The sequence below is a fragment of the Podarcis muralis genome, chromosome 8 (genome assembly GCF_964188315.1).
Source record: "Podarcis muralis chromosome 8, rPodMur119.hap1.1, whole genome shotgun sequence".
Lineage (NCBI taxonomy): Eukaryota > Metazoa > Chordata > Lepidosauria > Squamata > Lacertidae > Podarcis > Podarcis muralis.
The window spans coordinates 32044161-32178749 of record NC_135662.1 but is presented as its reverse complement, the minus strand read 5'-3'; the positions used below and the strand labels follow the sequence as shown (position 1 = coordinate 32178749).

The window sequence follows — 134589 nt, the reverse complement described above, 5'->3', positions numbered from 1 at the left end:
TAATTTTGTCCCTGTCCTTCTCCTTGCTAAATTCTACAATGGCAGCATTGCGACTGAGGAGGAGGAAGGTGACCACCATCCGGATTACAGTGGTACCTTGGTTTTCAAACTTAATCCATTGCGGGAGTCTGTTCGACTCCCGAAAACGTTCAAAAACCAAGTCGCAGCTTCCAATTGGCAGCAGGAGCTTCCTGCACTCAATTGGAAACCATGTAAGCTGCGTCGGACTTTTGGCTTCCGAAAAACGTTCACAAACCGGAATACTTATTTCTGGGTTTGCGGCGTTCGGGAGCTGATTTGTTTGGGAGCCAAGCTGTTCAAGTATCAAGGTAGCACAGTAGTTGTAAGAAGGCAAACAGGTGGGAGCTAGCTATGGACAAACTGAGGTTGCTGGATGTTCTGTCTCAAGATCTATGCAGCCCCCAGGTTAATTTCCTGAAGAAATATTTATCTTGGCTATAGTCCGTCAGGCACCACATATCAACTCTGGATGGAGCTGAAACCAGCCATGAATATAGCTGGAACAAAGTAAGTGGAATCATCCCTTCTCCTCCCATTCTTCCTCTTCTTCCCTGCCCACTTGGTGGGAAGAATGGGAGGAGAAGGGATGATTCCACTTACTTTGTTCCAGCTATATTCATGGCTGGTTTCAGCTCCATCCAGAGTTGATATGTGGTGCCTGACGGACTATAGCCAAGAGAATGTGGTTGCCCATCCATTTTAAAGCATGGTTTATTCTCAGCTCCCACAGAAGATGTCAACCTTAGAAGAATTTCTTTCTGTATGAATGGACTCATATGAAGAGTTATGCAAATTTAAGTGAATTAAAAGTGAACTGAACGTTCAGCAACATTATCATTAATTTGGTTTTGAATTGATATCTTGTACCTTTCCCCACAAGACTAGTCCTAGTCCTAGGCAGATCTTATTTTCTCTTGAGCCATGATTTATGCTACTTTGAAATAATTTTTAAAAGAACGTCTACCCTAATGCACTGGAGCGAGCGTAATGAAAAAATCATGCCTTTTAATCTATTATGAAGCAATTAGGATGCTGATGTGTGTTTCTGGCCGATGATCTTCTGCTGTATTCCTAATGGCGCCTGTAAATTTATCAGTGGGTGGGAATGAGACGCCTCAACTTTATTCTACTTGAGCTTTTTGGACTGGTATTCAGCTTGATGTCATATGAGCCTGACAAGAGCAGGTCCTGTGAAGTCAAGGAGAAATAATGCCTAGCAGTTGCATGTCCTTAAACAACCTGTACATTTTGTAAAATATCAGGGAGTTTTCTTAATGGAGGGGAGGCTTAGAGATGAAAGAAGTGTTGAGCACCAAAGGACAGACTGGAAGTCTATCATGTATTACTTTCAAATTGCTAATGAGGAAAATGGAAATGAAATCCTGGGGACCTTGAAGCCTATTTGAGAATCTGGTGTGGGTGTTTCACACCTTTTCCTGCTGCCGAGGAGCACACAAAAAAATATTATTGTGCAATCTTATGCTTGTCTGGTTGGCAACAAGTTCTACTCAGTCCACTGGGGCTTATTCCCAGGTAAATGCATACAGGATTGTAGCTTTAAACCACAGTCCTAACTACAGTATGTCTGCTCAGGATCAACTCCTATTGAATGGTGATTATCCCCAGGTAAGTGGAGTTAGGATTGCAGCTTTAGAATGTGACCCAAAGTTAAGCATTTTTACAACTCACTGGTGTCAGTAGGTGATATTTAAGCATGTACTTGATTGTCCTATTGAAACCAATGGAGAGCATTTCTAATATTCTGAAATAGTGCTGCTATCTCCAGTTCAGGCAGAGAACAATGAAAGAGAGAGGCTTCTAGGAAGCATGGCAGAAATCTTTACCTTTAACCAACAAGTTCTGTGGCCTCAGTGATTATGACTTTTTAGATTTTAGAATGATTATGTCAAGCAAAGAAAAAATGCCAATGCAGAAGAGCAACTGACAATGGGTATGTACAGAGTTTAGATTCCTATATTCCAGTCGTGATAAGATCAGAATGATGCTGCAGCAGATTGCAAGTCACAGGTTTCTTGAAGCCCTGCAAAGAACCAATTTCTAAATTGCTACTTAGTTTGTACAAAGGAATGGGTAACAGCCACCAGCTGTAATATAGTGCTGTAATATCATTGTAATATAATGACAATTTATACGTTCTTCAGACATTCCCTCTAAACAGCTTCGATCCTGAGAGGTGCCACCAAATTGCATTGGGCTTTCAGTCTTCTGTCAAAATGTGCAAACTTTTAAGAACAAAGCTGCCCCTTGTTACTGTTTCTGTCTTGCATGTGGCAACTTTTTAATGAGAGCCTTGCATCGTTTTTTTTAGCCATTCCTACTAACGCAACATGCTGTGTCAACCGAGCTTTGATGGAAGCATGTCTGGATTATCAAAAATAACTTGTGAGCAGAGACAGAACAACTGACTCCCACTACAGCATGCAAAGTATTTGTGGCATGTACCTAAGGTTTCAGGAGCTTACAACTGTGATGAATTGATGTGCTTGCGCATGCACCAATCTGTGCGTGCATCGCCGCCCCCTGTAGGCTGTCAAGTGCTCTACATGCACACATACATGGAGCGAGTTTAATTCAAACATCAACGTGGATACAGTACTAGTTGAGTTACTGGAGTGTTGCTCTTTATGTCCACAAGACTGCACACTGTCCTCTTTAGCTAAAGGTCAAGAACTCTTTTTCCAATATTACTCCTATTCACTTGGCTAGGAGCTGCAATTCCTCCAGATATACAGTAAGTGGCGAAGGGCAATGGAAACATAAACAAAAGGCTTGAAAAGGAAAAAGCTTCTATAATTCTCATGCTCCTAATAAGATGCGATGGCAAGATCTGTGAGTTGAACTGATGGTATGTTTCACAACTAGCATAAATAATTCTGGGATACATTGGTTTTGAATATAGACAGTATGGAATGGAAAAGCAGAAGGCAGACATTTAGAAATTGAATGCATATCCAAGGCTAGTCAACCTGGTGTCCTCCAAATGTTGTTGAACAGTATCAGATGCTGGTAGACTACAAACTCCCACTGTGCCTGACCATTGGCCATGCTGGCTGGTGCTGATGGGACTTGTAGTTAAAACCCCCCCTTTTTGTAGTTCAAAAAGAGGACCAAGGTGGATTGCTGAGTGATCTTGAGTCAGTCACTTTCCTACCTCACAGGGTTGTTGTGAGGATACAATGGGGAGAGGGAGAACCATGTATGCCACCTTGAGCTCCCTGGAGAAAAGTTAGGACATAAATGTTCCAACAACAAAAATAACAGGAAATCTAGAGACCACCAGGCAAGAGAATGCTGTCCTAGTCAATGTAGTGTATCAATTGGAAGTGCAGATGTGGAAAATATGTGGGAAAAATGAACAGTAGAATTAAGAGTGTTGTTTTGCCCCCAACATTGAACACAACTCTAGGTTTTAAAAGGGTAGGAATGTTTTCTAGAAAAGCATCAGGCAGGTTCCGGATACATTATCTGAGGTGGGTCTAGCATGGTTTGAAGTTAGCTCCTGGCTAGACTAGTTCTCACCTGCATAGTCCAATATGGTAAGAGGTCAGTGATGCCACTGACTTCCAGTACAGTAATGTGAGAAGCCAGGTTGAAGCACATAAAGTGATGCCTAGTGGGGGATGGCTCTTAGCCAAGAATGAAGAACCGGTAGCCCTCCAGATGTTGTTGGAATACTAGGTATTAGATGGGTCAATAGCAAAAACGAAATCATCTGTATTTTCTTCATCATGGAAGTGTTTCCCATATGTAATGAAACCTATCCCCAAAGAGTGGAAGCCAAATGCAGCATCTGCCCTTGCAAATGAAAAGCACATCCAGGTACACCAACACCTGTCAGACTGGGACTGGTGCCTTGCGCCTGTAAGTGGCACCAAACAATGAAAAGAAAGTCCAGTGGAGATGCTTCTGATGGGATGAAGGTCCTTGCGGTGGAAGTGTGAGCTGATCTTTAGCTTCTGTGATACATAACTCTTGGTATAAGCCACTGGCATCTATGTCTTAAGGTGGGATGGATAGCCTATGGCCCTCCAGATGTGGGCCTACATCTTCCACCACCCTTGGCTATGTTTTCTAGGGCTGATGGAAGCTGCAATCCAATGGTGCAGGTTTTCCATCCCTGTCTTAACAGGGGAAGGGGGTGGTGACGATCAGAGAAAGAGGGAAAGTACAGAGAAAGGTGGTGTACACAGACCGATACAATAGCAACTTTGTTTTCAAGTTTTATGCCATTAACTAACAAGCAGATTCCAAACAGATTGTGTTCCCACATAAAGATAAGACAAAGAAATGAAGTTGCATGCAGGACATACCTTCTGAATATGAAAACACCCTCTGTTGCATATCTCACTGTATAATATTCACTTGATCATCACCATCTCTCACAGTATGATTTTCCAGTCTGCTGCCTATGAAATGCGCTAAGAAAAAGATGTATCCTTGGGTGTTTTTCAGGTCTGGCAACACCAGACCATGTTATTCAGGTTGTTAAACATGAATCTGCGCTCTGTGAAGCACTGCACATGCTATGACAAATGCAGGGCTGCTGTCAAAATCAGTAGTCCCAGATTGCAGTCTTCATCAACCTGGTGCTTTCCACATGCTTGAACTAAAGCTCCCAGCCAGCACAGCCAGTTACTGGGAGTTGTAGTCCAACACATTGGGCAGGAGCCAGCTTTATTCGTGGATTATTTTCATGTACAGCTCACCTTTCACCAAACGGCTTGAAGAGGAGTTACAGAAACATAACCATTAAAACAAACACAATCTACACTTAAAATAATAAAGTAAAAGCCACAAAGGCAACTAATATCAGGCTAGAAAAAGAGCAGCACAGAACTGCAGTCCAATGTCCAAGGAGGGAAGCCATCCACTCAACCAAAGATTAGCAAAGGTTTCTGAACCAAGTAAACCCCACCCAGTCATGGCCACATTCACACCACATACATAAAGTGTGATGATACCACTTTAAACAGCCGTGGCTTCCTCCAAAGCTTTATGTGAGCTGTAGTTTGCTAAGGGTGTGGATAGTTGTTAGGAGACCACTGTTTCTCTCTAAGAGCTACAGTTTCCGGAGTGATTTAACAATCAATTCCTTTTCATAAGGAACTATGAGAATTGTCACTCTGTGAGGGGAATTGTTGTTGTTTAGTTGTTTAGTCATGTCCGACGCTTCATGACCCCATGGACCAGAGCACGCCAGGCACTCCTGTCTTCCACTGCCTCCTGCAGTTTGGTCAAACTCGTGTTGGTAGCTTTGAGAACACTGTCCAACCATCTCATCTTCTGTCGTCCCCTTCTCCTTGTGCCCTCCATCTTTCCCAACATCAGGGTCTTTTCCAGGGAGTCTTCTCTTCTCATGAGGTGGCCAAAGTATTGGAGCCTCAGCTTCAGGATCTGTCCTACCAGTGAGCACTCAGGGCTTATTTCCTTAAGAATGGATAGGTTTGATCTTCTTGCAGTCCATGGGACTCTCAAGAGTCCCCTCCAGCACCATAATTCAAAAGTATCAATTCTTCGGCGATCAGCCTTCTTTATGGTCCAGCTCTCACTTCCATACAGTTAAGTGAGGGAAATAGGGGCCTCCTAACAACTCGGAGCAACTCTAACAAACCGCAGCTCCCACAATTCTTTGGAGGAAGCCATGCCTGTTATGGTATCCTAGCACTTTCAATGTACGGGGTGAATGTGGCCAGTGTCTAGTACAACTTTTGTTTGCATAGCAATGTAATTACACCATGCATTTCTCTGCCCTTGTGTCACACCATGGGCTGCTGCATGGAAAAGCGATCTGGGGTCATGCAGTAAGCCATACTGCACATCATGGAAGGGGAGGGAAAACTTGATGCGGGGCTGCCATTTTGGACAACAGTTTTATTCTTCTTAATCGCAGGTAGTTCTTTCCCTTGAGGAACACCTCTAGCATATTAATTAGCACTGGGCAGACAGTTGGCAACACCATGATGCAATGGCCTGATGATAGCTCACCAGACTCCTCCTTCCTTCTTCCATGTGTGTGGCTTGAGTCTTTGCAAGCTACTGTTGAGCATGAGTAACCCGCCTTAGCTTTGGGCGTGGTTTAGAGTAAGAGTCCTGAAAGACAGAACCTGAGAGTTTCCCCAAGTCATAAAAACAACCGAGCCGCCTGAAGTGTAACTAAGCCAAAATAAAAACAGACAATTCACCTGGCAGCTCTCCGTCTTCTGTCTGGATCGGGGACAAGAAGATCAAAAGGAAAAAGAAAACACAGGGTCATGCGCGTCGGCTCCACAACATAATCCATGAATGCCTTGCCTCTCTCCCTCTTGCTGAGATCCTCTCAACTCAGGCTCCCTTGCTCCTCCCCTCCGCTCTTCTGCATCGATAACAACCCCTTCTGCCAAGGGTATAAACAAACAGTAATAAAAGAAATGAACTGAAATAGCCGCATGCAGCTAATTGAAGCTTATGGGCCTCAGTTGCATGCAGGAGGAAGACTACTCCAGATACAGTGAAAAGTGACCAGCAAATGGCCTGTCAGAGATGATGATGATGATTTCCAGTCCATTGTGCTTCTCTGGCTAGTGGGTTGTTTGCTTCTAATTTGCAGAAGCCTGGCATCTCATGTGCATAAGCGGCAGATGGGCTGATATAGCTCACATTCCTGGTTCTGGCTTCAAGTGCCTTCAGGCTGTGCTCAAAATCTCACGATGCAATGATGAGGTCCAAGGCCTCACCAGAGTGCAAGACTTTGTCCGGCATGCCAGGACCACCACAACCTCCTCACCTTTTCCTTCATGCGGTGCAATGGAGGAGAGGGTTTTATGAGTAGTTAGGCAAAAGAAATTCTTATTTGCAGTATGTCTGGGCTTAAAGTGAAAGCATGTGTCTACTAATTAATATAGATTATAGTTAATTAAGAGGATCCAATATTAGTTTCCAGAGCACTAACTGGTTTAATTGTTAGAAGCATGAAAACAAAGTTGCTGAGGCACCTCAGTGATTATGGCACACCTAAACTATAAATTAGTCATTCCTTTTTCCAAACGAACTGTAGTTATGTTTATGTATGTGTAGGTGGGTGTCAGGCATTTCTAAAAGAAAAGAAAAAACTTCAACACTTCACCTCACCAGCACTACAATTCCCAGGATGCTTCAGGGGAAATTAGTTTGTAGTGAGAGATATGCCCTACCTTTTTTCCTTAAAAGATGCCTTAAAAACAAAAGAGCAATTGTTGATCTTGCACTGCTACAGCGCTTTCCCTCTTGTTGCATACAGTGGTACCTCAGGTTAAGTATTTAATTCGTTCCGGAGGTCTCTTCTTAACCTGAAACCGTTCTTAAGCTGAAGCACCACTTTAGCTAATGGGGCCTCCTGCTCCTGCCGCGCTACCGGAGCACGATTTCTGATCTCATCCTGAAGCAAAGTTCTTAACCTGAAGCACTATTTCTGGGTTAGCAGAGTCTGTAACCTGAAGCGTATGTAACCTGAAGCGTATGTAACCCAAGGTACCACTGTATTTTGATATTCCCATTAAGACTTAGATCAATACTTTTGAAATAACTCTAAACATAAGACAAATAAACATTTTAGATCCCTATAGGGTGGTTAGGGAAAAGTAGATTAAAAAAAAAAATCTGGCAAGCAGGGAAACAACACCTTGGTGTAACTTTTAAATTGTGGATTTTGCAATTTGGGAGCTGTTAATATAGGTAGGCAAAAAGTGTTTGCCGGGATGTATGTACATACCTAAAACTGATTTTTCCACTCTGCTGCTTTAGGCCACAGCTTTTGCTGGTTTACAAATCTGGGGACGAGAGAACTTACAATGAGTGGAAGAGCTCCTTAGTGCATCAAAATTACTGGTCACAATGTGCAAAGATGTGGGATTGGTATTACAAAAACAGTACCATGTGTGTGTGTGGAAATCTTTTTTTTCAAAATTGCGTATGGCTAAAAATTCTGTATGAAGCCTAGAACTTCATACAGTCTATCTACTGCATATTACATACCAATTTCCCCTCATTTGGTCCACTATCAGGCAAGAACCAGCTAGTGTTCCTGGAGCATGCATAGTACTCCTTGTGCTCTCTCAAACAACACAATAATAAGCCTCACTTGATGGCCCAGCTTTTTACAGATAGTATCTGACAGTTCTAGACCCCCAGGATAAATGGCCATTTGGTGCCTTCCAGCGCCAAATAAACTCTATAGCTATGAATCATCATCAGGAAGTCATTCATGTGGAAAGGAGAAAAATGAACAATAAGAGTAATGCGTAGATTGGAGAATGGAGAAAGAAATTTCAGTTGCTATGGCTTTTTACTACAGAACTGCTTGTGGTCACTACTAAACTTTACACAATTCTGCATACAACTCACTGTTAGTCGTAAGAAGCAGGTATGTTTGGTAAAAACAACAACCTGAACAGCTACATATCTGTGTGTCTTCTGATGTGATTTGTGTATTGTTTCTATTTGACATTTGCAGTTATGAATTTAGGAAGCTGTTATTCAGAATATGGTCTTATCTCTTCATTCAGACACCCCACCCCCATTATATTAGTAGCAGGAAAATCTCATGAGCAGAAAGCCTTTTCCTTGCAGTGGTTTACGCAGTCAATCAATATAAACCATCTTAGCCATGTGTGTTTGTGATTAATTGACCTTTTTATGCAGTGCTCACATCATGGCCTTAGTTTAATAACCACAGCGGTAACTTGCTACATACACACAGAAAAGCAAAGAAACTGGTGTGTGTGTGTGTTTTAAAGACAAAGGAAAACATGACCAGCATCACTATGCAGGCCAATTCGGTTCTCAAGGTCTTTCACACAGAAGGAAACTTTTTCAGTCTCGTAACTGCAAAGCAAAATCCTAGGGAATCTGGTGGTTTTTGCTATACAGCGGTTTCCCCCAAAATGGTTGGTACTACCCCCGGGAGGTGGGTGAAGGTGCTGGAAGTAAATGACTATCGGACTTTGAAAAGCTGATATTGCTGGGTCAAGTTTATCAGTTTCATTGAACTAAACAGTTTCAATTGGATTTTGAATGAATGAGCAATTAATTGTTACTGTTTTGAATTTTGCTGTGTTATCATCCTCCTTAGTGGTTCCTGAATAGTGCTATTTATAGGGTGGGGTAGGGGGCACTGGAGTTGAGTTTATGGAACTCAAAAAAGTTTGGGAACTTGTTCGGTTCCCGACAAATGTAATGATAAAGTATGCCTCTTTCTGACTAGGTAATGGGATGAGCCAAGGATGTCTCCTACATATTTTAAGAATTGGGGCCAAGCCACATGATTAGTTAGCATGTCTAGAATGTGCCCCTAGAGACTGATTTGAGCCTCTGATGAGAGGGTTACATGATAGCTTCACCATATGATGAGCTTGCAGCCAAACCCACAAAACAGCCAATCCATTAGTTTTGTAGACTGCATTGTGAAATTGGCACGTGGTTTCAGCCTAGGTAACCTAGCTACATGGTTATGTGAATAGTCCCTACCTAGCACATTAAACTTTTAGCACTGGAGGAATGATTTTGGGGTTGGGTGAAAAGGGGAAATATTAGTCAACCACTGGCTACAGTGTATTATTAATGTGTAGTTTTTTGGGGGGGATTGCTTGTCAATTCAGGTTGCAAGGCATCTCCAGAGCACCAGGTCTTGTTATCTGACATGAACACATGAACAGGTTTACTGTCCATTCACCCACCATCTTGGGGCCATCCCATTAACTCTGCTTCACATCCTGACCACAGCCCAACAAAGAATGAAGTGTACTTTGGCAAACTCTTTTTTGGACTCTAATGGCTAGCATGTTTCACCTAGCTATCCAGAAAGAGGTTCTGATGGCATTTGGAAAGACTAAAATAGCTGTGTATGAAATTAGTATATGATCGCAAGCAGCTAAATCTAGCCCACTATTACCACATGTTTGCAAAGAACCACTTTGCTACATGCTTATTGCAAGCAACAGTTACTTCCAGGTGACCAGTTGGAAAAGTTCTTTTGTTAAATTGGAGAATGTTGATTATTTCAAGCCATTGATCTGCCACAAATGACTCCCATTGGTACATACATACATAAATACATACATACATACATACATACATACATACATACATACAGGCAGGGAGCCTCATAAAATGCCTTGTGGATATTCCAACAAGACCTTTATACTAGTGTATTTTCTAGAAATCATAGGTCCTAGTTCATATAGCTAGTGATTCACCACATAATTGTGTCTGAGAGTGTCTAGGGACTGCCACAGGTTTATGTGAAGGTTGTACATGGAACCACTAGGATTAAAAACACACCAAAGGCCCATCTAGTCCAGAATTCTTTTCTCACAGGGGCCAATCAGATGCCTATGGGAAGTCCACTGTTGAATGCAACTGTGCTCTCTTCACTTGAGATTCCCAGCATCTAGTATTCAGAGACATATTGCCTCTAACAACAGTTCGAAGAAAGCCAGTGTGGCTAGCAGCCATTGATGGACTTATCAAGGATTGTTTAAATTTGCCATGATTGTGCAAATGAAGTATATGCTTCAGGTGCATATGATACCTTTCTACAATCTCAGCTGGACAACCTTGCATATTCTTGGTTACAATTGCACAGGGGCTTCTGGATATGTTAAATGGGTCACAGTTGCTGCAACGGTAAAATCTTCCCCGCACATCACACTGTGTAAACCCCTAGCTTTTCTGAAGCTTGGCACCTCATTTTGAAAGGCTATATTTCTGTGAAGGGGGCTGAACTTCAAATATGGAAGATAAATAATCAGGAGGCATTTAGTACAATCTGTAAGTTCCTATAGTTCCAGTGACCTAGCTCAAGGTATGAAGGCGGAATTTATAAACAGCAAGAGAAATTTGCAGCACATGCTTCTTCTTCCCCCAGGAGATTGCGGGCCTATATATCAAGTGCTAAAATAATGATTGCACCATCAGGTCACAGTAAGACAAGAATTCCCAGAGGATCCATGTTCAGCAGTATGTACTTCTGCATTCTGATCCTAGAAGGAAATCGTGTAGTATAGTTCACAAGCCAAATTACATTTGACTTTCTTTTGCGTCATGAAATATATTGGCAAAAGATTGTAAAGGTCCCAGGTTCAGTCCCTGGCTTCTGCAAGCACGGCTGGGAGAGACACCTGCTTAAAACCCTGGAGAACTGTTACCAGTCAGTGTAGACAAAACTAATGTAGCGCCATCATATGTTGTGGGACTACAACTCCTATCAATCCCAGCCATCATGGCCAATAGACAGGAATCAGTGGACCTGAAGTTGAACATCTGGCTGATGCTGGTATAAACAATAATGACTAAGATTTTTTATGGCAACTTTCTATGCTCCTAGTTTTACCTCGGTAAGAAACTGATTATATAGTGAAAAAGGGTTAAAGTCTTGTGAAATTGAAACACTACCTGTAACATGTTGCTTGTTATTTACTATTTCACAGACTGTTGAAAACAGAAGTCCCAGAATGCTAAAATCCTCTGTGTATATTTCAGTTACATTGCGCCATCTATTTTAGTTGAATGCATTGTTGTACTAATTGGTGGCTTGTTACCATTGTTCTCATATAGTCTATATATTGAGTTAAGGATTCAGTGACCACTTTCACCAGTTACACCCCCATCCTAAGATGTCTCTGTACAGCAAGAAACCTCCAAGCATGTTATAATGAATTCAGGCTACCATTGGAATCAGACATTATACAGCTTCATTATCTTCTACTATATACACTCATTTTCCCCAAATAACATTTATGCATGCCATATATATGTGCACACAGAAATATCTTCACAGTGATGTATATTGCAAGTGTCAATTCAGTAAAGCAGGTTGAAGATTGTGCCTGCTTTTGACAGTTTTCAGCATTATTATTAGCTGTTTCAATTACAACTTTGTTCCAAGTACCACAATAATTTTGTTCTCCGATTTAATATCCTCTTTGTCTCTAGAATAAGAATGGGAATGAAGAACATCTGTTAGCAAATGTTTCAAGTGAAGGGAAAACTGGCTTGAATACTTTTTTAAAAAATGACAAATCCTGTTTGATTGTGCTTTTATATTGTTGGATAGCTAGTGTGAATCTATGCAATTTGTCAGCAGGCATGAAAATTACCTAATTAAATAAGTAAGAAAACTTTTCATTTTCTCAGCATGACAAGAGTGTTCCTGGGGCAAACTCACCATTTAACACAATTTAAATAGGACATATTAACAATTTCTGTTTCAAACACCCAGTGGATATTGAGAAGCTTAATAAAACATAAAAGGGTTTATAATTGTAAAACAAATTTGGCATAATCATATTTCAGGCAAGGTAAATCCTTTGCTTGTCACTGGTTGAATCTCCTTGTAAACTGATATATTCACAGTATTAGGACTGCATTTCATTCCAAACGCGTGCTGGAAAGACCTGAAATTTCATTGCAGCCATGAGTACTACAGCCAAATAAAATGTTTGACTAGTGTGCTTTTAACAATTATATGGCCTACTGTAATGCTCTCTCTCTTTTTGTGCCTCTAGATAAGAAATGGAAATATAGTTTAGAAAGGGGTTATTCTATAGAAATAACTCCAATGGCACTTTTAGGAAAATGACATTGAATTAAAGGAAGTTTTCTATAGTTTATGATGTGATCTGTAACTTTACATCTGCTCATAGGGTAAAGATATAGCTAGGATGAGTAATTTTGGTGAGTTACTATGCTACTTGGTTTGAGCCCACATAATGCCTCTGAAATGAGGGCTGTGGGGTGCTTTGTATTTAATAAATGAACAATTTTATAATGTTAACTCTGGCCTTTCACTCATTCACTTTAAAGAAGCATTATTCATACCATTGAACTGGAAACTATATAAAGCATTTAATCTGTATGAGAAAGCATGGCAGGTAAGACAAGAGATTTTCATTTGTAAATGATACATATCGTTTGCTAATCAATTTCACATTCGTTAAGTTGGGGGGGGGACACCACAGGCTTTCAAATATATATAAAGAGCCATATACACATTAGTAACAATTTCTTTTTATTAGAGCAAATACAGTTAAGAAAACTGTACATTATCCATTTTGGGTTCCAGAATTATAAATAAAGAAGCTCATTAGATAAAGAGTTCATTCACAGCAAGAAATTTTAAATAGACAAAGTGACATATCATTAAGTACATTGGCAGATCAATGAGCTGTCCAAAATGTAGTGTACAGTATACAACCATCTATAAATAGCCTTTTATGTAAAATACAGCTGTGCACATTTTAGAAAAATACCAACAATTTTTGATTGGAGCTTTGTTTTTTAAAAAAGCTTATAAATCATACATATTTATAAATGGAAATAGCATGCTTAAATTTATAAACATTTTCAAAAGCCATGTTTTTTTTTAAATAAACATGTAATAAAATTTAAATGTCAGTTACAAAATTATTTTAAGCAATAACTTAACTGGGGTGAACTGTAGATAAGAAAGTGTGTTTATACAGGACATCAAGGCTTGTTACAATTTTAAAAACCTGAATCTCAATTAAGAAGTAGTTTTCTAAATTTAAAAGTAAAACAAGTTTTCCTTCCTTAACAAACATACAAACACAAGTTGTTAAACGTTTCATTTGCTGCCTTTCTGCTTTCTTCGCGATTTCCACACTGGTCAAAACACAGGATTCTCAAACCCACTTCTGCAAAAAATGCCACTGTATTACTGCCCTGCTTTGAGCTGTTCCAGGCTATAAAAACCATCCCTTATTCATTTCCATTTTATGGGCTGCCTCTTACAATTGCAAATGTAGTTATGAAGAAAACTCTCTATTAAACCATGCAAATAATAATAGTAACAACAACAATAATTATAATTATAATTTACAAATAGGATAAAACTCCTGAAAGGTATTCTTTTCTCTCAGATAAGCCCAAACCCAAACCCTTTACTTTTTATTTCTAATTAAAATGCTGACTTTCAAAATGACCACTCCACGTACAGTTTTCCTATAAGTAAACAAGCATGCTTTTGAGTAATATGGAATACAGTAACTACAGCAGGGAGGGGGGGAAATGGATCACATCATCAAACACAGGACTGTAAATCTAGTTAAGACAAAGAATCCAAATGAAAGTTTGAGGCTTAAGTTTTAACTGGCTGAGGTAAGATTACAGACTCATTTTAACAACATTAAAAGGCATCAAACTGATAATCAGTCATTGTTAACAGACTTAAATGCTCTACCTGAATGTATTCAACATGAAGCCTGAACTTTAAAAATAATTATTTATATGTTAATGAACAGTTTCTATTGTGCAATCAGGCAAGACGGTAAATACCAGCAAAATTTTGCAATATTGAGTTAAGATCCAAACTGCTGAGTGGCACACTTATCAAAATATTCTACCTTGCTCATCCAGTACGGCGATACATCCCGATAAATTTCACAGCATAAAAAAACAATTCTGCTTGCCACTGTCACTAGGAAGATATAAATGATGGCTTAAAACACTGTTGCATATTGCCTGCTAAGCCTTCGAGGAAGATGATTTTACCAGCTTAGGTAAAAAAAAAAAATTGTGAAGAAACTGAGCCTTCTAAGAAAATATCTATACTGCACATATGCTACAGGCTTTGTTTTTCTGAAGCAGGTGAAAACTACTGAAGTTTGCCAGGCTGGTCTACGTTATTACATTATGGCTGTACAATGATTTTAAATAAATAGTAAATTAACAGAATCATGCATGAGCAAATGAAACACAATCTCCCAGAAAACTGCAAGGAGATTTTAAAAGCAGCAGGTAATGGAATAAGACTGGTGAGTGATGCTGCTAACTATTTCTTCTAATGAGATAGGAGTGAATACTGGAATCGCTTCCACAGCAACAGAATCCTCTGACCACATTCCTCTGGCAGTCGCTTTTCCCATCTCCCCCACCAAAAACATCAGACGGCAAAATAGTAAGGCAGCTGTTAGCTTCCATCATCAAAAGTGCAGCTCTGTACATTTCCAGTTTAGTCACACTCTTTGCTGGAACAGATGGAGTAACCAACGCAAGCTTGTGTGTGTGCACGCTCGTGTGTGAGGGTTTTTTTTTTTCCACCTTGCTTGCTTGCTTCAGCTTTCAGAGGACCTCAAAGCCACAAATCCTCAGCAGAGGAACTGCTGCTCAGGCCCCTGGCTGAGTTTTCCAAGTTTCATCTCTCTTGTGTCCCATCCTAATTCCATGCCTCCTTCCCTGTGTCTGAACATGACTCGTGCCATTTAAAAGGCTGATGACACAACTGCCGAGAATTGTGGGCTTACGCCACTAGTTGTCATGACTTCACTGAAGGATCAAAACAGTTATATCATTAAGTAACTATGTTGAATCACATTCAGGCATAGCTAAAATTAAAGTGCCAAGAACATTAAACTTTGCAAATAGTAAAGCTTTGTCATTTGAAATGGGAAGGATTAGAACTGAGATTTGTGGGGAGGAGAGAATTTCAGGTGAAACATGAGACCATTCTTACCTTTCCTAATTCCAATCAAGTTAGAAAATGGACAAAAAGAATGGCTAAACCAATATTCAACAGCATTACCAGGACAATCATGATTGAATTAGGACCCTGAAAGTGAAATAAAATGGAGTTTGATTACATTCACAAAAAATAAGATAATGACTAGATCAACTGTAACCTTGAACATTATTCTGCTTCTAAATTGTGTCATAATAGCAAAAACACAAGATGTGACTCTTTCTTCTTTGTGGTTTTACTATGCCCTCTTGAAATGTTATTTTGGAAGCAATAAATTTTGTTCCTGATTCAACACATCTTTAGTGTGATTTCTTGAGACACCCAACTATGTAACACTTCTAAAATAGGAGAAAGTAAATAAAAGTGTGATTATCATATGGATTGAGCAGTTTCCCTCCCTAGAAATCTAGTTATGCGGTGGAAAACAGAGCAACACTAAGGGCTTCAAACAGTGCATAGGTTCTTAGAAGTGCAGGTGAAGATTGGGGAAAAAAAGTGGAAGGCTTCAACCCCATTTCACCTTGATATCTATTTGCTGTACAAATATTGTAAATAATATATTTTGAAGGAAGGTTTTTCTGCCTTCGTGGCAAGTGGAAAAAACAAAACAAAATTCGCTGACATTTGCAAAAGCAAACAAAGATTAGCAAAAGAACTATACTGAAATGTTACCCCTTGCAATGTCAGTCACACATTCTCCCCTCCCTCATCTGAGCCAGATTATACAAATCCTCTGCAGAGGAACATTTCACTTTGAGATGTTTTGCTGTTAATAGATGTAAAAATGGCAAGAAAGCACAACCAACTTAACCATCACCTCTGCCTGAAATATAGACATCATTTTAATGGTTTCCGTGAAAGTGAAAAGATTATTATAAGCAGGTCATGCTTGGTCCATGAAAAGGTATAAGATTGCTTCTTCTTTTTTTTTAAAAAAAAATGTATTTCTTGTCGACTTCTCACAATTTAAAATATGTGGGTTTTCCTTTAACACAAAAAAGGAGAATATAGTCATCTAGTATCCTAATCTCCTCAAGTGGATCATGAAGAAGTGCTGTTCCTCCACCTTTCAAACAGCTGGAACAGCACATTATGTAGAAGGTATTGGAAATGGCATCCTCAGGATGACTTAGTATTCTGTGCCTGCAATGTGTAGCACATTGATCTGGGGCCTAACATGAAAAACTCCCATACCACCAACTACCTGTTCTGGAAGGTGGCTGATGGTGGCCCAGAAACTCACCACAACAGGCTGTGTTTGGGATGATGCCACACATTACTGCTGTGGCAGTTAATACCTCAGCTCTAAACAGAGGAGAGCAGCCTCTGCTGCGCCATATGCATAATCTCACAGCAACCTTCAAAGGCACATTTCAATCCCAATATGATCCCAGCATTATTAGGGTGCATTCAGATTCGGGGGATATTGAATTAGTTTTCCTGACTAGCACTTTCTCCTTTCCTAACATTCCTTTCACGCCGCAGTATCTATTGCATTATGGAACTGTGGCTTTTTGACCAATATACTGGCATGTCAAGCTAAATTCCATTCACAGCAGTGGGTGTGGTGTGGCACAACAACAAACACCATTGGAGACAACTTCACAACTCTTCCACTCTTTCTGTACCTGTTTAGGGAAGTTTTTAATGTTTGATGTTTTAATTGTATTTTTAATATTTTGTTGGAAGCCGCCCAGAGTGGCTGCGGAAACCCAGCCAGATGTGCGGGGTATGTATGTATGTATGTATGTATGTATGTATGTATAAATAAGTAAATAAATAAATATCATGTATGCTTCTGTTCCCTCATGACTTACCCATAAAAACAACATTGAAGTGATATATGACAGTATGCTACCCAAAATTTTGTCACTTTATGCCTGTGATTTTCTGGGTTATTGGGGCTACAAATGCATTATATCTGGAGCCAGTTAACAGCCAAATGATCCTAAACTTGCACTATATTCCACTAGAATTCCAGAAGTGTCTTTTATATCATGTGAAAGCTCAAATGTAATATGGAAATCAACAGTTAGTGAAATGAAATTAACTACCATGTGAATGCAGCTTTAAATGTTACCATGGAACTAAATTTATGGATTAAGCTCAAATAAAAAGGTTATGCTTTACTGGATTATGAAGAAAGATAAGTGGAGAGTTTCAAGGAGTGAGAATGAGAATGAGAGAATGGGACGGGGAACCTTGAGCAATGCCAAAAACCCCGCTCTGAATTGCTTAGGCATTTTGGATTGATCAAAGAAACTGCAGATAACTTTGCTCCACCCATGGAATTAAAAATGTGACTCTTATTTCTGGCTTTTAAAACATTAATAGTGAGACTTCAAAATGCTTTAGGGTGAAGTGCCATAAATAAGGCCTCACAGCTTTCTACAAGGGCTTAAAATAGAAAAAGGCAAAATTAGTCTCTGCTTTCCATGACTGATTTGAACAGGTGTTAGAAAGAAGCTGTAACAGAAAAGCGTTATGCATGCCCGGAATTGTCCGTACAACTCTTATATAACAGTAAGCTTAAGGCATAAAAAAGGGAAGCATGTAAAATGAAGAAGTAATTAAAAGCAAAAACCAAAAAAACAGTGTAATACAGTGACATATTGGCTCACTGTTAGGAGGCAGCATATTAAAAGAAAAAGACGATCAACTATAAAAAGCTAATGTTAGTTTTTGATTAGTCTACTATTATAACTAATAGTAGTTCTTATTTTTCATGCAGATTTCCCTTATTTATGGAGCACAGTGAAGGGGAGGGCTGTTGCTCATTGATCCCATGGCCAGTCTCCGTTTTCTTTGGCTAAAAGAACATCATGTACCAGAACAAGAAATATATCCGGCTCCAAACTTGAAAAGCCTCTACCTATGAAAACAGACAGTATTGGGCTCTGTAGACCAGCTGCTTGGCTTGATATAAGGTAGCCCCGTAACCCAACGATGTGATTTATTCACATAGTTCTAATTTTTTTGTTTTAGAATCAGTGTAACCCTTATAAACTTACGTAGTAGTTTACCAATACATTGTCATATAAACAAAAAATCATTTCAGTACTCCAAGACTTATTCAAAACATTTTCTAGCACTTCTGATTAAGCTCTCAAACCTCATCAGATAGTATCTCCAATAGCTTTGCGGTTCTCATTTCTGCGGAATGATTCACTGGAGGTTCTCTGTTTCTGAAAAGGCTGGGAGAAGAGGTAGAATAAGGAAGGTAATTCCCCCCGCCCCCCAAGGGTTGAAATAGTACTGAAGACAAAAGGAAAATCTGCAAGCAACATTATACAAAACTTCTGTGCCAACTAGACCTTGGTAGCACACAAATCATTTGGGAAATACTTTTGATGCTCAAAATAACTGGAAGCTACACAGGAGATCTCCTGAGGACAGAGAGGTTATCTCTTGCTTTGAAATAAGTAAAAAACAAACTGAGCTACCTCATTTGTAGCACACATTCAATTGTATCCAATGGTGTCCGTGCAAAAGAAGAATACCCTTCTTTCCTCTAATGTTCTTGGCAGCCTCCCCCACCCGCAACCGTGCTCTGGACGTAGGGATGGTGGTGGAATTTGCTAAAAGTCCACTTGCCCATTCTCTCTGAAGTAGTTTTGCTAGCAGTGACTTTCTGCAGAGTTCCCTGATACTTGTTTTTGTTCTTGATTTTTTTTAAAAAAATATGATGACATTTATTCCAATATAATTCAGTCAGCTACCATCATCAACATTTTAACTTAACTGGGTACTGCTAAAATGTGTGTTCATTTTAACTTCTGTCTCACTGAGGTGCTAATGTTACTCATTAACCACCAATAATTGTTTTATTTTTAGACTTTCTCTCATTTTTTTGCCCTCTGTGACACAGCAAAACTGCATACCGAAGGCACAGTCATCGTCTTACAGCTTCATGTGAATCTATAATAACTAGTAACCAAAAATGAGATTTTCTTGCATTTTGTGAACATTAAAATATAAGCCTGATGCACATATTTTTGTTATAATATTAATACTTTACTATAACATTATAATAAACTGTTAAATTTTCTATCATCCTGTTTATACTTATTGTTTTTTCATTATTAATCATTGCAGAAATACAATCTGCATCATTATATATATATATATTTCTGGGCAAAATGTGTGAGTGGGTTGAAGGGGTAATCATAAGCACACCCTTTGGGCTGTGGTGGGTTGTGTGTGCGTGTGGAATCAAAAACACACAGCATCAATCCCTATATTGGTGGAGGACAGGTATTTCACTTGGCAAAATCCAAACCAACAATCAAGGAAATTCATTCACTTGACAAAGAATCAATTGCATTCTTATCTGGATATTTGGGAGACTCTCTGCAACAGAACTCAAAGAGCAGAAGAACTGTCAATGTTTTTGCTAACTCAGTAAGGCCACGTTTCACCATCATCATGTTAAACTGGTATCACTTCTGTATTTATGTGTATTTTTTATCTACACAAAAGTTGCAGCAAATTATTTTAAATATTTCTAGACTGCCCTTTAGGGCAAAGCCCGTGTAAGGCAACTTACATGTAAGAAAACAATCATCTGTGAAATGACCATTAAGTTAATATTTCTGTTTTTCTTTCCCTCTTATGCTTCGAAATATTAGCTGTAGTTTGGTTTGGTGTCCTTTTACTGTGCCCTGAAAACCAGTTTTACAGGATCTGCCGTCCTAGGATGACAACTCCTGAACTCACTTTAGCCACAGATTTCTTTGCACATTCAAAAAGTTAATCCAAAATTTCAGGAAGGTGAAGGAGTCAATCATCTCTGATAAGATTATGGCCTTTGGATTATTCTCTCACATCCTGAAATAAAAGTTTCCTAAACTGTTGCACAGTACAAACCCCATGTTTGCTACAAAAGGATGCACTGTAAGGGAGCTACAGTCTATCTCAGATTCTTTTCTAAAGCATGCTTACAAACATACATTTCTTCAGTTCACACATTGTATTTTAAAGATGTGAAATATTTGATGGGTACTTATAAAAATATAACATGAGAAGCTTTCTCAGCAGTTCTGTGAAAGACAAGAAATTTATAATCTCATTTACAGCATAAACATAGCAATGTATGAATGAACCAAGGTAGTCAGCAAGGGTGTGAGTGTGTGAAAAACCCAATGAATCTTTGCTCATGAAAACAGAAGTTGTTTTCACTGCATAACATCCCTAAAATGATAGCCAGTCAATCTTGATTGGGGAAACAATCTCTAGTTTTGATTTATGAGCACAATTTGCTCTTAAAGAAAACTATTTAGTAAAATGAAGCCAATCCCCAGTGCTGAATGCAAACAATGCCAGTGAAACACTGGCATAGCACCAGCTAATGTAATTCCAATTTAAAGTGTGAAGCAGATTCCTCCCTCCCCAAGTTGCCCATAAAAATGGTGTTGAGTTGCCAATATGGCCATGTTTATCAGTGATGATAAAATTAGTATTTGTTCAGCAGTCAGTGTTGCATTAGGTGCCCTTCCTTAGGTGAAATCTCAAAAAGCCTCTTATCTGTGACTTTATTCCACACTGCTGCCAAAGCATTCAAAAGCTTGTCACTATGTGAGTGGGGTCAACCACACACAGATCCTTCCCATCCAGCTGTCACCCTTAATTTTAACCAGGTGGCAACTGCATGGGACAAACCCATGTGATAAGCCTTACAGCCCATGGGCAGACCCATTAGTGGCAGTGTGTGATGGAGTCATGGATAAGGAGCTTTCGTGCTGCTGCTGCAATGTCTGAAGGACATGTTAGTAATATGAAGAAGTAACTCAGTGTTTTTAGGACATTTGCAGATGGCAGACCTCCAGTGAGTCCTAAGTATTACAGACACAGTAGTGGCAAAGGAAAAAAGAAATAATTACTAGTTCACCAGGTTTAAAAATGGTGGTGGTGGGGTTGCCAGTACTGTCACTGAGCAACCTATGCTGATCCTGCTAGCCTATTTAGGCTTGCAGCAATCAAAAGGGGGATTACATTAAACCGCAACCAGTCTGCAGGTATCAGGTGTGCTGTTAGAGCAGGAATTTGCAAGAATATCTGAATGGGGTACTTAGAAGCTGCCCAGTGACCTTAATATTGTAGGTTCTTCCATCTTAGGAAGACTTCTAAAGCACATTCAGAACTTAGAAGCCCTCTTCAGGCTTCAGTGAAGCCAAGCTGTGTGAACATCTGGCCTGCATGTGTGCTCTGACCCCCTTCTACAGTTTAAGACCCCATGCAGAATTTTGGATGCCCGAATAGGGTTAATGTGTGTATGAAAAGTAAAAGCCTTTTGGTGAAAGAGTCACCATTGACTTTATCAGTATTATTGAAGTGTGGTGAAAGAAAGGGAGAATTCCGTACACACTGCTTGCTTTCATCCCTGCCAAATATTTTATGAGCATATTTTACATAGATATTAATTTGATGTGAACGTTAAGAAAAATGTGAGCACTGAGAGCAAACTGATTGATGTTGTTAATTTTATAAATGTCCCTGCTGCGAAACTGATTTATCCTGAGTACCTTTTCAACTTCGATAAAGGTAAAGGGACCCCTGACCTTTAAGTCCAGTCGTGGCTGACTCTGGGATTGTGGCACTCATCTCATTTTATTGGCTGAGGGAGCCGGTGTATAGCTTCCGGGTCATGTGGCCAGCATGACGAAGCTGCTTCTGGCGAAACCAGAGCAGCGCATGGAAACGCTGTTTACCTTCCAGCCAGAGCGGTACCTATTTATCTACTGCTTTTGAACTGCTAGGCTGGCAGGAGCTAAATGCATGGGGCACCTTGAATGCAAGGAGTGTTTTTTAATACCTTATTTCCACGTGGAAAAGGTTTGTGCTCAGTTAGGATTGCAGAGTCCAGTCCTAAAGAACAGGAATCCAGAAAGGGTTCTAGTTAGGCTTCAAATTAACTGCTTCTCATTTGTACCCTTGAAGGTGAGAGAATTCTGATGGAGATGTAAACTAAACTGAAAACATAAAACATAGCAGGCAAACACCACCAAATACACTGAATATGCCTGGCCACTCAGAGGCCAACTCATCTAAACAGAAATATCTTACATGGTTTCTGGCCTATGCCCAGACTTGAACTCTCAGTGCTCAGTACCTACCATACTGACTTCTCTCCCCACTGAAGAATAGAAGTCATTATTTGCGGGATTCTTTGGTGCAACAGATTCAGGCTTCTTTAATGATTCTTTGGCATCTAACTGAATCCCAGATTTGTTGGGGCTTGGCTTCTGAGCTGATGCTACTAGTGCAAGTGCTGAAGATGATGGGTTGGCATGGTCCTCGTCTTCCCCGAGCTCAAATGGGTACCTTGTTGGATTCGGTTTCACGTAATAGCCATGGTAATGATCATGCAACTCCCCATTCTCTGTGTGGGTAGGATTGTTGCGGGGTGACAACTTTGGCTGGGGCTTTACCATCATATCCTCCTTCACAGGTGCTTTCGAATAAAGAGGTTTGTTGACCACAGGTGTCACATTTTCACTAGGTAAATTCTTTTTTTCTTGGATTAGTCTGACCTCAGAGGAGGAGTTTTGCTTTTTGCCTTGTTTTGCAGGGGAAGGCTCAGCAGAGGGGAGGGGGCTTTGCCTTGGGCTCTCTTCCGGGGTCCCAGGAGGTGTAGTGCCTTTTCGATAAAAGTGAGGAGATTCTTTTGGTGTAGGTGCTTTTTCCTGAGCTTTTTCTTCAGGGTTTTCCTTAACATCTGCACCTTCTTGAAATCGCTGCTTGATATAATCAGGACCTAAATTTAACAGTGACAAAAGCAATTAAACTTGAGCACTTGTATCAAGCTACTGAAACAAAAATAAGGAGATCAATAGCAAATATAAGTCTAACAGACTTATAGTTTTTACTCTCTTTCGCTGTTGTGGGATATTTTACTTTTGGATTAATCGCTTTTACAATTTTAATTTTTTTTTTTAAGAAATAAAATCATAAATACTAGTGGTTTTCTTTTTATGCCCTTCTTTCAGCTAAAACATAGGAAAAGCTTTCATTAGTACTGTATTTACAGATGCAGCTTTTAAACGCTGCTGCTTCCTTGTTTTGTGTTCTCTGTCAACAAATGCACTTGGAAACTTTTCATCAGAAATTGCATTTTGAAATCAAATCAGTGGCAAGACATCAGAGAAACCTAGGACTCTGCTCCCATTTCCACCCCAGAAAAAGAAATGTGGACACAAGTTCTGATATGACACTTTCTTTTCTACATCCTGATTTCAAAAAGTAAGCCCATGTATACCAAAATTAAAGCATGAGAGTGAGTTGAGGGCAACCTGAAACAGAACTGTGGCAAAATGCCCACTGTTTTTACACTGCAAGTTTTCACCACTTGAAAGCATTGTTTATGGTAACATGTGCAAGTTTCAAAGTCAGTTCTTCCTGAAGCAGCTTCCAGGGCAAAGCAGCTTCATTTCTGGCATTAATATTTCTTTGAATTTCCTTCTTGTCTGCATCTTTCCAGTACTGAAGTACCAAGTAACCCATGCAGAGCCAGTGGATGCAGGCAAAGAAGAGGGCTATCACCTTGCTTCTCCATGTCTTGCGTTTGCATACACAGCCTAAAATAGCATTAGCACTTTTGTGGCTGTATCACATTTCAAATACATGGGCTGAGCCTGCAGCGTTTGCCAGTTCACTTCAATGGGCGTAGGATCACGTCTCTCATCTAATTTGCTGACTCCTATCACCTCTAAGTTTGTTTCACAGTATTACGCTTGATCAAGTTTCTTCCTTCCATTTGATTATTATCTCTTTTGCTTTTTGGCAGTTTTAACTCAGACTGAGCAACATTTACTCCAATTTTCTACCACCAGCTTGCAAGAAAAGGGACCTAAGTGACCCCTTTCTCCAAAGAAGAAAGGGTGCCATTTGTACTTCTCTATCCCTCTTTGGGCTTTTTGTCTTATCATCACTGACGCTTGGTGAAAACCACAATCGAATTTCAATTTTTATATCAGCCCTTTGCTACATATGTCTGCCATGCATTCTTTTTTAAAAACACATTTTTATTTTGGTTTTTAAACAAATACAAATTCTGCCATGCATTCTCAATAAACAACAACAAAAATTCATTTTTTTCATTTCCTATGCATCTACCATAGCCTGATTCTTCTAAAGTTTCTAGAAGCCCTATCTTAAACAACCAGCATAATTTTAGAGTGGAAAGCTGCAGAATTAGTCTCTAGATCTAAAGACTTATGAACAGTATAATAATTTCCATCACATAGCCCTGAAATTCAACAGTTGTGGAACATAGGTCGGAGCCATCACTGAAAAAGCCCTGGCCCTGATGGAGGATAGTCTGGCTTCCTCAGGGCTTGGGACCTTTAAGCTGTTATTATTCATGGACCTTAGGATCCTCTGCGGGACATACCATGAATGAAATCCTCAGTGTTTCATTTAACATTTATTTGTTTACATTTATTAGTCATAGGAAATTGGAGGCTGCCTTATCCTGAGTCAGACTCCCAAGTCCATCTAGCCCAGTACTGTCAACACTGACTGGCAGCAGTTCTCCAGGGGGATTCAGGAAGGAGACACTCTCATTCCTACCTGGAGAGGCTGAGGATTGAATCTTAAACCTGCTGCAAACAAAGCACGTGCTCTACCACTGAGCTATGGCCACACTGACCTGGTCCTCAAGGTTAGGTTACATTTTCATATGTTTATATATCAGTGATTATTTACAGAGAGTTAATCCCTCCCCCCAATGAACACACAATAACATCAATAAAACAACAGATTAAAAACTACTGCAGCAGAAGAGTTGCTCATCAAATAAAAAAGGCCTGCTAAAATGAAAAATCACCTTTCGGTGCCAAAAATACATTATTGTAGGTGCCAGACAGGCTTCCTGGGGAGATAATTCCCATAAACAGGAAAGAATGCTGAGAGAATGCAAAGGCACTATAACTGTATACCAGCTCTGTCTCATCACATAACCTAAAAGCATATAGAGAAAAACAAATACAGAAATAAATCCTAACTATGCAAAAGAAAATTCTGGGAATCACAGTTAAAATGGTGTTCTTAAAACAAATTACGGTAATATAACACGAAAACCCTCTTCACAGACAGAGTTTGTAAGCAAGGTTCCTAGTTAGCACAAATATTTATGGCAGCTATAAATATATATTTATAATAAAGACAATGAATGTGTCTGGCAATACTCCATGCAGAAGCCTCTAATTACTCATCTCCTGAGCATTTTAAAGGGCCAGTATAAGAAAGGATAGAAAAATGCTGGCAACTTGTTTTCAATTGCATCTTACGATGCTTAATGCTTTCCCTAGAGATGTAGCTTTTGAAAAAACACACAACTTGCCTCCAGAGTTTCATAGAAAAGACTAAAGAAAACTAGAATGCGCTGTTCCTTGAAAGGCTCAGAATCCAAGAAGAGAATTAATGTTGTTTAAAACTGCACTCTTTCAAAGGGCACATTATTTTTCATGGGAAGCCGGAGAGACATATTTTGTGAATGCAATTATCAGACAGCATTTTCAAGAAACTGAACATGCCCATGGCATTGTGTGTTAAAGGACAGTGAGATATTAGGAGCCTCAATGTACACAAACCATTGGAGAATAGGACCTTGTATCAAATCACGGTTAGCCCATGTAGCTCAGTATTGTCTCAGTACTGACTGATAGCAACACTGTGCTGAGGATTGAACTGGAAAACCTTTGTGTGCAGTCACTCCTCCCCACATTTAGTTCACATGCACTGGCATTTTTATGGCTAGCTTAGTGTTGTCATATGTTCAGATTTCCCCGGACATTAGTGGGATTTCAATGGCGGAAGTGACATCTGGGGGGAATTTCCGAAAAGTGGCGTTTCATCCGGGATTTTCTCCTAAGTAAAGGTCAACAGATTTTCACTTCTTGAAATATGGCAACCCTAGCTAGCTTACTGTGACAACTCAGTGAGCTCTTTGGTACTGTGTCAATTCCACATCTTGCCCCTAGAATACACCTGATGTGCCTGTATATTTATTATCACATAGCACAGATGAAGTTTATATATTTTTTCTAATGATTCAAATAGCTGAGTAACAAAAATAAGTAACTCCCTCTTGCTCACTTTAGTTATGCAACATTTTCTGACATTCAGTAAAAAGATTACAACAGTAAAAATATGACAAACTACTACAAGGATGGCATAAGCAACAAACAGTTGTATAGCTGTAAAAATTAGACCAATAAATATTTTTTTACTCATAATATCTGGCAGACATTCCTTATATTCAGTTTTAGTGTAAGAACTGACACATTTGTTTCATAGGTAATATTTTCAGCCAATGAGCTAACTGATGTTGGTACTTAACACACATCAAGCAAAAGAAAAAAGATTTGAAAACTGGGGAGACTGTTTTGCTTTCAGTATATATGTGCTCTTTAAGTGGATTGCGCTCACTTGCATTCAAGGGGAAAAAGATGCTCAAATAAGGCAAGATGCTAGCTGTCTTCAGTTTCTTTTCTTTCCATAAAAAACCCCCACAGTTTTGTGGAGTTCCTATGGGCAGATGTGTACTCATTAAAGGACAGATTGCTTGCTTTTCATGCTAAGCATTTCTAGTCAAGAAAAGGGTAAAATTACATTTCCCCACAATATTGTCTTTCAGGACAATTTGACACAACAAGAGACTGTTGCCTAGCTACAGTCAGGAAGTGCAGAGAGCTGCCATGGCCAGAAATGGGAACTGTCAGATTTTTGTGCTGATGTCACAAATGAAGAGCAGGTTGATGGGTAAGGTGTGATGTGTATTTAGGCTTCAAGGCAGCTCAATCCATCCAGCAAACCTACTGCGTTCCCCTGACTTGGAAAAAAATACGAAGGCTTGGACTATGCTTGCCTACGTGGAAGATGTACGTTCTGGTTTCTGGCTCTAGCTTATTAGCATTCAGCTGCCTAAGGTCTAAACCAGGCAATATGGCAAGGTTCCATGATCAAATCTACTATTCCTTCTAGCAGCTTCACTCCTATAGCACCAATTTGTCAGCATATGCTCACACAATTCCACGGTCTCGTCTAGTTTTGACCTAAGGTCTATGACTGGCAGGAAGGACTGAGACTATCTGATGCATCACTGAATTTTTGTAGCACCTATCAGCAAGCTTTGGAGCTACTACAACCTAACTGACTTAGGAAACAGAAACAACTGGGAAATGGTTATCTGTGGATAACAACTTTGAAATTCTTTTCTTTCTTCTGAAACATTTAGAATTCCAATTTTTAAAAACTTTTTTATTTGCCAAGTACTTAAGGCTGGGTGTTTGTTTTTGTTTTTTGTTAAATAAGAGTCTGTTAAACAGGCGACATCATTTATGCATATGTTACATCAGAAATGTTTTAAGCTACATATTATTATATCAGAGTGGATCTTAGCTGGCTCTAGAAAAGGTGAAAACATATTTCAAACTTCTAACATGAAGAAAGTAAGCGTCTATCTATAAATAAGTAACATAGCAAGGGCTTTAAATTACCAGAGCTTTACAGTGGCATTACTACAGGCTCATATATCTTCTTGTGTAGAAATGCCGATATACATTCAGGCAGCTGGTGTAGCATTCGGAATGAGGGCTCCAGTTCAAGTCTCAGGTCAATTATAAACTCACTGGCCTTAGACAAACTATCTCTCAGCCTCATGCTGCATTACCCTAGTATGAAGATGATATTGCTCAATAATATGGGTCCTAAGTAATGTCCTTTTAAAAATGATTTCATGATGGAACAGATATGGAAACCTTACACTGTTTTAGCTTGTTCTCTTTCAGATAATGCAACACCTCAAACATGCATAAACTTAGACAGAACAGTCCTCTGAGGACACGTTAAGTATCTTGCTTAATATCTGGATTAAGGAGCTGAATATGAATCAGGACCCAAGAATATATGCTAAAGGTCACATGAACCTTTCGGGCAGATATTCTGTAGAACATGTCTTTCCTTTCCATGTTAGCCTTTGAAACGGAACTATTAAGCCACTCTTTGGTTTTCAGGGGAAGACATGGATAAGAACATTTTTTATCACGGTACTGTATTTCTTTAAGCCATGTTCCAGTTTCATGACACAAATCTTTGATTCACTCCTACTGGTTACAGAGCCTCCTGCCATGTCACTGGGATCAGTATGTGGGCCAGTGAAGAAATGGTTATATTTTGTATCTATTGCAGCATCACTTTTGCAGGGATTGTTGAGCGATGCCTTAATATGTTTATTTCTGTAAATCCTCATGCTTTCTGCAAATCACAAAACCCAGAGCATTGCAACGTTGTGGAAGCTGTGACATAGGGTTCAATAATGTCCACTTGCTTGTGCAACAAAAATCAACTGGTACAACGGGAATTTTTGGTTGTCTTCTCCCTGCACCCCCCATCCATCTGTTTAAAATGATGTAGAAAACATTATTCCTCTGCAAACTCACTCAATTCCCATGTTACCTGGCTGGTAGAAACCCGGGGAAAGTTCTCTGGCAACTGCTCTGGCGATGTCACACTCCTGACGAGCAGATTGGCTGGCTTGATCTGCAGCATCAGCTTTAGCCCTTGCGTGCGCAGTTCTGTAGAAGGCATTAAAAATGTGTATGAGCACAGCTGTCCTTTGTTTCAATACAAGTAATTCATATAAATATGAAAAAAGCCCATCTAGTCCAGCATCATTCTCCCAGGGGGCAACCACATGCCCCTGGGAAGCCCAAAAGCAAAGCAACGTGTGATTCCTGGCAACTGGTATTCAGAAGCCTATTGCTGCCAGCAGTGGAAATAAGCCATAGTCATTGTGGCTAGTAGTCACTGATAGCTACCGTATAAAATTCAACACACCAATTTTACAGGCAATATGCAATATGCCACACAAGGCATATTGCCACTACAGGGGGAAAAAGCAGAGCAATGTAAAGGTAGCAGAGTGCTTAAAATGCCACAATATTGTCGTTTTTGCTAACAAATTTACTATGCCCAAAGTTCATGTGGACCACTGTGTCGTTTTTACTACAATAAGCTAACATGGCTACTACCCCCTGGATTCCCCCCCCCCCCGAGCATTTGACACAAACCATTCAGCACCATGGATCAAATTCATGGGGGCAGAGAGCTATAAATAGTTGGGCATCACTTTGAAGAACAAAAGCAGCCGCAAAGTAACATAAGAAAAGATGGGTGCGCATCTGAAACCTTATTTGCCCTTGCTTGCATTTGTTGTTACCTCAATCACATTGATACAGTTGGTCCAAAGATCAAGGAAGAATAACAGGAGGAACTGTACTGGTAACATGTGTCACAGGTAAAGTATAAAAGGTGAGAGGCAGGCAGTATGAGAATATATAACAGTATACCATTTTCCCAAGAAGCATGTGAATAAATCACAAAATGTAAAAATAATTTGCCTTCTTCTGTTCTTCGCCATGTGAGTCATTTTAAAGGAATCCTGGGAACTGCAGTTTGTTAGGATGCTAGGAATTGCAGCTCTCTTGGAGAGTGAGAGTGAGCGAGCAAGCACATCATCATGCCAGCTTGCCTCATATCCCACCCAGCCCCTTCATCTATGTGTGTGTATGTGGATAGAGTGAGAGGTTTGAAGAGGATAGTCTATTTGATGTAGAACTCTGCACAATGAGGCCTCTAAATTACAGAAGCACTTACATGTACAGAGCATGGTCCCTTCTTCTGACCTTTACTTCACTGTGCATTAAAGACATTGCAGTCAGGGATGTGACTCTGCTCTCCCTCCCTCCATGCAATAATTTTTGGAGCAGAGTGCCTGAAAGGTGTTTTAGTATACATATTTGTGTGGGTACATCTCCATGTCTGCAAATGAGATTGTGATAAGTACCTTGAGAGTGTGGTATGAAGGAGAAACCACCAGAGCCCCAACTAGAAGATGTGTGGAGGGTCCTCCTTTCTCTTTGGGCAGAGTCCAGAAGCCCAGCTCATCAATGGGCTTCCTAGCTGTAACCCATATAGTATAAAGTAGGCTTAGCCTACTGGGGTGCCCTCCATATCTTTTGGACTACAAGTCCCATCAGCCATAGCTAGCGTGGCCAATAGCCACAATGATGGGAGTCCAAAATGTCTGGAAGGAACAACATTAGACTGTTCCAGGTATGAAAGCTTTTGAAAACTTGACTGAATAAATATTGTAAATGGATGCAAAGCTGGTCAAATACAAATCTCTCAAAAGGTAAAAACAGTCCTCCTTCAGTGTGAAAAAGAAGATGCATTGTTATTCCCATCCTGCCCACAAATACAAGAGTTCCTTATTTCCCATCCACGTAGCAAACTATCTTCACTTCATTTTCCAGTACATTTTCATGTCTCGCACTTGTGTGTAACCAACCTTTTCTGTCAACAATACATACACAATACATATACCGAAGCAGTATGTCATCACGTATGCAAGCAAGGGAACAGCCTTAAACACAAATCTTGTCTTGATTTTTATGTTAAAACCTAGCTTCAATAAGTTATCATACCATTTCCCACTTATCTTCACTCTTTATCTTTTTATACTGTTCTTCTAACTATCATTGACATTTATTCCAATTCAGCACATGCTAAAACTCTCAAGCTCTGGCAGTCCCTCTTTTCTGCCCTGAACTGCTGTTCACCCTATGCTTGGGCCCCTGCCTTCTGCTTTTCTCTTTTCCCTCTATGGCCTCCCATAGCACTTGGCTCTTACCCATTCTTCCTGACATTTGTCCTCTCACTCTCTGCCAAACCAGCAAGTAGAGAGTGGCATTTGAGGTTTGTTATAATTTATGCCATTCTTTCCGTAAGACTTCCTTTCTCCATTCCGATTCTGAATCTCAGCTGCTTCTGCTATACACAGGGGGGTTTTTTGTCTCTGTTTTGAGTTATTTTGTACTTACTTTCATTCAAGAGCTGCTTCACACATTAAGGATTTACCACTGTTAAGTAAAACCATTTGTACACACATGCAATTTACTCTGCATGCATGTAACATAGATACACATTTGGAAGTTAGAGTCCCTCCTTTCACTCGCCTCATCAGAGGGCTTCTTATGCTAACAAAATTTGGGGAGGAGAAGTTCCCTTATACAAGTGGAAGTCATTCTACAAGTGCAATGACTTAACTGAATTCAACCCTGGGTGTCTATTTTTATATATAAAGTATTAATGTGTCCAGTATATCTGAAGGAGCGTCTCCACCCCCATCGTTCTACCTGGACACTGAAGTCCAGCACCGAGGGCCTTCTGGTGGTTCCCTCACTGCAAGAAGCCAAGTTACAGGGAACAGGGAACCAGGCAGAAGGCCTTCTTGGTAGTGGCACCTGCCCTGTGGAACGCCGTCCCACCAGATGTCAAAGAGAACAACAACTACCAAACTTTTAGAAGACATCTGAAGGCAGCCCTATTTAGGGAAGCTTTTAATGTTTGATGCATAACTGTGTTTTAATATTTGGTTGGAAGCTGCACAGAGTGGCTGGGGAAGCCCAGCCAGGTGGGTGGGGTATAAATAATAAATTATTATTATTATTATTATTATTATTATTATTATTATTATTATTATTGACTGGTATTTTCAATGTTTTACAGGTGATTTTTACTCAAACTGTTACATAACAATATAATATATGTATTATTCTGGATGATTTCCCTTCACCTTCACTGGATTTTTCCATACTCATGATAGAGTTCAAAAAATTATCTCTTTCTCTGTTGAAAGAAAGGAAATTTTTGCTTGCAGAGAACCACTTGCGCCAGTCTATACTGACTTGAGAACAGGTGTACGCATGGCTGGTAAACAGTGAAAAGCACCAATTTTGCCTCAGACTTTGCTGGATGATGTAAGGAGAAAGGTAAGGTGACCCTTACTTCTCCATGCACAGAGCTGCAGTTATGGCCTGGTTGCCCTTTCACAGAACCATGGAACCCTAGAATTGTAGAGTTGGAAGGGGCCACAAGGGTTATCTAGTTCATCCCCTTGCAATGCAAGAAGCTTTTGCCCAACCCAGGATCGAACCCACAATCCTGAGATTAAGAGTCTCATGCTATACCGACTGAGCCATCCTGACCCTAAACAAGCTCCTGGGAGAGAAGTGATTTAGAGAGTAAAGAATTTGGACAATATGGTTCTAGGTCCAATGCCAGGCCTTTTCTTCTAAGTCTAGCAGCACCAAGCAGGGGATTACTGATGTTGCGTTCTGTTGAACAGATCATCCTTCTGGTAAGTGCAGACTCCTACACATTGGGACATTTATCAGAACTCTTGTGCGTCACATCTTTGTACAGAAAGTACTGACAGATGGAATAAGAATGTGCTGTTTCTGTCATCACTGTTATGGGTATATCTACTCGTCTTATAAAAAGAACCTCTTCAGTTTTCACTTTTTAAAATAGCTCCGGAATTAAAATATATTAAAATCAATTGATCGTTTTGAGCATGTTGAGCTATTTCCCACATTTCACTAAGAGAACCTGGAATGAATTTTCCAGGTATGAATTAAGATTCTGAATGCCTTTGTTGGGGGTTAAAATACGCACCCAGAATTCAATGCTGGCCAAGTCCCTTTACTTAACAGCACAGACGAATGAAGCCATACATACACCAGGTTTGAGAAATCAAAACAGTCTTGTGAATGTGGATTACATCTATGTATCTCTTTTAGAAAAATAATGTGAGGACTATCTTTTCTAATAAAATCTGAAACCCATATTCTCATAATTTGGTTGCTCCAACCCTTTAACACTCAGAGTATAAATTTGAGTCTCATCAAGGTTCCAAATGTGCCAAAAAATATAAAACAAATAATGTTAACAATGAACAATATATAAATGGCCTAAGGTAAAATACCATTATGATAATGGAATCCTGTAACAATAATTAAATTGTGTTATCCTATAAAGGCCCAATACTTACTTGGAGGGGAGAAAGCCAGTTAGACAACGAAAATTATCAATTGTGCTGCTCCCCCCACCACCGTGTCTTGTAAGTAAATAACAATATTTCCATTAACTGCCTTCATCAATGCTGCTGCAGAAGCAGTTTCTCCTAGTCCAGGTTTCCTTCCCTTGGTGGCAATTTTATGTACTTCTTTATAAGATTATAACAAGGTAGAAAGAGAAGACTCACAATTCTGTTTGCTGCTTTTGTTTGCAAGATCAAATATGTCATTAGAAAGATCTAGCTTAAAAAAGTTCACCTTAATCCATTGAAATCGATTGTAAAGACTAGGTGGGGTTGGAGTTGTTCCTTCAAGCTGTTGCTTGGCCCTGTGCACACATGCCCCCACCCCTAAATTGTTCACAGTATTGCAGGGCCATGGTGTGATAGCTCTTGTCCCATCTTTTGATACCAGGAGGCAAGTTCCAGTGAATGAATTAAGAGAAAGACTGACCAGTGTCAAAGTGATAATTCTTTTAACTCTACAGAATCACATTCTACTTCTGTTGTTAGCATGGATTTATTGCAAACAGGGAGAAGGAAAGGAGAGAGCAGCAGCAAGTATAGACTGCTGGCAGCAGGCTAAAGTTACTGCAAAGTCTACCTCCAAGTACAGTGGTACCTCTGGTTACATACTTAATTCGTTCCGGAGGTCCCTTCTTAACCTGAAACTGTTCTTAACCTGAAGCAACACTTTAGCAAATGGGGCCTCCCGCTGCTGCCACACCGCCGCCATGCGATTTCTGTTCTCATCCTGAGGTAAAGTTCTTAACCCGAGGTACAACTTCTGGATTAGCGGAGTCTGTAACCCGAAGTGTTTGTAACCTGAGGTGTTTGTAACCCGAGGTACCACTGTACGAGATTCAGGGAAGAGGGAAGGAAGAGCTGGTTGGAGAAAGAAATACAGAACTTGTGAAAACAAGGTGGGTTGCATTGCAAAGAAAATCAAAGCAACAAGCCGAGAAAGAATTTGTGGGAAATAAGGCATATGATTAGTGAGTGGCAAGGTAGCTGTTCAGTTCACCAAATGTTAGCTTACCAACAGACTTAAATAAAACTTTTATTAAAAGTTGTTGCTACTGAGTGGTATCCACTGTTCACGGTGTAAGCTTTCAGTCAGAGAAACAGAGTTATGCGTCTGTGAATGGAGCAACACTGGAACTCATCCACTAACTTCACATTTTAAAAAAAGCCTGTAGTATCCTAAGAATGCATTTCTCTTCTCTTGTTTCCGATTGTGTAATGGGTTTGAGAGCAAACTATTGAGCGTGGTTTACTACAACATGAGTAAACATACATATGCGCCATGATGCGCACAACAAAATGTAAGCCAATTTAATTGTACACTTAGTGGGAATTTTACTACTGCAGGAATCTTCACGTAATTCATAAGCACTTAATCTTAAAACAAAGAAGATTTGGGGGGGGTAGTGTTTACATTTTAAGCATCTATTTATTACACCGCTACAGGATATGTACTGAGTTCTTTAAATTAGTGGAATTTAAGGAGCCTAGTGACATGCAACAATACAACTTCAAATCTATCTGTCTATCTATCTGTCTGTCTATCTGTCTATCATCTACCTACCTATATCTATCAACATTTCCTATAGTTACCTGACACTTAAAGCAAAATCTAACTTTTATAAAAGATGTAAAGAATCACAGCCTAACGAATTCCACCTTCATGGTCGTATGGTCCCCCATGAACACCTATAGACAATTTCCAGTCTAACCTATCCTTACCTGCCTACCAGGAATATAGGAAGTTGCCTTATATGGAGTCAGAGCACTGATCCATCTAGCTCAGTTCTGTCTATGTTGACTGGCAGCAGCTCTCCAGGATTTCAGTCACAGGACATTCCCAGCTCTACCTGCAAGTGCCAGATTAAGCCTGTGCCCTTTTTCCCAAACATAAACATTGACACTTATGTGCTGCTCATTTGTTTTGAACAGGTGTTCACTGCTCCAAAAAGTCCACTTTGTTCCCTATAATAAAGTTCTACTAATAAAGCATGCTTTCCAAGCTGAGATAAATGACTCAAGCCTTTGGTATCAAACGCTGAATATCAATATTTTAAAGTGTTATTTCCCATGATCAGCCTTTGTTTACAAGCACATAATTTCCACCGATCTGAAAAGACATTATGTTTGGATAGGATGATGGAAAGGTTTTTTTCTTCAGCAAGTGAAGTAAAACTGCAACACACTGCAAACTAGCTACCATTAAGCAAATGGAAAATTTGTCACAAATCCAAATACATTTCAAGTAGATCCTTTAAAGCAAACTCTAATGTTCCGAGTTAAGCGAGTACTTAGCTCTGTCCTGTACACTTTCATTGAAACGCTTCACTGAATTTTAAAACATGACCATCACATGACCTATACCTAGTTATGCCAGTGGGCTGATCAACCTGCATCAAACGGCTGAATGATTAATGTGTTTTAGAGAGCCCCGGGTACAAAGTGACCCAGCCTATCATCACATTAGCATTATTTTCGAAGTAGAGAGCCCAAAATTGTTCAGAAATGAATATCTACTTTAGGTCAAAGAGTCAGAGCTCTCTACAGAGTAATACATTCATTATACCATGAGTTTTAAAGACTCTACTTCTCTATTAGGATGCAACAGCACAGAGCTGTGCCTCTCTGAGCCTCTTGGGCTTGCTGATCAGAAGGTTAGCAGTTTGAATCCTGGCAATGGGTTGAGCTCCTGTTGTTCTGTTCCAGCTCCTGCCAAGTTGGCAGTTTGAAAGCATGCCAGTGCAAGTAGATAAATAGGTACCGCTGCGCTGGAAAGGTAAATGGCATTTCTGTGTGGTCTGGTTTCCGTCACAGTGTTCTGTTGCACCAGAAGTGGTTTAGTCATGCTGGCCACATGATCCGGAAAGCTGTCTGTGGACAAACACAGGTTCCCTCGGCCTGAAAGCGAGATGAGCGCCACACCCCAGTCGCCTTTGACTGGACTTAACTGTCCAGAGGTCATTTACCTTTACCTTTTACCTGTTAATCATAAAATGATTTCATGACTCAGTTCTGTCTCTGCAGATGTTTCTTATGCATTAACTGTGGCCGTGTTTACATGTAATGATAAGCCATATCTTAAATCCTTCCCTCTACTGCACAGGTCCCTGTGTGTCATCCTCTGTCCCCTGGTCAGCATCCACATAGCTCAAACAAGTAATACTATGACTAGTTGTATCATCCAAACCTGGACTGTGTTTTGTAAGCCTGAAATAAGCCAAAGCTTTTCCAGTAAAGTATATACTTCCATTTTAATCCAAAGCAGAGGATGGGGTTCACCGAATGAATCCCATCAGCAAAAGCCCATGTAAGGACCTTACTAAGGACTTATAAAGGACTTCTGCTTGTGCAGTGAGGCTTCTCCCCTCTCCTCCAGCTGTGCCCCCCCAATTGTCTCAAGGGGATCAAGAGAACACCTAGAACTGTGAGGGGAGGAGAAGGAGGATCATTCTGTCTAACAAGCCAAAATTCCTCCCAGTGTCTGACAGAAAAGGAAACAGTTCAGGTTGCAAAAAAGGGTCAAAAATCCTCAAAAGATTATATAAGAGGAGATAGAAAGATACCATACAGCCTTTGAGGTCAGTCTCATATACTAACTAACTGAACCAAATACTGTAGGATGTTACAGAAGTGACAGGCACAGAAATTCAAGAGTGCAGGCAGGACACATCAATGATTCTGGCAGGAGCAGGGACAAGTTATATTTCCTTGCCTGACCTAATGGCTTCTTCCTCATGAGTAGATTTGCTGACCAGGAATGCTCCAGGCTTCTGGATGAAATGGAATCCTTCTCAGCTAGCGTATTTGATGGAGGCATTAGTAAGTCTGCCAGATGTGGAAGGCTCCATTTCAACAGGCATATTCTTCTCCTTTCCACAAGTTCCAAGGAGAACTTGCTTTCCACATGATGTTTGAACAGACACTGCATAGACCATCAGCATTGCTAGCTGGTAGGGGTATAGTTTTCATCTTCAAGTTGAGGCCTCTCTAGCAAGCAGATCAGTTGCATCTCTTAAGACGAGCCCTGGAGGATAAAGCCAAAGGTCATCATCCTGTTTCTTGCAGCAGACAACCCTATGAGTATGGGAGAACCTCCTTTCTTACTTGCTTTTGAAGCCTTCTAGGTTGGTGGCCATCATTACAGCTTGTGGGAGCAAATCCCATACTTTAACTATAGGCTATGTAAAGAAGCACAGTACAGTACAGTAGTTTCTTTTGTCCATGTTCTCAACGCTATGCATAATTCTATTCAGCTCTATCATTTCCTTTGAACGTCACTTGTCTTTTCCGTAAACTAAAATGCCTCTGACATTGTAACTTTTTCTCATAGTCAAAACTGTTCCAGGTATTTTGGCTGCCTTTTCTATTCCTTTCTCAACACTAAAATATCATTTTGGAGATGCATCAACCAGAAGTATACACAATATTCCAGTTATACATCTAAGACTGTGTATAAGGCATTTACGACATTGACAGTTTTATTTTAAGTCCTCTTTCTAGTGACTCCTTACATTAGAGTTCACCTTTTTTCATAGAGTGGAGAGATTACAGGGGTTTGGACTAGATGGTTCTCTGGGTCCCTTCCAACTCTTACAATTCTATGATTCTATGAAGTTGCTCAGATTTAGATCCTAAAAAGGGAAAAGATGAATATTGAGATTGCTGCACAGTGTTGACTCTGGAAGGCATTCATGTTTAATAGGCTTGAGCCTGAAAGATTTTCATGAGGTGATTAGGATATCTAAAAAAGGTCAGCTAATTTGATTCCTGGAAAGGATAAAAGCCCATAGAGGCCTGATGGTTTTAAATGAAACACCATGTTGAAAGATTGAGAGGCCAATGGGGAATAGTTTGATCCTGAAAAAATGGATCTTTACTCCACTACTATGAACACATCATAGTATTAAAATAAACAACAGTGGTTTACAGAGCAGAGCTAGAACAAGAGATCCAATATGGGCAACAATGTTTTGGAATTATAGCAAGGGGTAGACTTAACAAGGATAGAGAATACTTGGTGTAGACCATTTCCCCCTCCACTTATTTGCAAAAGTAAAACAAAACATTCATAATATATATATTTTTTGTTCAGTGGGTTAATCCAGCAAAGTAGAGACAGTATGTGTAAAAAAAATTACACTCAAATGTTTCATGAAAATAATAATAGTCATGAATGCTCAAGGAGGAAGGATGGGGTGGGAGGAACATAAAACAAATGAAAAATATCTCAATTAAGCACCACCTTTGCAAATGTGAAATGCCACAGAAGTTAAACATTTTCCTTTATGGGGATGACATCAACATCTTGACAAGGTAAAGAAGCGAAGTATAACTAAAAGCAAAGCTGTTGTGTAATTAATTTTTTTCAGCACAGAGACCCAAAGTTGTTCTGCCCAAATTGGTTAACCACATACAGTACTGGCTCTAAAATAGAGACTAAACCATGGCTGACCACCCAGAGCAAGAAATAACAAACAGAAAAGGGAATAAGACATCTGGTTAAGTTTACTGTTTCAGGCTGTGATAAACACAGGTAAGATTGTTTACTTTAGCAGGACAGCGTACCTCTATAATTAAAAAGCAAAGAAGTATGATTTGTGTTTCAGACCTATTGGTTTTACTCAGGTGTAAACTCATTCATAAATTTAAATCAATTACTCAATCTATTAAAATGCGTATAATTGACTGACTAAAAGTTATTAACCTAGAGACCAAAGGCATTTACATGCAACCCTGCCCTAAAGAAATGCAGAACTGAAATTACCGAAAGTCTCCACCATTGCAAGAAATAAAAATGTCTATAACTATAAATCAGTTTGTAACTAAACTCCAACTAAACAATCACAAATTATTGAATAAAGCCATGGCTGGATAATGCAGCAATATTAAGAATACACTGGATAAAAAACAAGCAAACTACCGTACTTTTCTGTGTATAAGGCTGTTTGTTTGATTTTACTGAAAAACTATGTTTAAAATATGGGGTCGTCTTATACATCGGTAGTGCATAGGGGAGACTTGGGATTGGATGATGGCGTGAACCAGAGATGTTCCGCAGCGTGTTACTGGTGTCTTTGGCAAGGGGTGGCGTTGATTGGGTGTTGCTGCAGCAATTAGGCGGGCAAGAGGCTGTTTCTGCTGGTGAGGGGACAGACGCTAGGAGGCTGTTTGCTCCATGCGCGAGTGTCGGCCAGGCAGGTGAGTGATATTCGGCAATCCCCCCTAAAAGAAGCTCACCCTCAACCCCAAAAGCTCAGCAACAGTGGGCAATCTCCCCCCATTTTCTAAATTTTTAGGGGGCATCTTATACATGGTGTGTGTGTGTGTTATACACAGAAAAATACGGCAAATCAGATAGCCAGGATTATGGCCCAGAGACAGAAATGGAAAGACAGATAATCGGAACTCTGTTTCCAATTTTGTAATATGCACCTCTTGAGTATCTTGCAGATGCCTCTTGGTTAAAGGAAAAAGCAACTATACTTAATCTCGTGACCAGCAGCAAACTCGAGAGTGTTTGAAAGAAAACTTTAACAAATAAAATAAACATAATACTAGAAGTTCCTTTTCAATCCAAGATTTTTACTCACAAAGAGTGAAAAGTACAGTCTCAATTAGTGATTTATTTATTGCTGTAATTTATCAACTAAACGCTCGCAGCTTCTAATAACCCTATGCTTACACTTAATGGGAGTGTTTTGCATCTGAACCTCACTCAGTTTTAAAATGTATTAAATCCTAATGCTCATTATCTTAATGTTCATAAACATGAAAGCTCCACTTTCCATCACAGTAGTCTATTGAGATATGGGCCTTATTCAGATGTAATAGTTGACAGGGACTGTAAATGGACACATTTACAAATGGGGAAAGCTGTTGTGGGCACCAAACATACACTGCAACCATACAAAACATACACATGGCAACCAATTCTATTGGCCATGATAGAGTTCTTGTTTCATGTATAATTTCTGTAAAGGAGGGGGCCCTGCAGCTTCATGAGCAACATTTTGGTAATCCCCAGTTCAGCATTATAGGAAAAAGTTCTATTGAGTCTGTGGCTAGTATGCCCCCTTCCTCTTCTGGTGCAGATGTGAGGCAATTGGAAGCTTCCACTTGTGCTTTAGATCAGGCTTCCTCAACCTTGGTCCTCCAGATGTTTTTGGCCTACAACGCCCATGATCCCTAGCTAGCAGGACCAGTGGTCAGGGATGATGGGAATTGTAGTTTCAAAACATCTGGAGGGCCGAGGTTGAGGAAGCCTGCTTTAGATTAACTGCAACTTGTCACAATTAATCTGAAATGGAAGCCTATGCAATAATATCCAATCAACCTCCAAATCCTTTGGAGATCTCCCCCCTCCCTGCAATGGCCAGATGGCAGAATTGAGCTATGGGAATTCAGTCAACGAAAAGCCCAAAAGATCAAACATTATGGATATTCAAAATACCTTTCTTTAGAATCAAAGCACACCAAGAGAATTTTGTTGAAACAACACTGAATAATTTTCTATTTATGTTTGTGCAAAGGATGAGCCATAATATAGCCTATGAAATATTACTCAGCTAAGAAATATTCAGCTAAAAGATGGCCTTTTGACAGTATTACTTATTTATAAAAATTCTAATCTGCTCTTCATAGAATCATAGAGATGGAAGGGACCGTGAGGGTCATCTAGTCCCATCACCTGCAATGCAGGCATCTTCACTAAAGCATCCATAGTAGGTAAGGATTCAGCTCGCGGATTGGGTCCAGTTTATCACCACTACCTTTTTGTCTGCATCCCTTTTGGTGGATTTCCAGCTGTTCTCACAGTGGTTCTACTGTTCCAGCTGTTCCACTGTTCTCACAGTGACCAGATGCTGATGGGAAGCCTGAAAGCAGGTCCCTGAAGGCAACAGCAGCACTCTCTTCTCTTGAGAACCCCTGCTACTGGTATGCCTCTATACTGCCTCTGACAGTGGATGTAGACATTGCATCTTTATGCTGGCTAATCATTTTCTGGCTGGCACTTGTGAAAGCAAGAGAGTTCTGCCAGGAGAAAAGGTAATAACCCTAACTCTAGGTGGTTCTACTGCATACAAGAGAAAGCAAAGAGACAACTGAAGGATCAGGATCAGGGCATTCTTCCACAGTAAGTTTGTTCAATGCCACTGGTTTGTGGCACTAGTTTCAATCAAGGCTGGCATTAGACAGCACAATAGCACAACACTAATTTATATTACTCCCTGGAAAAGACCCTGATGTTGGGAAAGATGGAGGGCACAAGGAGATGGGGACGACAGCGGACGGGATGGTTGGACAGTGTTCTCGAAGCTACCAGCATGAGTTTGACCAAACTGCAGGAGGCAGTGGAAGACAGGAGTGCCTGGCGTGCTCTGGTCCATGGGGTCACGAAGAGTCGGACATGACTAAACAACTAAACAACAACAACAAATTTATATTACAGGGTTTGGTCCTTTTAGCAAGGCAAGAAATCATTTACAAACCAGTCAGTAGTTAATCTACAATGCAAAGCACAATCCTGAAATATTTCAGTCACAGGATCATACTTTCCAGAAGTTTCATGATATAAAAAACCCAATGTATTTATGAAGTCACAGGTGAAATAATTTCAGTAATTAAGTAGCATATCTAAATAGCTTATGGTCAGAAAATTGAAATTAAAATTACAGAAACATACCATGCATGCAAAAAGAAATAATGTGCACTTACTAGTTCCTTGTTTGGGTTCAGAATGCATCAAATCTTGCTTGCTTTGATATTCATACATTTCCAAAAATATTCATTATCATCAGCATCATTATTACACATGATGTGTTTTTGTAGAGATGTGTTATGACCTTTCCATATTAACCTGAAGCATCATTTCATTTTAACTTAAGCCGAATGGTTTACTCTTTTTTCTTTAACTTCTAATTCAATTTCTAATGTATAAATGTAAGCAAAACAAAGTGATTGACTCTCTAAGACTGCAGCATCTTTTAATATACACTTCCAATCACATGTTCTGCAGTTTATTAAAAAAATTAGCCACAGATGACACAGACAGTCAAATACACCCAGTTAGCATGCATATTGCCTGCATATATTTAAACTACAGTATGTATTTGCCTAATTGGCTCATAGTAGCAACTGGCCACACCAGAAAGGAGAGGCCACACACATTACAAGTCTGAAACAGCATCAACCAGTCAGTTTGGCAGCTAAGGGCAGATCCACCCAATTATGGTAATTCAGATGTAATGGTACCAACCCAGCTTAAATATTTAAGAAGGAAAATAGCACCAACCCATGAAGGTCAGAGTCATCTACCTTTAAAAATATTTTTTGTCTTATTGAATGACAAGTGATATACACAGCCTTGCTAGGAAATAACTTTGAGAGAAACACACCACCACTAACAGATAACTTGTAATTTGAATGTCTTGTTATTAAGTCACCGCCAGTGCACTGGAGTGAATTCCAACCTTTTTTGAACTCTTCTGAAATACTGCTGGAAGCAAAGAGTGGAATCTGTGATAAGGAGTACTCCAGTTCAAGAGGGAAGATTAAGTTGATGGAAATGACTTCAAGCTGTAGAACACAGATGATGACTGGCATGCAGTGTTATTTATTTTCATACAACAATTCAATGCACTTTACAAATCCCAGAAATGCAACCAATGAAATTTGAATTGAAAATTCTAGATTTTTATGTGTGTCTCTGTGCGTGCATATATAATTCTTCCTAAAACGGTAGAGCTGAACCAGAAGTAATGGGAAAAATGCTTCTTGTGTAGTTTTCCCTACACAATATTGTCTGTTGGGGATTATATTTTGTGTATTTTAAGTTACAGCTAATGGTTTGATATTCCTACCCATAAACTCTTCTTTAAATGCTCTAGTGTAAGATTTTCTATATAAACCTGGGATTATTTGAATAAAAGTGTGCTATATATGCATATATGCTAGGCAAGCTAATATTTAAAGTGAATATGTTGATGCTTAAGACAAGTAATATAACAATATTATATCTAATGATTGAATAAAGATAATGTTTTGCTTGCAGTGATTCAGTTGATGTGGAAAACCAGGTTATAGCTGATGAGATGGGAGCAGCAATCACCATAGCAACCATCTATCTCTTAAGAGAGAAAGTGGGGAGAAGCACTAGATATCTCTCCTTGCCCATCTAAACAGCTTTGTTTTTATCTTAGATTTAGGGATCTTAAATAACTATTCACCTTGGCATGACGGTGAGAGAAAAGATATGGGTATTATTGCAAGGACAAACAGGCATATCCCTGAGTTGCTATTCAGGCAAATACCATGATGGGAAAGGTAAACTCTCAGAGTTCTTCCAATTAAAAATAAGCGGCAGTATCCAACTAACTCGCTCTGAGAGTGCAAGGATTTCTGCTTGCACAAGGAAACTTCTCCCACTATCCTTCCCCGTGCCTCCCCATATATGTTTTGGTAGTTCCCTCAACACTCTGGAGCAGATTTGGGATGGCACAGGATATGTGCAGAGAGAGGAGGGGTGGAGTTCTGTTGCACAAGCAGATATCCTTGCACTGATGAAAAAAGTTTCTCCAATGCTGCCCAAACTTGCTATTTTCTATAGGATGATAAACTGAGTTTTCCTGTAGGTTATGTGCTTGACTGAAGCTTTTTCAACAACCTTCTGTGTGGCAATGTTGTAGCTGAATTCAAATTCGTAATTTTGTAGTCAAAATAACATATGTAACAAATGCAGGTTTTTTTAAACCAACAAACCAACAAACAGAAATGCCTTAAATCCAAATAAGCTGGCTAAAATGAATTGCAGATGTAACTGACAGTTATGGAAAACATCTGAAAGGCACACTGTTGCTTTATATTGCTTAATCAGCAAATGAAAAAATATTTTTAATGTTGGCAAAACTGGGAACTGAAAAATCTAGACTGAAAAATCTCTTGGTATGATTCTCTGTTCTTATGAGCGCATTTAATTATAGCTGGGATCACACAATTCTGAATTACCAAGCTTCAATTTTTTACCCCCATAGGGAGATGAATGTTTTTAATGTGTCTTCAAAGTTGAAAAGTACACAGAGAACCGTATGGGTACCTCCATTAAATAACATCAGAACAATCTTTTAAATATATGAATAAATGTTATGCACTCAGTCTTTAAAAACAACAGCACAGGAACAGCAACAACACAAGTGGGAGAGGCTAATTTGAAATAGGTAGGGTAGGAATACCAATTCCAGAAAAAAAAAATCTGAAGCACATCTTTATAAAGGAAATGATCAGAACTTGCTTAACAGGAAAGAAGCAACGAAGAAACAAAACAAGTTGGCAACACCCAAGAAAAACAGAGTTTTTGAATATGTAAGTAGAAGCATCAATTATTTCACAACAGGGCACAAATTTATGGAATTTATGCTATGCAAGCTTCATTGAAATAAATGGATGCAATTGCACAGAATTCCCAAGAAAAAATTAACAGTAGATATATCAAATCACAATAAAGGAATCAGGAATAGGAAGTGGGGATCTAAAAACCTGCTGCAGGTGGAGGGGGTGGATCTAAATAAAGCATGGAATAAATCTTGATTTCCATTATACCTCTTCTCCCAACTTGTTCTGCAAGCTGCTTCACTTGAGTCATCCTAGAGAGGTACTTAGTGATTGCTGCCTTGCCTCTGCTACGAAACCCATGCTGCTTGGGCTGCTATCTGTGAGTAGTGCCTTCATAGAGGTGATGTGTAGAAAGACCTCATCTTTCTGTACTGTTTTTAACACTTGATTGGAAGCCGCCCAGAGTGGCTGGGGAAACTCAGCCAGATGGGCAGGGTATAAATAATAAATTATTGTTGTTGTTGTTGCTGTTGTTGTTATAAAAACCTGCTGCCTCCACTATCTGCCCAATGGCCAGAGAACTCATTGGACTGGATGTGATGGAAAGTCCTTTTCATAGGTTGTGGTCGAATGGGAGATAATCTGCTGTCAGTCAGCAATACACCAGGGCAAATGTGTTATTTTAAAGGCCTTTGGTGGATGGTGGCAGCGAACATGTAGCAAGCTACCCAATATCTCCCCCAGCCCCATGCCCCCCAGCCACTATACACTAGCCATGGGATGATAGTGCAGCTCCCACAATTATTTGCAAGGCTAGATTTACTCTGCTTAGTCATTCAAAATAGTTGCTCTTAGTTTATTCACACAGAAGACCAAGCTAGCTACTGCTATCTGTAACACTGCAGAAATCTTTTGGGTGCATGCACATACATATGCATACATGACACATTGGCAGTTAATGTAAAAGTATTCTCTATTTTACATTTTATCATTCATTTCAAAAACACAAATGGAACACATTGTTCATCTAGATTCATGTTCTCTGCCATGGGAGTATTGTTAACGGATTGTAACAATGAATTATATAACTGAAATAAATAGATACATACTATCAAAATGCCTTCCCCAACCCAGATTATTAAATAATCTCCCCTGCCATGGTCTCTTCCTGCATTTATGCAGTTGGTATAATGAAGCCTGCTGAAAATGTGAAAATACATTTACAGTTTATAAAGGCGTGTGTGTGTGTGTGTGTGTGCGCGCGCGCGCACACACACACACACACACACACACACAAACACACATAGATGTACATTCATGCTTGATGAGCAACATAATTATACAAGACACTGCACAGCAAGGCATATTTGAAATCGCTTTAATTACCCAGCAGCTTGATAATTTTGGTGTAATTGCAGAACAGCTTGCAAAGTTGCATTTAGATTTATTTAATTTTAAAACAGCTGTATATTAAAAAGAAAAGATGCTGCAGTATGTAAGCAACTTCTAAGATTTTGTTTAAACCCCTCATTAGCCTCGTTACAAATGCAAAAAAAACCCCAAATTATTTCAAAATTAAATTGATAAGCACTCTTGCACCATCTTTAAGCTTCAAATATTTATGAGGGATATAAATTGTTTTCCTGATGGCTGGCAAACATTTAAATTCACCCAGCATGATGAGACTGTGGTTTATCAAAGATCCTACATAAGCAACCCTCTGTACTGACCTAATTCACAGTGTATCAACTACAGCTCAGTGAATGGAGCATATGCTTTGCACATCAAAGATCCCAGGGCCAGTCCATCACACCTCCAATTAATGTAACAGGTGATGGGAAAACACCTGCCAGAGATCCTGGACAGACACTGCAAGTCAGAAGAGACAATACTGGGCAAGGGAAGTAAGGCATGGCAGCTTCCTATGTATTTGCATATACAACCACACTGCACTAACTATACAGCAAACCACAGCTCAGCACAAAAGAGCAACCCACACATCAACACAAAAAAAGATTACGCTTATCCGATTTAAGACTATGTTCATGAGACTTAAGGATTGCCATTTGATTAATGGCAATGGAAAAGCATTTGAAGTTGTTTTTGGATAGCAAAATGGCAGTTGCCCCAAGGCAACTGTTCCAGATCAAAACCTACGCTGATCTGAAACAATGGACTCATATTCGGAGCAGAGGACCACGGCTGAGGAACTGATGACATAAACGTCTGTAGCAGAAGTCCTACTGAATTCACAACACAGTCTGTATGAATGCAGGCCAGATTCTAGCATGGTGCTACGCTTCAATTAACATAGCCCAAATGTCACAGCTGAGCTCCGGCTAAAATAATTTAAACTCTCTAGGCAATAAGCTTACAGAATCTTCAACTATGGTGTTTTTCTCTCAGCAAGCCTTGGAGGCAACCCTTCTAGATATTGCCTAGCTAAATATTTGGTTTTTTTCATCTGATGATGCCTCTGGATACTGAAAATCCTCAATATATATTACAGGGAAAGCAGAATTACTTTAAAATCCAGCTCTGACATTTGGGATATATTAAATCTAGCTTAGTGCCATGCTAGAACTAAGTCTGCATTTACGCTGATGGTATTGTGTGCTGGTCACGTAAATCGCAGAGCTCACTGTACGCATCAGTTGTCTTAAGAGGTATTCACAGCACTTACATAAGCAATGTATTGAACACTGTGAAGCAGTAGAGAATAAAAATCCTGCTTATCAGTATGATGTCCACAATTCATTTCAAGGATACTTTATTTGTATGTCAAAATAGGAAAAAAAAACTTGCCAAGGATTGGAAGATATAGCTTGTTAAGGTATCTTTTGGGGAAGAGATGGAGCGGAATAAATTCACTTCACTTGTAAAGTTGAGATTCCTCACATCCATACATCAGTTAATGTCTGTTTCTGAGCCACTAAAAACATTCTCCATCTCTGTCCTCCTCAATTGTGCATAGTCTTATAAGCAGTGATTATTTCTCTGTTAGAAACCTGCTGGTTTGTGCTAAACAATGGTTTGGCTCAGTGTTACATGTGAATTGTCAGTTTATCTGAACCTTTAACCATAGTTAAACTTAAAGAAGCTAGTTTCATAACCCATGGTTTGAAGCTGGCTTGTTTCAAACAAATCATAGCTAAGATTGTCCAAGCTGTATCAATAAGGTCTGCATAAACAAAAATGGAAGTGAACTCCTCATGGCTGCACTGAACAAGCATGAGAGGAAGGAGAATGCAGATCCACTGCTTGCAGAGGCTTGTTCCTGTCATGGTAAACCATGGCTGATCATGATGTATAAATGCAGCTAGAAACACCATGACCACAGCATTACTCACAAGAATGTGTGCATTTAGCAGGGATGGGGAACCTGTGGCCCTCTAGATGTTGTTGGACTTCAACTCCCATCACCCCAGTCAGGGTCAGGGATGGTGGGAACATCAAATAGATGTTTTGCTTCCATATTAGAATAACTTAAGGTAACAATCCTATAGATAGCTCTGTGTTGCAAGCTGACCTCAAGAGCAGATGTTAAAGCAGTTGTGGAGAACCTTTAGCTTGTGGTGTTGATTAAGTGTCAGCCCTAGGTGTTTGACCCACCAGGCAGTTTTGTGAGACCCAAACCCATCTTTCTCATACCTGATATCAAACAACGTCAAGCGTGGGAAAGTTCAAGCTGCAGTCACTAAGGAAGACCCGGAAGCTTCTCTAAGTCTTCACTTGCAGACATAGCTTAATTCAAGCTGCAAATGCCGTGGCTTGAACTTAATCACTTGACATCATGTGAAGCCCAGCTTAAAAAAGAGCCATTCATTAGCATTCTTTGGGTATAGTCCCCAAAAAATAATAATTCCCCACATTCTGCCAGCTTGCCAACAAGAATATCATGGGTGACCTTGTCAAAAGCCTTGCTAAAATCAAGATATAATACATCTGCTTGACCAGGCTAATTAACTTTATCAAAACACTAAGTGCCCTTTTTTTTGTAATCCCAGCATCCTCACCCTGCAAAACTAACAATAAAAAGGCATACTACTGACTGCTTAAGTGTGTTCTAGATTGAGTGATCAGCAGTTGCTTTGATACTCTTTCCTGCAGCCTTCTGAAGATGGGGAAACATTTGCTTCCCTCCAGTCTTGTGGCACTTCACCTATTCTCCAAGAATTTTCTTAAATGTTAGATCTTGGGCTCATTCACACTTACCTTTTGCCTAACCCTTTCTAGGCACATATCCGTGCTTTTCTGGTATGTGTCAGAGCACTTTTAAGTTTTCTTTGCTCCGGTGCTTTCCCCACAAGACCCTGTTTTTTACTGCTGAATCAAAGCAAATGGCAGTCTGCAGAAAATACAAATTTTCATTTGTTCTGATTCAGTGTTAAAGAACATGTTTTTGTGGTGAAAGTGCTGGGGCAAACCAACCAACCAACCAACCAACCAACCAACCAACCAACCAACCCACCCTTGGACACTGACTAGGAAAGCACAGATCTGTGCCTAGAAAATGAATGGCAAAAGTGGCTGAGCCCAGAATAGCTGAAATCACACCTGCCAGTTTCTTTACTAGCTAGTTTCTTTACTAGCTCTGCTATTTTGCATTTTTTAATTGCTGTAACCCACCCTGGGACCTAATGGTAAAAGGTAGGTAAGCAATCAAAATACTAACAACAATAGTTCCATTCCAAGGTTTCATCATCCAAGAAATTATGAAGCATAGCTAGACACTTGTATGTTTAGGGCACAATTAATTTCAACCCACACATGGATGCATTAATCTAATGGTCCTGTCTTAGTCACTGTTTTGGCTTTAGTGAAATAGGGGAATGAATGACCAGTCCTAGATTGTTGTGATGGTGAAACACAGCAAAGTGTATTGTACACATGAATATTGTGGGTGTATTTTATTTGTGCATTTTTTGTACTATCCTTTTCTGTAGAAAAGATCTCCAGGATAGCTAACAATAATAAAAACAGAACAAAAATTAAGAACCAAGCAAAAATGAATAAATGCAAATGCTATATATTATACACATACCGGTATATGCCTGTGTCTTAAACACAGCAGCAAGTTTCAAATCATCAGCGCTCCACAGCATGTATGATAACCTTTAGGCTCCTGATTATACGTCAATGAGAGAGACAGCATAGAAGAAAAACAAAACAAACACCAGAAGCAACACAATGGAATTTGGCATAATCAGTGAGCTACCTTGAGAACCTTATGACTAAAAACCACCCTATTACAATTTAAAATATAAACAAATTATTAAGCATTGGAACTGACCACCTTGGTGAATAGGAGGAGAAAGAAGTTGCTCTGGCCTAACTCTTGCATTAAATAGAACATTCACTCAAATCAGATGGGATAGTGGAACGAACTCTGACACTAAACAGCAATCTGAAACAAAAACATTCTTAATGTTAACAGAACAAAGGAGGCCTTACAGAAGCTCTGTCACTGATTTCAGTGGAAGCTGCTGGCTAGACAACAAGATTCCTGGGAATGAAGTAAGGGCATCAGATTACTGCCATCACTGACTTGCTTTGTATTATAGCAGTGTGCACTATGGATATTAGAACAGAGTGTATTCTGATTTAGCTGGTACTGGCAGCCATACAGTTGAGATATGTAACAATCCAGTTCTGCCAGATTTTCAGGATAAATATATATAAGGTAAACCTGAGACAGAATCATACAATTGTAGGGATGGAAGGGACCCCAAACACGATCTAGTACAGCCCCTGCAGGGCAGGAATACTAACATTTTAGTTAGAAGTTAGAATGTAGAATATAAATGTTTTACACCCAACCCAGAAACACAGTTAGATTATAAATGTACATGAGGCATAAGTAAGTCAGCTGGTGATAGCAGCAGAAAGATGGGTTACTTGTTTGGAGGTCCTAGCAGGGGAGCACAGCTATCGTATACCCTTGACCGAAGAACGGTACACTCCTTCTATCTGGGATGGTTGTCCTCTTCTACTGAGCGCGCAGCTTTGGGAGGGATGCACATGGAGCCTAGCCAGCCGGATCAGCCGAATCAACCCTGGCGATCGATGGGGTGACAGATGTCGCAGCCAGGTCGCCCTCACATCCAGATGGGTTACTGTATCAGTTGCCAGTAGGCTATATTCCTGCTGAATGCTGATAAGTGAATTTCATTCATTTCCTTATTTAGACAGACTTCTCTGCTGACCCACCAGAGAGCAGTAATGTACACATAAGCTGTTCCATTTGTGGGAGGCGTATGAACTCCTTAGCTTGTAGCTAAGCATTTGATATTTCAGCACCAGAAGACAGAAACCCTCCCAAGGGCATACCAATGGACTGAAGATGTACAGTGGTACCTCGGGTTAAGTACTTAATTCGTTCCAGAGGTCCCTTCTTAACCTGAAACAGTTCTTAACCTGAAGCACCACTTTAGCTAATGGGGCCTCCTGCTGCTGCCACACTGCCAGAGCACGATTTCTGTTCTCATCCTGAAGCAAAGTTCTTAACCCAAGGTAGTATTTCTGGGTTAGTGGAGTCTGTAACCTGAAGCGTCTGTAACCCGAGGTACCACTGTATTGGTTTTGTCAGTTAAAAGAGGGGAGGAGCCCCTCTGGACACAAGTGGTGGAGATTACAGAACAAATACACCATTTATTCCTGAACATCTGCATCACAGATAGCCAGGGTGGTGTCATCCAGATGCTGTTGCACTCCAAATCTCATCTGCCGTAGCCGCAAGGCCAATGGCCAGGGGTGATGGGAGTTCCATACAGCAATACCTGGAGGATGCCACATTGGCTACTCCTTTGGGATGGGAAACCTGAGGTCTGGGGGCCAGATGCAGCCCTCTGGCCTTCAGAGCTCTCCCCAGGCCACACCCTTAAACAGCCCTGCTCTGTGCTGCCTTTGAATGCTTTTGCTGGCTGAAATGTGTTCTTGAACTGTGATAATGCCTCTTGGTCGCTTGGCTGGTGTGTGGTTGCGTGCAGAGAAACCTCTGGCTTTTCCATGGCCTATTTATTGTACTAAGGTAAGAGTCACACCCATTGCTCCACCCGCTTTTGCCTCTTGCAGTCTTCAGAAGGCTTCCCATATGTGAATGCAGCGCATAGGATAAAAAAGGTTCCCCACAAGGTGGAAATTGATTTTTTCCCATTACATGTAACTATGAAATGGACTGCTTTCATCTGTCTCATATATTTTTATTACTATTTATTAAAATTTCTATATAGCCCTTTACCCGAGGATCACAGGGTGGTTTGCAATATAAAAGCACAAAAATGCATACCAGTAACAAACAAAACAGTACCCCGCCTCCAATTCAAAAGGCATCTATGATTGTTTAATTAGCCAAAGGCCTGGGAGAAGAGGGGTGTTTCTGCCTGGTGCCTAAAGATATGTCATGAAGGCACCAGGCAAGGTTCCCTGGGGAGAGCATTCCACAAGTGGGGAGCCACTGTAGAAAAGGCCTGCTCTCATGTTGTCACCCTCCGGACCTCTTGTGGAGGAGGCACAATAAGGGCGGACTCAGACGATGAGTGTAGGGTCTGGGTTGGTTCATACTTTGTCACTCAGGCCGTTCCCAAAGCCATGCTTTCCTTCCCCACTCTCTTTCCCCTCCATTTCCCTCCCTATAATTGGCTTACTTCAATATATTGTAAGTTTTTTGAGAGTTTATGGTAGCTGGGAAATTTCTTTACTGGGGGTTGGGGTGAGAAACAGATGAAATAGAGGGATGTTTATCATTGCTTTTTTTAAAAAAAAGTTAAATATAAATACCTAGTATATACAAATATCTAGTTAATTCTTTTGCAGAGTTTTGCAAAGTCTTTTCTTGCGGTCATGTAATAATTAACCTTATTTGCAGTTTGTGCAGGAACCAGAAGGAAAATTAAACTCACCATCAAAATAAGAGTCCAGCTGTATTTATTTAAAGGAGTTTCTAAGGTTGTCATTGGTGCAAATGTATGTTCACAGAAGCCTGTGAGCTTTGCTGTCTTCACTTTTCAAACACACACACCTTGCTTTGTTTGCCATACATGTGCTCACTGCAGCCACAGGAACTTTACCAAAGAGGGGATTGGAAGGGGATAAACGCCAGGAAGATGTATCTCATTGCACAATAGTTAAACAATGTGTCTGTGTGAGAATGGCTTTAATTAGCAGGAAGTTTGATAAGTTTTGAATGATATTCAACTAAGACATTCTCAGATTAGCAAATATGTTGTGTTTAGTGGGTTTACTTTCAGTATGGCTAACACTGGAAATCACCCAGTGTTCTTTTGTATGACCTCATGTGTTCATCTTTTATTTTAATTCGCACGGGAATTAAACACTCCTTACTTGGAATTTTGGGCTGCTATATCTAGAATTATCAGTATCCCATTAAATAGCTAATTGCTTTGCTTCTGTTACATGCTAATCCAGAGTTCACTTTTTCTAACATAATCTTCTTTGTGATAAAGCATGATGGTGCTCTTAATACATCTGACAAACAAGTAGCAACCCATTGCTGTTTGTATTTCATCCACACTGGAGTGCTATCCCATCGAATCAATGCAGCTATCAGCATAGCAAAAGCGGAAAGCAATAATAATGCACACACATATTCTGATTGCACAGTGTAATTATGGTAATATGTTATTTTATACAGGATGCTTCCATAACTACATTGACTATTATTGGCTTATGTCTCAAAAGCGCTGTGTGAATCGGTAGGATGGAGGTGCCAATTGTTAAGGATGAGTTTGCATAATAAATGTGTTTGCCTTCTGTAGCTGTTTCACTGGCTGTTTTCATATTTTCAGCTGTGAACAACAACAACAACGACATTTGTGGTACTTATGAGGCAAATTGGCTTCCTATAAGCTAAACCATGGGTAGGCAAACTAAGGACTAGGGGCCAGATCCGGCCCAATCACCTTCTAAATCTGGCCCATGGATGTTCCAGGAATCAGCATGTTTTTACTTGAGTAGAATGTGTACTTTTATTTAAAATGCATCTCTGGGTTATTTGTGGGGCATAGGAATCCGTTCATTTCCCTTCCCCCTCCCCCCCAAAATAGTCTGGCCCCCCACAAGGTCTGAGGGACAGTGGACCGGCCCCCTGCTGAAAAAGTTTGCTGACCCCTGAGATAAACAAACAACAAACTTGGAACTTTGCAACTATGTAAATATAGCCAAAGTTCCAAGTTTGTTTGTTTATCTCATGGGAAGCCAATTAAAGACACTGGGTCTTTAATAAGCATCCTTCAAGACCATTTATGCAATAAGAAAAAGAAAATTGTGCTCCTATTTTTTTATGTACATTATTTATGTATTAAGTACTGCAAATTGCTGTAACAGTCACTTGCTTTCTTAGTTAAATTTATTACCCATTTCTTAAGTTCGAAAATGTAGTTAGTGGCAAGTGGCAAGTACCATCTATCATATGGAGAGGAGGAGTGTATCTTTTGATCAGTGCACAAAACAGATTAGGGATTTCATTTATTTATTTAAGGTATTTATATACCACTCTTCAGGCAGATTACTCAAAAAGATTTACAAAAGATTATTACAACAAGTATTGATTCTGTTGAACTATGTCTCACATCACTGTCCACCAGTTTCTCTGGCTAAGCTGATGGAGGTGCTCTCTGGATTGGTGTTGAAAACTTCCAATATGACTATTATGGAGAAACTCACCATCCATAATCAAGACCACCACTTCCAGGATGACTCAAAACTTCATAGCTTTCATGACATATTCTTGATCTGTGTTTCCCCCCCTTACCAGGCAAGAAGATGATGGTCTAAGAAGGGTTTTTGTTGTTGTTTCTTAAGGTCATGGTTGGATCACTTCTTGTTCAAGTTTGGGTCTATAGTAACTATTCTACTCTGCAGGGCTGGACATTGATGAGATTTTTTGTTGGTAAGGCTTATTAAGCGCCTGTCAAGTCCCTAGTCACTATGTGAATTGCAAGGATGACCCTCATAGTTGACATGATCATTCCTAAGCATCCTTTTCTGCTGAGCATAGTCCATCTGGCTCCTTGATACACATCTGAGCTGAGGACAATACAGGAAGTTGACAGGCTGCTAGAGTGGAAGTGACGAAAGTCTTGTGGAGAGTCTGTCTGCACAAATAAGAGCTCATTACAGAGTCTATGCTGCAGCAATTAGTGGTGAAGAAGAAATTTTCCTCTGCTAACATTCTTACAATATTGTCCAGTGAAATTTTTAAAAGTGGTTGGGGTGTTTTTAATTATGACCCAGTGGGACAGGGAGGGGGGACTTGTGGCCCTCTAGATGTTGTTTGGTTCTCATCAGCTTCAAGCCGATTAACCAGCTAGTCAGGGATAATAGGAGTTTTAGTCCAAAAACAGCTAGAGGATCGCAGGTTTCCTATCCCTGAAGTAGGTGATGTGATGGAAGCTTTGGTAGTATGTTGTACATGTTCACATGACACTTTGATTACAAAATCCACATTATATGAATAGCATGTCTTTCCTATGCTGTGCATTTTCTTTGTTATGTAGATGTAGTTGTTGTGCTCTTGGGTAATGAAGTTGCCCCCCCTCCCGAAAATAAAAAAGTTAATGATCAGCTCTTTATTACTCTGGTGATGCAGCTCCTTTCTACTCCAGTGGTACCCTAGTTTCCAGGAGATCATAGATTCTACTCATCTCTGAATATAATGACATTCATCTCATAATCAAAACAATACTTTAGTCCCCAGAAAACACCCCATATAAATGTGGTGGAACAATAAAGCCTAGTGACCTCTGGACAGCCAATATTCAAATAGTGAAAATGTCACCTTGAACACTGAGTTTAAAACAGACATATCCCTTTGTTTAACATTTTTGACCCCCTTAATGAGAAAGAATTCAAACCAGTCAAAGAGACTAATCAATGCGCTGAGCATTGTACTCACTCATATCCCTTTGACTTTAACAGGATTCTGAATGAAATAGACAGTTTGTCAAAGCTTAAAATGGGAATTGGGATTTAAAATAAAAACTTATAAAAGAAGGAAGAGCAATGTGGCCTGAGTTGCACAGCTACAAAATATCTAGCAAGCAGTCAGTTTTATTTATGAAAATGTGCATTTCAACCGGCAAATTCCTTGACTTCCATAATGTGAACATGTTTTCTGTTTTTGTTTGTTCTGCTGTTGCTGCTCAAATCAATCTAATTTTGTCCTGACATATGCATGACCAACTTCCACAGAAATCAATGGGAACTGCACAAATATACTTGAGGGCACAGCAGTCTCTCACAGTCCTATAACACAGTGGTTTAGTTCTGGATGGCAAATGGAAGAGGTGGAAGGAATAAATAGCAGTAAATATCCAAATAGCTAAGCTCTCTCAGTCAAAAGTGTGAGCTTACCATTCCCTCCCCCCGCCCCCCATTAGCAACAGTACCTTCTGTTTTCAATATCTTTATATACAATTTTGGAGATGAGATTAATCAGCCGTTTTCACTTACATTAAAGGAACCAGGGCAGTGCAAAGTCAATGACCTGATTCTGTAAACTCTATGAACTGAGATGTGACTGAAAAGTCAGACTAAAAATAAAACAAAAGGTGCTTGCACTTTACATCACGTTTCTGTTTTATTCAGAAACTCTATTGCTTAGGCTTATGGTATCAATGTATTATTCTCCATTAAGTATGCCACTGTTATTCCTGTTGAAGAAAAGGGAACTAATTCTACCCAAGGTCAGCCAGTTCGACTGTAACTGTTCTAGGACTGGAATGAAATTCTACCATTTTCCCACTGGATCATACTGGCAAACAGGCAGCAATCAATAGAACCACAAATTCAATTATACAGCATGCAGCTCAATCAAATGAGTTTACACTGGTTAAGTATATGACCCTACCTGGTCTGAGCTACTCATGTACTTGTTATAGCAGATTCGGCTATTGCAATGCTATCTACCTAGGGCTGCCTTTAAAGGCCGACTAGAAATTGCAGTTGGTACAAAATGCAGTTACTAGGATAATCAATTGCACTGGTTGTCAAACAGTTTTCTGACTCATTCAGTATGTCCGTATTAAAATAAACAAGCAATAGTTAAAGGAATTCTAGCCCAGCTTTTAGGGCATATGACATCTAAAAGTAAGTTACAACAAATCAATAAAATATAGCATTTGCTCTCAGTCCCACCAATCAAAGTGGGTAAACTTTGGCATTTTCATATCTTACAAGCATTGTGCTCAAAGGTTCTATCAGATCGGTACAAAAGCAAGCGAACATATATTAATACCATCGGCATCAGCTGAATCCTATTCCTCCTAAACACAAAATTCATATTGCATCTATAATAAGTAAAGCATTTTAAAGATTTGCTAGGCGCTAGTCTTACAAGTGCCCAGTTTAGTTCTTGCGTAAAGTGAGACTCATAGCGTCAGCTTAATCCAGAGTGGAAAGTTGTCTGCCCTGCACATAATTCCACACGGCTGGCAGGGTTGGTTGCTAATGTTTATTGGTGACTGAATCTCAAGTAGAATGCTCGTTACAAATCTAAGTTCACAAACAGAAATTTGTTAACAAGCAACACCATTTTAAATCTTGCTAGCTCTTTAAAATTAAACTATCCTGAAATTGGGGAATGGATGATTTTCTTAAGACCTGGATGCATTGTAGCCAAAACCTGCAATATAGCTCAGAAGTATACATGGCAGCTAGGAAGTAGAGGTAAGTCTGCTACTGTGACTACAGCTTGATATAATCTGCAAGTGGCTTAGAAATCAGGTGTGCCAAAATGCAGGTAGATCAGCAGTTAAATTGCCCAGTCCTTTTTACAAACCTCCTTCAAACAATCAGCTTCAATGCTATTGCCCAAGGCAACTGAAAATACAGTTTTTGATACGTCTGCAATTTTAGCACACCACATTTGAGAATGGAGGGCCAAATAATTGCAGGCACTCCATTTCAATGGCTCCGCTCCTACCTGAATGATAGTTTCCAGATGATGGTGCTGCACGACAGCTGCTCTGCCTGATGGCATTAATGCTGCGAGGTTCAGCAGGTTTCCACCTTGGCTCCCCTGCTGTTTAACAGCTACATAAAACCACTGGGAGAGGTCGTTTGGGGATTTGAAGTTCCATCAGTATGCTGATGATGTTTAGCTCTATTTCTCATTTACATCAAATTCAAGTGAGGAAGATGTTCTGAACAGGTGTCCAAGTCAGTAAAGTTCTGAAAGAGGGCCAACAAACTGAAGCTCACTCCACACAAGACTGAAGTATAGTTGGCTGGTAATGGAGTTGACCAGAAAATCGGGTCCATAACTTTTATTCTGCTTTGCAGCTGACATTCCAAGCATTGGAACCAATTTTGGCTCATATGTTAACTGCAACTACTAACGTAATTAACTGAAACATCTAGAAATGAGTACATTTTGTCTGTTCTGACTAACAGCTTGCTTTCAAGAAGAAAGTAAAAGGTTGCACTAATGCAAGGATTACCACTAGCACAACATAAATTCCTGTGCCGCCCCCAAATCTATTCTGGAGGGTTGAAGGAACCCCCAGAACAGATTTAAGGGACACATATGGGAGAAGATAGGGAAATGTTTCAATTGTGCAAGAAATCCTTGTGCTGATGCAATGATCAACTTAACACCACATTGAATACAACCCATTTGTTTTAATTATGAGAACCACAAATGGGCAATAGTGGAGAGGCAGAAGTCTTTCAGATTTTGTTGGACTCCAACAACCCCAGTCAGAATTGCCAATTTTAGGGGATGAGGGGATTCATTTGGAAGCTCACAATTTAGACACACCTGGTCTAAGACATGTACATTTGACAGATGTCTTGCTTCAATATGCACCTGTGTTCTAGAGGACTGATTCATGGTGCTCCCACCCTTATCTAATTACTTGGCTCCATGTGTCATGGACTGGCTGGAGTAGTGGTGGCAGGTACTAGTTGGAGAACCCCAAAGGGAAGAAGGCTCAGAGCCAGGGGATTGGTGGTGAGATGACAATGAGTGGTCAGAGGGAGAAGAGGGAGCAGACTGGGAGGAGCTGTTGGAAGCTGAAAAGGTAACGGGGTTTATTGAGCAGGAAGACTCTGTGGCAGAAAGCAGTCAAGAATCAGAGACAGAAGAAGAGGCTGGAGGAGGGGGCCCAAGAGGCAGAGAAGAGTCAGGCTGGTAAAGAAGTCAGTCTGTCTCCCACTCCTGCAGTGACCAGCTCTCCTCCCCCCTGGTCTACTAGAACCCAAAGAGGTATGAAGAGGGTGGAGCAAAGACAAGCAAGATGGAGGAGTCTCAGATTGCTAGGGAAGGAACCAGGGGAGGAGTCTTAAAGAACACTGGGAAGCAAGAGCTACTGGGAAGAGTTGCTGTGCTCACTAGACCTGGCCTCCTGAGCTGTTTGTTTTTTTGACTAAAGAGTTAACAACTGACACCCTGTGAGTTATTACTGACCTCATCCTGACTCCTGTCGTTGACACCATGCCTGATGACTTTCAGTATCCAGTAAAAAAACAATTTTGTTTCCTCCGGGATTTCGTTTGGCCTTTAAGGGGTTTTAAATGTCTCAAGCATTATATTGCTTTAAACCATTGTTACTGGTTTTAAAATGTTAGTTGCCTTAGGAATTTTATATTAAAAGCTGTGTAGGGGGATGCTTAAAATAAATATGGCTTGATTCAAACCCATTTTATTTTCATTTTAGCCAACCATCATGGTTAAGGGCTGTGCTAAATGAATTTGTTCAGATTTCACTAATCTGGTGCCCTCCTAATTTGGACTACAACTTGCATCAGCATGTGCCCACTGGGGCTGATGGGAGTTGTAGTCTAAAACATCTGCAGGGCACCAGGTTGCCAAAGGCTGAACTAGTTATTAATTGCCTAATATAGGATCTGTACAAAAGTGATGGAACAAGGTCTCTTTTCTAAAAATGAAAAAAAAGTTGACAAACTTACATTTATTTACTTACAAAACTATTTCCATACCGCCTTCACTCCAGACAATACCAACGTAATTTACAACCAAAACAATGTAAGAAATATTGTTATATAACAATATAACAAATCATCAAACACATCCATAAAAACATGCTAGTAAAATATTAACATTGGGGTGCTAAAACTGGCACTAATGGCCTGGGAATGCCTGAGCAAATAGCATACTGTAAGTACTCAACAACTGATGCCTGCCTAATCACCAAGGGGAGATCATTCCATAAAGCAGCAGGGAGGTAGCAGTAGTATGGTAGGTAGGGTGTGCCTCAAGAGGAGACCTCAGCAGGTGACAAGAGAGGATGGTTGCTGTGGCTCTGCAAGATCCAAGCTAAAAGGAATTGCTAAGCAAGGTCCAAGGGTGGCTCCAAGCTTCCCCTCCTAGGTGGAGTTCAACAATAGTGAATTCAGCCAGTAGTGTTTCAGCCGCTAAAATCTAATAATCCCCCTAATTGTAGTATTCAACAGGAGACTAGTTCGGCCCTTCAATCTTCTCTCCTTCACAAAGAGAAAAACACCAGCTCTCCGAGCCTTGCTCTCCAGGGGTCAGTTATGTTTGGGGCAAACTAGCACCAGCACTCTTACTGAGTGAGAAGGCTCTAGCTGACAAGGAGGCAGAAGTGGCCTAGTCATATTTCTCCTCATTACTTTATACCTACTACAGTTACATTAAAACACAAAGTGCAACTCTATCCAACATGCAAATGAGTGTAACGTTCTGGGTTCAGACAATATGTTTTCTCTGCACTTTCTGCTTCCACTGCTTGGTGGAGTATTTTTCTCTCTCTCCAGCCTTACAGGTACGTGTCACCACGGAGAAGGATTTTTTAAATGAAAGCTAGTGTCCATGGTTTACTACCTCTGAAATAAAAAAGTGCACATTTATTTAAAATCTTAGATGTTAAAGAGCCATAAAATGTGCAGTAATATACTAACCAAAATTTAAGGTATTTTTATCCTGCTCTAAGGATATCTAAGAATCAAAAAAAGATGTTTAAAAAATACCTTTCTGGACAGAAGTACTAAATACTATATGAATATGTACAGGCTATGATCTCCCAAGAAACCCTAAAACAACTCTCCTTTTGATGCTTCATCCTTAAATCATTAATACTGATTTACAACTGATTGCTACTGCTAACAACAGCAAAACAGTATATTGCACAAAAAGGGGACAAATAAAGATCCCACTACCTTAACTGATTGCTAAAGGAAAGCTTGGCAAACTATTTTAATGATAAAAATTACATATAAAAGAAATGCAATACTTAATCATCAAGAGAGGTGGGCCTTGTTTTTACATTTCTGGAATGGCAAAATAAATGATGATTTCCCCCCTCCTTTTAACTCATTCACGGTATTATTGTTATTCTGTCTCTCTCTCTTCTTCATATGCCATTTCCTCCCCCCCCCCCCCTTTGGCATGAGAAGCAAGGATGCAAACATCCTTGTATAATGGTTTTTGCTACATATTGTCACAAAACATAATAACGTAATTTATAATAAACCTAAACACCTTCTTAAAATGCCTGTTGGAAGAAGAAAGTCTTAATCATGCACCTGAAGTTCAGCAGAGAGGGTGCCTGTCTCTCTTCAGGTGGAAGAGAGTTCTATAGCTTGCGCCCACTACACTGAATAGACAGCTTCTTGCAGTTATGAGTCATGCATCTGAGCCATGGGGGACTGCTAACCAAGACCCCCCCCAAAAAAAATCAGTGATCAGACCAGGATATAAGGAATCAGGTGATCCTTAATATATCCTGTTTTTACCACTAAATATTTCATCCTGGTTCACTTTTTACATATACTAATTGTCTTAGCTATAAGGTAAAAAGTAAAGGTAAAGGACGCCTGGATGGTTAAGTCCAGTCAAAGGCGACTATGGGGTGCGGCGCTCATCTCGCTTCAGTCTGAGGGAGCCAGCGTTTGTCCACAGACAGCTTTCCAGGTCATGTGGCCAGCATGACTAAATTGCTTCTGGTGCAACAGGACACCGTGACAAGTGCCAGAACACATGGAAACGCCATTTACCTTTCTGCTGAAGTGGTACCTATTTATCTACTTGCACTGGTATGCTTTTTTCCGAACTGCTAGGTTGGCAGATGCCCTGACAGAGCAATGGGAGCTCACCCCGTTGCGCAGATTCTGAACCGCCAACATTCTGATTGGCAGGCCCACGAGGCTCAGTGGTTTGGACGTGGGTGGTGCTGTGGTCTCTCTTAGCTATATGGTAACAAGATCTACATCAACTTGCTGCAGGGTCTCGAAGTTACAGATCTGGGCTTCCAAATAAATATTATATATTCTCTTTGCAAAAATATTATATACTAGCTGACTAGAATCTACTGCCACATAAGTTGTAAACTCATGACTTCACATGTCATGTTCAAATCTGCTCACTATATCTTATAGATGTACACCTAAGATATTTTTATGTTTCTACCTAATTATGTTCTGTGTGAACAAGGCAAACACTTGCTATATAAATGCAGTTGTCAGAGACCTGTGACTGGCTGCAGCTTCCTGTTGAGTGTTCACTCTGTGGCAATCTTGGACTTCTGCTTAATATGTGAGCTGGCACCAAGACCTAACAGAGCAGTAAGAATCTTTGCACTGCCACAAGACTATGAAGACACAGCTCACACATCCCCAACTGCAAAGAACTGAGGGGTCTTTCTCCGTCATTAATGTCACTCCATCTCCTGGTCTTTGTGTGAGCAAGAACTGTTATTGCAAGGCTAGAATATCCATGCCGACGACAGTTACAGAAATAAAAATAATTATTGCATTAAATATCCTTCATCCTACACTATTACCCCTAGTGAATTGGGTTCAGAATGTCTTCTGTCTGCCTGTACTCTACACCTGCCTGCATATGCAATACTCCAATCAGAGAAAGATTTTTTTTTTTAATCCTGTTAAACCCCAGTATTTAATTTCATATTGTAGTCATGTTTCAAACTTACTTGGACTTTACTGGGCCAAGATGCCCAGTAAAGTTATTTTTACCAGCTTGTGTAATGTGCCTATCACTGTAATACTCAGCAAATACGTAATGAAGGAGACAAGAGCTGAAAGTATACACATTTACATTCCAAAATGTGCAAAGCCATAATGCAAGGCCTGCAAACCTTTTATCATCCTTGACCATTGGCAAGGGTTGAGGAGTGCTCCATACTGGCAACCCCTGAACTAATGCATATTCATAGGCTATGGAAAAGTGCCCTAGTATTATTTTTTTAATGAAGCAATTGATTACTTCTTATCTTCCTATTACTAAGATTATTACTCTTACTAACACCTTCGCCCACTTGCCCTTTTACCCAGTCAGAAACAAACTCTCCCCAAGCTGCTTTTCCAGACATAATATAAAAGTGACTGATAGATATAAAAGCAGCTTCCATATCTTTTCTTCCACAAGCAATTTCAAGCAAAACAACAGCTAGATGTGAAAGGGTTAATCAGCACCCCTGCCATTCCTTTGGCCAAACTCTCAGCATGCAGCTTTTTAAAACACACACACAACTACCTGTCAAAAACTAGACACAGTGCAACATCTAGTTTGGCCCTCAGTTCAACTTTTCAATAGTCATATTTAATCATTCTGTTTCAAGTCAACCCATTATTAGCACTAAAGAAGCTGTCTCACACCAGAGGTATGGAATACATTCAAGGATTGCTGCTCCACTGAATACTGCTTCTGTATATCTAGTCTTTTCAAACGTAAGTCCATAAGGGGACCTTTTACGTCTTTGGGAAGAAGAAACCATCACTCAGTGATAGAGCACATGCTTTGCATACAGAAGTCCACAGTTCCAACTCCTGACCTATCCACTTGAAAGAGATGCATTTGTGGCAGGACTAGCATAGACTAACTGAGACCCAGGAGTGTGGATGTGAGTCAAAGCAGACAGCAGTGGTCTAGATGAATCAACGACCTGATTCAGGACATATAAAACTAGTAATGGTTGCATTTGTACACAAAACTAAGATGCAAAAACATGATTTGTTAAGCCATACTGTGCATGCAGCCACACTTTGCTCTTCCCTTCCATGAGCAGGTAAACAATCCTTGCAGAGGGTAGCTTAGTGTAACTTCCAAACCCAGGACTGTGGTTTGCTTTGCCCTAAAAAAACCCATGATTGCTAAGTCTACAACAAACCATGACTTCAAGCTGGCTAGTGATCATAGTTACCACCCTTTGGGTTCTGATGCAACCGCAAGCTAGCCTCTTTGTGGTTTATTTATCATGAAGGGAGGAGTGAAGTGGGGCTGCTCAGGCTACATGGGACAGCACTGAATTCATCCACAGCGCAGCTTGATAAACCATACATTAGTGTTACTTGCAAATGTGGCCTTCATCACAAATCCTTGGTGACAATTTTTTTAAAAAACTTTCAACAAAAACTGAATTCCTCTTTTAAAAAATGCAAACTTTACAAAGGCAATGGAAGAGCAGGCCATTTTTCAAATTATACATTACTAAGAAAAAACTAAAAAGGTGGTTTGAGCTGTTAATCTGAAGTCTAATAAGATGGTTCCTTGAACACATTTTAGACTAAGCTATTGATGCAACACTTTGCTAGCTGATAATGCTTGCCAAGTTCTTCCTTACTTCTTTAGGGAATCAAGTACCAACATTCCTTGGAGGGCAAATTGCATAATCGTGTACATTTCCTTTCAAGGTGCAGACTTTTAAACCAGAGTTCTATATGCACTTGCTTGTTAAGATTTGTTAAAAATTGCTTTTCATCACATAATTCAAATATGAACCTTCTGCCTAGCTCTTACTTTAAAAAAACACCCCAAACCCATTGCTGCATGTACAGTGAATGTACCACTTAAGATTTATTACCTACAAGCAGGATGATTTACTCTAAATGTCAGGGGTCAATTGTACAAGGTCATTTTTTAAAATAGTGCAATACAAATACATCCTTTCAAATTCAGTTATAGAATATTTTCTTGCTAAGACTGCAATGCAAGTACTCCATAATATTCCCCACCATATAATTTCACATAATATTATGAATATATGTTTTGGATAGTGCAATCCGTATCATTTTCCAGCAATCTATCCTTATCATTCTTGCAAAACGGGTTTTCCTAGAACTTATCAATTCCACGTTCCTAACCAAAGAAATAATTTACAATTGAGAGTACTGTTAGAGCTTTTTAGGATTATGGTTTGAAATGTTTATTTTCCATTAATAGGTTCTACAATCATGGAAATATTGTCCTACATAAGGGAATTTGAAAGAGAGAAAAGAATTGGAAAGCTATTGGAAAATGAAATAAATAAATAAAACCAGCAGGTGGCAGCTGCAACTAGCGAGAAGCATGAATTGGCCCTCAAAAACAATTTGTATTGAAATAAATACTCGGGAAGCTTTGTATTAATTTGTACACCAATACATTTCTTTTTCATTTTGTATCCCTCTATTCAGCATTAATGCTTCCAAAGCAGCTGCTTACAAAATAAAAGATTAAAAACCAGTACAATGTTGCATTTATAGAACACTCATGTAACAAATCAATATGGCTTTCAAGAGATACTTTTGTCAGGTCACATCTATGGCAAATACCTACGTCCCACATACTTCTTGAAACAGCAAAGCAAACTAATCCAAATGTCAAACCAATTCCCCACTACTTTTGTCATGATGGGGTCTCCTTCAGAAGTTATGGGCTTTGCCTATATGGAGAATCCTTAGAGGATGCTATGGTATCTGATCAAGATGAGATACACTTTGCATTCATAGGTGATCACAGGGCAGGTAGCTAGAAATATTTCCAAGAATATTTGAGAATCTTTGGATGGGGAATGCATATATGGTTCCTAACTGGATCTCTCCACTCAAGACACCCTAAAATAAATGCTTATAATGCCACAACAATCTAGTTCAAGCCAATAAGCCTGTTTCATTCCAGCGCCTCCTCCAAACTGTGGAACCGAGTTATCTTCCGAGGGTCACACTATGCAATTCCACTGTAAAAAATGTAATTGAAACCCGCACTTGCACCATTTTGGCCAATATGAATATTAGCTAACAAAATGTTTCTGGTTTGTGTCACTGGAGCAAGGAATAAAATGCTTTGAAATGACTTACCTTGAGGTTGCAATTTCCACTTTAGTTCTTGCCATGGCAGATGCCCGCTGGGCACCCTCGAGGGCACGCTCCACCTTTTCTTTAGTTTTTGTGTTTCTTATGGGTATAAGCTGCTTCCTTATTCCACGGACCAAAACATTGTTTTTATACTTTCCCTCTTCCTTGGTGCCATCTGGAAACATGGTACATCCATATCCATGCCTCTTATTATTTAGCCACTCCCCTTCGTATTTCATACCATTTGAGCGCTCACTTATACCGAATCCGCTGCGCTTGTCATTCTTCCATTCACCCATGTACGTTTCTGTTGTGGTGGCATCAACGTGGTCTTCCGCTGGGCAATAATCGCAATCCCCATCTCCAAAACTAATGGTAGAATTGGCATCGCTAGAGCTAATCCTACTTATAGCAGCATCGCTCCTGACAGAGCTGCGTTTGCTAGAAATCGACGATTTTGATTCGGATTTTCTAAGTTTTATACTACCAAGAAGGGATCCTCTTCTGAACAAGCCTCCTTTCTTCTTACCACCAATTCCTTCCAGATCACTGTGAAAATTCAACACAAACCCTCCTCTTGTTCCAGCAGGGCTGTCCAAAGTAATATCATGTAGAATAGTGCCATTGCTCTGCTCACTACGCAGTGACGCTAGAGATGTCCGGAGGGGAGAACGGATCACAGTTGCCATGCCATAGGGGACACTTTGCCGCATGCCATAGCCATGCCTCATCCCTCCTGTCCACTGTCCCTGGTATGTACCTTTCCAAAGAAATAAGAAGAAACAAAGAAAATGAATAAACATCTAACGATTTTAGTTTGTCAGCAGTGCTGGAAATTCATCTTGCATATTTTCACCACTAAACTATAAGCACGGCCTAAAAAGGCTTCTTCTCTCCCCCCGCCCCCGAGTGATTTAAATAGAAAATAACAAAAAGCCTGAACAAATTAGGAACTGATCCATGATTATATATATCATATACATGGCTTCAAATGCTTATTCTAATGTGGCATGGAATCTGCTGATCAAAGTATTTAAAATTATTTCCTATGTGATAAGCACAAACACAAACCCGAGATAATTCAACTGGTTGGACATTCATTTCAGTATGCCCACCAGAAGATAGTATTCACTCTGTTTTGTCCCCACTCTGGAACCCTGGGATGGTTTGACCTTGAGTCTACTGGTAGCATCAGAGGCTGAACTCTATGGTATAGCGAGGCCTACCAGTTTTCCTGTTCCTGATGAGACATGCCACCAGGTTAGAAATCCACAGGCTACCCTAAATTATCTCACTGGATGTTGGCAAATGATAATGAGGCATCAAATTTATCATAATTGCATCCATTGGGAATGACTCATGTACAAAGGCACCCTTCATAGAACTCAGTGAATGTTGGTCACAATGTATATGAGCCATTAACTTGTTATGCCCTCATAACAACCCTATTTGGCTATGGGACCACAGCAATAAGCCTTTGCCTGCTGCTTTTTACTGTCAAAGAGCAGGGGCTTATCTCTCATCTTAGCACTGCAGTACTAAGTTTTAATATGAGAGATAACAGATCTCCACACCTAACACATGGCTTGCCCCAAAGAGCCTCACAGGCCAAATTTGGAGGCCTGGCAGGCCTAATTTGAACCATGGGCCACAAGATCTCCATTGTTGTTAACAGCATCATGGTGTAATGGTAAGTAAGTAATTACGTTTACTCAGTGAGCTTCATGTCTGAAGCTTCATTCCCAAGACCATTGAGAAAGCTTCTTGCATCTAAACCCCAATGCCTTTAAATTCAACTAATTTAAAGCACTGGGATTTAAATTAGTTGCAACTAACATGTTCTATTGCCTTCAATGATATGTGAAAGACAATGCTGAACTTGTTCACTCGGGCCCATCGATTTTAAAAGAGATTTACTCTCATGTGAGCATGCATACAATTGCAGCCTTACTCATCCCAAACTTTCGATAATTTGGGGATAACATGTATTGTCGGACACTTTCTTGGAGCAATGAAGCCTCTCTGCCTGTGATTTTGTTTTTTTTTATAATAAATTTTTATTAGTTTTCCATAAATAAAGAATAAACAAAACAAAAACATAGACATAAACAAACAAAAACATGACTTCCCCATACCACCCCTTTTCTGCATTCTTGTTTCAAGATTTTTCAGCAACCCTCTGATCATAACTTAAATATATTTCATGTATTTAACTTCAGTTAGTTATTAATACAACTGTAGTTCTTTATCTCTTATAACTCTGAGCCCCTAGTTTTCCAAATTAAAACAGTTTTTAAGATAAACTTTAAATTTGTTCCAATCTTCATCCACCGCCTCTTTCCCCCGGTCTCGAATTCTGCCAGTCATCTCTGCCAGTCCCATATAGTCGATCACCTTCGTCTGCCATTCTTCCAACGTGGGTAAATCTTGCGTCTTCCAATACTTTGCTAAAAGAATTCTTGCTGCTGTGGTGGCGTACATAAAAAATGTCCTATCCTTCTTTGGCACCATTTGGCCCACCATACCCAAGAGAAAGGCCTCTGGTTTTTTAACAAACGTTCTCTTCAGAACTTTTTTTATTTCATTATAGATCATTTCCCAGAAAGCTTTAATCTTCGGGCAGGTCCACCAAAGGTGATAGAAGGTTCCCTCCGTTTCACTGCACTTCCAACACTTGTTATTGGGCAAATGATAGATCTTTGCTAACTTAGCAGGAGTCATGTACCACCTGTAGATCATTTTCATAATGTTTTCTTTTAAGGCATTGCATGCCGTAAATTTAACACCAGTGGTCCATAACTGCTCCCAGTCTGCAAATTCAATGTCATGCCCAATGTCCTGTGCCCATTTAATCATATTAGATTTCACCATTTCATCTTGAGTATTCCATTTCAACAGCAAGTTGTACATTCTTGACAAATTTTTAGTATTGGGTTCTAACAGTTCTGTTTCTAATTTTGACTTCTCCACCTGGAAGCCTTTCTTTCTGTCCTGTTTAAATACTTCATTTATCTGTCGATAATGTAACCAATCTCTCACCTTAAATTTCAGTTTCTCAAAACTCTGCAATTTTACATTTTCACCATCTTGTTCTATAATTTCACAATATTTAGGCCAATTAGAACCCATATTCAATTTTTTCACCTCTTTTGCTTCCATTGGTGACAACCACCTGGGGGTTTTACTTTCAAACAGGTCTTTATACTTAATCCAAACATTATACAGAGCTTTCCTTACCATATGGTTCTTAAAACCTTTATGCAATTTTACCTTGTCATACCATATATATGCATGCCAACCAAATCTGTTGTCAAATCCTTCAAGGTCCAAAATGTCTGTATTCTCGAGGAGCAGCCAATCTTTCAACCAGCAAAACGCTGCTGATTCATAGTAGAGTCTTAAGTCCGGCAGGGCAAAACCCCCTCTATCTTTCGCATCTGTTAATGTCTTAAATTTTATTCTTGGCTTTTTGCCCTGCCAAACAAATTTCGATATGTCTTTCTGCCACCTCTTGAAACAGTCCATCTTGTCTATTATTTGTAATGTCTGAAACAGAAATAACATTCTAGGCAATACATTCATTTTGATAACAGCAATTCTGCCTAACAAGGAAAGTTTCAGCCTTGACCATATGTCTAAATCTTTCTTAACTTCTGTCCAACATTTATCATAATTGTCTTTAAAAAGATTCACATTTTTCGATGTCAAATTCACCCCCAGGTACTTCACTTTTTTTGCTATCTCCAAACCTGTTTCATTCTGGAATGTCTCTTTTTCTTCATTTGTTAGGTTTTTTTCCAATACTTTAGTTTTTTGTTTGTTCAGCTTAAATCCTGCAACTTGACCAAATATCTCGATCAGTTCTAAAACTCTTTTTGTACTAGTGATTGGCTGTTGCAAAGTCAAAACTAGGTCATCTGCAAATGCCCTTAATTTATACTCTTTCACTCCGACCTGAATTCCTTTAACCAACTGGTCCTTTCTAATCATATTTAACAAAACCTCCAGAACTAGTATGAAAAGTAGGGGGGAAATAGGACATCCCTGTCGTGTTCCTTTCTCTATGGCTATCTCTTCCGTTACCACATTGTTCACAATTAGCTTTGCCTTCTGCTCAGAGTAAATTGCACCTATACCATTTTCAAAACCTTGGCCTACCCCCATCCCTTGGAGATTCTTTTTCATAAAACTCCAACAAATATTGTCAAAGGCTTTCTCCGCGTCCACAAAAATCAAAACCGCTTTTCTGTTAATGTTCATTTCCAACAGTTCCACAATGTCTATTATGTTCCTCACATTGTCAGACATGTGTCTACCCGGGAGAAAGCCAGATTGATCCTTATGAATCTCACCTGTCAATACTTTCTTCAGTCTTTTTGCTAAAATGTCTGCAAAAATTTTGTAATCCACATTTAATAATGATATCGGGCGGTAGTTCTTAACCTGGTTCTTTTCAGTCTCGGTCTTTGGTATAAGTGAGATAAAAGCCTCTTTCCACGTTTCAGGTGCCTTTTTCCCCTCCAATATTTCATTGCAAACTTCTTTTAGTGGTTGCACTAAACCTTCTCTCAAAGCTTTATAATATCTAGCCGTCAGTCCGTCTGGTCCTGGAGACTTTCCCAGTTGTGCCTTTTGTATGGCCTCCTCTATTTCCTGTTCTGTTATTTTCTCATTCAAAATCAACTTGCCCTGTTCTGGAATTTTCGGTAGTCCATAATTTTTAAGAAATTCTTCTATTTCTTGTTCATTTACTGGCCCTTGTGTGTATAATTTCCTAAAAAAACTTTGGAAACAGTTACTTATCTCATTTGGCTTATGAACATTCTTTCCCTCTATCTCCAAACAAGTAACTGTGTTCAATTTTTGTCTCTTTTTCAATTGCCATGCAAGGAGCTTCCCACACTTGTCTGCAGACTCAAAAGTCCTTTGTCTCATTTGTTTAATTTTCCATTCTGCCTGTGATTTTGAGTGGTCATACAATTAGCTTATGCATATCTTGACGTACATTTTTTACATATGGTTTCCTATTTCATTTTCTGTTGACAGTGCTGATTTATCATTCCCATTTTTTTAAACCATCAATCAACGCAACAAAATTTATCAAAAAAGTTTCAGCCTAGATTTAAAATGTTTTTGCTATACATTTTTGTATTTCATTTCTCTAAGTTGTTACTTAATATACAGCAGGCTTTAGGATTACAGCACACATATTTTATTGCATATCCTAGGTGCAGGAAAAAAATAATTGTGTCACCTGAAAAGTATTTTAAGAAACATTCCAGTACCCAGATCTGAACACTCCTGGCCAATTATGAATCATACTCAAAGCAGACACACTGAAATAACTAACAATGCAAATAAGTCAATTGATTTCAATATCCATACCTTAGTTGGATATAACCCATAGTTTAAAGATTATAATATATATAGTGTATAAAATATATGAACTACAAATATTAAAACAAGCAAGATGCAGATTAGGGTTCTCTTTTGTTTAAAACAATGTCAACAAACTACAAAAACCCATTTGAAATAAACATTTGATGTTTTAGCAAATGTATTCCTTAGGAACAAAATATTTATCTTTCATAGTTAATGTTTACTTTTTATTCTCACATATTGTTCTTCCAACAGCTGAGAAAAAGCGGCCACCCACAAACACGACAGAAAGGCATGTTTGGTACTTCTCATTAATGACATCTAACACACAAACTTTAGATTTTAAAGCACACAACATCCCACCCCGCAGATCACTATACAATCCAGCCTTGCAAACAAAATTGCATGGCCAGTTGGATGAGAATTAGGAATTGGTCTTTTGACAAAAGAACTCTAACGCTGCAGTCCTGCACTGAGAAAACCTTACTATAGTCAAACTCACTTCCAAGTAAACCTGCACAGAGGATTGTGCATTTTCCATTAAAAATGTTGCTAACACAAAGGATATACTGAAGCACCACTCAGATTTATGCTCTAAATCTAGAGATATCTGCCAGGAAATTGACGTAGGTTTTGTCTTGCAATGTTAAAATAAAAAGTCATATTTTGAAGCTGGCAATATATGGACTTTTGTTCTTCTTCTACCACCAGTCAAGAGCTAACTCATTCTCTCTGAGTGATGATGAAAACAACCCACACTGGCCAGGTAGGCTAGCTGCATGTGGGAAATGATGTAGAGCAGGGAAATGATGGGCAAGTGAAGAGCCATATGCCCTTCCCCAGCCTCAGTGGCCACTTTCCTGCTCCAGAAACAGCTTTTTCTTTTCCTTTTTGAAGAAGTTCTGGGGAATGTTGTGTGCGTTAATATGCAATATGCAGTTCGCTTCTTCGCTGAATTACGTAAGTCCCACTGTGTGCCAATAAACATGCAGAGAACAGGGCAGTTAGGCTAATACCCTAACTTAGTGGTTCTCAAAGGGTGTGGCAGGAGAGGCTAGCAAATGTGGCAGGAAGATTCAAGGACAATCAAAGAAACATTTGAACATTTCAGTGTAGTGTAGTGTAGTATAGTATCAAAATAATTATTTTTATTTGCGGAATATGGATAGATAATTTTTCAAAATGAGAGCATCAAGTGATACCTTTGTATATGTACTTACGGTACATGTGTAAGAGGCTCGTTTATAATTATATTTTGGGAATTGTTCATGTTCTTCTGTAGCTAGCTGCATTGTTTTATACTTTCTGGATGTCCCCTGATCATATTATAAAGCAGTTGTGTTCTAAATCAAGCACTGCTAAGAGTTGTTTTCTTTTGTTTTCCAGTGTATTTTTTTATCAATTAAAAATGGTGTGGCATGAGGAAATTTTTATTCTGAAACTGTGGCTCATAAAAAAAAAAGCTTCAGAACCGCTGATCTAACTATACTTCCCTGGAAGCAAGTTCTGTTTAAATCAATGGCAATTCTATCCAAAAGAAGGGCAATTGGATTAGGATATTAAAACACTGACTTTTTTGTGTTGCCGACCACATTTTGCAGAATAATGTACCGCAGCAAACTTCCTACATACTAGTTATGCAGCATTAATTGCTAACACAAGCAAGATAAACATGCCCAAGTTTTATTTACTTTAAATATTATTATCCTGCCTCTCCCATAGCTTGAGGTGGTTGTGTGATTAATGTATGCAGTGCACTGAAATTTTAAATAGATTGATCCAATTATACATTTGGGCTGGAATAAATCAAAAGCAGCTCAACAGCTTTAGAAGAGTTTTGTAATTGTAAATGGCAAGGATCCAGCCTATTTTTGTTTTTTGTACAGTGCTCAATATGACACAAGTACAGTATGTCAGTGAAACAATTTATCTGGACAAGATGTACTCTTAAATGACCTAAATGAACTCCTGTTTCGTGCCCCCTGTTATGCTCACTTTGCTGTCAGAAGAAATTAGGAACTTTCCCCCCTAGATGCAAGGCTAGTTCACATTTCAGATATCGATGGTAAAATATGCTGTAAGTGCTTTCAGAACAATAACCATCTTCACTGCTCTCAAAATATAACTATTCGCCCTTGTCAAACTCATCAGTTATGGCTGGTGCAACAACTTCTTTTGATACAGATGCCCTGCTCACAGTTTGCTTCCGTACCCTGGTCAACTTTCGGTTGGACTACTAAAACATGTTGCACATGGGGCTGCCTTGGGAGATTTATTGGGAACTTCAGAATTCAGCTGCTAGGCTGCTGACTGTAAACATCAATAGTGATCACATCCCACCAATAGTTAAAAATCTACACAAGCTGCCAGCCTATTGCCATGTACAATGTGAAGTCCTGGTTACCACCTATGAATCTCTAAATGCCATGGGAACATGGTCTTGTTCCACACAAATATGACTATGCCCTCTATCCTTCATCTGAGGACCTTCTGCCCACTACTCAAGATTAACTGGATGGCAATTGCAGAGAGGGGTCTTGTGGTTTTTGCACCCTGCCTTTTGGTTTTTGCACCCGGTGAGCTTGCCTGGCCCCAAGCTACTCCTGTTTGTCATTTCATCACATTTCTGTTTTGTTTTGGGTTTTATTTGTTTTACAGCAGCTTTTTATTTGATCCTTGCTTTTTGTTGAGATTTAATTATTCATTGAACACCCCAGAAGAAATAAGGGAGGATGGCCTAGAAAAGATAACTAGCCTGATGCCATTCTGGGGTACCAGCGCTATCTTGACACAGCTTCTGTTTAAACCAGAATGAGGTTTACCCAGTAGCAGGCGCAGGAGCATGGTGTCAAGGGCTAACGCACCACCGCTACTGTGTGAATTGGCCATCAGGCACAGAAGAACAAACTGCAAAAAGGTTCTGCATTCCAGAAAGGTAAAATATTGGAAGTATTTCTATCAGCTGGTAAAGAAAAGTAACAATCCTAAAAAACAGTATCGTAACATTTAATTCCTCCCTTGTAAAAGTTAATTTTAAATACTCCATGCATCTGCCTCCTCTAAGAATCCCGAGAACTGTAGTTTGTTCAGAGTATTGGAAATTGTAGCTCTGTGATTGGTAAACTACAGTTTCCAGGATTCTTTTTTGGGGTGTGTGAGCGTGTGTGCTTTAAACGTGTGGTGTATTGCACGAAAATGCTGAGGTGGGAAAAGGATGTCTGAAGGCAACCTAGGCAACCATCTAAATTTAAGTCAGGCAGCCCATACTCAGTTCATCCCACAACACCTACTGCAATTAATGTGCCCAAGCAGATAACAGGGTGCTTACTCAAAAATGATTTAATGCAGATTAGACCCCCCTTAGCTACTTAACATACTGTCACAGCAATCAGAGTGGCAGAAAGGGTGGACTTTCCTCACTCTTTTAATGTCAGCTTATAGGAGAATTGAAGGGAGGATCTAATTCAATTTGGAAATTCCAGAGGAATGTGGTTAGCATGCTGCGGCCAAAACAACAAAGCATCTTATGGTTAAAGGCTAACCAATATATTGTGGCATAGGCTTTGGTGGACAACAGCCCACTCTCGGATGTATCTGATGAACTGAACTGTGCGATTGTAGCAAAAAAGAAAAGAAAAGGGGGGAGGCATTAACTCTTGTCTGCGCCGCAAACCGCCTGTGCAAGACAAGCCGTTCAAATGTGCTAATACTCCCTTATCGGCGCCTGTTTCATTCCCAGAAGGCGGAAGATAAACAGCAGCAGCAGGGTGTCAGCCGCCTCTCACTTTTTGCATGAAGCTACAAAGAGCCATCGGCTTCGCGGCGGTTGCCACCTATGCACGGTGGTGGGATCGATACTTTTTACAGAGAAAACGGGACTCTGAGCAAGGCGAAACTTTTGCAGGCTCTCTTCTTCCTCGTTTGCTCCTCGAAACGCCGCGCGTTTCCTTTCGCAAGCCGGACGCTTCAAAGAATGCACCTGCTACCCGCGTTTGTCAAACCATAGATCGGAAAAATAAAAAGTGAAAGAGAGAGCGAGCGCACCAACTCGGGAAGCTTCCGAACGCAGCGCTGCACTCCGGCGACCGGGGATTGGACACGCGCACGTGTGGAAGCCGTGGCGCGCCTTCTCCGCGCGCCCCCTGGCGGCAGCTGCTCGCCCGCCCGCCTCTCGCACTCACCTCCGTCGCCGTAGGTCTCGACGCCGTAGCCGTCCTGCAGCCCGTTGCTCCAGGTGCCCTCGTAGCGGGCCGGGGTGGTGAGGCTCTGGCGCACGCCGTAGCGGCCCTTGAAGCCGTGCGACCACTCGCCGCGGTACATCCACTTGCCCTTCGTCTCCACGCCCAAGCCGTGGCGCTTGCCCTGCGCCCAGTAGCCGTGGTAGGTGTTGCCGCTGGGCCAGGTGTAGGTGCCCACCACCTCGAAGCCGTGCGCCCACGAGCCCGCGTACTCGCCCTGCCCCTTGGGCCCGGTGCAGATGCCGTGCCCGTGGGCCTTGCCCTCCTCCCAGCCGCCGCAGTAGGTGCCGCCATCGTCGAAGTCGAACCTGCCGCCCGTCATTCAGGGGGAGCGGGGCGCGCCCGGGCCGAGCTCGGCTCCTCCGCCGCTGCTGCTGCTGTTCTCGGGGCGCTGCGCTGCGTCCCCTGCCGAGGCTCCCGCGACAAATGCCAGCGCTCCGTCCCAGGCAGCGCTCCTCGGCTCGGCGCTGGCGCCCGCCCTCAGCCGCGCTCCTCCCCTCCGCCCTCCCCTCCTGCCCCACCCAAGCCCGGCCGCCGGCCGGCTCCTGCCCCGGGAGAGGGAAAAAGGCGGGAAGGGGAGGGGGCGAGGCGGGGCAGGTGCCTCAGGCGAGCGAGGCAGGCGCGCAGTTTCCGGAACTCTTGAAGCGGGGGAAAGGAGGTTAAAAGAGGCGGATCCCGCTTGAGGGGGAAGGGGGTGTTGTCGGCGCCTCAGCACAGGCAAAGGTGTGAGGGAGCGACCAGGAGACCATGGGGGGGGGGGGAGCCATAATACCATACGTTTAAACCACATTTTAAGCGCATAACATCCCCCCCCATCCTGCAAAGGAAGCTGTAGCTTTGTGAGGTAAAGTAGTAGTTCCCAGGATTCTCTGGAGGCGAGGAGACAGGTGCTTTCAATGTGCTTTCAATGTATGTGGATGCGCATCCTGTGTGGGCTCGGAAGATGCACTTGTGGAAAGTGTTGAACAGGTGTTCAGCACTTAAAAAACAACAACCTCTGGGTTCGACCCCATAGCTGCTTTGCAATGCCGGGTACAACTCTGCTTGGACTGAGAGCATATCAAGTAATAATAGGCTAGGAGCTCTGAGCATGCACAGAGTGCATTTCCTTCACCATGCAGGCTCTGTTTGGGCTGAGAGCATATCAAGTAATAATAGGCTAGGAGCTCTGAGCATGCACAGAGTGCATTTCCTTCACCATGCAGGCTCTGCAACCTCTCTTCACTCATCTAGACTCAAAAAGGAAAACTTCCAGTTCAGAAGCTTTTAGGCACAAGCAAGCTTGATCCTAAGTAGGCTCCTCCCTTCTTCTGAGGGAACTTGTCTGTGTGTGGTTTTTGAAGCAACCTGCTAATTTCTAAAATGACAGGTTTCACAGTTGCTTTGAACCCTCCTACTGCTTAATTTCCAGTTGTGTGAAGATAGCTTGTGGTGGGGACTGGTGCTGGAAGTTTGCCAGACCTGGAGCCAAACTGTCAATAACCTGGTTTTTCCCTTTCATACATTCCAGAGAGATTTCTGTTTACCTTAAACCATCCATTACCTTTAACCTCTATCAGTAATCACATGCAATCTTCCCAACAAAGGAAGGTGCCCCAGTCGCTGTATCTGATGCAATAAGGTGAGGTAGCAGAATGCACTGTATCTCACTTCAGTCTATAGGTGAGGTATGCCATTTGTGAAGGTTCCCAATGTTTAAAATAACAAACAACAAACCTCCTTGCAAGTAGAAAATGAGCATAGCAGGGATTGTGCTGGCTAATACTCTTCTTACTGCTGTGCTCATTTTGTTGACTATTTAATCAGTTACCCATCTCACTAATTCTCTGAGAGCGTCAACAAATATAGAAACAGAGGTGATCCAATTGGCCTTAAAGGTAAAGGTAAAGGGACCCCTGACCATTAGGTCCAGTCGTGACCGACTCTGGGATTATGGTGCTCATCTCACTTTACTGGCCGAGGGAGTTGGCGTACATGTGGCCAGCATGACTAAGCCGCTTCTGGCGAACCAGAGCAGCGCATGGAAATGCCATTTACCTTCCCACTGGAGTGGTACCTATTTATCTACTTCCACTTTGTCATGCTTTCGAACTGCTAGGTTGGCAGGAGCAGGGACCGAGCAACTGGAGCTCACCCCGTCGCGGGGATTCGAACCTCCAACCTTCTGGCTGGCCACTGTGAGAGCAGGGTGCTGAACTAGAAAAGATGCATTAGCCTGATCCAACATTCTCATCTTCTTATAAGCCAAGCCAAGGTGTGGGCTCCTGAAGAGGACCCCCACCCACTTTGCTTCTCCCCAGTCCTTTTGTCTCAGCATGGTGCAGCAGTTAAACCAGCATTTGGATGAGTGTGTCTTCTGAACCTGAGTGAGCTTAGCAGTCATGGGATAAATGTGTTCTCAAATAGAGAGCAGGAATGAAGGGGTAGTTCTCCCGATGGAGCAATGTAGGAAGTAGAGTCCTTTGCTGTGGGAAAACCATGAAATGCTTGTGATTATTAACAAACTTAGGATATACAGATAGTCCAAAGAGAACAATGTGTGGACTTTCTGGCACAGCATTAGACGCTGTAATCATATCTACATTTATGTCCTGTGGGATTCACATGAGAACAGTATGCTAAACAAGATGGGCAGAGGCGGATTTAGGGCAGTGCGCGCAGTGCAGTTGTACAGGGCCTGCAGCCGAGGAGAAGAAGAAGAAGAAGAAGAGTTTGGATTTGATATCCCGCCTTTCACTCCCTTTAAGGAGTCTCAAAGCGGCTAACATTCTTCTTTCCCTTCCTCCCCCACAACAAACACTCTGTGAGGTGAGTGAGGCTGAGAGACTTCAAGGAAGTGTGACTGGCCCAAGGTCACCCAGCAGCTGCATGTGGAGGAGCGGAGAAGCGAATCCGATTCACCAGATTACGAGTCCACCGCTCTTAACCACTACACCTCTTTGAGAAGAGCCCCTTCTCAAAGCCCAGTAGGTGCATATATGGCTTGGAAGCGCCAGGGCTCTGACAGGGTCCTAGAGTCCTCCTTACCAATGCTGGACGAGCCCTTACCTGACTTTGGGAAGGAGATAGGAGGGCTCTAGGACCCTGCCAGAGCTTTGCACCTCCTTCCCAAACCCTGTGAGGGCTGGAGGGAGGGTGTCAAATGGCCTCCCACAGGGCAGCATATTACCAAGGTCCGCCCCTGAGATGCTTACGTTCTTAAAATTGCTTGATGTAAGAAGTTTATCAAAGTGTTTTACAGTAAGAAAGTCCAAACTGTAAAATGTATAGGAACACATGGGACAGATCCACAGTTGTTTCTTATGGTGGAGACCATTTAAAAATAACATTCTCTATGTGAAGTGACTGTCATGTAAACTGTTTAGAGATTTTTTAAAAAAAATTAAGTGGTTGCTGTGAGAATAAAATGGTGCCGGTGGTGGCAGGTGGGGAATTACATATGTAGGTAAGATCTGGAAGTAATAAATAGATGAAGTATAGTTCCTGTCTCAATCGAAAGTCAGCTTTTTGCATTCCCACAAAACAGGGCTTGACAAACAACTGGGTGCTGGAACAGTGACTGTAGAACAATAAAGATAGGTCAGGAGAACAAGGCTTTCTACAAGTACTGGAAATAACCTCTGTTGATGATGGCCTATGGCCAAAACAAAATAAACTACCGTACCTGTCTGTCTACCTTGACCTCATTGGTACTTCCTTCTGGGACTGCAAATATTTTTCCAGAAGTCAGAGCTTATTCTGCAAAAATGAATTGATGCAAAAAGGAAAGATGAATTGACTTGAGGAATGGGTAGGGGTCAGAGAAAAATAGAGGGGGTATTACAGAGGCACTGGGGTACCAAAATGGAAGGTAGGGAAAACTATGACAGGCAAGGGAGAAAATGGAAATAAAAAACTATAGGAAGGGGGCCTTGGAGAAACGGTGGAATGTAGGTTGCCATGGGAACGAGAAGGATTGAGTGTTCAGGGTGGGATGGCAGTTAAATGACAGTCCTGTAAGTGGAATGACAGTCAAATGTCAGTCCCTCTCTCCAAGGAGGAGTAGCAGTGTCCAGGGTTAAATGATAGTCTCACAAATGGAAAAACAATAGAGTCCCTGCTGAAGACATGTGTATTTTGTAGAACAATGTGAACTGGCATTGTTATTTGCCAGAAGTGTGGGCTGCGAGGAAGTCTTCAGTTCAAATCTTACCTTAGTCATAAACTTAATAGGAAAGCCAGCATCAGTCTCATCTCCTCATGCAGTAGAATGATAAAAACAAAAGTCTTGAATAAGGTAAACAGAGATAATTAGTGTAGCACCTAAGACATTTCCTCAGAAAGGCAGGCCTTGCCAAGGTTATGCACAACATGGTTATATCCAGGTAATTGACATAACGAAGTTAATTTCATTAATTTCAGTGAGTCTGCTCTGAGTGGAACCTAGTTAACACACACATATTTATTCAGATATATTTCTTGAAGTTTTTCGAGCGGAGAATTACACAGGTGGAAACCTGGGAAGTAACTCGCGAAGTCAAACAGGTATCATTTGTTTTTATTACATAGGAACACAGTGAGCTGCCTTATGCCAAAATCAGGCCATCTGTCCATTTAGCTCAGTAATGTCTGCACTGACTGGCAGCAGCTCTCAGTGGTTTCAAGCAGGAATCCCTCTCAGCCCTACATGGGGATGCCAGGGGTTAAACATGGGACTTTCTGCATGCAAGGCAGATGCTCTACCAACCATTTTCAAACACATTGATTACATAGGGTTCTACTTTTGCATCAACCGTCATGTCAATCACTCAGCTATCCCGCTGTTTTCATACGCTTTTTGTTAAGTATTGTTTTCCTCTCCTCCAGTTTGCCCACATGTATATATCATGCTGGGAAGAACCAAACCCTTATTTTTCTCTTTGGTTCTGCAGGTGAGCTCATGAGTGGAGATGGGCAACAACCATTGAGCCCAACCTAGGGCCAATTGAGGCTAATATCTCAAGGATACTTACCTGTTAGCAAGAAATACTGGGTAGAAATATATAGCATTGAACTATACCATCTAGTTCATCATATTTACTCTCTCTCTGTATGATGCAGAAAGCTAATGCTCAACATTTTCACTTGAGTTTACAACATCTGGTTACACAGAGAGCAGATGGTTATACATCATTGCAGACACTAATATCTAATTTCTTGTTAGATTATATCCAAGACCCAGCCATGACAGGCTTTTTAGAAAACATGGAACAGAAGTATTTTGACATTGAGAACTGACAGTAGGCATGCTTGTTCTGGGTTGAGCCCCCGTGCATTCAATAGGACTTAGTGCATAGGAAGTTTCATTGTTTATTAATAGTACTGTCCTAAGCATGCTTACTCAGAAGTATATTTTGCTGCTTCAATGAGACTTACTGGATGTGAAGCCAATTTTCCTGGGCAGGGATGACATGCTTTATTGCAGGTGTGTCCACTTCTATTCTGGCGCATGAGGCCTGTTTGGCATCCTGCAATCAACACTGTCTCCGTGCTACCCTATAAGAACATAAGAGGAGCCCTTCTGGATTACACTAAAAGGCTCATCAAGTCCAGCATCCTGTTCTCACAGCAGCCAACTGAATGCCTATGGGAGGCCCTCCAGCAGAACATAAATGTGCATATGATTGCAGGGCGGCTTAATGCTGTGCTTGAAAGTCTGCCAGGTGTCCTTTGCAACATGGGATTGTCTGTGCATCCTAAATTTGATATAATCACAAACGACCTGAACCGAACCTGTAGGATGCAATAGGATGCAATATATACAGTGGTACCTCGGGTTAAGAACTTAATTCGTTCTGGAGGTCTGTTCTTAACCTGAAACTGTTCTTAACCTGAGGTACCACTTTAGCTAATAGGGCCTCCCACCACCGCTGTGTGATTTCTCTTCTCATCCTGAAGCAAAGTTCTTAACCCGAGGTACTATTTCTGGGTTAGCGGAGTCTGTAACCTGAAGCGTCTGTAACCTGAAGCGTCTGTAACCCAAGGTACCACTGTACATATACACCAGTAAGTCAAGATATAGGGCAAGTGTGTAGTCTGCCCCTCCCTGCACCCACACAGATGCAAGTTCATTGCACTTCTACTATTCAGTGGAGGTTTCTGAAGAAGATGAGGGACCATGGTTTCTAGCTCATTAACTTTCACACACCTTTCTCTCTTACACACACACACACAAATTTGTTGGCATTCACCTGTCTCAAGAGGCAATGGAATTCACCTCTGGAGGTGAAGTCAAACCGCTGGAGAATCACAGTGCCTGCTGTGTCTGCAGAGACCAGTAACTTATAATTACTGCCTCCTGTGTTGTTTTTGCTGTGTTAGCAGCACCAAAGTGACCTCTTTGGGGTGCAAGCCTGGGCAGTGTCCTGGGCTGCCCAGATAACAGTATGCCCCTCTTGGTCTCACTGATATGGTCCAAAGGATAGCAGAGCAAAATGTTTGGCACTAGCTTTGCTGCAGGTGTTGCTGAAAGGAGGCATACAAGTCGTTGTTTTAGGGACTACAGTCTGGATTTGTGTAAGACTTACAATTTAGCCTTTTCTTCTCCCAAAGAAGATTCACATGGCAGCATGTACAGATTTTCCCTCAGAGTTTACAGTGGTACCTCGGGTTACATACGCTTCAGGTTACAGACTCTGCTAACCAAGAAATAGTGCTTGAGGTTAAGAACTTTGCTTCAGGATGAGAACAGAAATCGTGCTCCGGCGGCGCAGCAGCAGCAGAAGGCCCCATTAGCTAAAGTGGTGCTTCAGGTTAAGAACAGTTTCAGGTTAAGACGGACCTCCAGAACGAATTAAGTACTTAACCCGAGGTACCACTGTACTTCCCAAGCCTGCCACAAGGCAGAAAGGTTTAGTATCAGAGTTTTCCTTCTCCTAGATGGGCTGCCTTCCCAGGTTGACGAGTCCCATCTGTCCCTCATTTCTCTCTACAGCACCCACAACTGATCTCTTCGACTCAATCCACTGGAGCCTATATTCACATGTTGGGTTTGAGACCCATCAGCTACACTTCATCTGGTGGTAAAGTTGAAGTTGTAAATGAAATGAAATGCAAACAGGGATAATAATTAATATTCCGCCTCTAAACAGAGCATGAGCCATGACAATCACTCAGATCTGAACCTCATTTTTGAAGCTCTCGCTCACTGCAACTTTCCAGTACAACAGATGTGCAGGTGAGCATTAACAGTGGCAAATTTACAACGGTGCTGCATGCTAATACCTACAGAAAAGTGTTTCACATGTAGGAATTTTGCAGTGTTTGCAGCACCCAACAAGCATGCTGATGCTTGCTTTATACAGTTTGCTAAATATGACGGCAAGCCAAGATGTGGTAGGTGATGATAACCCAACACAGCCTTGAACCTGTATGACCCAACACTTGAGATTAGCTGTATTTTATAAGTAAAGAACAGGCTGCAAGAGTTATAGATCTATAATGCCTAAATATAAGAAGCGTATTAAATTGCCACTAAACCATGTTATTGTGTACAGTGGATACCTAGGGTGGGTATCCAGTTAAGATTCTCCCTCCCCCCCCCCCCATTAAAAAGACTGATGCATGCAAGCAATTTTCCTCCCAAGTAAACTGTATGTTTCACTTCATCCTCTCTTGCTAGAAGTGAGTGTTGAAAGACGAAGGGACAGGCAATGTGCTTCTGGTGCCAAGGAGAGAGGAGGCAGCATGCTTGCCCCAGAATAGCAACAGCCGTAAATATGGTCATGCTGCTCCTCCACTCGGAGACCCAGATCACATTCCCAGTACCCAGTGGGGCCATTGGCTGCCAGGCATTCAAAGGCTTTGATAAAACATTTGCAAAAGTAGCTGTGGTTAAGAGAGACTTAATTCCTGTCCTGATCAAGCTGACATCAAGCAAAAACGGGAGGAGGGCATATGGTCCCCGAGCAGAGAGTGTTAACTTCTTGGGCCATATATTAAAGCAGCAGCTGACTCAGTGTTTCAAGATATGGGAGTGTGTTCTGCGTGAGAACTTGCTGTTATTTGTGGCACTGACAGAAGCATGCAACTCCTTGCATAATGAAAAGTGAAGACTGAAAGGGTTCTTTCTCTGTCTCTAATATTCTCTTCGGTGTTACACAACCATCTGTGGTGGAAGTACCAAAGTGTTAACACAAAATGGAGTAGACAAAACCCTCTCAATTTTCCAGGTATCTCTCTCACTAATTTAAAAATGCTTTCAAATGAGAGAGCACCAGTGCTCCCCCCCCCCGGGGGTACACAGGGGTGCTCATGCCCCTAAACAATGTGTGAATCTTTGTACTTTTGTCCATTTACTGTTTTTATTTTTCCTGATTTGAAGTATAAAATGGTGAGAGTACCCCTAAACATTTTTATTTTTTTTTAGATTCAGGTAGGTAGCCATTTTGGTCTGATGCAGTAGAGATAGAGAGATAGATAGAGAGAGAGATGATAGATGATAGATATAGATAGATGATAGATAGATAGATGATAGATAGATAGAAAGATAGATATATGTCCAGTAGCACTTTAGAGACCAACTAAGTTTGTTCTTGGTATGAGCTTTCGTGTGCATGCACACTTCTTCAAATACCATTTTTTTAAAAAAGGAAAAAGGCACCGGAGAGCACTATATTTATCCACCATGCACAAATATTTCCAGCTATCTTTTCAGGTGGCTGAGAAATGCCTGTGAAATATAAATTCTAAAAAGATGAAATATATGTCTTTTTAAAATATCACCACCTCCAATCACTAACTCTTCCTTTGTTTTTTTAAATACAACCTGCAGTAATCAGAAAGTTACAGAGCATAGCTGCATTGACTTTGGAGCAATGATACATGAGATCAGTGATGCATGAGAAAAGAATTTGGTTTTTGACAACTTTTCAAAAGGCAGGCTGCCTTTATTTGGGGAGGGGGGTGGAAGAGGAAATTAGCCTTGTGAATAGCATTTTGGCTATTGATGTCAAATGAATTCCTGGTTTAGCTGCAGACTCACTGAGTGGCCTAGACATGTTTTCATCTCACCTATTTGGAAAATGGACATTCAGCAATATTGTTGTAGAATGGGCAGGATAAGACGTGCTTATCTTCCTTGAAACATATGTGCTCTTAGCTACAAATTGCAAAACTTACTGATGGCATGCAATTCAAGTTTTTGACTGGATGCAGTCATGATGCAGTCTTGCCCATAAGCCTTGCTATCTCTCTTGTTTGTCTTTTTCTTCTTCTCCTCGTCCATCTTCTCACACTGCTTTGGTCTCCTTTGCTCTTTGGCAATGTTAATGGCTGTTACATATGGAAGGAAATCGTGGGTGGACTTCCCTCCACTGCCAGAAGTATGCCTCTGAATAGCAGCTTCTGAATCACAAATAGCCCCACATAGATATATGGATGGCCACTGAACCGGATGGTGGCCTTTGAACCGACCCAGCAGGGTTTTCTCATGTTCTCCCTACTTCTTGGCTCAGCCAGACACATGCCGGCATATCTCCCCCATCCTGACTCAGCTGGCTGAGCTCGGCCCAGTGGATCCCAAACTGGTGTTAATCCAGAACGAGGAGTGTGGTGAGGGCAGGACCAGAGGGGGTGGGGGGACTTAGGCTGGAGTCTAACCCTGTTCAGCTCTGTCATGTGATGTGGAAACCCAGCATAAATTAAGCCAGCAAAAAAGGTGGTGTAAGTCAAACAATAGAGTTTGGATCTGGTGTAACTTTACTCCGGTTCCTGGGAGTATCCTGGCCAGCCTGTGCTGGAAATCAGGATGCTGGAATAGATAGACCCAGCAGGGCTCCTCTTCTGCCAACACACAATCAAATAAAGGCATTGGATGCATATTCCATCATCCCCTACCTGACAAATGAAGCTCTCTTAAGCAGGGCTTTGGCCTAAGTGGGCATCATTGTTGGACACAGCCAGGGGTGCCAACCTGAATAAAATATTGTGGGGGCTCGGGTAAGCCCTGCCCCACATAATTGATCACATGACATAGTGCACACAAACCATTTGAATGGGAATGGCATACCCTCCAACATTTCTCTGTCGAAAATAGGGACGTCCCATTCCATAACGATAATTTTACTATGTGTACCCCACACATCTACTTTGGCCACCTCATGAGAAGAGAAGACTCCCTGGAAAAGACCCTGATGTTGGGAAAGATGGAGGGCACAAGGAGAAGGGGACAAGAGAGGACGAGATGGCTGGACAGTGTTCTTGAAGCTACCAGCGTGAGTTTGACCAAACTGTGGGAGCAGTGGAAGACAGGAGTGCCTGACGTGCTCTGGTCCATGGGGTCATGAAGAGTCGGACGTGACTAAACGACTAAACAACAACCCCCCCCCCCACATCTTACCCCACTTGGGTTGCCCAAGCCACTCTGGGCAGCTTCCAACATATATAAAAACATAATAAAACATTTTTTAAAACTTTCCTGTATAGGATTGCCTTCAGATGGCTCGGGGGGTCAGATAACTCCATACTCTTCAACTTTTATCCAGTGAAAATAGGGACATCCTAAGGAACAGTGGGACATTCTGGAATCGAATCAGAAACTGGGACAGCTTCTCTCAATCAGGGATGTCCCTGGAGAATAGGGACACTTCGAGGGTCCGGAATGGCCATCAATTTTGTGGGGGCCCAGCCCCCTCAAATATTTTATTGTGTTAGCTCCTATGGACACAGTTCATTCTTTCTCAGAGGGAAAGATGGGGGCAGATGCCTCTTCTGATAGTGGATGAACTGGGATTTGCTTTCCCTCTCTCCTCCTGCTAACTTTCTTTTCCCTGGTGTATAAAAGAATGTATAAAAATTCACTGTTTACAATACAATACAATACAATACAATACAATACAATACATATGATAAAATGTTTTCCCTTTTGGGTTTACTTTTTTCTATGTAATTTGAAAAAAATAGCTAGATGTTCTCTTGAGGATTTTCTGCTTTGCTTCTTTCTATGCTGATATAATAGTCTACTGTGGCATTGCTGAATGCACGTTGTTATTTCAGACACATGCTGTTGCCTGCTCTATTAATTTCTCCCTCCCATTCTCACACAGGGCACACAGTCTACGTCATTCTCACTTACAAGTCCAGGGTTTGTATTTTCACTGTCTCTTTCTAACTGCATATTTTTAATCCAAGGAGTCTTCAGTAAATGCTGCATTAGTAAATCTGAATCAGATAACTTTCATTTGCAAATGAAAATGCTGATTTGTGGTGATTACATTTTAAATAAAATAAATTGTGGGGTAGTGGAGTGTTTTGTCCTTTTAGGTAGCTCTGATTCTTCTGTGGACAGTGCGATTTTAATATAAGCATAATAATATCACAAGCAACAGGAAAATCACTTACACAGTTCAATGGGGGTTTCAGTGGGAGAGCATGTAAACAGAGTAGATCAATGAATTAATTTAGACTGTCACCCTAAATGAGTTGTTTCAGAGCAGCGTGACTCCTAGAGTTCATAAATGTTTTCTGCTGAGTTGCTATATGAATTAAATCACAATAGTCACTTCTCTAATATGATTTTTCATCTAGTTATAATCATGATATTTTAGTTTAAGAGAACATGCATTCATTTGTCTGGTTAGTCAGCCTACAATCCTTCCCACACTTTCCAGGAAATATGTTACACTGAACTTGTTGAGACTCATGAGGAAACATGTATAGGATGACTCTGTTTTTGCTCTTCTGCATTTCTAAGATGAAATGCAATCTAAATTTGAAGCTTTGCCATAATGAGTACAGTAGTTGTTTGGGATGTTCAATTTTTTTTTTTAAAAAAAGAAGGCTAGGATAAAGTAAGGTAAGAACAGCAGAATGCATTTATCATTAATGTAATTTCATTATAAATCTTTTTTCAATTGTAGTCTTTGAAATAAAATCTCTTTATTAAAACAAAATGTAGCAATCCCCATATTTTGTACTTAGTAATCAGATCTGAGGCTCAATTCACACAGGCAGCAGATCTGTAGGTAAGATGTCCAGTTTTACATACCACTCTCACATTGCAGATATAACAGGACCTTATGTGACTTGCTGAGATTACAAAGCAAGTGTGTAAGAGAGCTTGGAAAAATCCCAAGCAATTGCCTGGCGCCTCTCTTAAAGGCAACTACACACGAGAAAGTCCTATGGGACCCAGTGGATCTCACTACTAAGTATATTTAGGACTTGAAGGGTAGGGTCTTAACTTTGAATCTGGACAACTAGGAAACTGGAGTACGGTATTCTACTTAAGTCATGTTATGCATCACGAGGGATACAAAAGTTTCTAACAGCAGCTAAATGGCTTTTGTATTGTATTTGTGAGCCCTGCTGTTGTTTCTCCATGTCCATCCTTGTATTCCCCTGTTTCCAGATCACATTTTCACATTTATGATTTGAGTAGAGCAGTGAGTAGTAGTAAAAGTAGTCTTTTTTTTCTTTTTAAAGAACTTATCTGAATTGTGACTTCTTAAGCTCCTAGTGCAATATGATAGCACACAATATGACAGTCCAATTTGTACGGCACTTCTGGTATTAAATTGAAATGGTTGCCACCTTCGTTGCCAACGAATGAGGCACTGAGGGAGAAAGCAGTGCCCTTATGTCCTTAAAGAGAAATCATGATCACAGGTGCCTTCAATTTGCTCCAGAACTTTAATCTGTTCATTACTCTAGACAGAATTATGTACAACTGGGAATACAGGAAGCACCTTCCAAAATGGCTAGAAATTCCCATGGGAAACATGGGAAAAGAGCCAAGCAGATTGCAGATTCCACATTGCTCAGTCTCATGTAGAATAGAGATGTGTTTGGAGTTGCAGGGTTTTGTTGTTGTTGTTGCTGCTTTACACATATACACATGATTCATAATTATCTCACATAATATAGTTTATATGCGCATTGGGGGTTTCAAGTAAAACTTTCCTCTTTGTGGGTATGCCTTGCATTTTAATATATGTATTATTGTATTATGATTTTACATTGTTGTAAGCCACCCTGAGTTAGAGATAGATAAAAAGATACATGGATTCAAAATGCATATAATTGGTTAACAAAAATGAAAACTCATTTGTTTGGAACTTCACTGTAGGACACAGATAACCCCCCCCCCAAATCCCTTCCATTTGCCCAACCATTTCTCGAAATATGGAGACCTCTTGTGGTCATTCAGGGACATGTTTACTGGATGCATGTTCATCACTCCTACAGGCTGTGTGATTTCTAGAAATAGCAGGAAATCTCGAGGAATCTTGATAATAGACAAGAGTGTACTTCATCAGAAGCTGTTTCCTCTCAAAGTAAGTTAGTGCCACAAGATATGTATTTGTCTTTAAGGCAGGGATGGAGAACCTATGTCTCTCCAGGGGTTGTTGGACATCAGCTCCAGCTAGCATGGCCAGTGGTCAAGAATGATGGGACTTGTAGTACAGGAACATCCAGAGGGCCAAGAGTTCCCAATCCCTGTTTTAAATTGTTGTAGAACTCTTCCTTTTTCTGGCTACGTTTCTATAATTTATTCATCTAGATTTAATGTGTCTGATTAGTGATACTCTTGCATATAAATATAAATATAAATTCTGTTTCTGACAATGCAATCCTATTCATATCTACTCAGAAGAAAGTTTCATTGACTTCAATAGGACTTACTCCCAAATTAATTCAGTACAGGATTGCAGTTTGACACTCTTATTAAGGAAGTTGGCTAATCTAGAGTTCCATCATCAAATTTTGGTCTTGTGTTTATAGATTTTGCATCACCATTTTTCACTTTCTGAATGTTGCCCTTATTCAGAACATTGGTAGGAGCCAGATGTAGACAATGTCTCACAATACATCCCCTATTGTATTTGCATATAGTCTATTTAACATTACTCAACATTGCTTTTTCTTTTTTTTAATATTCTTGAAGGGCTCCCCACCTTTCGTTATAGGCTGGCTATGGTAGCCTATAGAAAATAAAACATCTCATTCATGCACACAAACAATTGTGCTCCCTAGGTTTTAAAACATATTTATATTTATTTGTAATTTCCACCCTGCTGTCAGTAGTGCACATTTTATTTGACATCATTAAATGCATGCTAATGCTGAAATATGAAAAAAAAAATATTATATGCAACCATTTTTGACAAAAGCAAGGTAAATTAATCAACATGGAGTGTAATGAGGAACCATTAAAATTCAAGGAAGGAGTTTAATCAATTTGTAGAAGTAGAGGAATGGAAGGCTAAGTTTGCAAGGGATTAGCATAGCCTCCTGTGCTCTCTTTAAACATTTTCTCTTTGTAGAACTTACCTCCTTTCTTAACATGTGAAAATCAGATAAAATAATTCTTGGAGGGCTGTCAGGTTTTTGCTGTCTCAGATAAAATAATTCTTGGAGGGCAATCAGGTTTTTGCTGTCTCAGATGTAAATTCTTGACTGGAATCACAATTTGCCTTCATTTTTATTTTTTATTTTTTTGCAAATTAGAAAATAGGATACATACAAGAGAACCCTCTTCCAATTCTTTGTGTTCTGCATTTATATAGGTTCCCTCTGTTGTTGTTGTTCTCCCTCTGTGCCTCTTTTAAATCTCCCTAGGTTCAAACTGATGGCAATTTCAACACTTCTCCCATTTCAGGTTCCAAGGGAGTCTAAGGGCATCGTCAGAATAGCAGCTTCATCTGTCAGCAGTGAGCATGCTCAGTCCATGGAGCAGACTCAGTAACGACGAGAGAGCAAAATCTCATAGGTAGAATCTCGGAGTGGTGAGTTGAGCCGAGAGAAAAGGTGAAATGGCAGAAGAGAAGGAGGACCAGGCTTCAGGGGAAATGCCTCCAGCTGAAGTGTATTTGAAGACAGATGACAAACTGATCCTCTATCATTGGACTCAGTCCTTCAGTTCCCAAAAGGTGAGTAGCTAGTGTGGCTGTTTCTAAGAATGTCAGATTTCAGAACCCGGACAGCTCCCTCTGTATGTTTTGCCCACCTAAAAGGTGGTTGCTGGGTGTGGATGGACACTCTGTTTATCTAAATGCAGCTGCAAGAATGCATTTGGAGAAAAAAGGAGGGAGAGGGGAGAGTAGGGAAAGGGGAGCCCAGTGTGCTTCTTAAACAGGCCTCAGAGCCCTTACAATTGTCATAGTCTAGGGATAGCCAATGTGGTGCCCTTCAGATGCTATTAGACTTCAATTCCCACCAGCCCAAGCCAGCATGGCCAAGGGTCAGGGATGATGGGAGCTGTAGTCCCAACAACATCTAGAATGGACCACACTGACTACCTGTCATATAATTTTATTTAATTTAAAACAGTTAGCTGTTTCCAAGAATAAATAAATTGAGCAGCAAAAGGGAGAAACAATATTTGCTTGCTTCTTCATACATGGTTTTCTTTACAGAGACCACAGAGTGCATTTAGGAAATTAATGGGTATCATGTTGTGAGAATGTCCCTACCAGAATCCACCTGCAATGTTGAACCAAATTAAATAGTATGTTACTCATTTTCAAAACAGCAGCAGCAGCAGCAACAACAAATTAATTAATTAATGTTATATGTATAATGTTTTAATAATGCTGTTAGTTTCAGATTCTTCATGTGTGTTTCCAAACTCTATTAATAGGAAATATGTATTTTTAATAGGACAGCTGTAAAGCTTCGACAAGAATGTTCATATATATTTTTCAGGTGCGTTTGGTGATTGCTGAAAAGGGACTAAAATGTGAAGAGCATGATGTAAGCCTTCCACTGAGTGAACACAACGAGCCTTGGTTTATGCGTTTAAATGCATCTGGAGAAGTCCCTGTACTCGTCCACAGAGAAAACATAATTTGTGATGCAACTCAGATTGTTGACTATCTTGAAGAAACTTTTGTGAATGGTAAGAAGAGTCCTTTGGTGATTTTTCGTAATGTAAATGTTGGGTGTGAGTTACACCTTGCTGCATGAGGATTTGTTTACAGGTGCCCAAATGCTTGCCCAAATGTTACCGATTGTCTACAGATGCCCAAATGCTTCTAGGAGGGTCACATAATGTGCAGTTTAGTCCTTGTGGCACACTGAAAAATGGGGTTAGGAAATGGGGTTTGTTGAACCTGGGATCTCCTGCAAAGAAAGCTTGTGCAGTACCACTGAATGAGGCCATAGTGCTCTCCTACTGTTGCCTGAAAGCACCAAGGTTTGCAATTGAGCCTTCTCCCATCACAGTATTGCAGTGACTGAGACTTTAAACTTTGATCCTTCAATTTTGTTCTCACCATCATCTTTGTATATCTATCTATCATCTATCTATCTATCATCTATCTATCTATCTATCTATCTATCTATCTATCTATCTATCTATCATCTATCTAATTTTTCACCCCAGAAAATATTCCAAGGCTGATTCCAGAAGAAGGGAGCATGTACTATCCCAGGGTTCAGCACTACAGAGAGCTCCTGGATTCCTTGCCAATGGATGCCTATACACACGGATGCATCCTACATCCTGAATTAGCAGTAGATTCTATGATCCCAGCTTACGCCACAACTAGAATTCGTAGTATGTACCATTGTCTGATGAGAACTCTGCTTGTGCAGTGTTAGATAGACTGCTTTAACTCTATTTTTGTGTGTTTATCATAAAACTATTTCCATTGACAATAACAAAACCATTTTTTTTTAAAAAAATACTGTTTTCCATCAAATTAATTATAGTGTATTTAGGGGTTAAATCTGCATCAGTGACAGAGAGGTGTTTATACTAAAGTATGTCAGATATTGGAGCAGGCAGACAATGCTCATTTGGCAAGTTCTTAAATCAAAGAGTTTCTAACTGATATGTTCTAATATAGATAGCTGTACAGAAGTATTTTGATGGACGTGGTTTATTAGCTTTTAATGAGCTCATTGTTGTTTCTTCAGGCCAAATAGGCAATACTGAGTCTGAATTAAAGAAACTTGCAGAAGAAAACCCAGATCTTCAAGATGCCTATATAGCGAAGCAGAAACGTCTTAAAGTAAGAATGGACAATATCTGACAGTCAAAAACCCAACTTAGAATGCTGCTGTTTCTTTGGATGTGATATTAATGTGATATATTTCTTGTCATTGCATGTATGTATCTTCAGAAGAAGTCAAGGTTAAGGGGAATTTTTTGTAATAACTCTGCTTTTGTGGCCACACTACTTGCTATTACTGTTGCTTGTTTGTTCTATACTTGTTTTGGTGTTGTTATGCAACCAGTAGTGGGTTCCAGTTTTGCTCACTTTCTTTCCAAATACTGAGCATAGCTGCTTGTTCCTGAGAGGGGCAAGGCCTGGAGAGTTCAGCAGAGTGTTGCCTGGTGATCATGCCAAACGAACACTCTTGTTGCTGCACCCACACTGCACTCCCCATATCTTGCCCCTCCACCTCTCAGGAACCAGCAACAACACTCTGTGTTTGAAAGTCAGGTGAGCAGTGCCATTCTAGCTACGACACTCCACTGATCACTACTGCATGCATAGATGCCTGGCTTATGACACTATACTATGCACGCTTCCTCAGAAGTAAATCTCAATATGTTCAATGGGGCTTACTCCCAGGAAATGGGACTGCATATTAAATATATGATCTACTTATTTTCCTTAGTCTAAACTGATGGATCATGATAACATAAAGTATTTACAGAAAATACTGGATGAGCTGGAAAAAGTTTTGGATCAAGTTGAGACTGAGCTGCAAAGAAGGAATGAAGAGACTCCAGGTGGGAAATTTTCATATTTAGTTCTTGGTCAATGTGTAGCTGTCTCAGTTAAAGCAGCATATTGTTCGATATATTGGCACTGCACATCAGACATTTGATCAGCACATTTTAAAAAGAAACTAGTTCATTCCAAGCACTGCAATTGGTTAAGTCAAAGGTTCCCAGTGTTTTCTTGTTTAAGCACTTTTGTTGCTTTAAGATTGAAAATTTAGAAATGCAAATAAACAAACAATTTAATGCCTTTTCCAGGAACAATCTGGGACTGATGGCTATTTGAGCATAATAGAGAAAACAGTGACAGAAACATAAGACCTGAGGTCCTTCTCATCCTATTACTTTTTATTAGGCCCTAACTTTTTTTTTTTACCTTCATTCTGATTAGAAAATGGACACCAGCCTTGGCTCTGTGGTCAGTTTTTCAGCTTGGCCGATGTATCCCTTGCTGTTACATTGCATCGACTGAAGTTCATTGGATTGGCAAGGAGAAACTGGGGGAACGGAAAGCGGCCTAACTTGGAAGCCTATTATGAGCGTGTCTTGAAGAGAAAAGCATTCCACAAGGTTTTAGGACATGTCAACAACATATTAATCTCTGCAGTTCTTCCAACTGCATTTCGAGTGGCCAAGAAGAGGGCACCAAGGATTTTTGGCACCACTCTTTTGGTTGGCTTCTTAGCCGGAATTGGGTATTTTGCTTTGGTGTGTCTCCGGAGGAGGTTTCCCAATGTGCTGTCATCCATTAGAGCAAGGCAAAGTTATCTGTAGATGTTTCTTGCCAAACTGTGAAAGGACCACCAATTACACCAAGGATGTAATGGGCCACAACATTGTTATATATTAGTACAGGGGTTGCCAACATGGCACCCTCCGGGTATGGTTGGACTACAACCCTCATCAGCCAACTCTCATGGCCATTAGTAAGGGATGATGAGAGTTCTAGTCCAGCCACATCAGCAGGCACCATATTGGCTACCCCATATGAGTAGATTTCTGCTGTCGCACAGGTACGTATAGAAATGAAATCTTGAAGAAAAATGAAAGAATAGCTTGGATCTGGAGTACTGGGAGCAGAAAACTATGGAATGGGACTTCCCTTTCTACTGCTAAAAAAAAATCTCTCTGGATGGTTGAGGGACCCTTCTGAGCAGCACAGGATGGGGCATAGTGCCGGAAGAAGGTTGGATTACCCAAAGTTGTGGGAGGGGAAAGGACCATACACATTGCACAAATGGTGCTCTGCTCGTGTAATGACTTGGGTTAACTTCCACATGATTTGGGTCAACTTCTCATCCTCTCAACTCATGCTGTTCAGGAGGGCATTTGGAGCTGCAGGGGGGTAAAATAATGGGATAATCTCCAGGCTTCTTTCTGCTTCCAGTACTCAAGATTCTAGCCGACATAACTTCCTTTTCAAATTGTGGCTCATATGGCAATATGCAGTTGGAAAGAATACACAACCCCCCTCTCCCATCTCTCTCTCTCTCTCTCTCTCTCTCTCTCTCTCTCTCTCTCTCTCTCAAAAGCCATTCCTTAATATTTTACTTTATGTGGTCATTTGGCAATTCAACATTTGTCATCATTCAGTGTGATCAGCCCTCTGCTAATCCACCACTTATATATTATGTAAATTTGGGCCTTCTAAAAATGAGGAGCTTTACATCAATTATATGTTGCACCATGGCTGGATTAAAACACATTTTCCTAAAACACCAGTTAGTTGAATGTACTTTGTCAGAGCAGCACACATTTAAATCACAATAGGGAAGCACATGAAAAGTAGATTGTTATTAGGAACATAGCAGACGGGTTTCCAAGGCACAAATAACAGTTAGGCACTGGACCTCTGTGGATTGTCTATTAGGAGGAGACGCCTTGATGGAATTTGTGCCTTGATTATTCTTCGCACAGGAGTGTCATGCATCATCAGTCTATTCTGAAGCACTGTGCATCATGCATTGGATATTGTGAGTGTAAATCAATAGGTGTGTTGCTTTTCTTTTAATGTAAGCATATTTTTTGTGCCTGTGTATGAATGTAGCCCATAATGTGCCTCAGAAAATGTCCTCTCCACAAATATAATTTCTTCAGAAAAGACACACACATGCATTTGTAAACAGATTTGTGTCCAATGAACTGTATTTTGCTTTCTGATTAAAATTGGTTTACCAACCAGCAGTTTGGTTATGAAGTCTTAGTAGTGTGGGGATAATTGTATTTTAGATCTGGAAAGGGTGTGAAGGCTATCTGGCACTGGGGTTTGATATCCCTTGCTAATCCTACTCAGAGTAGACCCACTGAAGTTAATGGCAACCGCTAACTTCGGCTGATTAATTTCAGTGGGTCTTCTCTGAGTAGGACTCAGTTGAATCCAACCCTGGGACAGGATCTTCTGTTCTGTGGTGCAGGTCTTCCAAATATAAGGAAGGTAGGAGCCCTTATCTCCAGAGGACATCAGAAGAAGCCACTTGTATTACCCAACATTTTCCCCTGGAGGGGGAAGTGTTCACACATATGTAGGCTACATAAATAAAGCAGGTTGAACCAAGATGCACTGTGTCAGAGGTGGCTGCAGGACAAATGATTTGTTTTGAGTAAAACAAACCCAGATGGCTCAAGGAAAGCATACTGTGCCATATGATGCAGGGAAATGCAAATCCCCGCCCTCCTGGAGCAAATTTGATTTAGAAAAGAGTTTGTTTTCAGATCACAGACATTGCATTGTCAGACTGTATGTGTAAAAGCCAAGAGAAAGCTTTCTCTGCATTTTTACACCAAACCTTTTTGTTCAATACTGCCTGTTCAGTTGCACTAATCTTTGCTCTAACAAAGGGCATTGTTAAGGCATGACACTATATATTTGTTTTTTTGGGCACCCACCCTCCTTCTAAGGGCTTTTATAACCTCCAGAAGTAAATATCACCAATTTCGATATGTAGCCTAGTAACAACCATATGAGACAGCTTAGATGGAGAGACTGCAACTTTCCCAAAGCCACCTACAGGTTTCATATGTGAACTTAGGTTTCACACACCCAACCCTAGCACTTTAGTCAACTGTTTCTTCAACTCATCAAACTTGACTTTCCTACATATGCTCTGCTTTTTAGAGCTCCTCATCCTAGACAAACCTGCTGATCATGCCAATGGCCCATGTTGTCCAGCATGCTGGTCTCACAATGGCCAGCTAGATGCCTTTGGTAAACCTGCAAGCAGGACATAAGCACATGGCTGACAAAGAGCTGCCGAGGGAGCTGCAATTGGAAAGGGAAATCTGAGAAGTCGTAGTGCAGGCAAGGCAATGTCTGACTAAGCTTACAAAGAAAACTTTGGATCGCATCCCTACAACTTCCAATTTAATTCACTAATGATTAGAATCAGAAAAGGAGATAGGATTTAGCTATTTTAAAAATCCCACTCCTGACATCTGTTTATTTCATTTTGGGCTAGCTGGTCATATAGCCTATTCCATTCTAGGTGGGCGGGTTGTGGTTTGGCTGGATTGTCACTGTCAAGTGACATCCTTTGGGGGTTCTGAAAGAGTCCTTGCTGGCAGACCAGTTTGTCTTCCTGTACTGCAGGCACACAGCAACTGAAGCAGCAGAAAGCAAAGGCTGGGTATAGTGTTCTCTTTCTGTCAATGAGCAGTGTCATGGCACCTGACCCTGGGACCTTGCAGTGTGTGTTACCCAGCACAGTGTCTTCTTCTTTTTACGCAGCCCAAGAGCATGAAGCCCTCTTATTTTTGACCCAAGAAAGACATATTTTTAATGCTTTATTAATACACAGTTCTAAAACAATATGGCACACACACACACAGACACACACACACACACACACACACACACACACACACACACACACGTACAATACTGAAGCACAAATTCTAGTACTATACATCCTTTAACAACCCATGTGGTTCTTCTAGAAGGGCAGAGGCAACCACGCCACAGGTTTTGTCAGTCCGCATAAGGCTCCAGTTGGCTTCATCTCACTGCAGGGCTCACTTAGAGGTGTTCAAGGTCCTGTATTTCTTGGCCCTCTATATACCAGGGCTTCTGATCAGGTTTACTTAGGAGAGAGCACCCCAGCCTTTCCAACTGGGCAGCCTGTTCTGTGGGTGCTTGAGGTTTACTTGTGCAGTTTTAGCACCTTCCCTATTTTTTGGTGATTGTATTCTTTGCAAATTTTTAAACATTTAATACGGTATTTTAAATTGTTGTAACCTTCTCTGGGACCTGACATCACCACCACCACCACCATCATGCAACAGCTGTGGGAAACTGCCAGGGCTGGCCATGAATACACGAGCTGACACACAAGACCATACTGGTTTTCAGCCAAGTCAGCATATACTGCAAGAGTTGCCAACCTTTTTGGAGCCCATTTACAATCTGGAGAAACTGTCATGGGTACTGCACAAGCACTGCAGCCATTTATTGTTGTTGTTTAGTCATTTAGTCGTGTCCGACTCTTCGTGACCCTATAGACCAGAGCAAGCCAGGCACTTCTGTCTTCCACTGCCTCCCGCAGTTTGGTCAAACTCATGCTGGTAGCTTCAAGAACACTATCCAACCATCTCGTCCTCTGTCATCCCCTTCTCCCTGTGCCCTCCATCTTTTCCAACATCAGGGTCTTTTCCAGGGAGTCTTCTCTTCTCATGAGGTGGCCAGAGTATTGGATCCTCAGCTTCACGATCTGTCCTTCCAGTGAGCACTCAGGGCTGATTTCCTCAAGAATGGATAGGTTTGTTCTTCTTGCAGTCATTAGTACCTCCAAAATAGCCTCTTCCCCATTGCAATTAGGCATGAGGTAGCCTTCTTTTGGCTACAGTAAAAGGCTTTTTGGAAGCCTAATTCAGCGACCGGAGGATTATTTTTGGCAGTGGGAGTGGCAGTCACAGCTGCAGAGGAGAGAGTTAATCATTCTCATCTGTGAGTCCCCCAACCCACCACTGTCCTGCAATTAGGCTTGAGAAAAGCCTTCTATTGGTTACAATGGGAGGCTTCTTTCCAATGTAATCTCAGTGTGGAGGGGCACATAGGCACCACATGCTAGGTTACATACTTATCTAGATGATAGCTCAGTCAGTAGAGCACAAGACTCTTAATTTGAGGGTTGGGGGTTTGAGCCCCTCATTGGGCAGAGGATTCCTGCATCGCAAGGAACTGGACCAGATACCCCTCATGGCCCTTTCCAACTCTACAATTCTATGAAGAATCCATCTCCTCCATCTTCATTACCAAATGACCAAAGTTTCAAATGAAGTCTCAAATGAAGTTTTGTGTTGTGGACAGTAGTTCAAGGCACAACAATGCCTATTGCTTCATATTGTACCAATACTTGGCAAGCTTTTCTAATAGTCATACAGTGGTACCCCGGGTTACATACCCTTCAGGTTACAGACTCTTCAGAAATATTACCTCGGGTTAAGAACTTTGCTTCAGGATGAGAAAAGAAATTGTGCTCCAGCGGTGTGGCGGCAGCAGTGGCGGGAGGCCCCATTAGCTAAAGTGGTGGTTCAGGTTAAGAACGGACCTCAAGAACGAATTAAGTACTTAACCGAGGTACCACTGTATATGAAAATGGGCCAAAACAATAACAAATATCATTGATACTCTTCAACGACTGCAAAAGAGCAGGACTTAGTTTTACATGAGCAGTCCTTTCACCAATCACATCTCCAAACTGTTCTAAAGGAACTCACCAATAATCTAGCATTTTCCTCTTTCTTTCAAATGCCAAATTTATTGGCATCATCCCTTTCCTCGGAACTTTTTGAACCCTCCTAACCTCATCTAAAGACATTAAGAAATTAGTTCTGACGGGACTAAATCCCAGATGGAACTAAATTCCAGCCAAATATCAAACACAGAGAAACTCTTGTTTCTTAAGTAAATATTTGTTGCCTAAAAATTCAATAGGATTGGAGTGTTAAATTCTTGAGTGCCTATACCCATTAATTTGAATGGGCCATTGTCTCTGTAACAGTTGTTATGGAACCTGATGATCAACTCACAAGGTACCAGATGTAATCAGGGAGGTACCACCCTGCCAATTTAAAATTACTGTCAACACCGAAATGGCAATTCACTTGCTGAAATTTCTGGTTACTATTTCATAGCACTAATGATTTAACAATATATTCTGATTCTCTCCTTAGTCGCACTAATGAGAAACACTCTTTTCTTTTTTTATTTGGGAAACATTTGGAGGCAGTAAGAAACAGATGAATACAATTTAACTCCGTGACCCAGTTATTTTGGCAAAACTGATAAATTGGATATGCTCTGTTTGCAGAAACATAGTTTAATTTGACCATACAACACTGTTTATATGTAGCATCTTTTCCCTCCAGTGCTAACTGGCTTCAGTTGGAAGTAACCTTAATTATTTTCAATGGACCTAACTTCCGGAGAAAAGCCCTTATGAATGATTGAAGTTTTGCTTTAGCATTCTTGCTAATATACTGCAGTGAATAAGCACTTACTGTATTGTAACATTCTGCTATCCATATGCATAGCAAAAACTCTGGAACTGGACAGCCACAATGACACATCATATTGATGTGATTCTGAAATGCAATATTCAAATATTATCTGCTATGGCAAATCTACTATTTGACTATCGGTAGCGAAAGTGGACATTTCATGCATCCTCTCTCATGCTTTCTAAATCTGCGCAGAGTCAATTTCCTTCTGCGTTAAGGTGTTCACTCTTCTGAACGGGGAAAGTTAATTCACTTATTGTGACCTTTACTGTCTTCTCTGAAGAAAAACAAAATACCACCAGATGGCAGTGTTTTCCAAGCCTACATTTGCCGGAAAGCTTAGCAGAATTTTGGGACCTTTTTAAAAGCAGCTGCTGATGTTACTTTCGCCTTGTGTTTTGAAAATAGATACAGGGAATTGGCTAGGGAATCACTAAAGCAATACAGCACATAGAAGGCATATAGAAGTGCCTGCATGTGGCAGGTCAGATCAAGGCAATTCATTAAAAGAGTACATTAATTTATCAAGAACATATATACAGGTTGGTCAGGCCTGAGCCATCTTCCAGTCACAAACAATAACAAGCAATAGGAAAAAAGAGAGGAATAAGAATAACTTGTGTCCTTTATTTCAACAGCAGTAGGCTTCTTACCTTTGGCTACTACCTCTCCAGCTAGCCATAAAGTTTCTTTCCCTGCTCCTACAGCCATCTTTGTTCAACAAATGAAGTCATTAAAAAAATTCTTGTGGACTAGTCACTTCCCATCTTAGCTGCAGGGCCACAAAATCATATTAAGAATAACAGGGCAGTATCGTTTGGAAGCATAAAGGTGGGGACAGCAAGTGAATTTCATGGCTAAGTGCAAGCTAAGACATTGATCCAACAGCAACACGCTCCCTTGCCCTGCTTCCTTTTGAAGAGTGGGCAGGAGACAGCTCTTAATATGGCAAATGGGTAGAGTCTCTGGACTAGGCAAGCAAACAGGCACTTTGGGGAGTGGGTTGAATCTCTGATGTTTGTTTGCACTGGTGTTGGCATCTCCATGCCTTGGGTGATGGAGGTGGGGTTGGAACTGACTCAGTATCCAACTTACTTTGTTGCCTCCCCCAAAGGGGAAGGCTCCTCACTGACAGGGAAAGCGGTAGTGTCTCCACTCTAGTAGGTGTCTGGCTAGAGGCATCTGATATCGCAGGAGCAGAACCCTTCACTGCAGGGCCGGATTTAGGTTTGATGAGGCCCTAAGCTACTGAAGCTAATGGGGCCCTTTATATGTCCAGCTGTCCTTTGTCAACAACAAATTGTTACTGCTTTTTGTGTTGAATATATGCTATATGGGATGCGGGTGGCACTGAGATCTAAACCACAGAGCCTAGGGCTTGCCGATCAGAAGGTTGGCGGTTCAAATCCCTGCGACGGGGTGAGCTCCCGTTGCTCAATCCCTGCTCTTGCCAACCTAGCAGTTTGAAAGCACGTCAAAGTGTAAGTAGATAAATAGGTACCGCTCTGGTGGGAAGGTAAACGGCGCTTCTGTGCGATGCTCTAGTTTGCCAGAAGTGGCTTAGTCATGCTGGCCACATGACCCAGAAGCTGTACGCCGGCTCCTTTGGCCAGTAAAGCGAGATGAGCGCTGCAAGCTCAGAGTTGTCCACGACTGGACCTAATGGTCAGGGGTCCCTTTACCTATATGTTGTTGTTGTTTAGTCGTTTAGTCGTGTCCGACTCTTTGTGACCCCATGGACCAGAGCACGCCAGGCACCTTTGTCCTCCACTACCTCCCGCAGTTTGGTCAAACTCATGCTGGTAACCTCGAAAACACTATCCAACCATCTCGTCCTCTGTCGCCCCCTTCTCCTTGTGCCCTCCATCTTTCCCAGCATCAGTGTCTTCTCCAGGGAGTCTTCTCTTCTCATGAGGTGGCCAAAGTACTGGAGCCTCAGCTTCACGATCTGTCCTTCCAGTGAGCACTCAGGGCTGATTTCCTTAAGAATGGATGCGTTTGATCTTCTTGCAGTCCATGGGACTCTCAAGAGTCTTCTCCAGCACCATAATTCAAAAGCATCAATTCTTCGGCGATCAGCCTTCTTTATGGTCCAGCTCTCACTTCCATACATCACTACTGGGAAAACCATGGCTTTAACTATACGGACCTTTGTTGGCAAGGTGACGTCTCTACTTCTCAAGATGCTGTCTAGGCCTGTCATTGCCCTTCTCCCAAGAAGCAGGCGTCTTTATCTATATGCTATATGGTAATTTATGGCCCTAATAGGTATCTAAAGCCATTTGCACATAACAAAATATGTATTTTATCAAAGTTTTTTTTCCTTTTAATTTTTTGTGGCCCCCCAAGAAAGTGGGGCCCTAAGCTATAGTTTGTTTAGCTTATACATAAATCTGGTACTGCTTCACTGTCAAACCTCCTCTGTATTTAGCTCCTTACTCTCTAGTTAAACTGTTCCCCTGCTTGGGCTCAGACATGTACCTCGGTTTATGAACTTATTCTGTTCTGGAAGTCCATTCTTAAACCAAAACCATTCTTAAATCGAGGCACACTTTCCCTAATGAGGCCTCCCACTGCTGGTGCCCTTCCACTGTTCGGATTCTGTTCTTAGACTGAGGTAAAGTTCCGGTTTTGCAGAGTTCGTAAACCGAATAGTTCTTAAACAGGGCTGTTCTTAAACTGAGGTACCACTGTATTGGGGGTCATAATCTTGGCTCCTCCAGTCTTCTAGGGCTCTCCCCCAGGGCATCCAGCTCCAACTCTTGGAGGTCCTCCCACTGTTCTCCATGAGGCTCATATTGCATCAGGCAAGTTTTGCAGGTGTCAGGTGTACTGAATTGGTGTGCCCGTCACTTGAAAGCTATGTGGGGATGATGTCAGTCCACAAATCAATCACTTAATCCAGATGTGGGGAATTGTTTTGAGCTGGAGGACCACATCCTGATGTGGGAAACTTTCCAGGGGCACCGTGCCAGTGATAGGTGTGGGGTCAGGTGCAAAAATGGGCAGAGTAATGGATGTGACTCTTATCCAGCCATGCTGAATTCAAGAGGTTTCTACAAATTCCCCCTCCCCCAGCAGCATCATTGGAGTGTAACAACTAAAATGAAAAGAGATGTTAAAGAACCAAAACTTTCTACCTGCCTGTGCCATGTCAGAATATTGTTCTAGGCTGTTTCATATCACTTCCACCTCTCATGTAGGTTAACATTTAACGACAAAGCCATAACATTTCTTCCTTTTTGTTAAAAGTTAAAGAAAAAGGACACAATATGTAGTTGTGTGTGTGTGTGTGTGTGTGTGTGTGTGTGTGAGAGAGAGAGAGAGAGAGAGAGAGAGAGAGAGAGAGAAACAGACAGACAGACAGACAGAATGCTGTCTTTGGGGGAATTGTCAAAGCCACCAACATCCCTAATGAATCAATTTTCAGTGATGGTAAAACATTCAGTGAGACCCAGAACATCTCCTGCTTCCATAATCAGATCTGGAGCATGTTCACGCAACTTCATTTCCTCCCCCCCCCCCTTCTGAATTTGCTTACAAAGAGCCTGAATGTGACTGGTGATGGTATTTATACCATAAAGTACAGCATCACATGAAAAAAGCATCCTTTAAAAACAGCCCAGTTGTTTGTAATTCATCAAGAGCCACATAATAGTCTCTTTTGAAAATGGGGATTGCATGGTAAGCATAGAACTGTGATGCTTTTAACTCATTTAAGCTTTGAACATGGGCATCATGTACTGAACCAAACTTTTGGAACACAGAGTTATTTCTTTGGGAAAATGACTCCTTTTATAAAGAGTTTGTGGAGTATGTTTAGGATTGTCTCCAGAACAGCATCATAAATTTTGTGTTTTGTGTGTTTTAAGACAGCAGAACGCTACAGTTTACTTTAGCTTTTTCCCCTAGACCTCTAATCTCTATAAATGGGAGATTTCAGCTGTCAAGAAAAATCCTGTAGTTTATAGCTTTTTAAAAAATTTGTACTAGCAGTAGTCATGCACAAGGAGAAGGGCTTGATTTCTTTGTAGAGAGATCCACTCAAAACTTCCAGGAAATGCTTGTGAGAAGAATATCAAAACAAAGAATGGCACATTGCTAAAGTTTCAGCAAAAGTTTCAGCATGGAGTACTTAACAGCTAACAAAACAAACAAAAGACTTAAAAAAAACCAAAAACCTGACACAATCCCAAGGGATACATTTAGCAATACATCTGGTTTGCACCCCCTGTTTTGAATTCACTTCATGCAATCCAGGAGAGTATTCTTTGTACTTGAGAGGCTTCATTACCCAATTGCCACCCTTGCTTTTTTAAATAGATATACTAGGTGGTGTCCTAGCTCACTTGCTGGCCAACCGCGCTGCCATTTTCCCAACATTAAGACCATAAAAACACAAGGGCTTGTGAGATCAAGCCAGTGGCCCATGGTCCACCATCTTGGTTTCACAGTTGCCAACTAGAAGCCTGTGGGGAAACTGCAAGCAGGGGATTCAATCACAAAAGCACTCTTCCCTTATAGTTTTGGAAGCATTTCTGCCTCCAACTGTGGAAGCAGAGAATAGCCATAATGGCCAATAGCAATTGATAGCCCTCGCCTCTACAAACCCTACATTGATACCCTTCCCACTCCATGTAACCATGAAGCTTATTTTTCTTGGCCTTTTGGGTTTTTCTTCATGCAAATCCAGGATTGTGATGTGGCGGTACAAATCTAATGGGGGCTGTGTGACGACAGCCTTACATTTTTATGTATATAGGAAGATAGGGTTCAGGAATGTAGAACCTTTGGCCCTCCAGATGTTGCTAAAATATGTTTCCCATCCTCCCTAGCAAAGATTGTCAATAAAAATACCACCTAAAAACAAAAACAATGAACACACAGTAGTCAGTTTCCATTACTGGGCTTACAGGAAAGCTCAGCTGGAGATGCCATGATTTTTTTTCCTGGCAACACAGGCACACAGGAAGTCTTTAGAGTGCAGACCACTTTAGAGAGTATAGTGTTTCTGCCCACTATACTCAATCTCTGCTGAGCAGTAGCAAGATTCCAGGGAGCTTGGTACTTAACCGGTGTTTGTGTTTCCTTGGGGAAAAAATGAGGCACAATGGACACTAGCTTCTTTATGAAATATTGCTTTGTTCACACATATTTAAGCTGAGTTTTTATGGAGAGAGACTTCACAGCATTTGCATCTCAAGAGTTGCATGTTCTACCCAGCAGTGTAGCATTGGATTCAGGGGCATCCTGAGTGCCACCCCTGTGTCTTTCTGTAACAGCCTGCTCCAGCCAGCCAGCATGGCTGCTGCCCTTCAGTTCCCACATGGAGTTCTGCCCACTTCCTCCTTCCCAGCAACACTTGCAGAAAACAACTCCTCCCCTTCCACTTCCAGTACCCTGTCAGTCTCCTTGGCCCATTTTCTCTAGCCCATTGCCAGAGGCATTTTCCTCCTTGTTGCCAATGGTGATCCTACTCCAAAATCTACTGGGCAGAGAGTCTGATGTCTTTCCAGTGGCTTACCATTATCCAGTGCTTCTCTTCTAGACAAAAAGTCTAGAAGACTTGGTGCCGGTACTCACCATGAAGTTGTTATAGTAAGTGATGCACTTTGAACAAGTTCTTTTCTTCTAGATAGAAAGATGCCGGCACTGTGTACCCTCAAGTACCCCAAGAAAAAAAGCACTGCCATTATCAGACAAACCAGGGAATATCAGCTTTTGGTTTCTTCAAGTGAGCTGTTGCCAGGCTGACCTCATGAGGAAGCTAGCTGGTATTATTTCCAGCCCTTGCTAAAATTCATGTATTTATGAGTTTTCTCAAATACTATCCCTTCATTGAATGTAGAGGTTATGGCAGATCTTCCCCACCAATTCCAGAATGCAGAATGAAAGGAAATGCACTCATAAACACCCCTTAGCCATCTTGAAACTAAGGTGAGCACTACAGAAATCCTTCATCCCGTGGGCAAGATTTTTGCAGAAATTTACATCTTCAAATGTAAGTTCCTTTCTCATAAATTGATGGATAATGGTTTTTTTTTTAAAAAAAGCAGGAGAAATGTTGAGCACAGCACTAATCCAGAACATTGTGTAAGGTTTTTTTTTTTTTTTTTTTTTGTTTTGTGGGGTGGAGGGTAATGGCCAGTGATGCTGGCATTTCTGAAGCAAATTTGCATGGCAGAGCAACATCCCAACTAAATGGCACTCTTGAGGACTGGGCCACCAGGATGAAGTTATTGTTTTGTGGAAAAAAATCCCATCAACTACAGTGATTATTGAGAACATTTCCCTCCCCAACATAGGATGGCTTATAATCCATTTATTTAGACTCTCCCCGGATGGGAAGGATGTCCAGTAAATCATCAGCTCAGATTACTTTTTCTGCTAATAAAACAGATTTGTTAATTATTTGTTTATCGTTATGGGAAAAGACATAGAAAAATAGAAGGGCAATGGATTTTTATGAATACAACAGAGACAAAAATGCTTACAAATGAAACTCAACCTGAGGAGTCCTGTTTCAATCCAAGTTGCCAAATGGAGTCTATATTAGTGGCAATTGAAAAACAGGGATTCTGTGACATTGTTTATTTACTATTCCTGAGAATTTATTTTGGACGCTTCTATATAAACGTACAGACAGGTCCAACGATCCTCATCTAAAATTATAATTCCCTTAGATATTGAGCAAGATCCAGCCAGGAAACTAAATTGAGTGCAAGTCACAAGCGATTTGCATTGCCGGAAAAGCTCACGCCATGTGCAGAAAATGGTTTGCTCTGGGAAAAGGACTGCTCTTCAGAAAAGCACAGAATTAACATCAAAAAGTAAAAGGGTGCTAAAAAGTAAAGTGAATTTTCCTAAAGAAGACAATTCTATACTGTATACATTTGTAAGGCAGCCCTGTTCAGGGAAGTTTTTAACGTGTGATACTTTGCTGTATTTTTGGTTTTTATGGAAGCCGCCCAGAGTGGCTGGGGAGGCCCAGCCAGATGGGCGGGGTATAAATAATAAATTATTATTATTATTATTATTATTATTATTATTATTATTATTATTATTATAGATATAAAGTCTGCACGCACAAACTGCCATTTTGGAGGGCTTTTTGAAAGGATGCCAAAAATGAGCTCAGTTCTCACACTGACCCTGATGGAGCATAATGATAGAAGCCACACAACATCTTCCACCATTCTTTAATTTACTATACAAGGTATAATTAATTGTAAATGATTAAATGTGGTAATTAGGCAACTTTTCTGAGCCCGGTTACAGTATGGAGCCCTTTCAAACACAGATCTACCAGAAATCTCTGTAGTGCAAAGTTTTTGCCTTGGTTGTTCACCATTTTCGGTACCAATTATATCAGCTGGAATTTGCAATTTGCTGAATGACAAAGTATTTCCCCTACTTCAAAAATAGTCCCACGTCTTGAGAAGATGGAACTTTTCTTTCTAAAGCTCTTTCACTGTCAGTTTCAGAAATGGGGGTACCCCAACAATTTTTGTCACCTCAAGCAGATACACCACATGGGTCATATGGTGTGCCCCAGAACCTTTTGCAGCACCACAGCAGATGAGGAAGCAGAACATTTGCTGCTGAGCATTGCTTCTTGGCACCATGTGGAACATTTCAAGGTACGTGTCCTTCTGATAAACATTGCTTCATAGTGGCCAAATCCATGGATTATAAGGCCATCAATGATTGCTAACCCTGATAGTTATGTTCTACTTCCACTGTTAGAAGCACTATACTTTTAAATATCAGTTGCTGGAAACTGCTGGACGGGAGCATGCTGTTATGCTTTAGGGGGCTGTCCAAAATTCACTTGTCCTGTGCCTAAAAGGCATGGATCTTATTGGTTTTCCTCTTGTCTCATGCTTTCTGGGCAGAGGTCCATGCGGCTTTCTATTTGCCTCACTCCTTTTATTGGGAAAACCCTCTCTTCACTGATGAATTGGAACAAATCTCAATTCATGGAAAACTCATCTGATGTTTGTTCCGATTCAGTGTTAAAGAGTGGGTTTCCCTGGGGGAAAATGGTGGGATAAGCAGAAGTGTGAACGATCCCTAGGTTTTGCTTGTGGGCGTCCCATAGACATCTGGTTGTTCACTGTGAGAATAGGATGCTTGACTAGATGGGCCACTGTCGTGATCCAGCAAGCTCTTCTTATACTACTTGAGTTGTTTTACAGGAAGGATGGGCAATCCCTGGGCTCCCAGATGTTGCTGGAGTCCCAATGCCCACCACCCTTCACCATTAGCTGTGCTGGCTGGGGCTCATAGGAGTTGGAGTCCAACTACATCTGGAGACCACAGGTTTCCAACCCCTGTTTTACAGTCAGAAGAGTCCTATTCAGAAGCATGGAAGCGAATATTTTCTGTGCTCATTTTTCATCTTTGAATTGTAGATTATCTCCAAAGGCAAACGTTTGCATGTGAACATGATATTACAGAAAGTCTGCAGCACAGTGCTTTCCATAACGCATACAAGGGCTTGTGTGGAGCACAGTAACAGTTTATATGCCTGCTTGCTTCTGGAAATAGGTCATTTGCATGTGTTGTGCATATGTCTTAGATCTCAAATTTTGCAAACTTTGGTTTATGAAGTACATCTGTGCAAAGTTTAGGGCTCCAGTCCAGCACTAGTCATGAGAGCTATCCAAGAGCTTTAGACCGTGCCCTTAGACAGTTACGCAGGGGGTGAATTAGGCTGCATATCTGCATCCATATAAGCTATACGTTCTGAAGTGCAGGGAATTGCAGTCCGGGAGAGGGTTTTCTCTGTGGCAGACTCTAAACTGTGGAATTCTCTCCCCACAGAGGTGTGACCAGCATCTTCGCTGTACAGCTTTCACAAAATGCTGAAGACACACCTCTTTACCCTGGCCTTTGACCAAGGTATTTTGTCTTATGGGACTCAACTCTTCTATTGAATGCAATTTGTTCTCCTCTGTCTGGAATACTTTTCCTTGTTTTGGAATGACCTGCTTTTCTATTAGTACATTAATATTGTTATAATCTGCATTGGGACCTTAGAGTGAAGGGTGGGTAAGAAATGCCATAAAAACGAATAACCAATACCTCAACATTTGTCAGAAGAGGGGTAGATTTCTTTCTAAAGGAAAGTTCTACTAAAACCTAAAAGAAAGTTCTACATTTTAAACCTCTAAACTTACTAGAGATCTCTTTCTCACAGGGTTTCCCCTGGCACCAAACCTAGGGATGCGGATGCATAGTAATTGCTATGATGGATCTCTTGAAGTGCCAGGGTTTAGGTCTAACCACTGTACTTTACTATGCCTGTTGATTGGGATACTCTTATAAAATAATGTTTGTTTCACCACCCACCCTCTTTCAGAGCAGAGAGCAAGAACATGTGCCATTTGAAATGCAGTCTGATACTTATCAACAGTTACACTTTCTTGGACAGAGAGATGATAAATGATAATTTGCAAATTGTCTTCCAGGGATGGTCCAGCTCTTTGTAGGAGGACCCCAAGTTCAGAAAGAATAACTTGTGAGCCAGCAAGAACAGCTGGGGCTAGTTAACATGGGAAGGATTAAACAGACTCGTTGGAAGGCAATGCCAAGCTCTGTAGGCAAATCAAAATTTTAAATGCATTGGCAAACCCTGAAGTCATGCAAACCCTGTAATCCTATGGAAGTGGTTAGTTGAGGGGCATTCACACATCAACAAACACTTGACAGTTGTTTTGAGGCAATCCTTATTTTAGGAGCGCACACACTTGACATTTTGAGAACACACTTGAAATGCGTGTACATTTTTTTTAAAAAAAAGAATGCAATGGACCTGTAGCTCAGAGTTGATGTGATGTGATAAAGCAACAAGATCATGTGCAGTATTGAGTAAAAGTAAATACTGTTCCAGAGCAAAGCAATGGGCTCATTGCACTGTGAGTTGAATGAGGGCAGCTTCCCAGTCTGCTCAACAGAGCTACAAAGGAGACAAGTCAACCCATTCTTCAGCCAGATATTAGAATGCTGTGAGATGTTTGCATGTAGTATGCGTGTATGAATCTATTTATATTGCACACCCCAATCACCAAGTAGTGGGAGACTTCAGGGGTCCCAGGTTCCTTGGAATCTCTGGAGAAACCGATGCCATTGCTTACAACATATATATAGGCTGAGCACGAGATGGAAGGCTCACAACATGAATAGTCCAACAGATTCCTATTAGGATTCTAGGGGAATTCCTCTCCCTAATGCCATAGAACTGGATTCCTACAGCAGACTGCTGTTGCATTCAAGTCCTGCTTTTGGGCTTCCCATGGGCATCTGCCTGGTCATTGTGAGAAGAGGCTACTGGATTAGATGGGCCACTGGCCTCATCCAGCTCTTAGGTTCTTATACACAGAAAGGAAGCCAGGCCCAGTTTTGAGATGGAATGGTCTTCTACTCTCATTCATACAAAAGCACCCTGCTGACGTCACTTACAGCTAAGTGGGTGGGCAGTGCTTTTCTTCTAGAAAAAAAGGTCCCAATACTGCATACCCTTCAGTACCCTCAGGAAAAACCCACTGTTGATGGGGTGGGAGGCAAGCTTTCTTCTGCTCACTTTCTAGAAGGCTCTCCACCTATTTAGTTTCTGTGGGGCAACCCATTGCCCTAGCTTATGTTACAAAGCATATACTTAATTTATGCCTTGACTGAGTTATTTATTAAACAAAGAACTGGTTTGCCCAGGTTACCAGTTTGTCTGGGCAATTTACCTAAGTGTCTCACCTTTATCACTGATATTAAATCCACAGTAGAATAGCCCAGTGGCTTGTTACTGAATATAGAACAATAGTACTCTACCATATCTTGGTGAAAAGGTCCAAAGGCAAGGCAGTGATTATTCTGACTCCCCTTGAGTCAAACTGCACCAGCTGCACTTGAAACAACCTGATTTATTATCAAAATATACAGACCATGCTATTGCAGTCAATTTAAATAAACAATAAAAGGTTGTTCTAACTTCTGAACTGGCCCAGGCTACTAACATAGGCAGGTAGCTGCTCTTATATGCTGCGGAGCTAAGGACAAAGGATAAAATGAGTTGATATAACGTGACTTCGAAAACAGCTGTCTATCATGTGTTTATTTTATTTTAGTTTAATAATATCCAGGTAGTGAGATGTTTCACATTTTGGATTTAGTTCAGCTTTTGCCTCCTTCCAGTCCTGGTCCCTTGACTACCCATGTTGTTGTTGTTGTTGTTGTTGTTGTTGTTGTTGTTGTTGTTGTTGTTGTTGTTGTTGTTAATTTAATTTCTATACCACCCTATACCTGAAGGTCTCAGGGCAGTTCACATAAAATATAAAATACATAAGATCAAAACAAAACCAGCAACTCAATAAAACCCCCCCAAAAAGAGCCAACATTTTAAAACAGGGTATAGGATGTAGATCAAGTCAGGCAAAGGCCTGGTTGAAAAGGAAAGTTTTTGCCTGGCACCTAAAGGTGTATAGTGAAGGCGCCAGGCGAACTTCCCTGGGGAGAGCATTCCACAGATGGGGAGCCACTGCAGAGAAGGCCCGTTCTCGTGTTGCCACCCTCCTGACCTCTCGCGCAGGAGGCACACAAAGGGCCTCAGAGGATGATCTCAGGGTCTGGGTAGGTTCATATGGGAAGAGGCAGTCCTTGAGGTATTGTGGTCCCGAGCCATTTAAGACTTTATAGGTCAAAACCAGCACTTTGAATTGGGCCTGGAAACTAATCGGTAGCCAGTGCAGTTGGACCAGGATTGGTGTAATATGCTCAAGCCGTCTTGCTCCGGTGAGCAACCTGGCCGCTGAATTCTGCACCAGCTGAAGTTTCTGAACTGTCTTCGGAGGCAGCTCTTTGTATAACGCATGGCGGTAAGCTAACCTTGAGGTTACCAGAGCATAGACAACAGTAGTTAGGCTATCCCTGTCCAGAGAGGGGCGTAGCTGGGTCACCAGCCGAAGCTGATGGAAGGCACTCTGGGCCACTGAGGCCACCTGAGCCTCAAGCAACAGCAAAGGATCCAGGAGTACCCCCAAGCTACGAACCTGCTCCTTCAGGGGCAGCATAGCCCCATCCAGAGCAGGCAACCACCCAACCATCTGTCTGAGGAACCACCCACTAACAGTGCCTCAGTCTTCTCTTGATTGAGCTTCAGTTTGTTGGCTCTCATCCAGTCCATTACTGAGGCAAGACACTGGTCCAGCACTTCCACTGCCTCACCTGCAGATGTAAAGGAGAAATAGAGCTGAGCGTCATCAGCATACTGCTGTTTATTGTGTTCTATTTCACACAGAAATACCTCAACGACATCGCCTCCAACCAGGGACTGGAAGAAGGAACACATGCCCCCACCTCTGCTCAATTTCTAGAAGGATCTCTGGCTTGGTTCTGTGGCAATTCATTGCCCTAGCTTACATTACAAAGCAAATAGTTAATGGACCTGGCCAGGCTATTCACATAGCAAATAGACTGGTTTGATTATTTTAGCAGTCCCCCTTTCCTGCAGCCTAGAGTCTTACAGCTATAAAACCAAAAAGGCTGGAAGGGAACCCAAGAAGATGTCCAGCCCAATTCCAAACTCATTATAATATATTTTACGGAAGAATGCACATATGTGTTTTGCATATTATCAGTAGTTTTTTTCTGGGGGGACGCAGGGGTACACATACCCCTAAACATTTTGTGAATCTAAGTTTGGCCTCATTGAGAGGCAGTATTTCAATATGAGTAGGAAAATGAGAGTACCCCTAAACATTTTTTTAAAGAAAAAAGCACTGCATATTATTAATTTTAAAAGTCTTTTCCTTGGGAGATGGATTCATTGTGCTGTACAGATCTTTAATTTACTAGAATGTCCCCAGGTTAGAAATGTATGAATTTGACCCAACTTAGTAAGCAGAGAGACACATGCGGACTAAATTTTGCGCTGGCAGAAAGCACCAAACCTTCAGATGTTTGTTTCGTGGATCAAGGCAAGAGGTAAAAAACAACAACCTGGGGGCTCAGATTGAGAGTCAGTGTGGTGTAGTGGTTGGAGTGTTGGACTAGGAACTGGGAGACCAGGGTTCAAATCCCCACTCAACATAAAGCTCACTGGGTGTCAGGGGCTGGACTGAGGAGGAATGGTGGGGGCTACCCCCCCCTTCTCCTGAGCCTTCCCGAGAACAGGAGGACAGTATAAATTCAAAACAATGGTTTGCAGAAGGTTCAGAGGCTGCAGAGGGGAGAAGCTGAGAAATATTGGGAGAGGAACAGCAGAAAGAAGAAATACCAGGGAGAGACAGCAGATAGACTCAGTGTCTTTGTAGAGGATTCCTGACCCCCCTTCCAGGCAGTGGCGAAGCTGCATGCTCCGGCACTGGAGACGGAGGGCAGGCGAGGGCGTGGCTGGTGTGTGTGTCCCGGGGGCATGCCGCCCATGGGGGCGTGGTGCCCAGCGTGGTGGTGGGGTGCATGGCACATGCCTGGGGGGTGGCCGCGATGCTACCCCCCTCCCCGATGGTGCTGGGGACGGAGCACTCTTCCCACCCCCCATTCCTCCACCAGTGCTTCCAGGACCAGGCGCGCATTGAGGGTAGTAGAATAGAAAGCTCAGAGGCAGAAAGCTCAGATTAGCCAACGCAGGGGTGATGTAGAATTGGAGAGGCGGAGGGGACTTTACTCGGAGCAATGCCATTATCTTAGGGAGACTGCATTCCTTCGTGTCTCTCTGTGAATTATGGAATAAATTACTTGGTAAGAATTCTTCTTGTTTATCTACTCCTTGGCTGCCACTGCGGAAGGGATCAGATTCCCTGACGCCTGACACTGGGTGACCTTGGACCAGTCACTCCTCTCAGCTTAACCTACCTCACAGGAGGAGAACCATGCGACCACCTTAAGGTCCATAGAGGAAAACTATGTGGGATATAAATGAAATAAATAAAACAAAATGCCCAGAGGATCTGATACGACATATTTATAGGACTCCTACATATCTAACATATTTGATCAGCCCAAATAAGCATCATATTTGGTACTGGAAGGCTGGGAATCAAGACACTACTTTGGGCTGACCCTGGGCTTTCTGAAAACATTGCAAATAATTCCATGAACCTGTCAGGCACCAAAGACACACATTCTGAATTACTGGCCTCCTAATTCACAAGCTTATCCAATTAATCTGCATTTATGGAAACCTTTTAGAATACTAAGCAGTCCCGTTGAGCTGTCACTGTTGCAATTATTGTTTAATCACAATCGTGCTGTGCTTCAACAGGAAGAACTATTGAGGTAATTGTTGCTGCTCTTGGTTGGCTGATGGTCTCTGACTTTGAGGCCTATAACAGTTCCCTGAAGAATGTTGTAACCAACCCAAAACCTTCTGCTGACAGCAGTTTATAACCTGATGCTCTGGGGCAGTAATAATAAAAAAGAGTTAGGATTGATTTCTGTGCCAATGGGCTCTTACCCATTTTGGCCTAGAACCCTGAAACTTGAGGGTTTCTTTCTTTCCTAATAAATGAACCATATGGTGCCAATGAGGATAGCTATTGAAAACATTGTTTTTCCTTGTCTATCTAGGTACTTAGTCACTGCAGAAATTAAAATGACCAAATCGTTTAAAAATAGCATATTTCAATGGCAACATCTCCTCTTTGGGGAGTTTACAAATTTATTGTGTGGCTCCTGGCTCAAGGCCTCAAAATTAGCCTTAAGAACAGACTATTGTTTTCCAAGTGAGCCTCTGACAAAGGGTGAAACTAACTTAACTCATGCCTTCCCACTCCTGTGCAATACTACCTCAGATGAATAGCTAAATAGCTCCTTCTCACCATTGACAAATAGGCATGTCATTTCCAAGATACTGAAGTAGCAATCATCTCAGTTGCATTTTGTAGAAAACATGGTTGATATCCAGAAAGTTTCCAATTCAGTCAAGTGATCTGTTCCTGATCCATAAGTTCAAACACACCTGTGTTGCTCAGAATAGCTTTGCCATTCATTTCAGCTGGAAGAGCAACCCATTCACATATTGTTTCTTTGCAATGGCAGTTTGGTTCCATCCACCGGGATTAAATGGGATGCTTGCTGAACATACAGCAGTTTACATACACATCAGTGCACGCATACCACTTTGAATTGGGTTGTACGTTTTCTTAGATGTGCATATCTTTCAACAAATGGATTGTTGCTTGGGAACATACCAACTAAAAGCTGCAATTTTGCACAAAGGACAGCAGTCTGGTGGCATAGTGCAAGGATAGGTAGCTTGTAGCCCTAGGGATTTTTGTGGCCTGCAGCGTAACTCCAAAAGTCCTCTGCAAGTAGTCAGTTCAGATGACTGTAAAGAGTGAACTGTCCCTTCTCTGACAGACTCCTGGAAGAAGAAGAGTGGGAGGAAAGAGGGGTGAGTAGGGAGAGGGAATAATTTTTTGGCTCTGGCTATTAGCCAGGCTCACAATCAACATGCAACCCCTGACAGATTTTCCTTGATGGGGGCGGGTTGGGGGGGGGGGAGATTGTCCATTCCTGCTACAGTGGTACCTCTGGTTACAGATGCTTCAGGTTACAGACGCTTCAGGTTACAGACTCCGCTAACTCAGAAATAGTACCTTGGGTTAAGAACTTTGCTTCAAGGTGAGAAGACAAATCGTGCGGTGGTGGCGGCGCAGCTGCAGTGGGAGGCCCCATTAGCTAAAGTGGTACCTCAGGTTAAGAACAGTTTCAGCTTAAGAACGGACCTCCAGGACGAATTAAGTTCTTAACCCGAGGTACCACTGTATAGTGGTTGAATGTGTTGGAAGACCTGGATACAAATCCCTAGGTCCAAGCCAACTCACAGGGTAAAGATAAATTTGGTGTTGCTGTGTCTGCTGTCCTGGGCTCTTTTGGTGGGAGAAAGCCTTATTGGAGAAAGGGCAGGATATAAATATCAGAAATATGTGAATAATAGTAGTGGTGACTAGTGCTAACTGGAACTGGCAGGCCCAAAGAAGGTAGAGCCATAGCCAGGCAGAGCCAACTCATACTAGGGTTGCCCCCATCCTCTCCTCTGTTGAGTTCTACAAGGGGGACACAAAGGAAGGAGGAGAAAGCTGATAGCTGAGGACTGGTTATAAGAAGAAGGCAGGCATGCTGGATGGTGTTGCTGGGGGAGTGTCCTGCTCATTTTGATGGATGAGCTTTGACTAAATATTTGATATGCTGCAACACAGTCCTGAGATTCTCTTTCTCGACTCTTCCAACAACCACAAGTTCCTTAAACCCTTCTCCAAATTGGCAGGAATGAAGCTCAAATATGGGGCAGAATTCTATGTCACTCCATAATGAAGTACCAACTCTAACCCTTGCTGGATTTTGCTTGAATTAATGTTTGCTGTCACTCTATCTTTGGGCTCCCTCTGGCGGCGGCTGTTGCTAAGTAAGGTTGCATCTACTGCAATATCCAACTTTAATACAGTATAGGAATTCATTTTAGAACAATCTTGCTTGTATCATGGGGAAACAGAGTGGTTTCTAATAAAGTCAACTGTATTAGTTTTGAGAGTTGCATAAAAGAGGTAATGTTCTTATCCTTTTTTGTGTGTGTGAACCACCTTGAGTCCTGATTGTGGGGGAAAGGTGGGAAATAATAATAATAATAATAATAATAATAATAATAATAATAATAATAATAAAAATAATGTTTGGAATTACCTTACTGAGATAACAGCAAGCACCATTACATTATTTACAACTTTGAAAACATACCAAAATAAAATAAAATAGATTAATTGCCGTATAAGTTGCCAAGTTCTTTAAACTACTAAGCAACATATACAACACATCAAAACACTGAACTTGGAGGTCACATTGGTTATTTTTCACAATTCTTCATTTCAAGGGAAATTGCTTATGAGGTAATTCATCTCCAAAGAGGAAGGGCTGCAGCTGAGTGGTTTTGCATGCAGAAATTCCCAAGTTCAATCCCCGACATCTCCAAATAGGACTGGGAAAGATTTGTGTTTGAAATCCTAAAGATAGTCCTGTACCATTTAAAACCCTGCGCTACTCTAAATAGTGCAGGGTTCCTAAGTATGTACAGCAGCCTCCCCCCTTTAGAACATCCCCCATACATGGATGGTGTAGGGGTGGGTGGGGTGGAAAATAAGGATTTGACACTGGAGGCAGGTCCAGAAAGCATGACCCCTCTCTGCCCTCAGAAGAATGCCTGAGAAGAATGGCTGACTAGGACCAAGGACTAACAGCAGAAGACTGCCCAGAATTTCACTGTTTCAGGTGGAAAATTTAAGAACTGCTTCCAAGCCCAATAACATCTAGAGAGGTTAATTGTCATCCAGGAATCTGACCCAATAAATCCCCCTTCTTCTAATATTCTGAGGAAATATTAGTAAAGCCTGGAAAAAAGATGCTTCTCATCTTCTTGGCATTCAATTTATTGTCTTTTGGGAAGCCTCGTACTACTGATACTCCGGTCATGATGTTGGAGTGGGATTATTTTGACCTTACTTGACTTTCAACAAGAATGAAGGGCACTTGCGTTGACCATCTGGACTGTGGCCTTTGAAAGTGTTATTTTATATTTGGATTGCACCTACAAAATATTAAAAAGAAAGAGACAGTGAGGTGTGTGTGTGTGTGTGTGTGTGTGTGTGTGTGAGAGAGAGAGAGAGAGAGAGAGAGAGAGAGAGAGAGAGAGAGAAGTCACTGTAGCTTGAAATTCCCAGTTGGGTGACTGATTCTTGGAGTTAACTGTTTTGCAGATATTTCTGGGATTGGCCCAGAAATATCTGTCTTGCTCTTTGATCTGTAAAACAGCTGAACATATTATTTTTTTCCTTCCGCACTAGGCATTGCAGAAAATATGCATCTCACCTTCTCAGAAACCAAGCAGGAATGCCTTTGGCAAAGCATGATATATGTCCACATCTATTTAATCACTCACCTGATGTTTCCAATAGCGGGATACATGGCTGACTGGTGTGTGCTCAATTTTCTCAGGCCAAGGATGATTTCTTACTGTCTCCAGTAGCCCATATTTTGACAATGACACACACATCTCATTTAGGGTTAGAGCGATTGGGCAGAGTAGACCGTATTGAAGGTGGCAGAATAATATGTCACTGGCAAGAGAAGGTGGGGAGACTCTTGTAGCCCCTCAATTGCTTTGGAACCATGATGTCATCTGCAGCAGACAGACAAGAGTTCCATTGATTGGGGCTGTATATCAGCGATTTCTATGTTAAAGAGTTGGAGCTGGCACATGTGTCCTGGGCAAAGAGAAATGACTGCCTCCTCTTCATAGAACATCTGAAAATCGCTGACCTCTGGCAATAAAGGTTACATAAGCAACAGTAAATCACAGTAAATAGCAATGTTGTACAACTAGGTTGTGAACCAAAGAAATATGCTGGGCTATTTTGATTTCAGTGATTATGCATAAACTATGGAGTGTATATTTTTAAAATCCCATCTCTCCAACATATACTTTAAGCTGCAGGGTTTCTTCCAAAACAAATGCTTTAAGTATGAGGTTACTAAAGGCCTTGTTAAAACTTCGATCCTAGAGTAATAATACATCTGGCATCAGAAAAATGTATGCTCCGTGTCCTTCAATCTGAACATTTTACCACAACTAATTAAATACTGGCACTGACATGAGAGCAAGTATGCATGTTATGCTATTGATTTCATACTGTAACCATGAAGCCATTAATAAACAGTTTGGCATAATTGTGTCAATTACATCATTTCTTTTTCTTATCTTCTTTTCTCTCTCCTTCCACCCCAATCTGATTTGTTCTGCATTCACTACACAGTTCTCTTGCAGGTCTTGATAACCCAAAGTAAAACATATAAAAGGTGGAGAAACAAAACATTAAGCATCAGAGCAAAGGACTAGCATGGTTTTCAGAGCAAAGGTTCACAAAGTGTGGTCCGTGGACCACCAATGGTCTGCAAGGTTTGTTTAGATGTCTGTGGATTTGTGGTTGAAGATAGGAGATGACACATCCATCACACTGAATGTTCATGTGGAATTTTTTTTAATGGTGGGGATATGTGACGCTACCAACTCAATCCTATAATGTCTACTCAGAATGTCCCACAGTTGGTCTCACTCCCAGGTAAATGGGATTGCAGCATCAAGACAACACTGAGTGGTGGGAGGGGAAAATTGGAACAACAGTGCCTGAGAGAAGGGATTTATCTTTTCTTCCCAGGTCATGGATCAAGTGAAGGGTAGGTCAATAGCAAATTTGGGAATGAGCTTTTTTTCAGTCAGAACTCACTGGAACTCAATTCCAGCACCTCTCAGGTAGGCACCATTGCCATTCCAAGAGAAATAGCAAAAATAGCACTGGTTTTACTCAAGAAGATATATGAGTGCTTTAATGTATATCCACTATAGTTCCAAAGGTGAATCCAAACTGCAAGCCTAAGAGAACTCCCAAGTTTGCAAGCCTCTGTCAATCAAGATGAATATCATATATATAGCAAATACCATTTGTAGATACACCTTCCTAGTTGCTTAACATTCAAGTGCTAACAAAGCACACAATGCAAAATCACAAGAGCACTACGTATTCAAATTCACATTATACAAGCACATAACTTTCCCCAAAACAAAGAAGCACTTCCAGCTGGGTGGGGTAGGAAGACAGGAGACAGGAGAAAGAGAGACATAATCCCCTTCCCAAAAAGATCTCCAGCTATTTAATTTCCATGGCAAGACATTACCTGTACTTGGCCGTCTCTTTTGTTTTGCAAAGACACACTCCACCAACAAAAGGGAATTTGTTAAAGAGGAAATATAAAACTGCATTCTTCTGACCAGAGTTCCTGTTTGTCAGATTGAATGATTTCCCCTTTCCTCCTAACATACATTGTTCTGGGGATCTCCTAATGCACCAGAGCAGGTTTTGGGGAGGTGAGGAAGGCCATATTGTGCTAGTGAGAAACCTTGCACTGGCTTCTCATAGCACACCTGGTTAGTTGAATGCCTGCTTAAACTTGCCTAACCAGTTTGACTTCTTTAGCAGTCAAATCAAATCAAAGCAGAATCAAATCTACAGATATAAAATTACTGGGTTGAAGGGGACAGCGAGAACCATTTAGTTCAACCCCCCATTTCTTGACAGCAACATTCAGTGTCCTGGTGCTTCCTTATAAATGTGTCCATGGCCTAGGCTCCACAAATCTCAGATAGCACTTCTGTCTATACTATTCTTCATGTCCACTTCTCTGACCTCCTCAAACCCCACTGTTGTGGGTCTCCCACTCAACACTGTAGAATGTACTTCCCTCTGTCCATAATTCCTGCTCTCTATTAGACTTCAGCAGGGCTAGGAGCAAGAGGCATTCATTTCTTTTGGCTTTTGGTTCAGCAGGCATATCTGTTTGTTTTTTTACCAATGCTGCCTTTTCAGATTTTTGTCATTGCTGTGGAGCTCATTTTGTTTCATGTCTTACTGAATGCTACCTTGATTGCTGGAGAGAGAGATTACAAGAGATTTCAATAAACAACAAACAAACAATCAATTATCACTCCTGGAATCTATGACAAAGCTGGGATCTGAAACCAGCCTCCTTGGCTTAGACTCCAAGACTCTGATCACCAGATGTCCTCCATCAAAAAGAGTGTGCAAGTCAAATGCTCCTAACTCAATTGCATCACTAGTTCATTGGTGGCATGGTGAAAACGATGCTCTGATGGGAATAAGCCTCAGCATTGTTCCTTAGAAATAGGACTCACTGACTTCAAAGGAACCCACTCATCTGCTAGTGTGCTTAGCACTGCTGTAATATCCAGGAAGTCCAGCATACTGTCATCCTTCTTTGAGACAATCCATTTCCTTTTAAACCTCTCTGTTTTGTTCCCAAAGTCTTAATTTTAAGACACAGCAGTCCTCTATTTAGATAATTAAATACAATACTCATGGCTTTAGCAAACTGTCAAATACAGTTCTGGACAGCTGGGGGAAAGTATTTCAAAACAGCACATCATCTACTTGAATCTCAGATTAATGTGCAAGAAACATGACTGTTTGCCAGGACATATTGCACCTCTCTTAATCTTACCTCTGCCCTTTCGTCCCTTCCCTTCTCTTTGAGCAGAGCGATGTATGCTTCAACATTCAGAATCCTTCCTGTGCAACAAATGGCCTTGTGGGTGATTTCAGAGATCTTGGAAGTACAGGCAAATAAGCCAACAGCTCTTGAAGAGTGTTGGAAGGAGCCCATCTGCAACTGGACCAAAACATGCAACATAACTGCTGCCAAAAAAAGGAGGAGAAGGAAAGAGAGCCAGCTCTATCTTGGCTGGGGTGCCAACCTTCTAGAATGAAGCTGCATGAAACGTTTACAGTGTGTGTGTTTCCCCCCCTGAGCCCCTGGTGTCAGAGAGAGACACACCATTTTAAACAAATGAGAATCTGGAGACAAGGAGTTGACCTTTTGTTTGTGAAAGCGAAAAATTTACAAGCACAATGTGGCATACATGATAATGTCAGAGCGTCCCTGTTTTATAGGAGGAGCCCCCTAAATAGAGCAGCACGGACAGAATAAAGCTCAGGCATATGCTTAAAGGGACAGGACTTTTAAAAAACGTGTATACTTCCACTTGGACCATTTGGGGGGGGGGTAAGGATGGCTTGCAAATGACCAAAAAATATGAAGAAAACCACTATGCACTATGCAGACCTCTTAACATGTCAACACATTAAAGTATTTCATATCTGATGCATTAATAAAACAGGTTTGTTGTTGGCTCCACCCTGCAGGAATGATGCAAAAATGCTGTGCATTTATTATATTTCCTTTTCACTTTACATGGGGATTCTTTTCCAGAGGGTTAGCCATGTTAGTGTGTTTCAGCAAGAGGAGTAAAGAGGGCTCTCTTCATAACAGACCATCCTGGCTGGGGCTGGTACGATTTGCAGTTCAAAATATCTGCATGGCCCCAAGTAGAGGAAGAGTGCTTTAAAGGAGGTGAACTCTGATGTGTTCCTTTGTATTTTTACCTAAGCCCTATCGGGTCTGGTGTATTGTCCATTGTTTACGGTCTGAAGGTCAGAATATGGTTGCGCTTGGTTTGACTATTTAATCTTTATATTTTACTAGGTGCTGTACTCCTGCTTATATTGCTCTCCAATCACGCTTATTCACCTCCACCCCTTGCCAAGCCTCTCCTTTTACACCTGCTCAAAGCCCCTTCCCTTTACACCTTGGCACCCTCCTCCTACTCCATGTTTCAAAAAACATTGGACCTTTTGCAGTAAGGAAAGTGATGAGGAAAAGCACTAGAAAGTATGGGATCAAAATATCGTATAATCTCTCTGTAGAATGGCTGCCCGATAAACAGGTAATCAGGAGGATGTCTAGGTCTGCCTGTCCTCGGCAAGCACTTTAGAGTCTAATATTTTCTTAGTTTGAAACCAACTTTTCCATAATAAAAACACTCCAAAGGTAGTTTAAAAAGTTAACCTCCTATAATTTAATAATAAAAAACCCAATGAACTCTAAACTTTACTTGTTTAAATGGAGGGGGTTCCTAGAGTATTAAAGTTCTGACTGTGGTCATGCAAGGAACAACCTGTTCACTTCTTGTGTTATTGAGCTGAGAATTTTAAGCCAAGTGCTGTGCTTTTGTACATTATTCCAAAAGTAACATCAGATTATCAGCTTTCTCGTTCACCCAAAGTTCCCTCAGTGCAAACAGCTCCACATAATTGATTTTTATTTTAACTGATAGAAAAACACTGGTACAGTACTAAAGTAATATGATCTATATCCTCTAGAGATATACTTGCTAGCTTAAAAAACCAACATCTGCCAACAGTCTCCATAAAATGAAAAAAAAAAATCTGTTGATAAGTTAAACTACCTTATTTAGAAGTTCTGTTTACTCAAGTACAATAAAAGGGTTGCAAGAATATAAAGGCAGTAAATACAAATTTATTGATTGTAATCAGCTCTGGAGGGTGGGCTACAAATTATCTTATAAATAAAATGCTGTTTTGTAAATCTGAAACCTTGAAGATGTGAGATAATGCCTTTTACTGGATCCATTATTCTGCTGGAAGCAAGCTTTTGGGATACACTGAACTAACCTTCAGAGATAGAGGTTAAATTGTAAGGTCCATAGTTGTGATTTGTATATTTGATCCAGATGGCTTAGTCATACTTAGAGTAGACCCAGTGAAATAAATATGTTAGTCATGGCTTACTTAAGTCTCATTGATTTCAGTAGATCAACTCTTTTTCAATTTTTGAAAATTAAATTCTTTCAACCTATAATGACATCATACAGATAACTCTAAGGGCACATCCATACTTCCCCCCACATTTCCAGGCACAGGTCCAGGCTTTTCTGGTTCATTTCCAAGTTCTTTCTCCTTTTTTGCCTCATCATTTCCCCCACGAAACCCCACAGTTTATCACTGAATTGGAGTAAACAGCAATATGCAGAAAACCCAAAGTGTCATTTGCTCTGATTTAGCAGTAAAGATCAGGTTTTCTAGGGAAAAGCAGAAAGTGACAGCCCTCCCCCAAAGGGCTCAGATGCTGACCAGAAAAGCATGAACCTGTGCCTAGAAAGCGTGGGGCAAAATATAAGTGTGGACGAGCCCTAAGACTGCAATCTAAACCCCACTTACTTGGGACTAAAACCACTGAATTCAATAGAACTTCTGAGTAGAAATAATAAGGATTGTGCTCCACATCTGGATCCAGTGCTATCCAGCTGTCCATGGAGGCACAGGTCAATTCTGTGTCCAGGGCAGCTGTCTACCAGCTCCATCTGGTACACAGGCTGAGACCCTACCTGCCCATGGACTGTCTTGCCAGAGTGGTGCATGCTCTGGTTATCTCCCGCTTGGACTACTGCAATGCGCTCTATGTGGGGCTATCTTTGAAGGTGACCTGGAAACTACAACTAATCCAGAATGCGGCAGCTAGACTGGTGACTGGGAGTGGCTACCGAGACCACATAACACTGGTCCTGAAAGACCTACATTGGCTCCTAGTATGTTTCTGAGCAGAGTTCAAAGTGTTGGTGCTGACCTTTAAAGACCTAAATGGCCTCGGCCCAGTATACCTGAAGGAGCATCTCTACCCCGATCGTTCTGCCTGGACACTGAGGTCCAGCGCCAAGGGCCTTCTGGCGATTCTCTCATTGCGAGAAGCGAAGTTACAGGGAACCAGGCAAAGGGCCTTCTTGGAAGTGGCGCCTGCCCTGTGGAGCACCCTCACATCAGATGTCAAAGAAATAAACATCTATCTGATGTTTAGAAGACATCTGAAGGCAGCCCTGTTTAGGAAAGTTTTTAATGAGTGATGTTTTAATGTAGTTTTAATCTTTTGGTGGAAGCTGCCCAGAGTGGCTGGGGAAACCTAGCTAGATGGGCGGGGTAGAAATAATAATAATAATAATAATAATAATAGTTATGTATTCTTCTTCTTAAATTTTATATCAGTTTATACCAGTACTATCAGTTTATGCACTTCCTGTTCCTATCTAAATTGATTTCTCTCTGCCTCTCTCTGCTTTTCTATTCAGCCAAAATCAAACAGAAATATAATACAAAAAATGATAGGCCATGAAAGAATATGAAAGGCCACTTTGTAAAAATGGCCTGTCCACCCTGTCTTGGGTAGAAGTAGAATATAAATGATATACTTTTTTTTCGGAAGACTGAAATATATGAGGAAGGTTTATTCTGCCACACACTCTCCTTAGAAAATATCTACGTGCAGGGGGTGTGACCAAGATGAGTAACAGTTGTGGGAGTTGGATATGTTTAGCCTGGAGAAGAGAAGACTGAGAGGTGATATGGTAGCCATCTTCAAAGATCTAAAGGGCTGCCACATGGAAGATGGAGCAAGCTTGTTTTTTGCTGCTCTGGAGAACGGGTCCCGAATCAATGGACTCAAGCTGCAAGAAAGGAAATTCCAACATAACATTAGGAAAAATTTTCTGATGGCAAGAGCTGCTTGACAGTCAGAAGGAGGTGGGCCCTCCTTCATTGGAAATTTTAAAACAGGTTCTAGGGCAGTTCCTGAATTGGAGGTGGGTTGGACTAGACGACCCTTTATCACCTTCCAACTCTACAATTCTATTATTCTACAATTCTAATTTTCCTCTCTGTCCCTTTTATCATTATCTTTTCCTTGTTTCCTTGAAGCTGCCTCTGGCTTCAGGACTAGCAGCCTAGGCTTACTGCATTACCTTAAATATACGTAAAGAGTCCGATTTTCAAACACATATAGGTTTACAAGACCAACAGTGGAAAATGCTGGTCAGTTGTAGAAGCATGACACTGAATTTCTAAGATTAGGCAAACAGGTTAGGAAAGTTTGGCCACAGACCTTTAGTATCTGTTCCTTTTACCGCTTTCTGTTTCAAGGACGAGATGATTAGTTTACTTTTTGCTCTTGAGTCAGTGAGCGATTCTTTCTTCTTCTTCTACTTCTTGCCAAATGTCAAAATAAGGTTGTTTCTTTGCTTCATGGATAAATTTGCCTAAAAAGTGCTCAAAACAAATGGCAACAGCACACTTTGCTGGAAGCAAAAAGACAAAGCTTGGCCAGCAGTGATAAAAAAGTATAGTGACCTTGCATCATACTGCTGGCAAACTCTGTAAGTTTAACTAACTAACTAACAAACCAACCCCAAGCCCGCCTTTGAGCAACCTGCAGCAAATCTGTTACTATTCTGCAGTGTTGTTTATGAAAAAAACCTGTCCCAGTCTGGAAGGCATTATGTAAAAGATAATTCTAAGAAAAAGAGGGAAAATGGAATAATCTCGCAGTCTGCATCTAAAATCCTTTCCTTTAAAATAAGAGGAGAAAACCCAAGTCTGCTCTGAAGACTTTTTTAAATAAAAAAGCTACTTCTTGATTATAATTAAGTGACAAATTTCTGCTACATTAACTATTAAAATGCAGCAAAGAGTTACATATGGTTGCACACACAGAATTGTGTTTAATTGCCTGAACTCCCCAATGTAGCATCTGAGGCAAATATTTGACCATCCAGCTTCAGAGCTATTTAACATATTTAGCTTTGACCTATGGATGCCTCACTATTTAAAATACTGAAATCTTCATTTCAGCTTTTCTCAAAAGATCTGTGCAGGATTAGAAAATGTATTTGGAAATTCACATATCCACAATGCCAACTTTTTAGTGAATGATGAGAAAGGTCTCCCAGGGCAAATCTTTATATCATTCAGAAGGGTGTTTCAAACAGAGACTATAACAGGCATCTGAATAAGACCAACACAGTTATCAATATTTTTATTACTGAAAGTATTGCTGCATAGTGCTGCTGACAGAATAATATAGTTTTATTTCCACTGCCTGAGCAGAGCAATGTTTTAATTTTTCTTTTGTGCTCAAGTAGTGGAAATATCCATCATTATTGGCTAAGTAACAGGAAAACTCATAATCACTGGATATACAAAGTATTAACAATGTCTGCTGTGAGGCTGTTCCAAGGCCAAAATTGTTGATGAAATAGATCAGGTAAGATCTGGGCTCAGCATCTTAAAAAGCAGAGACATCACCTTGCCAACAAAGGTCCGTATAGTTAAAGCCATGGTTTTCCCAGTAGTGATGTATGGAAGTGAGAGCTGGACCATCAAGAAGGCTGATCGCTGAAGAATTGATGCTTTTAAATTATGGTGCTGGAGGAGACTCTTGAGAGTCCCATGGACTGCAAGAAGATCAAACGTATCCATTCTTAAGGAAATCAGCCCTGAGTGCTCACTGGAAGGACAGATCGTGAAGTTGAGGCTCCAATACTTTGGCCACCTCATGAGAAGAGAAGACTCCCTGGAAAAGACCCTGATGTTGGGAAAGATGGAGGGCACAAGGAGAAGGGGACGACAGAGGGCGAGATGGTTGGACAGTGTTCTCGAAGCTACAAAGCCTGACCAAACTGCGGGAGGCAGTAGAAGACAGGAGTGCCTGGCGTGCTCTGGTCCATGGGGTCATGAAGAGTCGGACACGACTAAACGACTAAACGACAACAACAAAGATCTGGGCTTATAGCAGTTATGTACATAGTATTGTACAAACACGACAGCTAGGAAAGAGGCACAGCAGCCATTGCAGTAAAGACATGACACAACTTCTAGACTAGAAGGTCAAGAAGTCCCACAATTGACATCTGGCAATGGCTATACCTATCTATTGCCCCATTGACCCTGCCAGCTGCTATTTTCAATGGTAGGGAAGCCTCCAATGACACAAATTCACACAATTAATGTCACGTCAGTTTTGCCTTTCACACAGCAATGGCGTAATCTCATCTCCCCATTGACCCTTTGCTCACATTCAGCTGAGAAATGCTGTCATGTTCTGGCGAAGCTGGGAGTCTACAGCGGCCATGCCCAACCTGATGCCCACCAGATCTTTTTGGCCACTATGCCCATCAGCCCCAGCCAGCATGGCCAGTGATTGAAGATGGTGGGAGATGTCGTTTAAATCATCTGGAGGGCAGAAGATTGAAGAAAGCTGGTCTATAGGTTTCTGGACAAAGTCTGGGGGCAATCAGCTCAGACAAAACAGCATCTATGAGCAGTGAGCAGGACAAATTTACACATTGCAGGACCTGGGACAGCTCCAGTCTCCAGGGTAGGTGGGACCAGGTTGCAGTAAAGGACAACTACAGCAGGAAACAGTTCAGGGGCTCCGGTACAGCAGGTGCCTATTCAACGAAGCCCAGAGCTCAATCCTCAAGCAGGGTCTCTAGCAATGATTGCCAGAGGGCTGCCCATCAGGTAAAGTTGCAAGGAATTTGAAGGGGCATCAGCCTGGCTTAATATTGATGGCCCTCAGATGTTACCTTCAGTGAAGTCGACCCTTGAGTAGCTGATAGTCTGATTCCTCAAAAGTCTGAGCTGCCATGATCAAGTTTGAAATCTGAAACTCGTTCAACAGATTTCTAGGAAAATTATGAGAGGACTCTGAAGACTGACTCATAACAGATGGACAGATATCAATATGAGAAACCTGAATTCACTTAGGAAACACACACACACAAGAGCTACACACAGTTCTAAGTGCAACACAATACAATTAGTGTGTGCTCTTAAAGTTCAATTCTTTAATTTTCTTTTTTTTTGCAGAGTGCTAAATAATATCGTGTTAGAAGATAACATCTGTATAATAACTAATAGGGCTCACCCAGCTCCAGCATTTGATTGTTTACTCCAATTACTCTCTCCATGCACAGAAAAAGTGCGTTCTGAACTTTCCCTTTGTTCTTGGGAAGCATGACAAGAAAAAAGGAGAAGCCTTGATGCCAGAATGTGTGCCAGAACTCTAAAAGAGAGATCCTTTGGGTCAGAATTGTTAGGGATAGCCCAGAGATACAGGTGGAAACTTTGGATTAGCTGGTGAGAAGAAGAGAGATCCCAAAGTCTTGGCAGAGAGCTATAAAAGCCTTAGTGCACTGTGCATGGAGAGCACTTTGTAAAAAGATGAGCAGCTGCTGGAGTTCATAGAGTAAAGCTTGAGTGAAGGGGCAGGGAAAGAGAAGGAAAAAGTTTGGTCATGGCAGGGAATTGCTACACAATGGTTTAATTTTGAAGTTTAGGATCAGGGCCCAATTCGAGACAAATAAAGCTATGTCCTGTATAAAGAGGTCTTTCTCATCTTAAATGTAGGGGTCATGGTTAGGGTTATAGAAAAGCCTTGGAATTAGTGTTGGTAAACAGAGGGAATTCAGAGGCTCATGTAAGCAACTGTTTGAAAATGATGGGGTATTCATGAAATATATTTTCTTTTGGATTTGGCTACAGTATACAAAACTTCCTGGCTCCCCCATATTTCACCCTTGAAACAATAACAATAGCAATAGCAATAGCAATAGCAATAGCAATAGCAATAGCAATAGCAATAGCAATAGCAATAACACCTTTCACTGTAAGGTCCCATGGCAGGGTACAACCAATTTAAAATACAACATTAAAACTTACAGTTACAGAATACAATCACAAAAATTAAGGTAGGTGCTGTTTTATATACATTTCAGGTGTCAGAGACCAGAGTGAAGAAGTGTGTCTTCAGCATTCACTGAAAACTGTGTAATGAAGTTGCCCAATGCAACTTCTGTTGGAAGGGAGTTCCTCAGTTTAGCGGCTGCCACAGACAATGCTTGGGGAAAGATATAAAGAAAAGGCAGGATATAAATGATGGTGATGATGATGATGTTTCTCCCTCCTCCCTTTGGTATGAGGCTGGAAGGGCGGGTGGCATTGTTGCCTAAAGCACTGAGGGTCAGAAAGTCGGCGGTTTGAATCCCCGCGATGGGGCGAGCTCCCATTGCTCTGTCCCAGCTCCTGCAAACCTAGCAGTTCAAGAGCATGCCAGTGCAAGTAGATAAATAGGTACCACTGCGACGGGAAGGTAAACAGCGTTTCCGTGCGGTCTGGTTTCCGTCACAGTGTTCCATTGCACCAGAAGTGGTTTAATCATGCTGGCCATGTGACCCGGAAAGCTGTCTGTGGACAAACGCCGGCTCCTTCGGCCTGAAAGCAAGATGGACTCTGCAACCCCATAGTCGCCTTTGACTGGATTTAACCTTCCAGGGGTCCTTAACCATTACCTTTTACTTTAAGAGGAATTGTAGTGGATTTTTGGCTTATGACTTCTGACTGCTTTTCTGGAGAATATGGGATCTTATCCAAGTAAACAGTTCCACAGCTTTGGCTGCACAAAAAAACCCCCCTCCCCCTTCTCTCTCAGTGCACCTGCTGTGCACCCCCTAAATCTTATTTAGATTTTCCCTCAACCCTCTCATTTAGGTACACACGGGAACAGGACAGGGAAGAGAAGTTTCATTGCACAGCCAAAAGTGTTTGGGCTGACCCATGGCATCCCACACTGAATAGGGTGTTATACCTGATGACCTCCAAGACCCCTCATTATTCTATGATCTGCATTGTGGCCAGGCGCAGTTCTCCTACCCCTTGGGCAGATGTGGGTTTCCTTCACCACAGTTGCACTTGAGTTGTTCATACTTCCTTTCCACTTTCTCCAATTGTTCTACCCAAGTAGAATTAGGGTAGAGCAGTATGGTTCTGTCCTATTTTCCATACAAATAAATCGAAAGTCCCTTACCATGTGTATCCATTGCTGGCTAGAAAGTTTTAAAGATGTATAAGACACTGGTTTTTAAAGGGTGTGGAGTACCACACTGGTCTGGCAGGAGAAAATGGCCAAGTGCGGAGGGAAGACTCAAGGGCAATCAATATTATATTTTGGGAATGATTCATGTTCTCTTGTAGCTGCATTGTTTTATACTTTCTGGGTGTCCCGTGGTCATATTATAAAGTAGTTGTGTTCTGTGTTATAAATCAGACATTACTAGGAGTTGTTTCTTTTTGTTTCCCAGTGTCTTTCTTATTGATTAAAAAAATTGCTGTGGTGTGAGCAAATTCTTATTCTGAAAGTGTGGCCCAGAGAAAGAAGTTTGAGAACCATTGGTTTCAGAGATAACATAAAGGAGTCAGAAGCCAAAAAGTGACTAGAAAGAATCTCACAAATCTAGGGTTTAATTTCAAAAAGTTATGTATTTAACAAGCCCCAGAACCTGACCCAGGGATGAACTGATATAATGACAGAGAAAGGTGGGGTGGTTATAGCATTAGGTAGGCCTTGTAGGCCAGACAGTAGTTTCTAGATTTGAAGGATGTGACTACTATTCTTCCTGCACATGCCAGCAGCCTCTGTTGTTGGAAGGGTATTTCCTAACTTTCTCTGATGCTTGGAAACTATACTGTATATGCATATGATTCAGTACAAATGTTGCAAGTGGATTAGCGTTGCTGATGTCATTGAAGAAATGCTACATGATCACTTGTGTTCTCACGGCTTAAGAGAGTTGCCCTGTACATTCTTGCTCAATTATCAACAAAAACGAGGGCATGTAAACAGCAGATCCAAACAGGATTACAAGTTCACCATCTGCAAGGAGTTTCCTGTTACAGTTGGAGTGACTATTTTATTGACCCAGAGTACAAGGAAAATAAAAATGCTTTCCTCTCTCAACCATAACCTAGAAACATGAATTGCCTCACTACTGAATCAGAGCTTTGCTCTAATGAGCAAGCCTAGCATCGCTTAATCTGGGCCATGGCAGCTTTCCAGGTTTCAGCAAGATGTCTTTCCTAGATTTTCTGCTTGAGATACTTTAGTCAGAACAGCTGGGGATGGGACCTGGGATGGAACCCATGCAAAGCACATGCTAGAGGCCCTATATAATAAATTGCAGTTCTCGCTCATCCTTCCAACAAGGAGTAGACTAGGCTGAGAAATAATGACTGGTCCAAGTTAGCTTCACTCTGAGTGGAGATTTGAATCCAGGTCACTCTGGTCCTGATGTAACACAGCTTCTTTTATACCCCAGGTGAGTGACCTTTTTTTAGCCTTGAGGGCATTTCTTTCCAGGAAAACCCTCCAGTGACCACAAGCCAGTGGTGGGCGGGGCCAGAGGCAAAAGTGCGCAGAGCATCAGAAGTATATATTACCTAGGCTACTTTCTACACATATGCTCACACAACTCTCTATCTTACATCCAGGCAAGCAAAATGTCAAGGACACATTCCAGCCAGGCAAAAATGGTATTTAGAGAGGACGGTGTGGTGTGGGAGAATCCAGAAGACCAGATAGTGAGAGTTGGAGGCAGCATTTGTCCTTGGGCCTGAAATTCTCCTTCCCTGCATTCTACCAGACTGTCACGGTTTGCATGGCTGAGTAATCTGGAGATATTTTCTCTGCAGGGACTTTGGCATCAGCTCCCTACTTGTGGCATAATAAGAAATAAGAATTCAGTGGAGTGGGTAGGACTTGGTCCATATAAATTTATTTTTGGATGAGCATTTAATATATTGTTAGTGTTTACTCTGTTAGCAGTCTGGCCAACCTCACGGAGGGGCTTCTTGGCAGTGGTGCCCTCCCTATGGAATACCCTCCCTTCAGATTTCAAGGAAATAAACAACTATCTGACCTTTAGAAAACATCTCAAGGCAGCCCTGTTTAGGGAAGTTTTTAAGGATTGATGTTTTTGTTATGTTTTTAGATATGTTGTAAGCCACCCAGAGTGGCTGGGTAAACCCAGCCAGATGGGTAGGGTATAAATAATAAAATTATTATTATTATTACTATTCTGAGGTAAGCTTGGGGAACTCTAGTACTCATGGGGAGTTGCTGGAAAATCTGGGTTATAAGATGTAAGGGGAGGCTCCTTGGTTCACAAGCTAGGAAGGTGACTTGAATTGTTATGGGGAGCAGCTAGTGCTCTCATCCCTGGGACCCCTCCTCCCATGTTTTGTTAACATGCTTTCAATACCTGAGCAGAGTGACACTGTATTTATCACCCTCTTTTTCATTTGACTTTCCAAAGCTACCCTGAATTTGATACAGGTCAAGGAAGATGAAGTGGAATAGATCTTTACAAAAGAGAAAGAAAGAAAGAAAGAAAGAAAGAAAGAAAGAAAGAAAGAAAGAAAGAAAGAGAAGCACATTTGAACTATTTTGAAACATAACTAGCAAAGTGTCTGTTGTGATTGGCTGAGCACTGAAGAGCTTCTCAATGCAAACAATGGTAAGAAGAGCATTGCTTTGAATGGCTTGGCAAGATCCTGCACAGCTTCATTACAAAGTTCAGAGGTCCATGTGTCCTGTCATCAAAGTTTATCCTACCACAATGCCTTATATATTGTTTACTGTGTGTGCCAGGATAGTTACTTCCCTTGAACCCTTTATTTGGTTCTTTCTTGCCCTCCTCATCTGTAGAAAGAAGCCATGTTGGCCTAAGGAAGACCTCAGAGTTGTAGGCCACCTTACCACAAAAGCTCCAAGAAGTTCCTGTCATTTATCTTAACGGTGTCTGGGAATAGCTCTTTGAGGCGTGATTACTGGCTTCAGCACGTAGCAACAGCTCAAAAAGTACTAATAGCCAGACAGTCCTATGGTGATCAAAGAAAGGGTAGCCAAATGCAATATCTGCATCTGCCAGCAACTTCAGAAGTTATTAAAGGAGAAAGGATGGAAGCAGCACTACTGGAGCTTCAAATGGCCCCAGTTCAAAATGCTACTGAGAAGAAACCATTGCTGATGAGGTTGACTAGCCTAACTTTTCCAAGATTCTTAAATGCAAGGGGATATGGGAACATTATGGCCTTTTGCTGTGACTATTCTGATTCCAAATCGTCCTGGAGCAGGAAATTCTGTGCCTTCATGGGAGCACAGAAAAAGTGTAGAATTTCCAATCAGTGAAAGCAGAGGTGCATCATTTCTTGTCTCTCCTCCTGGCATCCAGAACCAAAATAAATTATGCAAATTTAAGAAGTTTAAATTTTGAATGCTAAGAGTAACTTGTATACCGCCCCCCCACACAAATAGCAGAATTAAGCTTTTCTTGGCAAATAATTTGCATTATATTTCTGCTGAAGTTGATTATTATTTGCATCACAGAGCAGAAAAACAAAACAAAGCCCTGGGTGTTAGCAAAATGTTTGCCACAGATCTGGAGAGCACACTTGTGTGAAGTGCGGCATATTGATTATCAATATAATACAAGACGTTGCACCCCTTTATAGACATTGGGTGTTATCCAATATAGTGTCAAATAACTTGGTCAATCAGTGCAAGGGCTCACACTTGCGTAATGGAACTCTTTCTCCCGATGACCCCATAAATCTGTTCTGGGACCCCCCTCAACCCCCCAGAGCAGTTTTGGGTAGAACATGGGGCATTCATGAGAGGAGGAGAGGAAGGCACGTTCCATTGTACAAGCATAAATCTGTCTGCTAATGGAATGAGTGCATTGGATAGCATTCAGTATTTAAAAGGTACAGTTCCTACTTTCCCACAATGAGTATGACAGTGGCACATTAGATATAATTTGAACCTCGCTCACACAAGCATGTCCTCCAAATTTGTGGCTGAAAGAATACCAACCTTCTAAACTGAGCATTGGCTCTAACATGTTCCTTCAATGTACCACTATGTATTGAAACAGAATCATCTCTTTCTTATTGATTAAAACTTAGTACAGCATTTAGTAATCACTTGGGGGATGCTTAATCTCTACAAAGGACTGGTGGAATTGATAATCTCTTAGGGGGTCGCCCTAAACTATTACTCTCCCAAGCCTTGTCAAATTTTGATCATGCTTTGATGTAGTCTGCAGAGAATCACCAAGGCCATGCAGCCGTCATCCTAACCATCAGAAAAACAGCAACCATACCACATAAAACTATGTTTCAGCTTAAAGCTGGAATAAGCACTGGCGAATGTTAATATCCCTCATGAAATGAACAATTGCCAACCAAAGCAAAAGTTTTATTCTGAGCAATCATCTGAAGTGTGGCCTTTATTGAGTTTCCAGTGTTAATTTGGGGCATGATAGTGCTAAAGGTTGCACATATTCCAACTGAACGGGAGCAGAGAATACACAAGGAGGTGGCTTGCAGGTTAACAGGAAAGCAAGAGCCAGCATGCTGGACAGTCATTGCTCAGCCACAAAAACTTACTGGTAGGAGACAGACATATTTCTCTTTGTGGGCTGTGGGCTTTTAAAACTCCTTTAGTGTTTCTGCCAGAGCCACAAGCTCTGATTCTCTAAACCCAAAGACTTCACCAAGGAATGGACCAGACCCTTTCAATTTGCCGAGCTTCTTCTTCTTTTAAATAGCATTAAACATTTTCCAAATCCCACATTTCTTCTCCACCCAGCCCACCCACATTCACTTTTGTCCTCATTCCCCTTTGCACTTTCCTTCCAATAACGCTTTCTATCCAGCTGTTCTTTCCTCCCTGTCCACAGAAAGTGAGGGTAGGTTTTTAAAAAAAACTTCTCAAATTGTTTGACCTCAAAACATCTAGGTCATACGAGTCTGCCTTGCAGTGATTTGGA

General features: G+C 41.1%; 2 protein-coding genes across 7 annotated transcripts; one reads left to right on the top strand and one right to left on the bottom strand.

The window, feature by feature from the left end:
- Positions 1-13046: 13046 nt before the first annotated feature.
- Positions 13047-75976, bottom strand: JPH1 (junctophilin 1). Of its 5 annotated transcripts, none has more exons than XR_013393889.1 (7): positions 75437-75976; positions 65880-66636; positions 28988-29106; positions 22645-23285; positions 18645-18726; positions 15527-15622; positions 13047-15339 (listed from the first exon to the last, which is right to left on the bottom strand). XR_013393889.1 is itself a non-coding variant. In XM_028736676.2 (6 exons), exons 1-5 carry the CDS (start codon positions 75813-75815, stop codon positions 15542-15544), a joined length of 1977 nt encoding a protein of 658 aa, XP_028592509.2. In that variant the 5' UTR covers positions 75816-75975; the 3' UTR covers positions 13047-15339; positions 15527-15541. The 5 variants fall into 5 exon arrangements, 3 of the variants coding, with proteins under 3 accessions (XP_028592509.2, XP_028592510.2, XP_028592511.2); XR_013393890.1 differs by having other exon boundaries at positions 13047-13709; XM_028736676.2 differs by lacking the exon at positions 18645-18726 and having other exon boundaries at positions 75437-75975.
- A 12716-nt stretch (positions 75977-88692) lies between these two features.
- GDAP1 (ganglioside induced differentiation associated protein 1) lies at positions 88693-95369 on the top strand. 2 transcript variants are annotated; one of them, XM_028736681.2, is made up of 7 exons: positions 88693-88785; positions 90111-90381; positions 91157-91349; positions 91836-92009; positions 92372-92466; positions 93080-93194; positions 93577-95369. In XM_028736681.2, the coding sequence occupies exons 2-7, from the start codon at positions 90265-90267 to the stop codon at positions 93957-93959; spliced, it is 1077 nt and encodes a 358-aa protein (XP_028592514.2). In that variant the 5' UTR covers positions 88693-88785; positions 90111-90264; the 3' UTR covers positions 93960-95369. The 2 variants fall into 2 exon arrangements, with proteins under 2 accessions (XP_028592514.2, XP_077789032.1); XM_077932906.1 differs by lacking the exon at positions 91836-92009.
- The last annotated feature ends 39220 nt before the right edge of the window (positions 95370-134589 follow it).

What these genes read in the sequence shown, in the direction of transcription:
- JPH1 (XM_028736676.2), bottom strand. Translation starts at nt 75,815, where the DNA reads ATGACGGGCGGCAGGTTCGACTTCGACGATGGCGGCACCTACTGCGGC. An exon ending in GTGGAAATTGCAACCTCAAG is followed by an intron (nt 29,107 to 65,879) that starts GTAAGTCATTTC and finishes TGCCTTCTACAG; the next exon opens with AACTGCGCACGCAAGGGCTA. An exon ending in CCCGGGTTTCTACCAGCCAG is followed by an intron (nt 23,286 to 28,987) that starts GTAACATGGGAA and finishes TGTTAAATTTAG; the next exon opens with GTCCTGATTATATCAAGCAG.
- GDAP1 (XM_028736681.2), top strand. Translation starts at nt 90,265, where the DNA reads ATGGCAGAAGAGAAGGAGGACCAGGCTTCAGGGGAAATGCCTCCAGCT. An exon ending in CGCCACAACTAGAATTCGTA is followed by an intron (nt 92,010 to 92,371) that starts GTATGTACCATT and finishes TTGTTTCTTCAG; the next exon opens with GCCAAATAGGCAATACTGAG. An exon ending in AAGGAATGAAGAGACTCCAG is followed by an intron (nt 93,195 to 93,576) that starts GTGGGAAATTTT and finishes CATTCTGATTAG; the next exon opens with AAAATGGACACCAGCCTTGG.